The sequence below is a fragment of the Delphinus delphis genome, chromosome 11 (genome assembly GCF_949987515.2).
Source record: "Delphinus delphis chromosome 11, mDelDel1.2, whole genome shotgun sequence".
Classification (NCBI taxonomy): Eukaryota; Metazoa; Chordata; class Mammalia; order Artiodactyla; family Delphinidae; genus Delphinus; species Delphinus delphis.
The window spans coordinates 37,478,116-37,618,791 of NC_082693.1; the positions used below are offsets into that span (position 1 = coordinate 37,478,116).

At 40.7% G+C, this 140,676-nt stretch overlaps 1 protein-coding gene and 1 long non-coding RNA gene across 2 annotated transcripts; one reads left to right on the forward strand and one right to left on the reverse strand.

Moving 5' to 3' along the window:
- Window positions 1–18,934: 18,934 nt before the first annotated feature.
- AMIGO2 (adhesion molecule with Ig like domain 2) lies at window positions 18,935–21,977 on the reverse strand. Its single transcript, XM_060024638.1, has 2 exons — window positions 21,866–21,977; window positions 18,935–21,490 (listed from the first exon to the last, which is right to left on the reverse strand). Exon 2 carries the CDS (start codon window positions 21,425–21,427, stop codon window positions 19,862–19,864), a length of 1,566 nt encoding a protein of 521 aa, XP_059880621.1. The 5' UTR covers window positions 21,428–21,490; window positions 21,866–21,977; the 3' UTR covers window positions 18,935–19,861.
- Window positions 21,978–22,074: 97 nt separating this feature from the next.
- Window positions 22,075–82,996, forward strand: LOC132433624 (uncharacterized). Its single transcript, XR_009521187.1, has 3 exons — window positions 22,075–22,124; window positions 45,326–45,404; window positions 82,976–82,996. It is a non-coding gene; the product is annotated as an uncharacterized lncRNA (long non-coding RNA).
- Window positions 82,997–140,676: the final 57,680 nt, after the last annotated feature.

The window sequence follows — 140,676 nt, forward strand, 5'->3', positions numbered from 1 at the left end:
AAGAGAAATTGGCACCAGGATAACAGAACACCTAAGCAGGTATTGTCATAAAACTATCATATCTGCCATTTAGCCTCCTAAGGACCCATTTATTTTCCCTAAAATTATTTGTTTTCCTTTCTCCTTCTCCCCTTCCCTTATCAAGATGGTATATAAGCCCCAAATTCTAACCACCTCCCTAAGTCACATTTTTTTCTGGGAACTTCTGTGTATGTATGTGAATAAAAATCTGTGTTTTCTCTGTCTCTTGTCAGCTTGAGTCACAGGACTCCATGAATGAACCTAAGAGGGTAGAGGAAGTTTTTCCTCCCTGGTACCCACAATGACTATTTCAAATCTTCTCTACTTTCTTTAAGTTCCTCCCCAATCTGTCACTTCCCCTCACCCTCATCAAATGACCTCCTTTCCTATTTCACATAGAAATTGAGATCTTCAGGCAGATATCTCCTCAACTTCCTACCCAGTCCTCCAAATCTCTTTTTTCCCCTTCCCTCTTCATTGAATTGAATTGATGTCCCTTCTGTCCCCCTGCCCCCCCACGCATTCATTGCCTCCCTCCCTCCCTTCCTTGCTTCCTGCTGTCTTATGCCTTTGCTTTGCTGTCTTTATGCCCTATCTTAGCTAGATCTTCAGTCTCTCCTCTACTGGCTTTTCTACTCCAGCATTTAAATATGCCCACGCCTTCTGAATTTCTTGATTCCAGCCCTCTCTTGATTCCACAATCCCCCTGCATAGCTCAGGCTCTATCTTTTGTTCTCCTTCCCTCACATACAAACTTCTTGAAAGAGATGTCTGCACTTCTTTATTCCTTATGCATTCCTCAACCCACTGCCATATGCCTTCCTCCTCCACTTTACTTCTGCCAAGGTCACCTGTTTCTAAATCCAGTGAACATTCACATCAAGGAACATTCCTCTTCCTTGATTTCTCTAATGTATTTGGCCCTGCTAGAAACACCTCCCTTTCCTCATTTGGCATCACTGATACCATCCTTCTCTGCATTGGCTCTTGCTTCTTTGGGCCCTCCTTTTCTGGCTCCTATTCTTCCAACTACTCAGATATTTTCTCCTCTGTTCCATCCTCTTCTCTCCTCTTGCTAAATATTCTCTGATATGTTTCATCTACTCCCATGGCTCGAACTGCTAACTAAATGTGGACTCAACACCAAAATCGAAATCTCTGTCTCAGCTCTTTCTTCTGAGCTTTAGGCATCTTCATTCATCTTTGTACTAGACGTTTCTTCTGTAGCCCTACAGGTTACTCAAACTCAACCTGTCCAAAACAAAGCTCATTTTCTTCTTCCTCAAATATATCTCCCATCTTGGAGATTGGCACCATCCTTTACTGTACCACCCAAGCTATAAATCAGAAAGTAAATCTGATGCTCCCTTCAACCTTCCTCCAGCTAATCAGGCAGCAGTCTTGTCAATCCTAGCATCTTAACATCTCCCAACTATGGCCCCTCCTCCATCTCCATCACCATATCTCAGTTCAGGCCTTTATCATCTCTTCCTTGGGTCATTCTTATAGTCTCCTAACTAATCTGTTACTCCCTCCTCACTGCAGTCAGAAATCTCTTTCTAAATTATGCAGGGGAAGAAAAATTGTTTTCCCTCTACCCATCTGAGGTTCATATACTGCAAATTCGACTAACAAAAGCAGATTAATAAGAGAAAAACAAACAGAAGTGTATCAACATGGGCATCACGCATACACATGGGAGTTCTCAGTGATGAGTAACTCAAAGGGGTGGTTAGAACTTGGGCTTATATAGCTTCTTAAGAAAAGAACAATACGTTTTTAGAGAAGTCACAAGACAAAGGTGAAGGCCTTCAGTTTTCTAAGGCAGCAAATTGTGGGAAGGTAAATATATGGGAGAACTAATAGAAGACAAGGGCTAGTTAATAAAGTTTGTTATATAGATTCCTCTGGTGCTGTCTCTGGGCTAATAAGAGTTAGAGTTGTCTCCAGTGATCTACTTCTGTCCTTCCTGGTAAAGAGGGGAGGGGGGAACACCTTTATAAATTTACGTTCTGCTTTAGGTAAATAGAAGCAAAGTAGAGAGCTTTTCTGATATCTGCTTCTTCTCAATTGGCTTCAGCACAAAATAATCCTTAAGCCAAAGTGGCATTTTTGGGGTGGCATATTCTGCAACCCTTCAGTTACACATCTGTTCATATCACTGCAGTTGCTGAAATTCACAGATTGACCTCATGGCTTTCAGAATAAGGTTGAAATGACTTGGGGTGGCACATAGGCCCCTTCATGATCTGACTTCTGCCTTACCTTTCTAGCTTCCCCTTTGCGGGGTTCCTACCTCTACCCATCCTCAACTATAGTTCTGGCAAAACCAAACTACTGGTACTGAATGTATCACATTCTCTCTAATCTCTCAGCGTTCACGCATGCTACTCCCTCCAACTGGACTGGAATCCCCTCCCTCCGACTCTACTTCACCTTACAACTCATTCTCCAAGGATTGTTGTGGGGTATTATAGCCTGAGGAAGACTTTTCTGGACACTCAGTACTACTACCACCCTTCTTTGTTCTCCTATAATGCTTTGTGCGTATCTTTATTATTACCCTTGTGTGAGCTGGAAATGACTTGTCTGTCTAATTTCAATCAATGAAATCCTCAAAATTGTGCCTCTTTAATCTCTCTAAAAACCTGTCCTACTTTTGCTACTGGGCCACTGTAAAGTCTTCTATTGGTTTCCCTGTTTCCATTCCTCCCTTCTCCACAACCAACCCATCTCAGCATCATTACCAGAAGCATCTTTTTCAGATGCAGATTGAATTAATATGTCTTCTCTGCTTCAAAGGGGTCTTTCAAGGAGGGCTTAAATCAGAAATGGTTCAGAAAATGTTACTTTCACATATGAATGAATGAAGTCAGAGACGGCTTCATAGAAGTGGGATTTTGCTAAAACATTTTAGGATTAATAGACTATCAATCAGTGGGAAATACCACGGAGAATATTTTAGGTGCCTCTTTAAGGACCCTGAATAGGCTAGATTTGAATGCATTGTTGAGAGAGAAGAATTGTGGGAATGAATACTGGAAAAATTGCCTGGAGACAATCTAAGGAGAACTTTGAGTGCAATCCGAAAGGGTTGCACCATTAAGTGTGTTTTATGCAAGACAAAATTGGGTTCTGCAACTAATTTCCCTGCTTCAGACTGATACAGTTTAGGAAACTTAAATGGGAAGTGAAAGGAATTATTTTTCATTATCATTATTAGGTGACATCATATTATTGATCCCAAAAGACTGACGAAAATCTCAATGTCATGGCAATGCCACCCCACTCTCTGCCAGAAAAGAAGCCAAGAGATGTGTTGGGAGGGAAAGAGCTGAGGGGGCAGATCGAAATCATTTTAAGAGCTGCAATTTTAATGTTCTGCTATGAAAATTACTGAGATATAGACTGACCTAGGAAACATTGTTTAAAAGAAAACTGTCAATTACTGTCATATGTAACCAAAGCCAGTGCCTGTTTCAATGCTTAATTTTTTAAATGTGTATCAATTATAAGATAATCATATTCTTAGAAGAGAATCTCACCAATAAGAATAGGAAAAATTAGGGGGGAATATGCCATTATTTAAAAAGAAAATAATATGCTACAAATATTTTGTCTTCAGAGAATATGATAGGCTATTTAAGAGGATGCTCCAGTGTAAAAGCTTGGTTATCAAATTCAGATGCTTCAGGGAAGGACTCTTCTTTTGTACCACAAAATAAATAGTTTCCATTAGGGCAAGGTTCCCCTCAATGGTCTGAATCATCTTTGACTGGCTAATAATTAAGCCAGTGATTTTTAATTTTTAAAACTACTTTGAGACAGGGAAAGTTTGAATTAATGTAGATTCTGTTATTATTCTTAAATGCTTTTAAGACAATGAATTGAGAATAGCAATGCCTGGATTAGATTTCCAGACCTACAGTGATTGAAGAACTTCCACTGCATTATGTCAGTTAGTCAACAAATACATCTTGCTGCTAAAAACAAACAAACAAAAAACTGAGTACAATGTGCTGATGAGCTACATGTTTTGTAAACCGAGTTTAAGTCACATAATTATTTCTCAGGAACATATTAAATATTAGCTATCATGATTTTGAATGCGGGTTGTGACAATATTGTGGGATATTTTATGACACTTAAAGGAATATTTAAGGCTAGTGAAAGGGAGGTCTGTTGAATTGAATGTAAGTATCTTCCTCCTGCCCTCTATTAGAAGGACATTTACTGATAAGGCAGCAGCCTTAGGAACAACATGAAAGGTGATCTCTACTGGTTACATACCATTTAAGAAAGACTGGTGGTCAGCCATAAAAAAGAATGAAATACATAATGCCATTTGCAGCAACATAGATGGACCTAGAGATTATCATACTAAGTGGATTAAGTCAGACAGAGAAAGACAAATACCATATGATATCACTTATACGTGGAATCTAAAGTATGACATAAATGAACTTATCCACAAAACAGAAACAGACTCGCAGACATAGAGAGCAGACTTGTGGTTGCCAAGGGGAGGGGGTTGGGGGAGGGATGGATTGAGAGAGTTTGGGATTAGCAGATGCAAACTAATATGTATAGAAAGGATAAACAATAAGTTCCTACTGTATAGCATAGGGAACTGCATTAAATATCCTGTAATATAGCTATAATGGAAAAGAATATGAAAAAGAATATATATGTGTGTGTGTGTGTAACTGAATCACTTTGCTGTATAGCAGAAACTAACACAACATTGTAAGTCAACTATAGTTCAATAAAATAAATTTTAAAAAAAAGAAAGACTGGTGATTCAATGAGTTGAATTTAATGTTAGAAATTGAGCTGAATGATAAAACGTAAAGTTTTTCAGACTATAAAGGCACATATCAGCAGAGTCTAAACTATGAGATTCTAAAGCATGTATTAGTCTAGGAGAGTAGTACTAAAGCTTTTCTAGACTAAAATTAAAATAATTATTAAACAAGTAGTGATTTAATAAAAAAATAAATAAAGAAAAAGACAAAAAAGAGAGTGAGAAAAAGGAAGGGAGGGAGGGAGGGCGCAAGAGAGGAAGGAAGGAAGGAAGGGAGGGACATGGGAAAAGAAGAGAAAATTTAAAGGAACTGACTTAATACTTGGGGCCAAATTCAGTGGGATTTTTTCCCCATGAGAATAAAACCAAACGTAAGACAATAAACATGCATAATATGTATGGACACAAATTTTGTAAGCGCTGCCAAAATGATAATGCTGCTTCTATTTTCAGAAATATTTTTATTGGACACACTCAGTTGATTTTATCCAGCTGTCAGCGAATACTTTCTGGAAGTTGCCAGAAAGTGAATTGAATGTGAACATTTAAAACAATGAGTAAATAATCTTAATCCATCCATGAGCATAAAGAAGGGCCTGTGGGGCTTCCCTGGTGGCGCAGTGGTTGAGAGTCCGCCTGCCGATGCAGGGGACACGGGTTCGTGCCCCGGTCCGGGAAGATCCCACATGCCGCGGAGCGGCTGGGCCCGTGAGCCATGGCCGCTGAGCCTGTGCGTCCGGAGCCTGTGCTCCACAACAGGAGAGGCCACAACAGTGAGAGGCCCGCGTACCGCAGGAAAAAAAAAAAAAAAAAAGAAGGGCCTGTGGGCCAAAAGGCTTCCATATCTGCTTTTTGGCACAGGTATCGAGGTGTTCCTAGACCTGGTTTGTGTAGGATGTGCTTTCAGAATTGTTTTTCCAATGGAGAAGCTAGGTTTATGATGAATATCTTCAGTCTTAAAAGGTCTTCCTGGTGGCCAATAGTAGCATCTTTTCCTGAGACGGCTGCCTGGGACCGGAGAACGTCTGCTGCCTGTGCTAGATGGATTCAGACAAGCTCAGGTAGGGATCTGGCCCTTGAGTTCACACTCAAAAGTTCCCCAATGCAATGATGAGCATTCTTGGTTCTTCTGTTACAAAGAAAAAATAATGGCGTGGCTAAGATGCCTGGTTACCCAGCAGCACGTGGCTTTTGTACCAACCCCGGGCGGAGGGAGGACCGTGAGCCAGGCAGGAGTTTGGCCAAGGGATGTACAATCACATCCCATCTCAGCTACCTGCTAGCTCTGTTAGGTAACCTCAGGCAAACTTGCCCATCTGGGAGTGGGTCTACTGATGCCTGCCTCCCAGGGATGGCGCACTTCTGTGCAATTATGTCAGCAAGAATCTGTGTGCCAAGCGCACAGACCAGTCACGGTGCCTAGAGCCGTCATTCTTGGAGACTCTGAGGTGCCACAGCTCAGACTTTGATAATTGGTTGTTTTTTAAAATGAAGCTAAAAATGATAGAATCTTTACCTGACACCTAGGGATATCTGGCTGCCTGCCTCCAACAAAGGTACACTAATACCAAATTCAGACTATTAATAATGAATCAGAAAGAGTGGGCTTTACCCCAGAAACCAATTAAAGTACAGCGAAGGGCTTTGAAACCAGACAAACTTGGGTTCGGATCTTAACTTCTTAATAGCCACGTGGCCTTGGGTAAGTAATTCATTTCTGTCAATTTTCTCCTACGTAAGATGGCTTCATGGTACTTACTTCAGTATGGCGTTGCCTAGATTAAATGAAACAATGTGTATGAGCGCTGGCTCTGCCGCTGACTGGCTGGAGGACCTTGGGCAAGTTTCTAAATCTCTGTGCTTCAGTTTGCGTGCAGGTCAGAGGCTTTCAGTCATCCCTAATTCAGAGGTTGTTCAGAGGATTACGTGGAAAACAATTAAAACAGGGGCTGCCACATGGTGAGTACTCACTAAATGTTAGCCATTCATTTTTTCATCGTCACTTCTTTTGATAAATTTATTTATTTTATTTATCTATTTTTGGCTGCGTTGGGTCTTCATTGCTGCACATGGGCTTTCTCTAGGTGAGCGGGGGCTACCCTGTGTTGCGGTGTGTGGGCTTCTCATTGCGGTGGCTTCTCTTATTGTGGAGCACGGGCTCTGGGCGTGCGGGCTTCAGTAGCTGTGGCACACGGTGTCAGTAGTTATGGCTCACGGGCTCTAGAGCGCAGGCTCAGTAGTTGTGGCGCACTGGCTTAGCTGCTCTGCGGCATGTGGGATCTTCCCGGACCAGGGCTTGAATCCGTGTCCCCTGCATTGGCAGGCGGATTCTTAACCACTGCGCCACCAGGGAAGCCGTCATCATCACTTCTTATTCAGCGATGTTATTATAATAGCCAGAAATTAGGTTGATTAGATGACAATAGCACAGACTTGAAAAAAATGCTTTAACCATATAGAGTATAAAACGGCAAGAGGAGTAACCTCCTAAAAGCAGTATGCAGGTTCTTGCTCTCTTGAGTTTAGCCTTACACAGACTCTCAGTGGAACGGAAAGAGGGGTCCAGGTGGAGGAGAGAAGCAGTAGCTGTTTTGGAAAATACTGAGAGAGGAGAGGACCACTCTACAGGAGCGAACCACCCATGAGCCACCAACGCTGGCCCCGCTGCCATCTTTTTTTTTTTTTTTTTTTTTTGCGGTACGCGGGCCTCTCGCTGTTGTGGCCTCTCCCGTTGCGGAGCACAGGCTCCGGACGCGCAGGCTCAACGGCCATGGCTCACGGGCTCAGCCGCTCCGCGGCATGTGGGATCTTCCCGGACCGGGCCACGAACCCGTGTCCCCTGCATCGGCAGGCGGACTCTCAACCACTGCGCCACCAGGGAAGCCCCGCTGCCATCTTTGAGTATCACCATCATCTTGCATTTCACTGTTCACCAAGCACCTCCCATCACACACTTGACCCTCCCCTGGAGTAGGTGGATATTCTGAGTGGCCAACCCTCATGTTACACACCCCACCCCTTTCAGGTTTTTCCTTTTGCCTGGTGTTCTCTGTGGTAATGTAACTTTTTCCTCATACCAGGAACTAATTCAGAAAATATGTTGCCATGGAAGTTGCTGGAAGTTTCCACGTATTGACAAGGAGAAGAGGTAATTGACCTGTCGCACCACACCACCTCCCCGGAGCTCATCTTCAACTGCACTCAGGAGTCACTGAGTAAACACAGCATCTCTGCTGTGTGGCCTCTGAAGCAGGCAGGATGCCTCTTGACGGAACTAGATTCGAAAAAAAACCCAAAAAACACCTGCTCCAAAGATAGGAGACAGTGTCTTAAAGCTGTGTCAGGCTTACTGCCGGATACCTTTTAAGCCCAGTCTGATTCTTTTCAGGCCCTTGACACATGCTAATTGGCATCACTCACTCAGCAGACGCTGAGAGGAGACTGGCTCGCTTCCTGCTTCTCCTGTACCCAGCAGGACATCTTTCCGTAAACACCAAACGGGATGCCTTAAATAATGAGAAAATATGTGAAATGGGACTTAGATGTATTTAGACCGTTTATTCATCACTGAATATGGCCAAGACCTTCTTGCGCTCTTTTGGGGGGTGAAGAAGAGTGTCACAAACTGTGGGACAAAGTAGAAAATGTGACACGTGGAAACCAACTTGTTGTCAGCACTATTTGCCCGCTGTGGCCTTTCCTCACCTCAGTGCGCAGCCTCACAGCTCCTTCCTGAGTGTGTTTCACTCATTGGATAAATATTTATTTGCAGATATTTATTTCTACTGTTCTTGGCGCTGGGAACACAGCACACACACACACACACACACACACACACACACACACACCTGCTAAAAATTCTTGCCCTCGTGGAACTCCACAATAACATTCAAAATACATGGGACGTCAGTTGGCAACGAATTTGATGCAGAAAGATAAAACAGGAAAAGGGGAGACGGAAGGTGGGCTTGGGGTGGGATATCCAATTTTAAATAAATTGGTCAGAGGCCTCGCTGAGGCAACACTTGAGCAAAGACCCAAAGGAGGCAAAGCCAGTCAGGCAGGAATCAGGAAAAGAATATTCCAGGCACAAAGTGGTAGCGTGCCTGGTGAGCACAGAGGCCGACGGGTGGGCGCAGAATGAGGGGGGATGGGGCCGTGGCAATGAGGCCAGAGAACTGGCAGGGGTCAGGGAAGGGTTGAAGACCATTATGAGGACCCAACCATGGCTTTACAGTCACCTGTGCAACTTTTAAAACCAAGTGATGGGGATTCCCTGGTGGCGCAGTGGTTGAGAGTCCGCCTGCCGATGCAGGGGACGTGGGTTCGTGCCCCGGTCCGGGAAGATCCCACATGCCACGGAGCGGCTAGGCCCGTGAGCCATGGCCGCTGAGCCTGTGCGTCCGGAGCACAACGGGAGAGGCCGCGACAGTGAGAGGCCCGCGTACAGCAAAAAAAAAAAGAAAAAAACAACCAAGTGATGGTTGGATGGAGCCGAGGCCTGGGAGTGTTTCTGAAGTCTCCACTGGTGCCTCCCGGGAGTGGTCAAGGGTTGAGACACACTGAGTCCAGAGGAAGGACATGAGCTAGCTTACACTTCAGAAGGATCATGGTGGCTGTAGTTTTAAGAGCAGGCTGTAGGAGGACAAGGGTGGAAGCAGGGAGACCAGCAAGGCTACAGCAATAATTCAGTGAGGGATGCTGGGGGCTTGGATGGGGATGGAAAGGAGCTGGTGAGAAGAGGTCAGATGCCTCCAGCTAATTTTGAAGGTAAAGCCACGGGGACTTCCCCACTGATGGAATGGATATAGGGTATGAGAGCAAAAAGGAGTCAGACTTGACACCAAGCTCGGGGGCTGAGCAGTTGGAAGGATGGGGTTGCCATTTGACTGAGATGAGAAAGACCACGGGAAAAACCACGTTTATTCAACAACCCAGAAGGCATTTCTAGGTCAAATATAAACACGTTGCATGGAAATGCCCATAGATAGTGACGTACTCTGCGCCTGGTACTTTCCAGGGGTCAAGAATGCCTTTAAGAGGGACAGGGTGGGGTGGGGCTGGAGGGCGAGTTTCTATAGCCAAGTATGGTTAAGGTAGTTTGATAGCAAATAATAAACACGTGTTCCAAGCATTTTCCAAAAATAAACTGAGGAGATAAAGACATAGCCAGGAAAAATTTCCCATAAATGCCTCTGCCGCCATCTCCTCTAAATCTTTAGGATCCTGTGGGAAAAGACTTTGTTGCCTTGCAAGAATCCTGGCAATGGCCCTAAATTCAAGAGATGTAAGGGATGCTTGCTGCCTCTCCCTTCTCCCCAAGTGTGCAGTACTGAAAACTGAACAGAATTAGAGAGTACTCTGAGTGACAAACAGCAGGGGAGTTAGTCAGCCACCTTATTGCGATAAGCAGGCAGTCCTTAAAGGGTGACGCCTGAGTCCAGGTCCTCAGGGAAATCTCAGACCCTTTACAGGGCTGCATATAATCTCATTTTCCAAAACCCTGTCAAATGCCTAAGATGCTTAACGTTGACCAATTAAATGAGAAAAAAAATTGTAATAACATTCTTTTAGCAATCAATAACGATCAACATGTGATTTGATTTGTCATTCAAATCACTTCATTTCGGACTAATTAAGTCCTATTTAAGGTCCTTATTCACATTATAGATTATGATTAATGATATAATTTTTTTAATTGAATCCTTACGTGAATAAGATTAACACAAATATTTCCTGACAAACTTGGCCCGGGATCAAGAACGACATTTCCTCTGGGTTTTAGGAAAGAGTCAAAGTTATTATAAATGGTTGCTTAGGGGAGTTATGGCTATTTTCTCCACTTATTTGAAGTAGGTCAGATTGAGAGCTCAAGGCTTCCCTAAGGTTGTAATTAAGTATGAATATTAAAAAACTGAAAACAAATAAAAAATAAACAGCCTTCTTAGGCTTTCACATCACAGGCCTTTCATTAAGTTTGTACCTCAGGCAAGATCCTTTTCTTTGGAAAAAAGAATATAGTTAAAAAAAGAAACAGATTAAAGAAAACCAAAACAAACAAAAACCCCTGTGCCATAGCTCTTGAAGTCTAGACTCCTAGAAAGATTCACTCAAGCATGAACGCTTTGGAGACGTATTTAAGCGGACAGAGCTGAGGCAAAAATGCACACAAACACTCAATAAGCAGCCTGAACTGTTGTAATTCAATCCTGCAGGTCGGTCACATCTTTCTGTCTCTTCCCACCCAAATCATTTACTCTTATAAAACTGGCTTAGTCAAATCAATATCTAGGCTAGCAATGTAAATTTAGTTACAGTGAGGCTTGGATAAACATTAGCTCTGAGGTATTTCTTGGTCCATAGAGTGATAACTGAATTAAGTAGCATTATTTCATCATTACTGTACGAAGCCCACATTGTTACACAAGAGAAGCTAATATTTCTAACTCTTTTTAGCTTGGCCAAATGTGCTATAAGCCTTTACATGAGCCAATTTACTATGCATCCTCCTTGAAGAGCTACGAAATAGGACCACACGGCAGCTACATTTTCAGCGAGGATGGAATGCGGAATGAGAAGGGTTCACGCTGGGCCGCATCCAGAGGACCAAGTGATCAAACTACCGAAGGGGGCCCACTGCAAGGCAGTTCCAAGCGCACCAATGCCGTGTGTCCGACAGCCGCTCTGGTTGAATCCCCAGTGCCCCAGAGTACGTTCACAATCCTGCCTTCCATCCTGTCTGCATGTCCAGCTGTGGACAACAAACCAGGCCTCTCCAAACACAGAGGCCTCCTTGGAGCCTCCGCTCAGGCATCCTTTCTTCAGGAAAACTCCCCTGACCTCCCTGTCTTTGGGCCCTTCTCTAGCAGCGCACTTGCCTCATTAAAGCTGTGTTTCTGCCTCTCTTCAAACACTGGGAGCAGCTGGATTGTTGTTGATCTCTGGGTCGAGCTCAGGGACGGGCACGTATTAGGTATTCAATACTGTGTGTTGAATGAATGAATGAATATAATTGAAAAGCTGACATGCAAACACCTACTATGGGCTAGGTGCTGGATAAAGGGATAGAAGACATCTCCTCAAGTAGTTAGGATCTGGTCAGGAAGATGAGGAATGTGAATAGAGACAGAACGATAAAAGCCAGCATCGCTTAAGGGCCAGAGCAGCGAGCTGCCGAGGGGAGGGGGAATCACTGCGGGACAGGGTACGGAGTCTTGAAAGAAGAGCCAGACCGCTGGAGGAAAGGTCTCCTGAAGCCAGATAAGCAGAGGGCAAAGGGGACATGATGAGCAAAGCCCTCTTATGGAGCTGGAAAGTACTACAGTTTAGTCTATTACAGTACAGACATTAAGAGGCTGGGTTCTGGATGGATCCAGACAAAACCGGATCCAAATGGACGTAAAAATACCTTCCTCATAGGTATGGGACAAAATATGTAAAGCCCTTATCATGGAGCTTACATATAAAAATGTTATTATTTTTTTCTGTTTTTATAATTTTATTGGAGTATAGTTGATTTAAAATGTTGTGTTAGTTTCTGCTGTACAGGAAAGTGAGTCGGTTATACATATACAAACATCTACTCTCTTTTAGATTCTTTTCCCGTGGAGGTCATTACAGAGTATTGAGAAGAGTTCCCTGCTGTAATTGTTATTATTCTCATTCCTCGGGACATGGCTAGGACATTCAGAAGTCTTCATTCTAACTGTGATGGACGTGAAGTTTGGGGCTGTGAGTGTAGATAAAGGACCAGTGTGAAATATTAAGGTCTCTTTCTCCTCTAGATTTGATCACAAATGATAATAAATGAGCAGTCAAATTTTAACTAGAGTCCCTGACATTCATTTTAGAGCACTATTAACTAAGTTTGCACCACCTCCTTACAATATTGTCTTTCTGAGGTAAGGATCCCAGCTAATGTAACATTCAGAGCATCTATGGGCTGGCTATTCAGTGTTCAAGCCTGTGTCACATTAGCCCGACAGGGTAAAGCAAGGTCTCTGCTAATTATCTGCCTCTTCTCATCTCTTATTTGCCAGTTTAGTCACTAGTAGACAAATCAACTCTTACTCGTGAATTGTTTCAGGTTTTTTGTTTGATCTCTCAGTTGTACTGTAATCTCCTTTAAGGGGAGAGAATAGTTATTATACATCATTTACGGCCTCCACACTATGTAGAAATGCTTAATAATCTTCTCCTGGCTACCACTGGCCACTCATCACCAAGGGTTTGGCCTTTGATCTTATGATACTCAACTCCACGACGCCAAGATCCTAGTGCATAGATGTTAGTGTAACTGACACCATCTTGGGCCCTTACGATTTCTCCTGTCCTTCCGCTGACCCTACCCAGGACTGTACTGTGCAGTAAATCACTTCTCTGTCGTCAAGGGCTTTGTAGTTAAAAGATATTGTTTAAATAATCGTTAGGACCAGGTGGCCTCTATGCTCTGTTAGGCCCCAAACAATGATGGAAACCTTCGCTGACGTATTCCTGGCGCCCAGGAGACTAGTGACCCATTCATGAATCTTGACTTAGGAATGCCTGTCCCGTTTCCAAGCACCTACCCCCTTACCCTAGGTTAACTACAAAATTGCCTCAATGGCCCCTCAGTGGTACGGAGTATGGCTGCAAATGCTTCTGGATGGTTACCTGCCGGATCCCAATCCCACCCTGTAAGTTACCCTATAATTGACTGATCCATTGATTATACGCAGCCGCCTGCCTCATTTTTCAGTCTCAGTGCCTGGGCACTTTTCGTTCCCTCCGTCCTGTAGACACTTAATATATACACATACTCTGAGTATGATGTTTGATACTTTGCTGATATATTACCTAATAGAGAAGTTTAATCAGGTAAGCTGATGATGCTACCTTATGCAATAATTTTTTAAATTATTTTGAGAAATCGAATTTAAAAATTAGCTGAAAAAATCCCCCACTGGCTCTGAATTGCCCCCTCCATTCTTCTAGACATTTAAAGCAAATTATCAGATGCCCCCTCCAATAGGATTATTTTTTCCTGTAAGTTGGGGTCATTTTTAATTTAAAAAAATTGAACTCAATCACTTATTCATTTAAAAATCTTGAATATGTCGCTTATGATGATAAAGCAGATATTCGCTTTGCATATTAAGCAGTTTCATGTGTGAAGGGCAGCCAGACTGAAGAGAGCCCGCAGACTAAGGAGGCTTCGTCTATTAAACCAAATCTTCTTAGGTAGATTTCTAACTTTGCTACTTGTGACTCATTGTGTTTTAAGGGAAAAAATAATAATAATTTCCATCTTTATTATGTTTGAATGACTGATGATCCCCCAACCCTTCATTCCTCTTCTCCCAGATTTGCTGTGAGCACTAATTACATTCATGAGTTTACTTATGACCCGTGCTTTACATAGTTATTCTGTTGGTAGAACATCCCTAAGGGTTCTGTGCAGAGATATTTTTTAAATGATTCTCATGATAAAAACGACTTATTAGCTGAGTCACCTGGGAAAATTATTTATCCCTTTTAAGCCTCTTTTTCCTATCTGAAACAGTGGGGGGGGGTTAATATTTCCCATTTCAGGGCTTCTGTAATGAGGAATAATAAACCCCAATTCTCACACTTAATAAATTAAAGCCAGTATAAATTCCATATATATGTATATATGTATGTATACATGATATATACACACACATACATATCTCTATCTATATCTGTATACAGATATATAGATATCTATATATATATAAATATATCTATATATCTATATCTATCTATATCTATATATCTATATCTATATATATATATCACCTCTTACAATTTATAAAAGGATCTGTGTTTCCATACTCTGTTTACTCTGATCCTCACTGTAAAAGGATTCCCCTTCTGGAATCTATTCACAAATAACAATGGTCCTGTAAGCAGTCCTCTCAATTAGTCAAGAGGTTATTATAGGAGTTTTTGGTTCTACATTTTATATGTTACTAACAAAGAATACTTGCAAGGGCGAACTACCATCATCTTTCCACACTAATTTTCATATTATAAAAAATAAAAAATATGGATTGGGGGCTGGCTCTTGGGTAAAGAGGGATGAGAAAACCGTGAAAAGAATTTCACTGCTCTCTTTTAAAAATATCATTCTAATATATTGAAAAAACAAAGAAGTTTGTTCTCTGTAGCTGAAATCTGCACTCGTATCTTTGGAATAGGCCTTCACTTTACTATGATCTAATCAAATTTGAAAGCCCCAAAGCTCATTGTTAGGAATCAGATCTGCTATTGCCGCTTTCAAGCCAAAAATAGTTTTAATAAATGAAAGAATCAGAGATCTAGTCATCTCAAAGTAGTTATTCTGTATTTCATAATTTAGAAAAATAGAAATCACAAATTATAGCCAACAATTTACTCTAGAGTTTATTTAGTATCAGAGGATCACTCTTTCGTTTTCCCAACATATTAGAATTTTTTTAAGTGAGCGCTAAAATTCTTTTTATTAATAAATCCATTAGCAAGTAATAATAATGTATTTTGACAGAGCCCCAAACGCAAAATTTGCTACAGCCCCATTTTTTGGGGCTGTGTTTCAACAAAATAAGCAGAAGCATAATTATTTGGAAATTTAAAAAAAATATATGATATTCAGGCCTTACCTCAGGTGGCCTGAACCAGAACCTCTGGTTGGGCAATGTATAGAGGGTACCTGCTAGAAATGCTTGTTTATCTAACTTTCCCCTGTGATCCCATGGAGAAGCCTGGGTTTAGACCTATTGTTAGACCACTTGGTAAACCAGATGACACTAAAAGATGACAATCATCTAGCAGCAGTCACGGCAAAGAAAAGCCAGCAATATTGCAGGGTGTTTAGGCTATATCCTCTTTTAACAGTGCTTAGCAGGTTGATCCAAATAGACGTCTTTTTAGAATCTGGACTGTGCGTCTTCTTGTCCCTCTTATGTTTCCACCCCCATAAGTTTCACCTATGTCCCTTCTGATTAACATTTCAGAAAAATGTTTATTTAGAAAAATGAAAAAACATGTTTTCTGGGCAAATAATTCAAGCAATCAGCGCTAAAAATTAATCAAATTTTTTTTTAATAGTTAAATCTCTCTAGGCCAAACGGTGAGGATTCATGAAGAAGTTAACTATAAATTAATGTTTTAGGCCATTAGTTCAGATTATAAGTCTTAAAAGTGTATTTTAAAAATGTAACTCATGATTAACTAGACAGTCTGTTATCGTGAACCTAATATCTTCTAATTATAGTGAAAAAATATTGTAAGCCCAGGAAAATTTCACATCAATGATCTTTGCTTGATTTTTCCAAAGAGTATCCACCTCTCTCACAACTGTGTAATAAAAAATACTAAGTACCTTAAAAGAATAACCCAGTTACATAAATCCAGATTATTACTTAGAAGGAAAATTATATAAAAGTTTTGAGTGGAACAAAGTTATAAAGTACAAATTAGTTCTGTTCCTATATTTAAAATACATGTGATCAGGCTACTACCAAAAAAAAAAAAAAAAACAGGTACATGTAAGAACTTAAAATTCCACATCATAACAGTTCTATGCTTTACATCACCGTGCCTTCCTATTCCTGTCCAAAACAACGCTTTGCTTTGCAGCATTCAGGATTTTTGTTTGTTTTCTTTTTTATTATTTTTATTGAAATATAGTTGATTTACAATGTTGTGTTAGTTTCACACGTACAGCAAAGTGATTCCGTTATATATATATATATGTTTTGTTTTGATTGTAAATATGTTAGTTTTTTTTTCTTTCTTTCTTTCTTTTTTTGCAGTACGTAGGCCTCTCTGTTGTGGCCTCTCCCGTTGCGGAGCACAGGCTCCAGACACGCAGGCTCAGCGGCCATGGCTCACGGGCCCAGCCACTCCGCGGCATGTGGGATCTTCCTGGACTGGGGCACGAACCTGTGTCCCCTGCATCGGCAGGCGGACTCTCAACCACTGCGCCACCAGGGAAGCCCAGTATGTTAGTTTTTATCTCAGCTCAGCCCATCCTTTAACTAAGCATCTGGATTAGGACCAGCCAAGCTCAGGCTCTCCAAACTCCCCACTCTAGCACTGTCCATGTCCCCTTGCCAAAGGCAGCATGCGTTTCCTAGGAGCAAGGGTTTGAGGGCTGAAGGACCCTAGAGAAAAGGTTGAATTCAGAGATCCTCTGCAAACTCCCTGCCAGCCAGGCTCCTTCACACTCAGCATTGGGCTCATCACGGCCCCTGGAGGCAGCCCCTCCCCTTGCTGGAGAGTGTCAGTGGTTCGAAAGAGTTTTCCCTTGTGTCCAGACTCCCCTGTGATCTTGAACAAATCACAGCATCTCTGAGTCTGAGATTCTCCAAATATGAATGATGAAAGGAGTGATGATTTCAAAGTTTACACAGATCACAGAATTCTTCCTCATTACTTAAATGGCAGGAACTGGAATAAAATGTTTTCCTATAGGGACTTCCCTGGTGGTGCAGTGGTGAAGACCCCAGGCTCCCAATGCATGGGGCACGGGTTTGATCCCTGGTCAGGGAACTACTATGATCTCGCAAACCGCACAGTATGGCAAAAAAAAAAAAAAAAAAAAAAAAAAAAATTAAATTAAAAAAAAAAAAATGTTTTCCTGTAATATCTTTGGGGCTGAAGGATCTTATCTAACCGGTGAGGTCTGTGTTTAAAAGGCAGAGGCAGGGACTTCCCTGGCAGTCCAGTGGTTAAGATTTCACCTTCCAATGCAAGGGGTGCGGGTTCGATCCTTGGTCAGGGAGCTAAGATCCCACATGCCTTGGGGCCAAACACCAAAATATAAAACAGAAGCAATATTGTAACAAATTCAATAAAGACTTTAAAAATGGTCCACCTCAAAAAATAAAAAAAAAAAATAACACCGGGCAATAAAGAATTGTCAATGCGACTGAGCAGTGGCTAACATCCTATTCCCTCGGCACACATCACCCACTCCTTAACCCCCAGCTGACCAGCATCTGCCACTGGGAGCCTGGCTTGGCACTTATCAAGCTGTCACCAAGTACCCAGTTCCCCCAAAACATTGCCAAAGTCAGTCTTCCCTCCTCCTCTGGTTCTCCAGTTCTCCAAATATTTGTTACTGTTGCCTAATTCCATCTTTTAAAAATTCTCTTCTCTTGGCCCCAGGGACAACACATCCCTGAGTCACTCTCCTTTGCCATTTTCTGACCTCTCTTTTGTCTCGTTCTTTGGCTCCTTCTCCGTCCCCATAGTTAAAAATAACCACTTTTTGACCCTCTTATCTTCGCCAGGAAGAATCCCAAAACTGAGCTCTCCTCGCAACCCTGTCACTAACTCACTGTGTGGCCTCAGACAACCCACAACCCTCTCTGGGCTTCCTTTATCCCTGAGAAAGGAAAGGAGCTGGACTTGATGATCCGAAATCATAGTCCCTCGGAGCTTGGCAGTGCTACACTAGTCTGTCCTAATCCCATTCCTGTCCTCCATCAGCATATGGTACATTTTCAGAAAGCCAGTCCAAGTCTGTAATGGAGCTAAGACCACCAGGAAGTCATCAATTCCAGGGTAGAAGAAACCTTAGACATCACCTAGTCTGAAATTTTCATTTCATAGCTGAGGAAACCTAGGTCAAGAGTGGGTACTCGGGGCTTCCCTGGTGGCACAGTGATTGAGAGTCCGCCTGCCGACGCAGGGGACGCGAGTTCATACCCCGGTCCGGGAGGATCCCACATGCCGCGGAGCGGCTGGGCCCGTGAGCCATGGCCGCTGAGCCTGCGCGTCCGGAGCCTGTGCTCCGCAACGGGAGAGGCCACAGCAGTGAGAGGCCCGCGTACCGAAGGAAAAAAAAAAAGAGTGGGTACGCGATTACGTCACAGCAGGGATAGGAATGAGGAGGAGGTCTCCGGGGTTCTCACATGTTCCAAAATCAGAGCTTAAATATCTTCCAAACCTGGTTGAAATGTATAATGGTATCAGAGTAAAATGTGATATAGAAGGTATAAACTGGGTAGCGCACTTTAGAGCCTTTTTCCCTCTTAAAAAAAAAATAAACTCTGTACTGTAACTCTAAGAAATTTGGAGAGGTATTTGCTATAGAGGGTGCTTAACACAAAAGTAGCAAAATCAGATCACATAAAACATCTTAGATGTATATTTTTAAATAGGCAAATAAAACAGAACATCAAGTCGCAGAACACATATATTTACAATAATTCAAATGTCCAAAGCACAATACAGTGGTATCTCTTTAACAGTTCATATAATTTAAGACATACATTCACACAAGCATATGAACAAATACTAGAGTCCTAGACCAAAGGCTGAAGAAGTTACTCAGACGTTCTGGCACTGACACCTACATATTTATGGCAACAGATAATGATGGCTTTAAACTTTCAGTAAGATCTTTTGCACAAAGATAGGAAATGTACAGAATGGGAAGAAGACAGTCAAACAAATGTACCTTTACTGTACTATTTATCTAACACCACATGGGATGCGGCACTGCTCAGTAAATTTGATCAGGATAGTCTATTTACTCTGGTCTGCAATGATGACATGAACCGAATTATTCCCAAATCTAACTTTACTTTGCGCTTTATAAATAATTGCTGCTTGGTTCTTCCTTCTACATCTTTTAAAAATGAACACAACACTTTTCTTTAACATAACTCAACTTTGGTGCCAATAAGTTAGTAAAACCCCTTTTTTAAGAATACTAATACTTGGAACTTATTTTTTCTTTTAAGAATCCTGAGTGAAAGGACAGTGTCAGTGATATCACCTCCAGGCCAGCTCTGAAATTATCAGTGGTGCTAAAAACTAAGATATTATCTAGAACTTAAACTCTGAAAAACAACCCCATCTTTCTCTGGCACGAACCTAAGTGCTTCAGCACATTTCCTATTAACCAGGGAAAGAGACCCTTTGGTTGTATTTCAGAAAAACAGAACAACCCCATTTCTGTCCTTCTGTTTATTTCTGCAGACCACACACAAAGCGGAATATGAAGAGATTCAATCACTACATCATAAAAATACAGGCACAAAATTAAGTGGACGCCACAAAGGGTGTGTCTGAAAACACTGAATTGACTGAATCTGAGTCAGATTTCACCCTCGTGGACTTTAAGATGCCCTCAGCTATGACCGTTTCACTGGGAAAGAGCCTGACTTTCCCATTCTGCCCTGTTGCAGTATCCTTCAGGGGTTCCAAAAACACCACTCTTTTCCCAGCCCCTGCCTTCCGTTCATCGGCGGGGGCATCGCTTTCAGGGCCAGAAGTGAGAATAGATGCATGGGCATTGCTTTGGTTTAGCATATTTTTTCGTCTCTTGGGTTTACATTTGCAGGGACACGGTGTCAGATAGAGGTACAGAAGTACCAAAACAATGCTGGCCACACAGGCTGCAAGAGTGGTAAAAGCCGTGTTAAATGCCTCGTGAGCATGGGATCTGTTTACGGTGAAATTGCTCACGTTTATTGTGATATCCACAGTTTCATTTAACAGACGTTGCCGATTCATTGCAACACAGGAATACACTCCAGCATCCTCAAAACGAGGGCTTTCTATAACCAGACTTCCATTGGGAAATATGTGAAAGTTTTCTATCTCTTTATCGGGCTCCAGCACTCTGTTATCTGGACCGACCCACATGAAATCGGTATTCACGTTACCAGTCTTGCTATCACAGTGGACAATCAGCCTTTCCCCCACTTGAGCCTCATGAATAAAGCCAAGGGCACGGAAGGAACCATTGATGATACTGTCAGAGCAGTTCATAAAGCTATCCTGGAGCAGAAGCACCTGATGGAAGTGCCTAGCGTCAGACCACAAGCGACAGGTATAATCATTCTTAAAATCCATCACTGAGTTGAAGTGCCTACGATACCAAAAGGTCAGCAACGAGTAAAGGGAACAGTCACAGACAAATGGGTTTCCATGAAGGTAGATGCCTCTCAGCTGCCTTCCTGGCACTAAGTTTATACGATGCATCGGCAGGGAGGGGATCCGGTTATAAGAAACATCTAGAAACATCAGTTCTGCCAGCTTGAACCTTCCAACATACAAATCCATGGGAAACTGCGTGAGAAAGTTTCCACTTAAGTAGAGTTTCTGCAGTTGGGAGAGCCCTCCAAACGCTGAAGGGTCGAGATAGGAAATGTGATTGTTGTAAAGCAGGAGCACTTCCAGAACCTTCAACTCCTGGAACACTGCACTTTTCACAGTCTTCAGCTTGTTGGACGATAAGTCGAGACACTTAAGATTTGGCGTGCTGGAAAAACTGTCCGTAGAAATGCTCGTGATGTTGTTATGCCGAATAATGAGGGTGTTCAGCTTTACAAACGACACCGGAATCCACTCAGAATCCAGGAGCCCGATTCTGTTATAACTCAGATCCAGTCTCTTGATCAGTCTGAAAAGGTTCCCAGGCACCTTGGACAGGTTTTTGTTGGTGCAGCTGACGATGTCAGTGGCACAGATGCAAGCGGTGGGGCACACCCCGGAGGCCCCACGGCTCGCAGTCACCGTGATCACCAACAAACACAGCAGTTCCCTGCAGCCCGGTCTGACAACTCCAGGCAGGGTGGGCAGTGCGTGTAAACGTAAAGACATTATGGTCGCCTCTAGGGCTCTTCCAGGCGCCTTTTCCACCAGCTCAGCCTCCCACCAGTGAACCTGGTAAACAATCAATATTTAAAGAGGGGTAAAAAAGCAAAGTTAACTAGCACTAGTTAGCCCTTAAGAGTAATATCTGGCTTTCTTTCCAATAACTTTTGAAATGAAGGGTTTTGGTTTTTTTTCACACTGGGGAGCCTACGTGTCCTTTTTACTGTTGGATGCAATTTTTCCTGGGTTACTCCTGCTTACAGACATTTACAGTCCCATTCTATCAACACAACCGTCTCAATATCAGAAACTCAATTGTTTTTTAAGGTGCATCCTGCGTTGTTTTTTTTAACTCTCTCCAAGAGTCACAAAAATATACAAACGCATCTTATAAACAATTACACGGAAATACTTAGCAAGCCACCCGTCCAGAAAGCAACTCACGGAGCTGGGAAGCCTCACGGGCTCCGGGGATAGGCCGCCGACGGTGGTGTCTTCTGCAGGTCTGTGCGTCTGTCTGTCTGTCACTCCGGCATCTTACGAGTTCCTTTCCCTTTAGCTCCCGGCGGGCGGCAGCCTCTCGCTGGCTCGCAACTTTGGGGAGTTTCAGGCAGCCGCAGCGGCGGCAGCAACCCCGGGCGCAGGAAACGTCTCGGCCGGCTGCGGTTGCTTCTCCCCGGCTCTCTTCATTGCTCTGCTGAAGGTACCGCCTGGGCGCTCTGGCCGTCGCGTGCCCGCGCGCGGGGCGCCTTGCTCCCGGAGCGTGGTCCAAGGGGCGGAGGCGCGGGGAGCGGGTCGGACCCGGCCCCGCCTCTCCGCGCACCGGAGGCTGCAGGGCCCGGGTTCCCGGGCGGCGCCGGCCGGGTTTTATCCCCGCGCGCCCGGGGTCGGGTGCGGGGCTGGGAGACCGGTCCCGCCCCCGCACGTCCTCCCTCCAGCGGGAACCAGCTCCGGGCTGCGGGCCTGGGGCGCGCGGCGCGGGGAGGGGGCGGCTGCGCAGCCAATCGGGGCAGCGGCCGGCGCCCCCTTCGCCCCCACCCGACAGCCCCGCCGCCAACTCCACCACCCTCCCCCCACTCCCGGGTCCCGGGAGAGCGGCCGCGCGGGCGGGGCGGGGCGGGGGTCGACACCTGAGGCCGTGGCCGGCGTCCCCCGGCGTGAGGACGCGGTCGCGCACTCCTGCCAGTCGCGTCCGCGAGCCCAGCCGGGGTCAGCAGGGTGATAGGGTTGGGAGAGGATAAGGGACACGCCCAGTCCCGGAGGGAGAGGTCGCACCCTTCAAGACCCACTTCGTCGCGGCAGCGCAGGTCGCCTCCCTCTCCCACCCAGTCCGCGGAGCTCCACGACCTCTTTACGGCTTGCTTTGGGCGAAGGCCAAGGGGGCTCGCAAAGCGCTAAGTGCAGTAGGTTTTAAAGGTTTACAAAACAAACACAGAAGCTGCCTTCCGTCTCCGCCGTCATTTGGGGGCGGGGGGGGGCGCAGAGAAATGGGGCACGTTCCCTCCGGTGCAACAGGATCTCTTCTAGGGGAAAGGAACCGGGAAAGCGCAGCGGGGACACTCCGCAGCTCCCTGGGAAAGTTCTGTCCCTTTCCCAACTCAGGAGGAAGCATCAGCGATGATCCCCCGTTCGCGAAGGAGAAGCTCAGGAAAGAAGGGTTGGAACCGACCTTCCGCCTGGAAGGCAAAGATAACAGTATTCAGCTTGAAAGAAAAAGGAAAAAAGAAAAAAAATCCCAGATCCAGACTTTTTTTTTTTTTTTCAAAATGTGTTCGCGCCGGACAAGGGCTGATCCCAGACAGAAGGGGTGTCTTGCGCGGAGGTTCTTCATCCCTTCGCGAGAGGCAGGCTAGGAAAGTTGCAAGCAGGGTGGACAAGGCCGGGTGACAAGATCAGGCAAAATGAGGTGGGGGAAGGGGAGTGGAGCTGATAAGCTTTTCGATTAAAACTCCATTTTTGGTTGATTCCGAGATCAGTTTTAACGATGGGATTTGACTGAGCCAACTGACCCATTTAGCCGGTATATCCGGATTAACAAGAACTAAATTACTGCGCTGACGAGAGATATTAACCAAAGCAGAAGGGAGCGGGACATTGAAAAGAGGACCAAATTGAGAACAACAGTTGGGGGCAGGGCACATAACTTGTAATATTACTTAAAAAATAGAAGCGATGACGTAGACAATCAACTGCCCCCCCCACACTTGCGGTACCGTGAATTTAGTGAGAGTTGTTCTCTACATTGTCCATGAATGGATTCATGTGGTAGCACAGATCTGCTAGGCTAGTGCCAAATTTAAATAGAATTGTGTGCATCGTTAATTTAGTTAGGCTTTTTGTGGGATGAATCTGAAATAGCACCTGGTAAATTAAGATTTTTCAGGTGAGAGCAGCTTCATTCAGATTAGTTTCAGTTTTATGAAAAGTTGAAGTTTATCATAAGACTATACAGTCTGAAATGCTTCAGGAACGCATTCCTTACTGCGAGCTCCCAGGGGAGAGGAAGAGGTTGAGATTTTCTGAAGTTTACGCCACACGTCCTTGGGTTCTCAAAAAAACTTGGTCTCCAGGCCATTTTTACAGTTAGAATGATTAACAGAGAAATAGATTAAAATTACTCAGAGGTATACCTTTGAAATGACTCATAAATGACCAGGTGTTTGCGGTATTTTACTAAGTAACTAACATCCTATTCAAAGGAAAACATGAAAGTGGGAGAAAGACGTGTATTTAAAAGGAAAAGAGTCTAAAAAGAAAAGTGATTTCAGGGGCTTCCCTGGTGGTGCAATGGTTAAAGAATCCGCCTGCCAATGCAGGGGTCACAGGTTTGAGCCCTGGTCTGGAGAGATCCCACATGCCCTGGAGCAACTAAGCCCGTGAGCCACAACTACTGAAGCCCGCGCGCGCCTAGAGCCTGTGCTCCGCGACAAGAGAAGTCACTGGAATGAGAAGCCCACGCACCGCAACAGAGAGTAGCCCACGCTCGCCACAACTAAAAGAAAGCCCTCGCGCAGCATAGAGGACCCAACACAGCCAACAATAAAATTAATTAATTAATTATTTTTAAAAAGTGACTTTCAAAAATGGAAACAATGGTAATGTTATGTTATTAGGGCTGAAGGCACATCTTAGAAATATTATGCAAAGATTACACAGCCTAAATAAACTACATGCACTCAAATCCACAGGCAAGTTTATTTATCTATTTAGAGACCTGATTTTTGGGATTCTGCACATTTGCCAAGGGGAAAAGAGTTTTGAAGGGATGGGTTTACTTGGCTTGGTGAAGAGAAAGCTAAGAGTTGACTGTAATAATGGTATAAGGTGAGACCTTACTTTGTAGAGGATAATTTTATATCTTTCTGGCATCCCTTCCCCTTCTTCTACCAGATCCACTCTTCCCACTCAAAGGTATATTCCACAAGGGTGAAATGTTATGTCTTGGACACTGCTCTTTTCTTAGCTTCTAGAACCCTGCTTGACACTTGCTTGTCATTGAAGGAATTTTTGATGAATCAACTGCTGAATGGAGAACCTATTCTAGGCTTACGTGACCTGAATCTGCTCATAGCCCTCCTGCTCTTTATACTTCAAAAAGCTTTTCTGAAAAACAGAAGAGAGGAAAAGACGAGCCCTGCGAACATTATTTGAGTCCTGGATCCCGCAGTGCCTGAAAGCCACTGCACAATTTTACTTCCTTTCTAATTACATTCTCCACCCCGCATCCTTTTTCTTTTTCTTCTCCCGCCCCCTCCTCCTCCTTTGCTTAAATTATTTTGAGTTGTGTTGATATCACTTGTGACTGAAAGAGTCCTAATATATATAATGATGGTAATAATAAATAAATATGTATTGGGCTGTTATGTTTCAGATCTGAGCTCTGTGTTTTACATGCATTATTTTGTTTACGGCTCACCAAAACCCTGTGACATTGTATAATCCTATAACGCAGATGGTAAACAACTGTGTTCCAAATTATCTGAAAATGGAATGGGACAAAATTAGCTTGAAGCTCCACTTGAAGGATTTAGATTAAACAGAAGAGAGACGTTTTTGACAGGGTAGTTCCAGCCTGCAATGGGTTGCCAAGACAGATGGCTGAGTTGCCTTCTCAGGAGTTTAAAATAGGACACATAGATATTTCTCTGGTCTTTTCCACATGGCATAATCTATTGGTTTTTTTGACCATTCAGTAATGACTCCAACGGATAGGAGAAAGTGAATTGACACTTGATGTGATTCTGAATCTAGTGTGCTCAGGCATGTGTGGTCCTTTGCATGTCTGGCTGGGATTGGAAGTAACTCCTGACTGGGTCAGGGATTTGAGTAGATGAAATCCCAGGGCATTTTCTAGCCCCGTGATTTCCAGAATTTCTCAGGTTGTAATCAAAGATGTAAGGAATTAGGTATATGAGACAAGAAATTGTTACAGCACTAGTTTGATGATTTGGAGTCATTTTTACTAAAAATGAACACTTTAATAGCACTTTATATGCTGTGAGGGGCTTTCACATTCTGTGTCTCATTTGATTCTAGCATGCCTCCTGTAATCAGGTGTAGTTGGGACACCAATCTAAAGTTACCTCTTTTTTAAAAAATTTGTTTTATTCAAGTATAGTTGATTTACAATGTTGTGTTAATTTCTTCTGTACAGCAAAGTGATTCAGTTATACATATATATATTCTTTTTCATTCTTTTCCATTATGGTCTATCACAGGGTATTGAATATAGTTCCCTGTGCTATACAGTAGGACCTTGTTGTGTATCCATTCTATACATAATATTCATAGTTTGCATCTGCTAACTCCAAACTCCCAGTCCATCCCTCCCCACCTCCCTCCCCTTTAGCAACCATAAATCTGTTCTCTATGTCTGTGAGTCTGTTTCTGTTTCATAGATAAGTTCATCTGTGTCATATTTTAGATTCCACGTATAAGTGATATCATATGGTGTTTGTCTTTCTCTTTGTCTTACTTCACTTAGTATGATAATATCTAGGTCCGTCCATGTTGCTGCAAATAGCATTATTTCACTCTTTTTTATGGCCGAATAATATTCCATTGTGTATATATGTGTATATATATATATATGCCATATCTTCTTAAGCCAATCATCTGTTGATGGGGACTTGGGTTGCTTCCATATCTTGGCTATTGTAAATAGTGCTCCTATGAACACTGGGGTGCATGTATCTTTTTTTTATATATAATTTTATTTATTTATCTTTGGTTGTGTTGGGTCTTTGTTGCTGCGTGCGGGCTTTCTCTACTTGCGGTGAGCGGGGGCCACTCTTCGTTGTGGTGCGTGGGCTTCTCATTGCGGTAGCTTCTCTTGTTGTGGGGCACAGACTCTAGGCGTGCAGTCTTCAGTAGTTGTGGCACACGGGCTCAGTAGTTTTGGCATGCAGGCTCTAGAACACAGGCTCAGTAGTTGTGGCACATGGGCTTAGTTGCTCTGCGGCACGTGGGATCTTCCGGGACCAGGGCTCGAACCCGTGTACTCTGCATTGGCAGGCGGATTCTTAACCACTGCGCCACCAGGGAAGCCTGCATGTATCTTTTTGAATTATATTTTTCTCCAGATATGTGCCCAAGAGTGGAATTGCTGGATCATATGGCAACTCTATTTTTAGTTTTTTAAGGAATCTTCATACTATTTTCCATAGTGGCTGCACCAATTTACATTCCCACCGACAGTGTAGAAGGGTTTCCTTTTCTCCACACCATCTTCAGCATTTATTATTTGTAGACTTTTTGATGATGGCCATTCTGAACAGTGTGAGGTGGTTCCTCCCTGTAGTTTTGATTTTCATTTCTCTAATAATTAGTGATGTTGAGCATCTTTTCGTGTAAGTTGCCTCTTTTTTTAACCTTGGGACACATCGGGTGTTCTTCAGGGACAGCTTACAGGAGTATCTGGCTCTGCGGGAGCCTGGTTGTTGCATGCAGAAGCTTTCTGCTGAGAGCCCACTCTGGGGGCAGCGCTCTTGGTAGGGTTTTTGCAATGTGACTGCAGGCTAGGCCTGCAGGAAACATAACGTTGCTCACCAGCTCTGGAAGTGCACTCCACTCCTGCAACAGCCTTTTGACCTGTTCCAGTTGGTTTTTGTAAATTGCCCAAGATTTAAGGTAGAACCAGATCGCGAACCCAGTACTATGTCTCTGGCTGTATGGAAACTTGAGCTCCGGCCCCTGTGCTCTCTTAACTCCAGGTGGCGTGTGTCACCTTGTGGCTGGATTCTTTGGAAGCTCCATAGGCTAGAAATTGGGCAGGGAGTGGAGATGGAACGTGCAAGAAGTACCCACATACCCTCCCCAGGGAGGGCCCACAGGGGGCCAACTCTTCACTCACCATTCACCCACCTGCTCTTTCTATCTCCTGTCTTCACGGACATGGACTGGATAGGATCCTTGTTGTTCTTTTTAATTTAGCTGAAATAAAATTCACATAAACAAAATTCACTGTTCTGACCATTTGAAAGTATACTATTCAGTGGTTAATGTCGTGCAACCATCACAACGATCTAACTCCGGAATAATTTCATGACTTCCCGAAAGAAGCCCTGGACCCATTAAGCAGTCACTCCCAGTTCCCCTCCTCCCAGCCCCTGGCAACCACTAATTTACCTTCTGTCCCTATGGATTTGCTTATTCTGAACATTTCATATAAATGGAATCATACAAGATGTGGCCTTTTGTGCCTAGCTTCTTTCACTTAGCATAATGTTTTCAAGGTTTGGATGGGTTTTTTTGGCTAAAGGTTGTAGAACCAGTTGGGATCATCCCTTTGAAAGTCTTGCATAGTTGGGTTAGTTGCACTTGAGCTTAGACGTGGGGCATCTGCCCCTGCCGTTGTCAGCCTTGAGGCCGGAAGTCCCATTTGTCCAGAGTCTTCAATTATGAAAGTATCAAGCCCCGATGTGATTATAGAAACCAAGCAGTCTTCTGAGCTAAAGACATCTAAGTTCTAGTCTCGGGCAAAACTGCTTTCATCTCTCCATAAAACCCAAGAATCAATTAAGGATATGACAGTTAATGGTTTCTTAAATTCCTTTTAACTTCAAAAAATGAATCTGATTTTCTGATCACAACCTGTCTGCTGTTGCCCAGGCCCCAGGAAGACAGACGATTAGAACACAGGTACTAACCAGTTAGAGCCGATCTGGGTTTAGTTCCTTCCTCTGGGTCAGTTATCGCTGCACCGGGCAGACACAAACTCCTCCTTTCTCCCCAGTGACGTCAGTCTCATGGCTGCTTCAGGAAAAGCAACTGAGGGCAAGTTGTCTATAGTTGAGACATCACTTTAATTTATTAAGTATTCGATCATGAAGGCGCAGCATCATTTCTCAGAGGAAAAACAAAAGTGTATCCTTAATGTGCAACAGAGATGTGGGTGAATAAATGACTGTGCATGCATCCGTCATTGTGCTATATTGTCATTAAAAATAATGTGGCAGAGAAATATCTGGTGACATAACAAAAAATTACCAAAATTGCTCTTCCAATTTTTGTAAAAGAAAATACATATGTATATTAATCATATGTATGCATCAAAGATAACCTGAAAGAATATATACCTATCATAACAGTGGTTTTAAAATTTTTCTTCTCTTATCTGCATTTTCTATTTTTCTGCAATGCTTTTGTGATAAGAAAACTCAGAGACAACTTATCATTGTTTAAAGTTACCAATGACTAAGTCATGTGCATCAATGTTTCTTCTTCACTGTGACTACTACTTAATATTCAGCAACTCTAGTTTTAGAGAACAAACCCTCTTCTGGCTTCTCAGGCAGGAAGTGACTCTGATTTCCCCTGGTTTGAGATAATAATTGCTGTCCCCTCTCAGCACAACTGTCATTTATTTGGCAAATATTTCCTGAGCATCTGCTATGTTCCGGGCACTATTCTTTAGCCTGAGAATTTTAGCAATACACAAGTGCTACTGTAGCTCACAAGTCTTACTGGAATGAGGCACATATAGTCACTCACATATTTCTTGTTGGCCAACTGTCCATATTCCCAGGTTTGCAACTCAACATCCTTGGTTGGGATCAACTCCCAGCAGTTGTGAATCCTTCCCTCTCACAAAACATTTTTAGACCCGCGTTTGTAAGGAGCATGGTCCCCTACCCCATACCACCATTGGTTTTTCGATGAGAAGCAAAGAAAAAGTAGCAACTAAAAACCTTTTTTCCTAATCCTAAAGGTACTATGCATTCCTTGTAGGAGAAGTGGAAGATACAGAAAAACTGTAAAGAATCAGAGAATGCCATTTATAATCTTACTGGTCAATTTATTTTTGCTGAAAGAACAAATCCATTGTTGTGAGGAGCCTGAGAATGTTGCAGAAGGATGTTTTTCTCTTTGTCATAATTATGTAACAAGAGAAATAAGCAGACCTTTCTTTTCTTTCTTTTTTTTTTAATACTCTGAATTCTCAGCCTTAGGAATAAAATAAGCAGATGAAAATTTGCTTTATAAAATTCAGTCTTAAAGCCATGCATCTAGCATTATGTTTCCTTTTATGACTGGTCATAAATGCTCTAATTTTCACTTTGCTTATTATTAGCCTGAAGGGATCGTCTATTTGAATTCTTAAATGCTGTTATATCTCTCAAAACTGGGGCTAATTTTCTCTCTCTGAAAAACATGGATAATTTTTAACAAACCCAGTTTAGAGAACTAGATGAAGCGTTCAGACTCCAGTTTTATGTCCTTTAAAAAAATATGATTTCCTGTAACAGGAATTATCATACCTTTGTTAAGGTGATACTTGATTATTCATGGAACTATCTGATTGGAAGCAATCATTATTTGCTAGTCAACATTTACACAAAATAGAGTAACATAAAATTGAGAGAGAAAATAATAAACACTCTACTATATAACCAGCACTGTTGCAAATACTAATTCAATTATTTTCAGCAAATCCAAGGCCCTCTCTGGTGAATGCTCTGTGAGTAATTGGCTCTGGAACTCTGACCTTTCAGTCTGTGCTCCTGGAAAGAAACATTGTATTCAAATGGGGAAAGGCAGAAGGACCTCTGGAAAGATCCAAGGAAGTAGGCTTGATAATAAGACCCAACATTCATTCTCAGCATCTACCAGGCTTCTCGTTTAATTCTTACAAGTGTCCTAAGAGATGGCCATTAACATCCCCATCTTCTAATGAGGGCAGTGGGGCTTAGTTGATTTATATAACTTGCCCAAGATTAGTGGTAGAACCGTATCTGTCACCAAGTCTGCCTCTCTCTGATCTCATGCTCAGCCATTAATGCTTCCCATTAGGGAGTAGAAGGTTCAGCTATAATTTAAATTCCATTCAGCAAATATTGTTAGCTCTGGCCACACTCCCAGACCCATGATATGGTTGCTCTACTCTAGGAATTTGTAGTGTTATTAGAATAATTACAGGATATAAGACAGTATATAATTCAATTTCAAATTGGATATTACCGAGAGCTAAAATATTTGCAACAGAAAATATGTACTTTGGGCACTGAAAATTCCAATACAAGCAGAATTTTAGGTCTTACTTTTTCTAATTTTAGGTCAACCATTTCTTGGTTGACCAAGTAGCTGATTCAACAGAGCGAATTGGATGCAAATAAAAACATAATTCAGGAGAAACTATTTGAATAGTCAGAGATGAAAATGAACTCTCAAAATTAAGTAACAATAATATGAATCCTTCTGGCTCATTTTATCCACGGCATTCACCATGGAGAATAACAAGCAAGGAAAGTAGCATCTCTCTCCTGACATGTGCAAAGGGTCTGAAACATCCTCTAATTGTATGCCAAATGGCAATGTGTAAAAAAAAATAGGGCAATGTGATAAAATTGAGCATTGAATAAAGAATCATATCTCTGGGTTCTGGTGCCAGAACTTACATTTGCTAACTGTGTGACCTTAGGGAAGTTGACCTGGTCTTTCAGACTCTGAAGTCTCCCAATTGTGAAATGGAAATGCAGTACCCATGTAAGGCTCTATTTGAGTTCACGAGGCCGATGGAGATGAGACATGTGAAAAGTGCTTTGGGAACTATAAAACTATAAAAGAGTGTTACAGTGAGTCCTGTTCATGTGTTGTTCATCCTTATTGCCCTTGTGCCTTGGATGTGATCTGACACAGCACAGATGTTTAACAAATATTTGTTGAACCTAATGGAACCGAAGCTAGGTTTGTGTACAGAATAAACAGATCTGGAGAGGTGTCTCACCACAGTGATGTTTGTACTAATTATATGGCTCCCCTGAGCTGGGCTGTACCAGAGCACAACAGGTCTTCATTTGGTCCTCGTTTGGAGAACCTGTTGTTCGCTCAGCCCTGCCTTACTCTCCATGGTACTGTCAGCTGCTGCAGATGGGAATGAGCCGCCAGTCTGCATGCCTGGGCTGCCCAAAGCCCCAGGGGAATTGAAGCTGGCAGGTTGTGGGGGAACATCCTGGGTGAAGACCTTTAGTTAGCAGAGATGACTGGCAATGTCAATATACACTGGAGGGTACCCAAAGGGGTTTTGAACTACAGGGAAAAACAAAATTAAAAAAATAATAATCACTGTGTCTGGAGAGCAGTTTTGACATGCTGCTGCTTGCCTCTTGCATCGTGATAGAAATGCATGGTAGGAAACTAAGGAAGCATTCCTTGGAAGCTGTTATGTAGAAGAGGTCAGGTGCAAATCTGAACAAGTTGCTGGAGGATGAGTCTGCTCACTGACATTTCCTACTTTACAGAAACAGCAGGATGCTGGAAAAACATGCTATTGTGGCAGCTGTCCACATTTCTCTCAAAGTGGAATTTTTTATTTACTCAATTATATTTATTAGAACTGTTGGACATCTGAACTCCTCTTTCCTAAATGTCCTTTGCTGGGAAGGCACTGGGCACCTTAGTTCTATTTTCATAAGCAGAATAACATTGACACAATGAGTATCAGATGTGTTTGTTTGCTTGTTTGTAGGGTGTGTCTGCGGGGGAAAGCTGGATGGTGGGCTCTCCAGATGGACAACCTTGAACGCATCAACATAGCCCAGGTTGGCAGGTCCAAGCTTGATATTTTTGATGTCCCAGAGTTAATTTGTTGGGTGGAGAAAGATTTATAATATAAACCAAAAGAATACCTACCTGTGAATTTAAAGCAAAACTCAAGTGGATCACACCTTGATATGGTCCTAATCATAGTTTCTGCCTATAAGAAGCTTTGGGAAGCCAAGTTTATAATCACAAACAAATTTACTGAGTGCGAAATAGAAGAGAAGAGTAGTTAGTTTGATGAGTTTAATGTTTAGTGGTATCAAGCATGACAAATCCATTGCCACAGGAGAGGTACGTCTGCCAACAAGTCCACATATTCAGGTTGGCTGGACACAGCACTGTCATCCCTGGGCAGAATATGCCAAGCAGTTAATCAGTGAAATCTTAAATTACACAAGAAATACAATGACATCATGTCTCTGCCTCAATCAGAAAATTACTCTTCCTATTAAAGATAATCTCTCCCTCTTTCTTCATCAGTACAGTAACAGAGTAGCAAAGGCAGAACAACAATAAATAAGGCAGAATGGTGATCAGAAGAGAGGCAGATGGACAAAACACAGAACACATCAGAAAGAGTTCTCAGAAAGCTGCGGAGCTACATGGAGGAAAAAAGTCAGTCTCCAGAAATAATCCTGATAAGTGGGCATTTTGCAGAACCTCAATAAAATATAATGGTAAATATGCATATTGAAAGTAAACTGAATAATTACCTAAGCAGAAATTGAGTTCTGTCCAACCATTTTGAAAGAAAAAAAAAAGTTCCGGCAAAGACAATCATGAGATAAGAATCATGTAGCACGTACAGAAGAGGATTAACAAACAAGGGCAAAGTCCCCCAAATCAAGGAACAGAACATTTACCAGCACCCACTAGGTCCCATGTTCCCTTCCAGTCTCTAAATGCCCAACGATAACCACTCTCATGACTGCTGGGTTAGTTCTGCCTGTTCTGATACATTGTATACATGAAATATATACTCTTCTTGTCTGGCTTCCGTTGCTCAACTCTGTGCTTGAGAGTTTCATCCATATTTTTGCATGTAGTAGTAGATTATTCTCACAGCTATGTGGTATCCCACTGTGCGACTATATCACTATTTAACCATTTTATTTTGGATGGATCTATGGGTAGTTTCCAATGTTTGCCTATTATGAGTACTGTTGCCATGAACATTCTAATACATGTCTTTGGATAAACATCTGCACAAAATTCTATCGGGTATAACCTGGAAATGTATTCACTGGATCACAGGTTATGCACATAGCCAACTTTAGCAGTAACTGCGAGTTTTCCAAAGTGGTTGTACCAGAGTATTCTCCCACAAGCGGTTTATGAGAATTCCTATTCATCCACATCTTTATCAGCACTTGCTATTCTCCATCTTTTTCATCTTAACCATTTGGGTGGGTAGTCTTAATATTTCATTGTGCCTTGAATTTGCATTTCCCTGATGACTAATAAACTCGGGGGCAATTTTTCATATGTTTATTGGCCATTTACATATCCTCTTTTGTAAGTCTTTTGCCCATTTTGCTGTTGAACTGTCCATCTTTTTCTTATTGGTTTGTAAGAGCTTTCTAAGAATTCTGGATCTGTGTTTTTTATCGTATATCTTACCTAAGTGTGTGTAAATATATATGTTTAACATTTTTTCCCACCCTGTAGGTTGCTGTTTTACTCACTTTGGGTGAACATAAGTTCTAAGTTTTAATATGGTCAAGTTTATCACAATTTTTTTCTTTTATTTTCCTTCTTTTTTATTTCTTATTTTAAAAAGCATTGCCTAGTCCAAGGTCATGAAGATGCTTCCCTCTAAAAGCTTTATTGTTTTATCTTTCAATTTATTTCTCCAGTCTTTCTTGCTATGGTCTGAACCCCAAACTCGTATGTTGAAATCTTAACCCCCAAGGTAATGGTATTAAGAGGTGGGGCATTGGGATATGCTTAGGCTCCAGAGAGATCCCTATCCTCTTTGCAATGTGAGGTCATAGCAGCAAGACACCATCCATGAATGAGGAAGCAGGCCCTCACCAGACGCCAAAGTTTATGGTATTTTTGTTATAGCAGCCCGAACGGACTGACACATCTGGAATTGATTCTTGTGTGTAAAGTGATGTAGAAGCCAATAGACATTTCTTCCCCCTATGGATATCCAATTGACCCAGTACAATTTTTTGAAAAGACCACCTTTTTCCTTTACTGCATTGCATGGTCATTTTGTCATAAATCATGTGATCATATATGTGTGGGTCTGTTCCATTGGACAGTTATCTGGTCATATACTAGTATCACACAGTTTAGCTTTATATTTATAGTTCCTGATATAGTATATGTCCTTCACATTTGTTCTTCTTCAAGAATACCTTGGCTATTTTGGGCCTTTTGCATTTCCATATGAATTTTAGAATTGATTTGTACATTTCTGGGAGAAATATCCCACGGTTTGGATTTTGGTTGAGAGTTCATAGAAGTAGATAATAATTTGGAGAGAACTTATATCTTTACACTATTGAGTCATCCAATCCATGACAAGTCCATTTATTTGGCTCTCCTTTATTTTTTCTCAATAATATTTTGTAATTTTTAGTTTAGAGGTCCTGTACATCTATAATGAGATATATTTCTAAGTGTTTGAGTTTGGGGATGCTATTATAAATGTTTTATTTTCTATTTGTTTATTGCCAGTATATACAACTGTGATTCATGTCATAATCAGCTCAGACTGCTATAATAAATACCATAAACTCGGTGGCTTATAGACAACATAAATTTATATCTCATAATTCTGGAAGCTGCAAAGTCCAAAATCAAGGTGCCAGCAGATCTGGTGTCTGGTGAGGGCCATCTTCTTCATACATATACAGTGGCTTTTCCCTGTGCTGTCACATTGTGGAAGGGGTTAGGGATCCCTCTGGAGACTCTGTTGTAAGAGCGCTAATCCCATTCATGAGGGCAGAGCCCAAAGGCCCCATCTCCTAATACCCTCACTTTTGGGGTTAGGATTTCAAAATATGAATTTTGGACGGAACACAAACATTCAGTCTATAGCAACTAATTTTTGTATATTGACTTTATATCCAGTGTCCTTCTTAATTCTCTTATTAATTCTAAGAATTTGTCTGTAGATTTTTTAGAAATTTTCTATATGCATGATCATACTATCTGGAAATGACAGTTTTATTTCTTCCTTTTCAATCTCCATGACTTATATTTCTTCCTCTTGCCTTTTGCCCTGGTTAGACTTCCAGTTACAGTGTGGCCATTCTTGACCCAGTCCCAATATTAGGGAGAAGGTTTCAGTGAAAGTTTCATTTTCAGTGAAAATGATGTTTGCTGTGGGTAATTTGTAAATATTCTTTATCACATTAAGGCAGTTCTATTCTTACTTGACTAAACGTTTTCATCACAAGTAAATGTTGAATTTATCAAATACTTTTTCTGCATTTGATATGATCATGTGATTTTACTCCTTTTTATGGATGTGGTTAACTGAGTTTATGATATTTGAATGTTAAACCTGCTTGCCCACCTAGACTAAACTGTCCTCAGTTTACTATATCACTGGATTTCATTTCCTAGCATTCTGTTAAGAATTTTTAAATAATGTTTATGAGAAAGATGGGTTTGCAATTTTCTCAGAATGCTTGTCAGAGTTTTAAATGCTGTTTTCATTTTTTAAAAGTCTGGAAGTTCTGCTTCTGTCTTCATGAAGAATTACATGTGTTATTTTTCCTTAAATTTTTGGAAAATTCATTGATAAGCTCTCTGGGCCTAGACTTTTCTTTGGGGAATGGATTTTAAATAATGGGTTCAAATTTTTAAAACATACACAGAACTATTCATATTTTCTATTTCTTCTTCTATCAGCTTTGGTAAGGTGTGTTTTTCAACAAATTTGTCTATTTCATGCAAATTGTCAAGTTTATCTGCATAAAGTTGTTTTTGGAATACTTTTTTTTGTTTGTTTTTTTGTTTTTTTTGTTTTGGCGGTATGCGGGCCTCTCACTGCCGTGGCCTCTCCCGTTGCGGAGCACAGGCTCCGGACGCGCAGGCTCAGCGGCCATGGCTCACGGGCCCAGCCGCTCCGCGGCATGTGGGATCTTCCCGGACCGGGGCACGAACCCGTGTCCCCTGCATCAGCAGGCAGACTCCCAACCACTGCGCCACCAGGGAAGCCCTGGAATACTTTTATTGTGCAATCAATAGTGATATCCTCCCTTTTATTGCTATTGTTGCTGATTTGTGGGTTTTCTACTTTTCTTTTATCAGTTTTGGTTTTATTAATTTTGTTAATCTTTTCAAAGCCAGTTTTTGGATTTGTTGATTGTTTTCTATTATATGTTGGATTATTATTTCCTTGATTTCAGTTTTTGTCTCTATCATTTATTTCCTTAGGTTTGATTGCTGCTCTTTTTCTAGTTTCTTGAGATTAATACTTAAATCATTGATTTTAAGACTTTTTTCTTTTCTACTATATGCTTTTAAGGCTATATATTTCCTTCTAAGCATCATTTTAATTCTTCCCATAAGCTTTGAAATGTATTTTTAATTATTCAGTTTAAACTATTTTCTATTTTCTTCTTCATCCCATGGATTATTTAGAGTGTATTTTTTAATTTTTAGCAGTTGGTTTTTTTTCTATTTTCGTTATTGATCTCTAGTTCAATTCCATGGTGGTCACTGAAGATATTCTTAAATATGTCAACATTTTGAAATTGTTGAGACTTTATATTACAATACATTGATTTTAATAAATGTTCCATGTACATTTGAAATGAATATGAATTGGTCATTAATAGGTGCAATGTTATATGCATGGCAACTAGATCAGGCTTGCTAATTGTACTGTTAATATCTTCTATATCCTTACTCATTTTTTATTTTTGGCTTGTCCTACCGGCTATTGAGAAAGATATGTTAATGCCTCCCACTGTGATGTTCATTTGAACATTTTCACTTTTTGTTCTGTCCATCTTGGTTTGATTTATTTTGAAGCAATGCTACTGAGTGCATAGAGAAGGTGTAATATCTTCCTATTGGATAGCCCCATTTACAATTATAAACTGTCTGTCTTTATCTTTAATAATGTTTCTTATCTTAAAGTTCACATTGCCTGATATTGGTAGAGTTACACAAGATTTTTTTGTTGTTGTTAGTTTTTGCTTGGTGTTATTTTTTTATTTTACATTAAACATTATTATTATATTTAAAGCATATGGTTTTTTTTCAATCTAGTGTGACAATCATAGTCTTTTACTTCAAATTTAATTCATTTACATTCAGTATAATCTCTGACATAACTAGCTTTCTAGATAAAATTTTATTTTTCATTTTTTATTAGGCTCTTCCCTTTTATATTCCTTTTTTCTTTTTGTTTATATTCCTTTTCCCCTTTTTTTGCCTCTTTTAGATTATTCAAAAATTTAAAATTATTTAATGTTTTTATTCTAATAACTTACAAATAATACATTAGTTTCTTGTTCTGAGAGTAGTTATCCTAGAGAATACAATACATATCCTTGATTGATTACAGAATTATACAAATTATTATTTTACCACTCCTCTGATATTATCAGACCCTTAAAACTTTTAAACTGTTCACCCTTCCTGCTTTTCTGTTCTTCCTGTTTTGCATTTTAGTTCTACATAGATTTTACTCTACGAAAAATATTACATTTATTGTTTTGTACAGTCAATAGTAGTTTATAAATACCTGTATACTTACCCTTTTCAGTGTTTTTTATTCCTTCCTGCATATTTTTTCAAAAATAAACTTGCAACGCAGCCACTATGTGAGTTAAGTATGCTGGTTTAAATATATTCGAGATAGAATTTTGATTAAGTAATCACCAAAAATAGACTGTAAGTTTGGATAAGACAACTTTAGTATCGAGGTCAAGCAGTAATACTGTTTTTTCAATAAAGCCCTGAATTTACACAGTCAAATTCAAACACTTACTGAATGGTATTCTCCAGTTTTCAAAGAGCATGAACCTTCAGCTCATCCTGTTAATAACTTGATGGATAAGCCAAAAAGATAAAGAAGCGGGGATCATGGGAGGAAAGAGACTGGCCCACATTTACACACCTTACACTGAACCCAAGTCCTCTGATGCCTAGTTCAGGTCTTTAACTTTCTGTATCAACTAGAAATACCTAAAATAACTCATCTGTCTATAAAGATAAGTGTGGGTATGGAAAATACATCCCTCAAAATGCACAATTTAATTACAACTTCTTAAATGATCACCCTCTTCTTTCTTTTTTATAGCTCTGAATCTAGATTTTTAAAACTCAAAACAGACATAAATATCTGCCTGTAGCAAACATGGTAAGTTTCCTCCCAGCTGGAAGCTCACATTAAAGCCATGCAGGAGTGAGGCAGGGGAAGTGAAATGGATTATATTATGTTTATTTTAGTCTTTGTGCTTAGTTTTTCTTTCCAGGCACTGGACTGAACTCAGTTTTCTGAACCAGAAATAAGCATTGTTTATGTATCTGTATTTATTAATACTCTGCTTTTAGAAATTTTTAGGTACAATAGATTCCAAGAGTATTTTGGGAACTTCTCACTGGTGATATCTAGATTGTATTCAGTGGAAAGTCAACAAACACATACCCCAAAGAGCCGTTAATAAAATAAACTCTTGGAGTATATAAGGGTCTCCTACTCTTCTAGCAGAAGGCAGAACAGAACAGGTGATTACTAAGGTTAACTAACTGAATGAAAGAAGGGATGAAAAGAACCTCAGTAGCTAGCTCTGTCTCCTCTGTTTACCCAAAGATTCTCTTGGCCCCATTCACAGGGATGGCAGTGCCACCGTTGAAGCAGCAGTTTACTTTCTGTTAAATTTGTAGTAGAGGGAGAAAAGGGATGGAGACTCAGAAACCACATTTTCATCCATGCTCCAAACACAGTGCTACTCGGTTTTGTACCATAGCAGACAAGGTCCTGCCCCTCTGCAAGTGAGGCTTGCCCACTGCCACACTGTGAGGGGAAAACGTTTGGTCTGGAGTAGTGGTTGACATGCTTTGGGACACTTGTGTCTCCTCCTCAGTTCCTGTCCCTGAGGATTCCTGCTGTTCATAGCCTGTGCTGTAAAGGACAAGCCTAAGTAGCCCTGACCCCACCCCATGTCCACCTTGCCCCAGTCTGAATAGACCAGGAACAGACTCATGGACAAGCACGATCAGACTCTCTCAAGAATTTGAGCCAAATGACAGAATCGACAGTCGATGGTTGTGGATTCCCGCTCAGAGCTCACGTCCAGTCTGGGCTGAGGTTGGCACCAGTGCACGCCAGAGTCAAGTACAACCAAAGTTCCTTGAAAGCCAAATTATGAATAATCAGAGGAAGCCGAGTCTTTAGAGGGAAGACATTAGATATGCTTAAAAATCAAGGAGAAGGGTCAAAAGAGAAAGAGTTTAAAAAAAAAAGAGAGAGAGAGACAGAGAATAGAGACCCAGTGAAATTCTAGTTCCCAGCTTAGGTCGCTATGAAGTGCAGCTGGACTTTGTTTCCTGCCTCTAGATGTCTGTAAGGTTGCCGGTTTTATCTTTACAGTTAACTCCTCTTTTTAATTTGAGTTAATTCGAGTGAGATTGGACTCCTAGCAACCAGCAATCTCTTGACGGATCCCTTCTCCCCAGGCACCCTGCTTTGGTGTGGCCCCTCTCTCTCCAGTGAGGAAAGAACATGATCTGAAAAACTTTCCCACTATCAAATTGTCTGACTTTTCCAGTAATATTTTAGAAGAGCAGTGCAGTGAGAAGGCAACAGTAGGCACTAATAACAATTCCCAATATCATTTTGGTCATCGGTTGGAATATATTTTAGGAATCTTCCCAGAGCACCTTCTATTATCTCAGTAGCCAATCATTCTATCTGCCTAAAAGGGCTACTTATCGTTACACAGAAAACTTTCCCTATCCTCCCACACACTGCGCCGCGCGCCCACACATGTAAAACTCTTCTATCAAATTGTGAGTGCCTGAGAATAGGGATTACGTCCCCACCATATCTGCATACTTAGCACCTAAGTACACTGGCTGACAACTATAGCGTTCATTTGGATGGATACATGTCATATACATAAATTGAACGAATATTCTTTCTCCACCTCTCTCGAATGTTTTTAGAATATTGGAACTAATATTCAGATATTACCTTTTCAGAAACTTTGCTTTTCCCTTCTGCTACTCCATCTGGATTTCCACATGTCCTTAGACTTCTGTGAGCCCTACTAGAAAGATTTGAAGAGCATGAGAAAGACAGGGAAGCAGTAGTAGCCTTTACTTAGCCCAGGAAAAGAAGACTTAGAGGTGGCCCAGTCATAGTCACAAGGTCGTGATTTTTTTTTTTTTTTTTTTTGCGGTATGCGGGCCTCTCACTTCAGCGGCCATGGCTCATGGGCCCAGCCGCTCCGTGGCGTGTGGGATCTTCCCGGACCAGGGTACGAACCCGTGTCCCCTGCATCGTCAGGCAGACTCTCAACCACTGCGCCACCAGGGAAGCCCTACAAGGTCGTGATTAAAGGAGCCAATTTAGGCATTTGAAAGGGATTTTCTGAGCCAGCACAACCTCCTGTTCCATCTGGGCACTCCTAACATCGGCCTGTAAATCCACAAGCCCACATCCATTACCTGCCAGTCTTAAAGCTGACTTTCCTGAGGACATTCAGCACATTTTCATCAATGCAGGTGTCAGTGCATAAACCCAGGGGCTCCAAAGGAAGGGCTACACTGTGCAATGTTCCACTCCTTCCTTGGAAAAGGGGCCATTCTCACAGACTTGACCTAAGGCCAATGAAGGATTATTAATAGAAACACTTGAATCCAGTACTATTCATAAATACTCTTTTAGAAAAATTATTTGCATGCATAAAAGACTGCTTTTTCTAACAATCATTAACATTTTATTCCCCTTTTCTATGTCATTAAAGGCCAGGGTAATATTCAGAACACTCAAGAAAGTCATATATGGAAATAAAAGAAAACTATTTTGTGAGCATGTTTGGTTCTCTAGCATATTATGTGCTTGTCTTTTCTGGTACAATAATATGATTTATTTTATAAACATGCCAATTTTTACAGAATGAGTCATTGTTAATGTAGAAACCAGCTGAATCATCCATCCGTCTCTGAATATACTTATTCTCCTTTTTTTTCTCCGTATGTTTATCATTATACTAAAAGGATATTTGGTATTCTCTTATTTAGAGTACTTCTCCCCTTTGGTTGTGTCATTTGGTTCACAAGTAATATGGTAAAGCTATCGTAAACTTTGTAATGGTTCAGATTTCTATTCATAATATTGAGTCAGAAACTTGAGTCATGTGAAATCCTCCAGTATCTCACATCGGATGCCTCCCATACAAGAGGTGAACAGAGAGTCCAGAAAGGGTCAGATAGAAAGGAAATCTTTTCTGACCCTGAGAAAGGCCAATCAGACTTTGGATTCTGGTAATAGATCCGTAGGAATTTACTCTTAAAGTTATTTGATCATCTTGTTTCATCTAGTTTATCCCATCTTAAAATATAATCGCCCAGGATATTGAGTTCATTTTAAAGTATTAATCTGTTAGGCACAGCTCATGATTCATTCCAGATGTCTTCAAGGAAAAGAAATGTAGAGAAGGAGAAATGAAATATTACGTGGAGCCAGACTATGATTTTAGGGAGGGAAAACATTAACTCAGACGTCAAGGGAACTGAATGCTAGTCATCGACGTATCACCAATGAGTTGAATGACTCTGTCATGTATTTGGCTTTCTTCTGTCTCAGTCTCCCCTTCAGTAAAATGAGATTCTTCTCCTGACTGAAATCTCAGTCTAAGACTCATTGACCCTTTTCTTATTATTTACCTTTTGAGCCAAACTCGTGACACTAAACCGTCCCAATTATGCATTTAACAGTTTACTCTTCAGTAGCCATCACATATTAAGTGCAAGAATTATGATTAGCCACCTTAATATTTCCCATTCTAACTCTATCAATGGAGAAAACTGTGAATTAAAAAGAAGAGTTGGGTTTATTTTGCACCATTTTTAAGAGAATGCAGAGACATAATTTGTCATAGACAATAGCTCCTATCTAAGCCACTATGCTATTGACGTTCAGGTAATTCCCAAGAAACTAAATTCCTCTTGCCAAGTTATCTTTTTGATGTATATGTGTTATAGACGCATAGCCTACCTGCTCACTAAAACGTGTGGTCCATCAAAATTATATCTCAACATCATTAGCTTTTAAATACTAGAAATCATTTCAGTGCTTGGAAAAGTCTGATGAGCATGATTCCATGTGGAGATTTTCAGATAGAATGTATCAGGGAATGTGAGGAGAATAGAGAGATTTGGACAGGCTTTGCCATTTTATTTGGGTGCAGTTTTATATTATGTCTCTATTTGTGATGGTAATAATAGTTGGTGGAAAAAAAAAACGGATCATTTGACCAATTCCCCTCCTCTTCCCCCCAGTACTGCACTGGAAAATGTTCTGATAAAATGAATGGTGATGTCAGAAGGAGATTCTAGGTTTCCTTTCAGGGCCAACACCCTGTAGTAGTAGGTTGAACCATAAAATCCCCGTTGTTGGGCAGAAATGATTGACGACTGGCAGTTTCATATGGCTCAAGCCAAGGGGCCTTGAATTTGAATTCCAGCCCTGAGACTCACTTGCATGTCAGCTCAGGGCAGTTAATTAATTTCTGAGTCTTGGTTTGTGAAGTAGGAATAACACCTACTTTGTAGGGTTGTTGCAAAGCTTAGCAGTGTATAGAAACACTGTGTCTGGAGATAGTAAACGTTCAAGAAACAGTTAATAGTACAATATTATAATCACGTAAGTAACTTAGGGAGTTTTTTCACTTGCCCCTTAGCAATTTCTGCATATAAGGCAAAGGTGACGGTTGCTATGGTAGAGAGAAATGGAAAATGTTTGTTAGGCACGATATTGAAAGCCCCAGTAGCTTTAAAAGGCTTTTCATTCCCGTCCTGTATGCTCTGGTATGTCCTAGTAAGGTCACAGATAAAGTCTGACATACACGCAGTGGAGTATCTAAATAGGAAATGTACTGTAGCAAATCGAGAACAGAGTTTAAAAAAAGAAAAAAATCAAAGCACTGAGCAAACATTCTTAACTTTTGGCAGAGGAACTGGACTGCCTGAATCTCCATGACTCTTTGAGTTATTAATAGCGACTCATTTTGCTATATTCGGGGCAGTTATATATTTATATATCATGCAGCGTGTGTGAGGCTTTCAAGGCTCGATGGTCTTTTGAAGAATGTGTTACTCTGGAACAGAGTGGGGCAAGGAGGATGCCATGTTGTCATCTGCGTCGCACCTACCAGGCTGTGCTCATTAAAGCCTGGGGACAAGCTGGGCGCTGCAGCACTGCGTGGAACGCGGCTCCATCTGCTAGGCCAGAAGCCGTGATGAACTCGTGAGTTTCACAACAGTCGTAATTCGCAGCTATCTGTGACCATTTTAATAGCGAAGGTCTAGATTAGAAGGCTGTGTTTACATGCCGCACGGCAGAATGCTTCCATGAATCATTCCCATAGTAACTTTTGGTCAAACCAATCAACCAAGTAATGAAAAACCAATCCGTTGGTCCTGGGGCTGAGATGAACAGGTCTCCACTTGCCTGATGCTCCTCGAATCTGAGACTGAATGGACCCTGATAAAAGAAATGGTCACATATTGAGGTATGGGGAAGTCATTCTGGCTTATACACCATTTAATTGAAACTTTAAACCAAAACAGCCTGTTTGTGGCCTATCAAACATACATTGCACATCTGCTTTAATTACCAAAGAAAACGGCACACTGACCAGGAGTAAAGAATGTCCCTGCTAAAACTTAACATTAAACGCCCCTCTCCCCGGGATGCAGTGCTGGTACTCCTTTGATGATAAGACTCCTTTCCCAGGTGCCAAGGCCATACTGACTCACTGTGTACATTCTGGTTTTGTTGTTGTTTTTTTTTTTTGAAACACTGTAGAAATGTAACCCTGACTTGTTTAATGTTCTTTTTTCTGACAAGATATAAACCTGTGCTGAAAACCCTCCTTCTCCAGAGCAGTTTCTCAGAGTAATCTGGGAGGTGGGCTTCCGGGCTAGTCCTCAGTTTGGCTCAAATAAAACTCTTTTCTGTTCTTATCATTGATTATGTATTGATTATTTTTGTTGACAGTTCCCACCCCTATGCACACAGCCTCCCCTCCCCTGTCCTCCTAGCAAGCCAGGGCGCTGCAACCTGTACCCACACACACACTCAAAACCCCACACAGGGCTTCCCTGGTGGTGCAGTGGTTGAGAGTCCACCTGCCAATGCAGGGGACACAGGTTCGTGCCCCGGTCCGGGAAGATCCCACATGCCGCGGAGCGGCTGGGCCCGTGAGCCATGGCCGCTGAGCCTGTGCATCCGGAGCCTGTGCTCCGCAACGGGAGAGGCCACAACAATGAGAGGCCCAGATACAGCAAAAAAAAAAAAAACAAAAACCCACACACTCAAACCCCTCAGACAGCAGTGAGTCAGGGGAGCTTTGGAAACCCCTGAAGACAATCTGTAAACAAACTGTAATTTAGAAAATGTCTATTTTTGGCATATGTTTATTTTTTCATTGTCACCGCTCCATTATGTGACTTCCGTCAGTGACCCTGACAGCTCATTTGCATCAAGAGCAGTGAAACACTTTCATTTGTCCATTTCCACTGACTGGAGGTTTTAGTTAATTATCACTTCCTGACAGCCTGAAGGTCAGACTACTTCCTTTTGTTTCACACGGCAGTTAATCCCCTCATTAAGGGTGATGGAAAATGAATAATTAAACTTATACCATTTTCATATTTCAGGTAATGAGATGCCCTAAGATCCCAGATGTACCATATGAGAAGTCTGGAACGTGTTGAGGACTCTACTTCCAGCAAGCATGTGAGTTTCTCTCCTCTGGTTTCAAGGTAAAGCAGGTTCAGCTAAGGTTCTTCCCCTACACAAAAACAGCTTTGCCACTCACTAGCTGTATAACTTGGGGAAAAGGCAACTCACCTTTGGAAATGAAAGATTTTCTCATTGTAAAGTGGAGAGAATAATACCCAACTTAGAGAACTGTTGTGAGCATTAAAATGCATGAATGAAAGGTACAAACAAGAGGGCCTGCCACATGGTAAGAGCTCAGTCAGTGTAAATGAATTATGTTATCACTTTCATTATCACCCTGGGCAAGTCATCTTCTGAATGTTTTGGTTACCAGGCCTCCACCAAACATCTACTTGCAGAGACCTTGCTCATACCTGGGTCAAAAGTTCACTTTGACCCACTGGGGCAAGGATTAAGGTTAAATTGTGTTAGGCTCTGGAGAAAAAACCGAGGTCTTAAGGAATTCAACTCTTACTCATCCCCTTCTAATTACTCTAAAAAGACTGGGAGGGCTTCCCTGGTGGCGCAGTGGTTGAGAGTCTGCCTGCCGATGCAGAGGACACGGGTTCGTGCCCCGGTTCGGGAAGATCCCATATGCCGCGGAGCGGCTGGGCCCGTGAGCCATGGCCGCTGAGCCTGCGCGTCCGGAGCCTATGCTCTGCAACGGGAGCGGCCACAACGGTGAGAGGCCCGCGTACAGCAAAAAAAAAGAACTGGGAATCTTCCCAGAGACAGAACCACGGACTATCTAAGGGAGTAACGATAGCTGGGCTGCTGAGATAGACGTGAACCAGTGAGGAAGTGTCCCAGGGTTGAGTCAAGGCTTTAGACTTTATCCTGCAGTCAGTACACGGGAGGGCGGAAGCAACGTGTGTCGTGCTGCGCATGTGCAATGGGGGGGGGGGGCTCGACTCTGTGGGAGGAGCCTAGGGCCTGAGGTAAGGGAGACCTGGGAATGAAAAAGGAAAGTAAGATGCCCTGGGATGCTTATATGATTATTTGTAAAGGGGGTGGAAACCATTGCTCAACACTGAATTTAAAAATTTAGTTTGTCAATGCTTTACCCAAAATTGTCATTCAGTAAATCGTGTTCGGATTTTTGTAGGAAAAATATTTTGGTCCTTTAAAAAAGGTTCGAGTAAGAAGCAGCTTTAAAACTGCTTCTGGAAGAATAAAGGTCACAAGGGGAAAGTGAGTGGAGCATGGGTGATTGAAAGAGTGACAAAGTACTGGTGTCTTTTGAAAGAACTTGCCCTGAGTTGATGCTTTAATGTGACAAGTACAATCTCGTAGCCATTTCATGCCCTCGTCAATGTTGGAACATACGTCCTATATCTTCCCATAAATAGTAGGAAAATATCCTAACAATGATGCAGTTAGCAAGTTTTATCATTTTTAATTGAAAAACTTCTATGAAAGTTAGAAAATTAAATCTGGAAGAGAACTTAGGTATCCTTTTACAGAAGGGGAAACAGGACCAGAGGGTAACCTACCACAGAAAGCCACCCAGCTGCATGTGCCAGACCCACTGCTCAAGGTAACTGCTTTGATGCCTGGTGTGAGCTCTTTCTGTAACTGCTTTGATGCCTGGTGTGAGCTCTTTCTGCTTTGCTGCACGAATCCCCAAAGACCGTTTTATTGCCGATGTAGAAGAGTTGGTGCTTTCCATTTTCTCTTTCTAAAGTCAAGAACCGTTTCATTGCATAAATTCCTCACATTGCTCCTTACTGCACAATTTTTTCCTGTTTTTGGAGTTACGTCTAACTGCTAGGTACTCCTTGTGTTGAAAATACCTTAACTTACGGGGGAGAGTTGCATAGTGGGAAGGAAAGTGGGTTCGTATGGGAAACTGCTCTGGCCAGTCCACTCGACGGGTGTTTGAGGAAAGACAAAGCATCAGCAAACCGCTGGTTCTGTACTCACCTGTGCCCATGCTGACTGTCATCCCAGTTCCTTGAGGGGAGGCATGAAACCTCCTGCTGGGGGGGGGGTCACAGCGGTCACTCGCTGCCCCTCCCCTCTGTGTGAATCTCATTACCATTCTCCATGAGGGGTAGGGGGGTAAGATGATTCTAGTACCAATTCCAACGTGGGGTGGGGTTTCCCACAGCACCAAGCAATTCTCAGCCACCATCTAGGGGTCCTACAACTCATCTCAGTTCTGACTTCGGACCCTATTTGCCTGGAGATAGCATCAGATCCCACAGGCTAAGGGCTCAATCCTACAAGATTTCCCCGCGCCACCGCCTCCTCTTCTTCGGACACCCGTCACAGGTCCAGGTTGTCAGCTGGGCTTCTGACACACCGGCTGTAGATTGGAGATTCCAACTACCCCCTCCTTGGGTTCGATTAATTTGCTAAGGTGGCTTACGGAACTCAGAGAAACATTTTACTTACTAGATTACCAGTTTATTATAAAAGGATATAACTCACGAACAGCCAGCTGGAAGAGGTGCATAGGGCAAGGTGTGGGGAAAGAGCACAGACTTCCCGTGCCCTCCCCGAGGCTGCCACTCTCCCCTAATCTCCGCATGTTTACCCACCTGGCATCTCCTCCCCCCCACCCCCCGACTACTATTTTTATATGAGTAGGCTTTTATGTTATGGAGGCTTCCTCATGTAGCATGATCAATTATTAACTCCACTTCTAGCCCCTCTCCCCCCTCTAGAGAACTGGGGGCCAGGCTAAAAATTCCAAGCTTCTGCTCATGGCTTGGTCTTTCTGGTGACCAGCCCCCATCCAGGAGCCATCCAGGAGCCCACCCAGAGTCACCACATTAGAAATAAAGATACTCCTAGAGCTCATGTCACTCACTCAGGAATTTACAAGGGTTTGAGGATCCCTGTGTCAGGGATGGGATCAAACATACATTTCTTATTATAAATCGCAATATGACAGGGCCCCTCCCCTGACCTCACAGAAGTCTTGGTTTCCTACAGGGCACCCCTCAGCCTCAAAATTTCTCATTGTCCACCTTTCTTAGAAGAAATTTAAAGAAAAAGTAAATTCCTCCTGTCAGAGCATGCTTTTTTTCTTCTTCCTCCAACCTTTTTCTTTGTGTCTCAGGCCCTGGCCCTCATCCAGGTGGAATGGCATTTCCCCACTGTGGCAAATGCACTTCAGGGCCCACAGCCTCCTCTGCGTGGCACCCTCTCCCCCAGATCTGCTTCTCTCTGTGTGTTAAGAACCACGCTGGGGAGCCAGTGTCATGGCCTGGCCTCAGGCACAGGAAGTCCAGGTCACCGGAAACTGCGAGCTTAATTAACAGAAGCTCAAAGAGTCGTGTTTTATTAAAGTGTGCATAGGGCAAGAGCATGTGCGATCGAGAGTCTTTGCAGGCCATAATTTTTAGCACAACCCAGTGAAGTACCCAAGCAGTGTGTTTTCATGAGTGTGTAGTTCCATTAAACACAGGCCGATGAGGAGGTCTCTCTGGATGTCTGGCTTGATGATATTTCCATCTGGAAATTGGGTCAAATAGAAATATAGGGATAGGTGGTAGGTTTTTTAAACAAATTCTGTTTTTCGCATAATATAAATGTCAACTTTTCCGTAAACTTTAAAATTTTCAGAATTAGCTAGAACTTTGAACCTTTTTCTTTTACGACCGTCTTAGATTTTTGACGTTTAGCTCATTAGACCCTTACTCTTTGGTGTTACCATTTCTGTTCTGTGGATTTCCTGGCCATGAATGGTGAGGCTAGTTGGGTCTTCTTTTTTTATATAAATTTATTTATTTTTGGCCACGTTGGGTCTTTGTTGCTGCGCGCAGGCTTTCTCAAGTTGTATGGAGCAGGGGCTACTCTTGGTTGTGGAGCACAGGCTCCAGGCGCGCGGGCTTCAGTAGTTGTGGCACACGGGCTTCAGTAGTTGTGGCTCGCAAGCCCTAGAGTGCAGGTTCAGTAGTTGTGTCGCACGGGCTTAGTTGCTCCGCGGCATGTGGGATCTTCCCAGACCAGGGATCAAACCCGTGTCCCCTGCATTGGCAGGTGGATTCTTAACCATTGTGCCACCAGGGAAATTCTAGTTGGATCTTCTAATTCCAGGCACTCATCTCGTTTCCTCTTTCTTTCTGTCGCTGGTTCTTATGATTCTCTAACTTTGGAGTCACATGGTGCTGCCTTACATTGTCTAGAAAAGGTTGAGTTGATTCTTCATTCAGTCATTCACAGAATGTGTTGGATGCCAACTGTATGCCAGGAATGTTCTAGGTGCTGAGGAAATCATGGTGAATAAAGATATCCCTGCCCTCATGGAGTTTACATTCCAGTTGAGCAGACAAGCAATTATCAAATGATCAAATGATCATACAATAAGCATATAATTAAAATAGTGACAAATGGGATAAAGGAAAAATATGGATAATAAGTTAAGACCTAATTTCCATTGGTTATAATTTTATCCTTTGGGATTCTCTCCATGGAAATCTATTTAAACTGTTTTTTTTTTAAACAAAATTGATGATGAAAATTAAACAAAATAAATGTAAATCTTACAAACACTTATTCATTATGTAGAACGGTAATGGCCATTTTTCATTTTCTGCCCAGTACTCCTTCCTCTTTCTTATGGTAACAAAGACCATTCCAGTTCTCAGAGATGGTCACATGATCCAAAAGTGGACTATTTGAATCCTTCTCCGGGATTTTTCTAAGTGGAGCCACTGGGAAGGGTTTCCCATTGGTTGTGGAGGGGAGGGGATGTGAGCTTGGGATGCTGTTCTCCATGCCCATCCTCTTCTCCCTTCAAACTCTCCGCTAGCACCTCTGAACTCAGACAGAGTGAAGCCAGCCTGCGGAGAGAGGCAGAGATTAGGGACAAAGAGAATCCCAGAGAGGGGTTCCTGGCTTTGGACCAATCTTCTGTGCCTTTTTCCATGGTTAGTATACAAGAAGACATAAAAACTCCTATATCCAGCTTAAGTGAATCTGAGTCCATTTTTGCCACTTGCTAATGACGAGTCCACATTAATACAGAAAGCAAGCACTTCATGTTGTAAAAGTTTCTTAGGGTGGTTGGGCTGCTGGGGCATATCTTCCAATGAATTCACTGAAGTTCTGATTTTCTTCCTTAATCTCCTTGAAGCAAATTTTCTGTACACAGAGTACCCAAATTCTTTGTTTGAAGTCAGTAGGAGGAAGGGGGTGACATCAGTTTTGATAATCAAGTCTTCATTGTTGATTCATACTCACGAGAGATTCCTGAAGTTCTGATTGGAGAACTCTGTGCCAAGTGTCATAAGTCAAAGGAGTTACCGTATTGCATCACATGAAGAGGCTGGGGATCTCACTGGGATCAGAGTCTCACCCACCTCCACAGAACACTGTCCTGCTTTTCTTGGCCAGCTTTATGAGACAGGATAGCAAATGCTCTGCTCTAGGAGGAAGGAGGCTGTTCTCTCTTCTCCCAATAGGAAAAGGTGGGAACAGATAGGTGGCAGCCCTTGGGGCCCCAATTTAGGAAGATATATGGAGGAAAACTTGTTGAGGTTTTGACCATTGTCCCAGAAGAAGGAGAGGGTGCAATGGATGGAAGTTAAAGCACCTGGGAGGGCCATGGCATGGCCCTGACATCAGCTTGGGCAGAGAGACCAGTTTCCAGCAGGTGGCAGCAATGGCAGCAGAGGCTTCTTCCTTCAGTGGAGGTGGCTCAGGGATTAGTCATTGGAGTCACCAGCCTGGGGTTAGCATCCCGCACATTAACTGGTTCCTCAGGGATATGTTCAGATACAGTGTCCCCTAAAAGAGGAAATTGGTGGAAGAGTATATTTTCACTCCTCAAAACTATTTTACACGCAGGTGACACTCCTGGATCAGCAAAAGAGGGCCAATTACAAGCTAGGTGTCCTCATGAAAGGCATTGAAACTCTCTAAATTTCAGCTTTCTCATATGTAAATAGAAATAAAAATAATCACTACCATTGAAACTCTCTAAACCTCAGCTTTCTCATACGTAAAGAGAAATAAAAATAATAACTACCTTGTAGGATTGTTGGAGGACAAAATGAGAATATGGCAGAATGAAGTACTGTCCTGATACCAGCCAGCACTCAGGAAATGGTGGGAGATGCACCGCCAGCAACTGAGCTATTGAGAAGGTTACCATCCAGGAGTATAGAACTCATGGACTTGCACGGTGATGGGGAATCCGGGATGGAGGAGTGGGTGAGCATTGCTTTCTCCAGTCGAGAACACTGAGAGCCACTGCTGGAGTGGGCTCTGGATGGGAGCAAGGGCCCATGAGAGGGAGCGTAGCCCAAACACTGCTGAGCTTCTCAGGAGCGGATCCATACACACTACACAGGACCTAAGACAAAGAATTAGGGTCCTTTGCGTACAGAAATGTTGCTTCAAGGAGATTAAGGAAGAAAATCAGAAGTTCAGTGGGTTCATTGGAACATATGCCCCGGCAGCCAGGCCACCCTAAGAAACTTTTGCATGCAGTGCCTACCTTCTGTAGTAATGTGGACTCATCAACAGCAAGTGGCAAGATGGACTCAAGCTCGCTCAAGCTGAAAGTAGGAATTTAAAGTCTCCTGTATCGGAGCCATGGAAAAAGCCACAGAAGACTGGTCCAAAGCTAGAAACTCCCACTTTGGGTCTCTCTTTGTCAAGAATCTGAGTGGAAGGCAAAATTACGGAGTTAATGAAGAACAACAGATCTTTCCCAAGGACTTCCTCTCCCAAGGTCTTTGGTACTCTGTACATTCCTGTTCAGAGACTGTTTGGAAGCGACACATGTTCCAAACGTGCCTTGGATTCCCCTTTTCCCCATGTCTTCGCCAGGCCTGGATGTTATCCATGTTTTACTTTTTCCTAATCTGATAAATCAAGCTGTAGTTTAATTTCCATTTTCCTGACCACTGGTGAGACGGAGGCTCTTTTCATATGTTTATCGGCCATTTGTATTTCCTCTTAGGTTTCCATTACTTGACTTTTACAACAGAATGGAATCATCTTTAGAATCAGTCCTGTTACTTCATCTCTGTTTCCTTCTCTTCTTTAAACTTTGTGCCTCCGATTCATCTATTTAATTTTAGCAGTGTATAATATTTCAAGGCACACACAGACTTTGTCTTCCTTTGGCAGATTTCTGATAATAGGTGGAATTCTTGCATTTTTTGGATTCATTGCCGTTCAGACATTGAAATGAAAAAAACTAAAATAAACTCCAGTTTGCCTTTAATGACAATTTAAATTATTCTAGGTTGAATAAAAATCACCTACTCGAGAGTACTTTATATTTTTGCACTTTCTACAGAATTGGAGGCAGAGTACTGTAAAAAGAAGTTTCAAAAGGTTTAGAGTACTAGATTTGGAATTTTAAAATTCCTCTTTGCATCATTCTACCAACTTCTGTGTTACTTTCAGCATATCATTTCCGTTTCTCTCTCTAAACGGGGGCAAGGAAGGGGTTGAGCTATATCAGTGATTCTCAACTCTGGCTATACGTTAGTTCCCTGAAAAACTTTGAACAATACTGATGCCTACCCCCAGGCCAGTTAAATTGGAATCTCTGGGAATGGGATCTATGCATCGGTATTTTTATTAAGAGCCCCAGGTGATGTTGATGTACAGCCAAGAATGGGAATCACTAAACTTGATGGTCTCGCATATCCCTTCTAGCAAACATTTCTCTGATCCCAAAACATATTGAGATTTGATCAGTGTGTGGAACCCTTGAGTGACTTTTTTTTTTTTCACCTTGAGTGACTTTTAACCTAGTAAATTGGAGATTCTGCATTATTCTTCCACATAATGCAATGGAGTTTAGAACTGGCTTAAATAGATGGCTTGAAGGATATTTGCTAGTGGCTGAAATTGTTCATGAATCCTCTTGCTTTTCCCGGTCCTCTTAGGGTGTTCGTGTCTCTAAATGAATTATTACTCTGGACTTTGGTTGAGCTAAAAAGTAGGTAAACATGCAGTCATGTTCATAGCAATGTTATTCACGATGGCTAAAACATGGAAGCAACCCAAATGCCCATCAAGAGATGAATGGATAAGCAAAATGTGGTATATGCATATAATGGAATCTTATTCAGCCTTATAATTGAAGGAAATTCTTTTTTCTTTTTTATATTTCCCATCTATCCTCCTTTCCTGTCCTACTTTTTAAAATTTATTTATTTTTGGCTGTGTTGGGTCCTCGTTTCTCTGCGAAGGCTTTCTCTAGTTGTGGCAAGCGGGGGCCACTCTTCATCGCAGTGCGCGGGCCCCTCACTGTCACGGCCTCTCCCGTTGCGGGGCACAGGCTCCAGACGCGCAGGCTCGGAAGTTGTGGCTCACAGGCCCAGTCACTCCGCGGCATGTGCGATCCTCCCAGACCAGGGCTCGAACCCGTGTCCCCTGCATTGGCAGGCAGACTCTCAACCACTGCGCCACCAGGGAAGCCCCAAAGGAAGGAAATTCTGACATATGTTACAGTATGGATGAACCTTGACATACACCCTATGAAATGTCAGTCATGAAAAGAAAAGTACTGTATGATTCCACTGATATGAAGTACTTAGAATAATTAAAATCATAGAGGCAGAAAGTAACATCGTGGTTGCCAGGGGCTAGTGGTGTTGGGGGCGGGAGGACTTACTGTTTAATGGGTACCGAGTTTCAGTTTTGCAAGATGCAAAGAGTTCTGTGGGTGGATGGTACTGTTGGTTGCACAACACGATGGATGTGTTTAACGCCTCTCAACTGCACACTTAAAAATGCTTAAGATGGCAAATGTTATGTACATGTGTATTTTACCACAATAAAAAACATGTTTTAAGTAGATGAACAAAGAGAGAGAAAAGAATGAACGATCTGTCATGTAAATTACTGATTCAGAGGACAGCCAACAATCACTTCTGTCCCCACTTGGTTGAGTTTAGAGTGTGTAATGCGAGTTTTGCAGGCATAGCTGTCAGTGAAGAGGGAAGTCCAGTGGTTGCGTTGAGACTGACTTCAATGAACAATTTTTCATTCAGTCAATAGACATTCAACCAATCACTTAATTATGAATTGCAAGCACATTTCACCCAGGAAATATTGGGTAACAGTTTGTAGTTGACAAGGACAACGTGTCCGGCATAGGATCTGACCCAACTTTACTAACAAAATATGGTATCTCTCTACACAAGGAACTTTGAGTATGACTAGGGAGACGAGACCCTTAAGACACAAAGATACTCCATCACATTCTTATTGCCTGGTAGAGAATATCAACGTAAGAGAAGGAGCCTCATGTTGAAAGTCAAGTGAGGAAGGTTTCAGGAGGCCTCTGCGTCAGGATGTGGGAGCATAATCCATGCAAGGGTATGATTCTCCTTGAGAAGCTGCTTTGATCATGAAAACACGAGCTTCATTTTTAGATCAAACGAGCATTTTCTTTCATGTAATTATGGATCAGGTTGTTCTCTGCCGAGTCAATAACCAACACATAGCAGAGGTTGGTCCAATGTGAAGTTTGATTTCCCAGGCTACAGTTTCAGGAAAACATAGGATCAGAGCACCAAAGGCTTGAGCTCTTCAGCTCAAAACAACATATGCAGCATGAAAGAATGTGCTGGAGTTCTTTGAAGTTTGACTTATATAACTTCAAATTTCAAAGAGAAATACATTTTTCTTCCCACTGAATTCAGTTGCTTTAGAAGTAGTCTGATTTTTTTGGTTTTTTTGATAATTAAATTTTGGTAAAACTGAAGAGTCCGTTTAACATTTGGGTTATCTTAGTAATATAAATCCAGGGACACTGTGGACCTCATATTTTGAGCCACAAGGACACAAAGATGAAGATGGTATCACACTGTCTGGAAGGGCTTATGCTCTAGGGAGAACCAACTCCCACAAGAAAGAACGTTGTGGAGGACCGCCTCTCAGATGCTTCAACACGCGTCTGCTCTCTTTTTATGATGGGAGGAACATCATGAGGGTTTTCACTGACCCTCAGAAGAAATAAGTGTTTATTAGATTTTTATTTATGTGTCTGTTTATATATTTTTTCAAATTTTTAAAATTTAAGTATAGTTGACTTACAATATTTCAGTTATGCAGCAAAGTGGTTCAGTTATACATATATATATTCTTTTTCATATTCTTTTTCATTATTGGTTATTACAAGACATTGAATATAGTTCCCTGTGCTACACAGTAGGTCCTCGTTGCTTATCCACTTTATACATAGTAGTGTGTATCTGTTAATCCCAAATTCCTAATTTTCCCTCCCTTCTACCCTTTCCCTTTTGGTAACTGTAAGTTTGTTTTCTATGTCAGTGAGTCTATTTCTGTTTTTATTAATATGCCTATTTATAAATTTTTTAATTGTGGTAAGACACACATAACATAAAATTTATCATTCTAGCCATTTTTAAGTGTACAGTTTAGTGGTATTAAGGACATTCATATTGTTGTGTAGCCACCACCACCATCCATCCACGTAACTCTTTTCATTGTGCAACACCGAAACTCTGCATCCATTCAGCAATAACTCCCCACTCCCCCTTCCTCAGCTTCCGGCAGCCACCATCCTACTTTCTGTCTCTATGAATCTGACTCCTCTGGGAACCTCATATTAGTGGAATCACTCAGTATTTGTCCTTTCATGACTGATTTATTTCACTCAGTGTGGTGTCCTCAAGGTCGAGTTTTTTTTTTAGAGAGCTAATACTTTCAAGTCTCACGAACACTCAACTGTACTTGTTCTAGCTGAGGTGCCCCAGTGTATCTACAGATCTTATTAGAAAGCTGCTTCTCTCAGTGGTAAAGGGAACTGATAAGGTGTCATTCCACGCATAGTTGAAGGAAACTGGCGTCACTCAGGACTTGTCTGAACCCATCCAAGGCTCTGTGAGCTCTCAAAAGCCCCAGCACTGCCCCCTAATAACTGTTTGCGGAGGTCGAGAAGCTCTTCCACAAGACGGGGCGGGGAAGGCAGCCGCCTGACTCAGAGCTGCCACAGCCAGACCCCAGCCCACACGGCTCTGCGCTTGATTACGGGTGTGTTATAACCATCTGGTATGTAGGTTTAGCATTAAGAATGAGAGAATCAGGCTCCTATGTCACATGTTGCTATTATTTTATTTAACACTTGTTATGTGGCCAACACTGCACCGAGCCCAGCATAAACCTGGGATTATTCGATAGTCTCTGTCTGTTATACAAGGGGCACTTCTGCTACAGGGGATCGATTCCTCCAATCCGCTGAATAGTAACCTCATTTCCTAACGCCTTACGAATACGGTCTTGATTGTTTAAATTCCAAACAGAATTTTTTTAAAGTGCTATTTCAGTAAGAGTCTTGAGGCACATTTCACTATAGTTCATTAGCTCTGTCTTGCAGGAAAATATATCCCTCCATATTCCATGGTGTTAGTGCAGAAAATGCAGCAACTGTTTCTACCCACTATATCCCTTGTGGTTTCTATTTAACAAAACAGTTAATTTTGGCTGAAGGTTTATTTGTGATTTTGATCACAATCTATGTATCAGACTTTAGCAAATAGAAATTTGTGTTTTCTTCATAGGAAAGCCGCTTCCGGGGTACATTACTTTACCAGAATACCTTCCAATGTTGTAATCCTTTAGCCAAAACTTTGTACGGTCCCATTATTTGCAAATATTTAGAACAGACATAATGCTTGCTTTTCTCTTATGCCCTTTAAAAGATTCCCCATTCTCTGGGCTCCAGGGAGTACTGGAATATTCAAGTGCTTGCTCCGTTCAACTGGGAGACTACAGTTTCATTTCTACAGTAGAGAACCTCAATCTTCAGTGAGCTTCTTGGGCAAGAGATAGTCATTGATCTGCCCCGGGGAACATCCTCCTGCCCTGCTGGGTACAAAACCAGGTGGAAATTCCTTTCTCTTTCTCTTAACTAATAATCCCCCACTCTTGGTACGTTTGTCTTTACAGTCTTTTACCGAAAACTGACAAATAGAACTAGCTTTCTTTAAAACCACACACAGTCCCCTCCTAATTATATGGGATGTCTTATTCATTCCATAAGTGAATGTTTTTATGACCGGTTTAGGTCTCTGGAATGTACTAAGAGGAATCAGACAGAGTCCTTGTCCTGAAGGAGTGGGGAGAGGATGTCTATTCCATTATTATAATGCAAGTCAGGACATAATTCGTGGAAAAGAGAAGGCTGTGGGAAGTCATAAGACGGGAATATCTCTGAATTTAGGATCCACAGATGAGAGTGAAAATAACCGACTTGAACACATACTATGTAGCAGGCAGTGTGTTAGGCAGCTTCCATAAATTATCTAGTTCAATCCGCACACCCCTTGTATGATTAGGCATTTTTACCCCCAATTTAGAAGTGAGGACACCAAGCCTTGTCCAAGTATGATTGTTTGCTCAGCTTTTATCCTTTTCATCACACTAATCCATGCTGGTGACACTTCCTGCTTCATGTCCTGCCCTGACCCTGATCCCACCCGCAGAAAAGAAGAAGAAATATTGGAAGGCTTCAGACAGTCAACTTTTACCGGATTTGAATGGCCTTCTCGTTGGCATCAGAAATTTGTGGGACATGTAGGCAGAGGAATGCACGTGCTCAAAGGACAGCCAAAAATGGAATTTCTTTTAAGAATGTGGTTTTGAGAGTCATATATTTTATTTTTTTTAAGAAAAGAAGTATTATTTTATTTTTACAGTACTATTTGTTTCCTTTATTTAAAGTGTGTTTTAAAAAATAAGTCTATAGAGAAGGGCTTTATTTATTTATCTAAATTTTTATTGGAGTATAGTTGATTTACAATGTTGTATTAGTTTCAGGTGTACAGCAAAGTGAATCAGTTATACATGATCATATATCCGCTCTTTTTTTTTAGATTCTTTTCCCATTTAGGCCAATACAGAGTACTGAGTAGAGTTCCCTGTGCTATACAACTGGTTCTTATTAGTTATCTATTTTATATATAGTAGTGTGTATATGTCAATCCCAATGCCCCAATTTATCCCTCCCCCGATCTTATCCCCTGATAACCATAAGTTTGTTTTCTACGTCTGTGACTCCTGTTTTGTAAATAAGTTCATTTGTACCACTTTTTTAGATTCCACATATAAGCGATATCCTATGATATTTGTTTTTCTGTGTCTGACTTACTTCACTCATTATGACAATCTCTAGGTCCATCCATGTTGTGGCCAATGGCATAATTTTGTTCTTTTTATGACCTGGTAATATTCCGTTGTAGATATGTACCACATCTTCTTTATCCATTCCTCTGTCAATGGACATTTAAGTTGCTTCTGTGTGCTGGCTGTTGTAAATAGTGCTGCATGAACATTGGGGTGCATGTATCTTTTTGAATTATGGTTTTCTCTGGATATATGCCCAGGAGTGGGACCAAAGGATCATATGGTAGCTCTATTTTTAATTTTTTAAGAAACCACCATTCTGTTCTCCATAATGGTTGTACTAATTTACATTCCCACCAACAGTTATTGTTTGTAGATTTTTTTGATGATGGCTATTCTGACTGGTGGGAAGTGATACTTCATTGTAGTTTTGATTTGCATTTCTCTCAAAATTAGTGGTGTTGAGCATCTTTTCATGTGATTTTTGGCCACATATATGTCTTCTTTGGAGAAATGTCTGTTTAGATCTTCTGCCCATTTTTTGATTGGGTTATTTGTTTTTTTGATACTGAACTGCATGAGCTGTTCGTATATTTTGGAGATTAATCCCTTGTCGGTTTCTTCGTTTGCAGATAGTTTCTCCCATTCTGAGGGCTGTCTTTTTGTTTTGTTTCCGGTTTCCTTTGCTGCGCAAAAGCTTTTAAGTTTAATTAAATCCCATTTGTTTATTTTTGTTTTTATTTTCATTACTCTAGGAGGTGAATCAAAAAAGATCTTGCTGCAATTTATGTCAAAGAGTGTTCTTCCTACATTTTCCTCTAAGAGTTTTACAGTGTCCAACCTTATATTTAGGTCTTTAATCCATTTGGAGTTTATTTTTGTGTATGGTGTTAGGGAGTGTTCTAACTTCATTCTTTTACATGTAGCTGTCCAGTTTTCCCAGCACCACTTATTGAAGAGACCATTGAGAAACACACTGAGAAATCCCTTTGTCTGTTTGCATAATTCTCTCTTCTCCTGTGATTCCAATTACAAGGGAAAAAACTCAGTTTGGGTCTTTGGTAATTTACTGAAGATTTGTTGGGTGTAGGAAGAGACACAAAGCCATAATAAAGAGAGAGGCACACTTCTGTAGAGAGAGCAGCTATCAAAATTCAGATTCAGAACACCTCCCTGAGCGTCCACCACGCACCATTACGGTTGAGGCTTGTCTTCTACCATTTTTCTTCCTAGCAAATCCGGGAGGTGGATGCTAATCTCCTCCAGTAGACACATGACAGAACTGAGGCCCACATAAATAGTAAGTGAGGAACTTAGATTCACACTCGGGCCCTCTGTCTCCACATGCAGCCTCTGACTTAGAAGCAGAGATCTAGGCAGAAGCTTTTCAGCTAATTACAATGTGGCCAGAAAAGCTGGAAATGCAGCTTTCTCCAGACTCTGGTTTGTCTAGAGACAGAGAATATTGCCCCGGGAACAGATCTGTGTCAGACTCATAAGATATATGCACACACCTCGATTCTAGCTCAAAATTACATTGCCCTAGGTTAGCAATGGCTGCCTCTCTGCAACTCCTGCTGTCACTTGACCTGTAGAACTTTCTCAAGAAACAGCAATTGTCCCTATCTCAGAAGGCTTAAGGTTGCTGCCACCAAGCCCTCCAGCTAGAGCAGCAATGGAGGCCCCTGTTACCAGGGACTGCCTCCAAGTGACAGGCCTGAGGGTAAGCCTTTAAGAGCTCGATCATGCCAGCATCTGACTTTCCATTTTGAGCATCTTACTCCAAGACAAGCAAGTTTCTAAGAGAATCTTCTTTCATGTTTCCTAAAGTTCATTAAGCAAAGTTTAACAGCCTAGTCTGGAGATACAGGTGGGAAGAAGGTTTGGGAAGTTAGACTATGTGCAGGTGAAAACTGTAACTTTGGGGACTTGCCTGGTGGCGCAGTGGTTAAGAATCCTCCTGCCAGTGCAGGGACCATGGGTTTGATCCCTGGTCTGGGAAGATCCCACATGCCACAGAACAACTAAGCCCGTGAGCCACAACTACTGAGCCCACATGCTGCAACTACTGAAGCCCACACGCCTAGAGCCTGTGCTCCGCAACAAGAGAAGCCACCATGGTGAGAAGCCCACGCACCACAACGAAGAGTAGCCCCCACTCAACACAGCTAGAAAAGCCAAGGCACAGCAACGAAGACCCAACACACTGAAAAATAAATAAATAAATAAAATTGATTCTTTAAGGAAAAAAGAAACTAACTAACTTTAAATTACTCCAAAGTTGATATCTTCTTCAAAAATAATAAAGAAGAAATATTGCAAAATAAGTCAATTCAAGTCTCAATCCCTGTGATCTGAATATAATGTGATGTTACCAGTTTATCTAAGTATCTGAAGGGGTATATAGTAAAGCCTGGCACATAGGTTATCAATATGTGTTTGTATAAATGAACAAATGGATGGTGGTTTTAGGACCTTGTGCAAACCAACGGGGGCAAACTTCTCTGGATTAGGCCTAGTTTGGAAGCTGTATAACAATGATAGAGGAAATTTCAGGCACAAGAATCAGAGAGCAGTTAAAATGACCTTTTAGTGCTCCTTTATTCTCTGCCAAAACCAGTATTAAACCACCTTCCGGTGATATCTGCTCTGGATTCTGGCCTCTGCTGGTGTGGTTTCTTCCACCACCCTGGCCACCACTGCCCCCTTCAATGTCTGTGACTTTTTGTACCTTCCGTTTTGTAATTTTCAGGGAGCGAACAGAAGGATTTGTCTTAAAGCCATAGTTGCGCTCATGTGGAGCGACTAGAAACTGCTTCGAAAAAGGAAGGTATTGTCAACACTGATTGCCTCCTCTTGGACAGAATGATGAGCTCTAAGTCAACCAGTCAGAATTCTCTTACCTCACTGGAGATGAGCTCAGTGAGCAAGCCCCTCTCTTGGACACTAAAAGAGTTTTCATGGGAATTTTAAAGGCACCACACATTCTATCACAAGCAGCAGTTAAATTTTAATGTCCTCTGGAAGTGTGCTAATGAAACTTTGATGCAATTACAAGGTCCCATTTGTTAATCCTGGTTGTTTCTCGTTAAAGGAAAGATAATCACTCATTGGGTATTAGGGGAGTCAGGTCTATAACGGGGAATTTAACTGAAGTCTTCCAGAACAATTGGCAAATGAATGGATTAACAGGTGAATGAATTAAGCATTTAAGGAAGGTATAAAGGATGGCTTTATTCATCTGGCCTGCATAGTCTTACACTCCTTTGACAACTTGGCTGGGAATTTTAAATCTTTAATATTTTAAAGAATTTTTAAATGGCTTTTAGCTCCCAGAGTTTTGATTATTAAGATTCTTCCTTGGTTTGCATTAATTCAAGTACATTGTTGTAGTTCCAGAAATAGCATCCTTTTTTAAGATTAAAATTCTTTTCCTTAGTCTTGATTAAACTTCTTTAAAAATATTCAATCTTGGAGCTCTTTTATTTCAAGCGTGCATGTGCTCATGTGAAACATTTAAGTTCTCAGCCAAAGTGTATACATAGCATTTGTATTATTGAATCAGCTTTCCTGTATTTCTACTTAAATATTATAATGTACTTTTTAAGTTTTTCCAAGGTGTAGCCATCTGATGCTTACAAACACACAAATAAGAAAAAAAGCTATTTGCCTTCTTTGTTTTCTCTCCTTTCTCTTCTTGGTCTCCTCACCTTCTTCTTCTTCCTGTTCTTATTTTTCTTCTTCTTCTGTCATATTTTTATTCCTCTCCTTCTTCCAGAAAGATTTCAATTAGGGAATAGTCTGTTTCTTTGCTGTTAAAAATGTGGTATGGATCGAATCTCCTTATTCATCTTAGAGATCAAGTTTGGTATTCATCTAATGTGCAAGCATTTATTGTCTAAGTGATGTGATGATTATCTACAGCAGATTGGAGGACCCCTTTCAGATCGATACCTCTTACATCCTCATATAATCCTTTTATGTGCAACTACAATGAAAAACAATTGTATACACAGTGTGAATGCTGTGCTAGGTTCTGATCCTAAGAAATGGTATAGATTGGTTTTCAGCATGTAAAAACATGTGTTAGTCAGCTTGGACTGCCATAGAAAAGTGCAATAGACTGAACGACTTAAACAACAGAAATGTATTTCTCCCAATCTGGAGGCAGAGAAGTACATATCTTGTTGCTGGCTGACTAGGTTTCTGGTGAGGACTCTTTTCCTGGCTTGCTGATGGCTGCCCTCTTGCTGTGTCCTCATGTGGTGGAAAGAGAGAGCTTTGGCGTCCGTCCTTTTTCTTATAAGGACACCAGCCTTACTGGATTAGGGCTCCACCTCATTTAACATTTATCGTCTCCTCACAGGCCCTATCATCAAATATAGTCACATTGGGGTTTAGGGCTTCAACATGTGAATTTGGGGGAGACACAATTCAGCCCATAACAGAGCACTTGAGCTTTTGTTAAACATCAGTAAAGCCATATTCCTGTAAAGTAACACACTATAAATCTATATTAATTAGATTAATAAAAATTTAAATATATAAGATATATAGAACACAAAAAATATTTCTGAATCAATCACTCCACGATTTATTAGTTTATTTCTTTAGCATTTTGTTTCAAAATATGACATTATTCTCTCAGTGTGTTTCTGTGTTAAAATAATCTTTACTAATAAGATTTTTTTCTTGGGTCTACATGGTGCCAAATATCCCAAAGGCAAATACAGAATTCTATCATCTAAATATTTACTGACACAACCTCTGTATGATGGGCCTTGACTACTAAAGAGGTGTTGATAAGTTCTGTGCACACCAATAATTGTTTGTTCCCTATAGAGAAGTACACAGTCTGTCAAAACACCTGAATTATTTCTAGTCTGCAAATGAATTTAATGGAGGAGATGCATCTTAGGTCACAGTTTGGGAGAGGTGACATCTTTATTATGAAAAGCACCAAGGTTTATTTTTTAATCTGTAAAACAAAAACAAATAGATTGGCCTAGCTGATGTCTAAATATTTTCAATTCCAAAATTGTATAATGTACTTTATTTTGAGAGTTTGATTTTCAAAAAGCACAGTCAGATAAGAAAATGTGACTTATTTTTGTCATATAAATTTCATCCTAAACATAGTAGATAGCAGGTGACTTTATAACAGTTCACTATTGATAAGTATAAGTTTTAATAGGTAATTGGATTATTTGAGCCAAATTATTTGCCAATCTCAAGGCTAGGTAATCATTTATTAAAAATATTGGAGTTGTGAGATCCTGGACTGTGTCAACCATGAATCTTTGTAAAGCCTCATTCTTTGAAAAACAACAGTACTGGCACTGGCATAAGGACAGACATATAGGTCAATGGAATAGAATTGAGAGTCGAGAAATAAACCAATGCGTCTAACATCAACTTATTTTTGACAAGGGTGCCAAAACCATTCAAGAAGAAAGAATAATCTTTTCAGCCAATGGTACTGGAACACCTGGATAGCCACATGAAAAAGAATGAAGTTGGACCCTCACCTCTCACCATGTACAAAAAAATTAATTCAAAATTGATCAAAGACATAAACTCAAAAGGTAAAACTATAAAACTCTTAGAAGAAAACATAGGGTTAAATTTTTACGACCTCGTATCTGGCAATGGATTCTTAGATATAGCACCAAAAGCACAAGCCACAAAATAAAAAATAGCTAACTCGGACTTCATCAAAACCAAAAACTTGGGCTTCCCTGGTGGCGCAGTGGTTGAGAGTCCGCCTGCCGATGCAGGGGACGCGGGTTCGTGCCCCGATCTGGGAGGATCCCACATGCCGCTGAGCGGCTGGGCCCGTGAGACATGGCCACTGAGCCTGCGCGTCCGGAGGCTGTGCTCCGCAACGGGAGAGGCCACAACAGTGAGAGGCCCGCGTACCGCAAAAAACAAAAAAACAAAAAACTTTTGTGCATCAAAGGACACCATCAAATGGCCGGGGGTTGGGGGTAACTTAGGAGTTTGGGATTAACATATGCACGCTGCTATATATTCAATATAAAATATGTAAACAACAGGGGCCAACTGTATAGCATAGGGAACTATACTCAATATCTTATAATAACCTACAATGGAAGAGAATCTGAAAAAGTATATATATATATAAAACTGAAGTCCATATAGTAATTTGACTATTTTAGTTACTGCAAAATATTGGAAATTTTTTTAAGAAACCTTCCTTTGTAATTTTTACTTAATCTGCAAGTACAAAAATGCATGTTTAACATGTTCTAATACAATTTCTAATACACTAATTTAGTCTACTTAAATGTCCAAAGAGAATATTTTAGATAAGTTGGCTAGGCTGCCTCAGGAAGTTCCTTCTGATTGGGGGCGGTAGAGAAGTGGTTAAGAGCACTGTGGACTTAGGCATCTGTCTTGGCTCTGTCAAAACAAGCTGTGAAAAGATGCTCTCAACTTCCCTTTCTTGATCTGTAAAACGAGTATGATTACAGTTCAGTCTTCACTGATGTTATAATTAATTGGAATAATAAAATGAGTATACCTTGCATATAGTAATCACTTTAAATGTTTCTCATCATTATTATTTTTAATTAGGCATTCATCACTTGGCCTAATAAGCATCCTATTGGAGGATGACGTATAATCTAGTGATTCACACTGGCCCTCTTTTTTTTTTAAAGCACCATGGCCGATTTGCCACTGACTTAAGTGTTTACACCACAGAAAATGTGCTTCATTTGTAATTGGAGCCAACATGATGTTTCCCTGAAGATGGGCAGAAAGCCAACCATGCGTACTTGGTTCCAGAACTTGGTATTTCACTTTGTCGGGCTGTGACTTACATCATAGTTGCTCAAACCATATTTTGTTAAGTATGAAATACAAATGCTTTCCTTATGTCCTCAGTAATAGAAAGTCATTGAACATCTTGCAGCCCCTTAATCTTTTAGTGAAGGTATATAGTATAGAAAACTAGATTGATGGTGCCTCTCTCCTGGCAACCTCTGCTCTCAATATCTGCCCTTCTTTTTTGGAAAATGAACATTGTCCTCAAGGCATTAAGCAGCTTCTCTGTAGCCTATAGTTAAGTCCCTCAGATCTGGAAAATGAGAACCTGGAGATGCTTGCGATCCTTGGTGCTTGGATCAATGATTTACAAGTTTATCTTGTCCCATTGTAAGAGCTTGGCATACAGAGCAAGTCTTATCAAAAATCTGTTCTATGTTTACAAATTTATTAAGAGCTCTGAAATGTCCTGTCCATTTTTGAGAAATTGCAAAAGAATTAGTCACCGACCTCCTGGAGATTATAACCCCCTAAATCAAAAACAAATACCATATGCCCATTTTATTTCCCTATTTTCTCATTAGTAGGGGACATTTGAGTTTCATGGGAAGCATACCATAGTGTGGGAAGCAGAATATAGAAAATCAGGTTATTAGATTAGAATGAAGAATTTAACATTGTTGACTGAGAAATCTTACTTTCTAGTATAACTATACAGTTATGTCGTAGCCTAGATTATTTGACCAAATAGTTTTCCACAAAACAAGGTGCTACCTTTGATAGCAGTCACACTAAAGAAATCCATATTCAGTTACAATTAGCGGTAAAAGAGATTTCCTACAACTTTTGTTAGGTAATAACACTTTCCTCTTTCTGAACACTAAAAGTTATTTTAGAAGGTATGATGACATTATCTGAGCTCTAGCATGGCTCCTTCTAAACAGTGTGTGAGCACAGCCTCACACAGTATATCCTTATATATCTGTCCATGCATAGTTGGATTTTATCCAAGCAGAGGTCATATAGAGATGCTTAATTTTTATGACATCAATTATCTTTGGAGAATAGAGATTGCAAAAGCATTGCCCTTTAAGGAGCTTATTTAATCTATGGTTAAGATGTATATACTTTCATTAGAATAAATAAAACAATGCAGCAAAATTCTATAATAAGTCCACCAGGATATCCAAAAAAATGAACATTTCTGTTTCCCCTTCCTTAATATATTTTATATTCAAGTGAAAACTAGGTGAATATAAGAAGACAAGAACAAAAGATGAATATAGGTGATAAGATGCCATAGACCCAATGAATCACAGGTATTAAACAAACAAGATTTTTCTTCCCATTTTGTTTCTATTATATTTTAACTTACAAAATCAGGATTATCACGGTCATTCTTATCTATAATTTTGAATTCACTTTTTTATTAACATATGCCTTGTAACATGACCCTTTAATCATGTTATTAAGTTTCTTCTGAAAATATTTTAGTGCTTGCATGATAATTATATTTTATGAACACATTATTATTTATTTAGCCATTTCCCTACTGTTAGACATTTTGTTGTTTCCATTTTGGGCTACTATAAATAAGAGTGCAATGAACATCTTTATACATACATTTTGAAGAGTTACTGATATATAATTGACATACAATAAATAATATACAGTGTATAAATTGATGTTTTCACATGTATACACCCTATAAAGCTATCACTATAATCAAGATAATGAACATATTCATCACCCTCAAAAGTTCTCTCATGCTGCTTAACCCCCTCCTTAATCCACATCCCCAGGAAATCATTTATTTATTTTATGCCACTATAGATTAGTTTGTATTTTTTATATTAATGTAATCATATGGTATATACTCTTTTTGTCTGGTTTTTTTCACTCAACATTATAATTATTTTGAGATTGATGCATGTTGTTTTAGTATTGAGAGTTTATTCCTTTTTATTGCTGAACACTGTTCCACTGTATGGATATACCATAATGTGTTTATTCATCCACCTGTTGATGATCATTTGGGTTGTTTCCAATTTCGGGCTGTTACAAAAAATTCAAAGCTTCTATAAACATTCATGAACAAATCTTTGTGTAGACATATGCTTTTGTTTCTCTTGGGTAGATAACTGGGAGTGAAATGGCTGGGTATGTGGTAGGTGTATGTTTATCTTTTTAAGAAGTCCGACAGCAGTGCATGAGAGTTCCAATTGTTCCACTTACTGATGCTTACTGATACTTGTTATATTCAGTCTTTTTAAGATATTTTAATAAGGTATGGTGTTACTATATTGTAATTTAAATTGGCATTAACTAATGGCTAATGATGCTGAGCAACTTTTTATGCCCTTATTTGCCATCTCTATATCATCTTTGGTGATGTGCCTTTACAAATTTGTTTCCCATTTTCTAACTGCATTGTTTGTTTTCATATTATTGAGTTTTGGGAGTTCTTTATATATTCTGGATACAGATCCTTTATCCGATAGATGATTTCCAAGTATTTTCTCCCTGTCTTTGGCTTGGTTTTTCAACCAAACCAAACCAAATAAAGCAGTGTCTTTTAAACAGCAGACATTCTTGATTTTGGTGAAGTTCAATTCATCAGGTTTTATTGTATGGATTGTCTTTTTGGTGTCATACTTGAGAAATACTTGCGTATCTCAGTGTCACAAAGGGTTTCACTTATGTTATCTTTCAGAAGTTTTTTAAATGTTTTAACATTTTAAAATGTTGCGTTTTACATTTAGGTCGATGATCTTTTTTTTTTTTTTTTTGGTTAAGTTTTGTACACTGTAAAAGGTGTGGAATGTAGTTTGTTGTTGTTATTCTTTTTCTTGGTATATGGATTGCAAATGTTTCCACTACTATTTGTTGAAAAGACTATCCTTTCTCTAGTAAATTGCCTTTGTATCTTTGAAAAAAATTAATTGTTCATATATATGTGGGTCTGGACTTTCTGGACTCGCTCTTCTGTTCCATTGATCTATTTGTCTATCCTGATGGGCAATGACATGCGGCTTTGATTACAGTAGCTTTATAATGTCTTAATATCAGATTGTGTTAACCCTCCATTTTTGTTCTTTTTTAAATTGTTTTGGCTGTTCTAGGTCCTTTGTATTTCCATATGAAATTTAGAATCAACTTGTCAATTGACAAAAAATCCTGCTTAGATTTTGATTGAGATTGTGTAGTATGTACAGATGGATTTGACAATAATTGGAATCTTACTAATATTGAGTCTTGTGAATCATAAACATAGTATATCTCTCCATCTATTTAGGTCTTTAATTTTTCTCAGCAGTGTTTTGTAGTTTCCAATGTACAGGTCTTACACATCTTTTATAAGATTTATCCCTAAGTAGTTCACATTCTTTGATACTATTATAAATGGAATTGCATTTTTATTTCAATTTCTTACTGCTTATGGCTAGTATATAGAAAACAAATTGACTTTAGCCCTTTGGGCTTGTATCTCACAATTTCACTGAACTCACTTATAAGTTCTAGTAGCTTTTTTATAGATTTCCTTTGATTTTCTACATACACAATCATGTCATGTGCAAATAAAAGCAGTTTTTTTTCCTTTCCAATCTTTTCCAAAAATGCCTTCTATTTCTTTTTATTTTCTTACTGCATTGATCAAACCTCTAGTACAATGATAAATGGAAGCAATGAGAGTAAACATCCTTGCCTTGTTTTCACTCTTATAGGGAAAACATTTCAGTCAATCTTTCATCATTAGCTATGATGTTAGCTGTAAGATTTTTTGTAAAAAACCTTTTTTTTCCCCTGAGGTTGAGAATTTTCCCTTCTATTTATAGTTTACTGTGAGTTTTTATAAGGAATGTATGTTGGATTTTGCCAAATGGTTTCTCTGTGTCTGCTGAAATGATCACATGTTTTTCATTTTAGTCTATTAATACGGTGAATTATATTGATTGGTTTTCTAATGTTAAAACAACTGTGCATTCCTGAGATAAACCCCACTTGTCAAGATGTATTATGTTATTTATGTAATGTTGAACTCAATTTGCTAAACTTTTATTAAGAATCTTGGCACTGAGTTTCATGAAGGATATTTGTGTGTAGATTTCTTTTGTTATGGTGTCTTTGGTTTTGGTCTCAGTATAATACTGGCCTTCTAGAATGTGCTGGGAAGTAACACACCTCTGCAATTCCCTTGGAGAATTTTTTGTAGAATTAGTATTATTTCTTCCTTAAATGTTTGTTGAGATTCACCAGAGAAGTCATGTGAACCTGGAGTTTTCTTTGTGGGAAATTTTTAATTTCAAATTCAATTTTTTTAATAGATGTAGGATTACTTAGGTTATTTATTTCTTGTAGAATGAATGGGCTTTCATAGTTTGTGTCTTTCAAAGAATTCATCCATTCCATCTATGTTATCAAATTTATTTGCATAAAGTTTTTCATAATATTCCCTCATTATCCTTGTTACTATCCATTGAGTTGTCTCTCATCTCTGATGTTAGTATCTTGTTTATTCTCTCTTTTTTTCCCTGTTGATTGGACTGGCTAGAGTTTTTATCAATTTTAATGATTTTTCTCAAAGAAGCAGTTTTGGGTTTCATTCCTTTTCTCAGTTATTTATATTTTATATTTCATTGATTTTTCACTCTGATCTTTATTATTTCATTTCTTCTGCTCCCTTTTGGTTTTCTTTGCTGTTTATTTTCTAATACTTAAGGTGGAAGCTGAAGTCAATGATTTCAGAACCTTCCTTTTGAATAAAGGCATTTTAGTTTTAGGAACTATCCTTTAAGAACTGTGTCAACTGAATCCCACTGCATTCCACACATTTTGGTATGTTTTGATTGCGTTGACATTTAGTGCAAAATGCTTTCTAATTTCCCTTTGATTTGTTTTATTACCCAGGGGTTATTTAGAAATGTGTTATTTTTTCCAAATACTTGGGGACTTTCTAATTATCTTTCTGTTATTGACTTCTAATTAAATTCCACTGTGCTGAGAGAATATACTTTGCATGACTAAATCCTTTTAAATTTATTTAAACGTGTCTTATGGCTCGGAATATTGTCTATTTTGGTAAATTTTCTATGTATATTGGAAGAGAATGTGTATTCTGCTGTTGTTGGGTGAAGTGTTCTATAAATTACTATTAGATCAAATTGGTTGTAGAGTGGTCAAGCCTTCTATAGACTTACTAATTTTTTTGTCTATTTGGTCTATCAATTACTGACAGAGTGCATGTACATTCTTTTGCATCTTGATAATTTTTTATGTTTCATTAATACCTAAAAAGAGAACAGTATTGTGAATGCCATATGGAAAATCTTGGTATCATTTATTAATTTAGTATTTATCATTTATTAATAAAGTACTTAGAAATGTTGTTCTACAGGTTTAGATCTTGAAATGAGAAGTTTAAATAGTTGGCTGATTATGGCAGTTGACAGCCTCAAGTCAGATTGATCTATGAAATGATTCAGTGGTATGAACACTATGATCCAGACGATGAGATATAATTTAGTGATTTCAAAATTTTTTTCTCAGTTGTAAAAAACTTCCCTCACATAAAATTTTACCAGAAATTCAATACAGATAGAAAAGTGAAATAGCTTCTCTTTTATCTGGACTCCAATTGTTCAGCCTCACTGTGGGCCTCACTCTCCTTCCCCCAGAGGCACCCCCTCTGGTACCTCAGCAGAAGACTTCAGACACCAAGGAGAGTATTGAAAACAGCAGATGTACCCAAATACTCTGCTTACCAGGAAAAAAAAAAAAGAAATGATCCCATTCAAAAGTGAAATTGTAAATGGATTTCAACTCTCACATCAACAATAAGGATTGGTAACCTGCCTAGTGAACTGTCTGAAAAAATGTCTGAAATTGATTCCTGTCTCATTAGTAACTTAAGGGGTCACGTTCAATTATTGATGTCTGCCGGGGGCACACGTGTGGGAACTGGAAGAGCACATGCCACACGTTTGATATTCTTAGACTTGAGATACTGACAGATCTACTGTTCAAACCTGGTTTCGCATGACATCTCCTAGCTGAATAATATGTTTGGAAAATTAGGAAAACTATACAGTGACATTTGTCAGGCTTTTCCAAATTGAAATCGACAAAGAATGCTTAAGTAACCTTGCAGGATAAAGATTTGTATAAGGCGACATGGGATGGCGAGGAAGCACAGGACAGCTTCTCAAAATTTCCTTCACAGAATGTCAGAAGTCCCAGTGGTCTGTCAAGGGAACTCTGAACCAGGGGCCCGCTGTCCCCTTCTTTAGGGCTCTGCCAGCATGATGACTTAGCTGCTCTCTCCTTTTCTTTCACTGTTCCTGCCATAACAAACTAACTCTAATTCTGTTTGCCTCAAGGCTTCTGCTCTCCGCCTTCTTTCTGCATATCTCCTTGCCACATTCCTCACTGTACATTTCAAGTTCAAATTCCCCACAGAGAATGATAGGTCAACAAATGACTCTTCAGAATGGAGTGTCCCCTTGGGCAGAAGTCTCATGCCAGGTTACTTACATGGCACTGGGCAGCCTATAGATAGCTGTCCTTTGATCTGGTGCCCGTCCCTAGTCCAATCACTCGTGATTAAAGTGGCTAAATCACAAGATACGAAGGATGGAGAAGGGGCCATGTGTCTGTCAGGAACTCTGAAGGATCCCAGCAGGAGGCACGTTACCTGGTAGGCATGAGACGTGGCCTGTCCATCATAACCACGTCCCACAGCATGGTGAACACCAACTGGATTTGCTTGCTGTCACAGAAAGAATAAATTTCCTTATGATGGGCTAAAGCAGTGGTTTTCCAATTGTGCTTGGCAGGAGTCTTGAGTTCTGCCCAAAGGAGAAACTCAGTAGGTAGGACCCTGAGCTCCCTATGCCCTTTTTCAACCACTGCAGTTTCATATTATTCATTTTTGCATATTGGATTTTCAAGTAAAATTTTACTTGAAATTAACATTCCTCTATTAACAAATAGTGAACTGAGAGCCACTGAGCTAGAGTAGTAGAAAAACTTTCATTTGGATAATTTTTTTTTCAGTAGTGAAGCTTTCGTTTTTAAAGAGTAAGTGTTATTAAGATATACGATGGGACTTCCCTGGTGGCACAGTGGTTAAGAATCCACCTGCCAATGCAGGGGTCACGGGTTTGAGCCCTGGTCTGAGACGATCCCACATGGCGCGGAGCAACTAAGCCCATGCGCCACAACTACTGAGCCTGCGCTCTAGAGCCCACGCGCCACAACTACTGAAGCCCGCGCACCTAGGGCCCGTGCTCCACAACGAGAGAAGCCACCGTGATGAGAAGCCTGCGCACTGCAACGAAGAGTAACTAGAGAAAGCCCGTGTGCAGCAACAGACCCAAAAATAAATAAATAAGCATATTACTAAAAAAAGAAAACAAAAGGTATAAAATGTCACTGAATGCATTTTACCCAATTTTCTATAAAATGCTTCTGAGAAGGGTAAACAGGAAAATAGAATAAGTTTATTTAACATTACTTTCTTCATCACAATTGTTTTTATGTCAGATATTATCATGGGAAAGTGTTTAATTACGACTGAAATATTTATTTCATGAGTAGGGTAAAATTTTTGATACCAACAAGCAGATTACAAATTCAAACGGTTAAAAATAACATCTTATTAAAGCTGTCTTCGTTGCTTTAGTTTACAGATACAGGACTGTAAAGTCCGTATTAATTGCTAGTTACATTGACAGTTAACTACTCATGATGAACAGGGACGCATTCGAGCAGCAGTCCCCAACCGTTTTGAAGACAATTTTCCACGGATGGCGGGGGTGGTAGGGGGAGATGGTTCAGGCGGTAATGCAGGCGATGGGGAGCTACGGGGAGCGGCAGGCGAAGCTTCCCTCCTCGCTCAGCGGCCACTGCTCACCTCCTGCTGTGCCGCCCGGTTCCTAACAGGCCGTGGACTGACAGCTGTCCGAGGCCCGGGGGTTGGGAACCCCTGCATTGGAGGACGGAGAGAACGATAAAAGTGCCCACTGAACTGAGAAGGCATCTTGAAACCAAAAAAAAAACGAGGCAGGCAGCTCTATATTATCAATGGATTGGTTTTTTTATAAGGTAACTTACAAGGTGGGAGCAGGATTTGACAGACAAAGATCTGGAAGCATTTGCAAATGCGTTCCACACAGCCAAGGGGCCATTAGGACAGTTTTGTAGTTAACCTAGGGTATGGGGGTCGGAACTTGGAAACAGGACATGCATTCCTAAGTCAAGATTCATGAATGGGTCACTAGTCTCCTGGGCACCAGTAATACATCAGCAAAGGTTTTCATCATTGTTTGGGAACCAACAGGGCATAGAGGCTACCTAGTCCTAATGATTATTGAACAATATCTATTCATTACAAAGCCCTTGACTTTGGAGAAGTGATTTACTGCACAGTACAGTCCTGGGTAGGGTCAGCGGAAGGACAGGAAAAACTGTAAGGGCCCACGATGGAGTCAGTTATGCTAACAGCCATACGGAATGCATCACAGCAATCACACATTACTTATATGTTAGATCAATGTGTACATTTTATTTTATTATAACAATCATATTTGTTACGTTCAGTCTTATCATAGAATGGTTATCTCCAAGAATATTTGTTTTAAACTGAAGGTATCTTGCTGGTATTTATAAATATGAATTACTTTTATAACTGAGGAGCCATATCCTTATTCTATGACTTGGGACATGCCAATACTTATTTAAAAGAAGACTGACTCATCCAATAAAGATTTCATGTCACCGTTACTTGTTGAAATGACAAAACTATCTGAAACTCTCTTCTAAGCATTCCACCCCTTAGGCTGAGCAAATGCACCCCCAGATTCTTCAGAATGCCCCCCAAATGCCCTCTTTAACCAATGCAAGACAACAGCCTTCCTTTACTTCCTCTCAGAATCTTAGTGCCTCTCTGGATTAAGCAGAAAACTATTCAACTACTCTCATTTCCTGGAAACTTGTTAGAGTGAATGTGGGTGCTCTGTTCTACGTATCATCTGTCCTGGCTGGGATTACACCAGAAAATTCTCACTGCAGAAACCACTACGAGCAAAAGGGAAGGAAGGTTGGAGCGAGCAACCTGGGCATGGGTCATATTTTTTCCTCCATGGCTCATTTTCAGTGTTCTCCAACTTCCTGATTGTGCCGAACCTGTTGTCATGTTTTGCTTCATCTTTACATGAATAATGAGGAGGCTGTGGTGAAAGTAAGTGTCCTGGGCAGTAATGGGCTTTACATGGAAAGTCATTGGCATCAAGGACAACTAACAACAGTGGAAACCTTGAGATTTTTCCAATGTGTATTCTTTTTTAATAAAACAATAACTGGGGCTTCCCTGGTGGCGCAGTGGTTGGGAGTCTGCCTGCCAATGCAGGGGACGCGGGTTCGTGCCCCGGTACAGGAGGATCCCACATGCCACGGAGCGGCTGGGCCCGTGAGTCATGGCCACTGAGCCTGCGCGTCCGGAGCCTGTGCTCTGCAACGGGAGAGGCCACAACAGTGAGAGGCCCGCGTACCGCGAAAAACAACCCAAACAAACAAACAAACAAAAACCATATTGTACCAATTAATTTTTATTCCTATGTGTACTTAAGCCTGCAGTCTGGAGCTTGGACCCAGTTTACCCAAACTAAAAATGACCCTAATATAGTTGTAGTAAGACTTTTTCCTCTGACATAAATGCCCCTGTAAAGATGTCCCAGTGCAAAGGAAGAATTAAATGTCTTACACTTGGATTTATAGTTCAGAGCTTGAATGCCATCATTATATTATCAGGAAAACAATATTCTCATGCAGGCTAAGGGGCAGGCTTCATCTGACAGTGAAGTCAGTTCAGTCATTGTAGTGTGTTGTAAGTCGATTTCTAGATGGCCCTAACTACGCGCTTCACCCTACCCAACTACGTCAGAAACTGTGCTGTCAGTTAAAAGGGAGACTGGAGGGGACACTGCATGTGACTCAGCCTAAAGGTATTGATTGCTATTACTGGAATAAAACCCAAACCATGACCTCAGGATGGCAAGTAACATCCTCTTGAAGTTGAATGACAGCATCACTACCAAAGGAGAACCACACCCAGCTGGGGCACAATCAACATCTGTGGAATTTAAGTTAGAAGTTCTTTTGTTAAAGATTATTATTAGAAATACAGTACATTCAGGGGGGAAAAAATGAAAGAAATATGACAATATTGTAATCCCATAACTGATGAGTAGACAGTGGTTCAATATACTATTCTACTTTTATATGTGTTTAAAATTTTTCATATTTAAAGTTTAAAAATACAGGTTAAAAGTAATTCTCCCATCTTTTTTTTTTTTTTTTTTTTTGCGGTATGTGGCCTCTCACTGCTGTGGCCTCTCCCATTGCGGAGCACATGCTCCGGACGCGCAGGCTCAGCAGCCATGGCTCACGGGCCCAGCCGCTCCGCGGCATGTGGGATCTTCCCGGACCGGGGCACGAACCCGTGGCCCCTGCATCTGCAGGCGGACTCTCAACCACTGCGCCACCAGGGAAGCCCCTCCCATCTTTCTTATAAAGGAGGCTTTAGAGGATATTTTCTTTATGTGTAGGTCCATAAAATAGTACCAAGTTAATTTAAATTACGAAGACACAAATATATTTTCTGACTATTTTCACCTGTCTATAGATCTGCACAAGTTTGGAATTCATCCTTGATAAGCTAAACTGGGTAAGGTAACATGACATCAGCAAGCATACTTTCCAGGTACCTCAAGGGCCGTGATTTCTGTAGTAGGGATTGTACTGAGAGAAGAAAGACAAGTCTATCCCTGTCTTAAAACAGTTTGCTTTGATGGATGTCCTGCTGGGGCACCCCTTATATGGGGCCCTGAAACATCAGAGACAACATGGCTAGACGGTTGGACCAAAAGCAATTGTATAATTCTTGGTTCACTAATAATGACAGGTATAATTATGGGAGTGGACTGGTGGGAACTGGGGACACATCATGCCAGTGGGATTTGGAAAAATGACCATGGGCATTCTGGGTTCAGACCTGATATTCACTGAGATCTGTTGCTAAAGATAAATCTGGACAGTAGTTAAAACAGTGAAGATAGGTTCTACTCAGAAATAAATTATTGCAATAGGGAAGGGGATCCAGTATGAACTGAACTCAACTTTGCCAAAACAAAAGGCAGGAGGCTTTTTAAAGGCAGGGGTGGGGGGCTTCCATGGTGATGCAGTGGTTAAGAATCCACCTGCCAATGCAGGGGACAGGGGTTCAAGCCCTGGTCCTGGAAGATCCCACATGCCGCGGAGCAATGAGCCCGTGCGCCGCAACTACTGAGCCTGCACTCTAGAGCCCGCGAGCCACAACTACTGAGCCCGCGTGCTGCAACTACTGAAGCCCACGTGCCTAGAGCCCATGCCCCACAACAAGAGATGCCACCGCAATAAGAAGCCTGCGCACCAGAACGAAGAGCAGCCTCCCCTCACCGCAACTAGAGAAAGCCCACATGCAGCAACGAAGACCCAAGGCAGCCAAAAATAAATAAATTTTTAAAAAAGGCATGGGTGGGCCAAGGGCAAGGAACTGGGGAGTGTTAGGGGGGTTGGTCCTTGTGACTGGATCTTCTGGCTTTGTTTATTGGTGCTTATCTGGAAGAGAAACAGATGTCTCCTATCTTAATGGCAGGAGCAGTGAGGCAAGTAAAAGTAAGGCCCTACCAACTTTAGCCCTAATCCTCCCACTGGCCTGTGGGAGAGTCATCTCCACAGACGTTTGCATTTCAAAGACTCTCAGGCCCTTGAAGAAACCGTCCTGGGTAGTAGAATTACATCTCAAAGGGCAGAGAAAGGATTTATAATTGCAATCTTTCTAAAGTGTCTGCTCAAAGAGAGGGTGCAAGAGCCTGTCTACCAATTACCAGGTTTTGGCCAGGAACAAACAGTAAATGCTCCTGGAAGCACCAGGCTTTTTCAGGCAGATACTTTGAAAAGGAGTGCAGACTTGAGCTGTTAGAAACTGTGCTAGTGTTTGTTTAAGTCTCTCGGTGGTGGAGGGAACAGGGCAGGAGTGGACAAAATCACTTGTTCCGAGAGCCTGCAAGTTTTATAAGCCAAGGTTGCAGTCTGTTCGAGAAGAGGGCTCAGAGGAGCCTGAACACAGGTTGGTCAAGGAGATCGTCTTTGTCACAGCTCAGAGTTTCCACTAATAACATCATTTTGCATATAAAGTACATCACTGTTCTCTGAAGACCAGTATCACAGTTCTAGCATAAGACGCCTCACATCAGGTATCTTACTCGCCAGGGCAAGGGAAAGAAAGAAAATCCTAATAGTGACTTTCAAGATACAATTTCCAGTGACCGAGATCCCTGACTGCTTCATGACGTGAATGGTCAATCCAGAAGTGAGAGCATCTTCAGATGCTCAAGGAAGTATTTCATAACATGATGGGCATTTTGTGCCACATGGAAAAATAAAGAGGAGATTTAGAATGCAAGGCCTTCATTAGATTAGGACAGGAGGTAATGTGAATTGACTTTGTGGACAGGAATTTATGTGTTTGTTTCCTTATCCACATGGAACACCTTCCTTCCTTTCTCTTTTTCTTCCTTCTTTTTTTTTTCAATTCAGTGAAATATAGAGAAGACATCTCTTATTAACACTTAAATAATACACCAAACAGAAAATAATACAAATGTCTGGTTAGAAAATAGGAAATTCAAACAGAGCAAAAATTGTGCAAAATGAAAAAAGCAACCCCTGCCCCCACCAAATTGACTTCATCCCACCCAATCTTTGACCTAAAAGTAACCGCTATTGAATAACGTCTTGTGATTCATCCATGACGCAAAAGGATACACATATGCGTGTACACGTGTACACATGTTTATGTCTATTTTTCTGTTTCTTTTTTAATCTATAGAATAGGGATCGTACTATACACACCTCTTTACTTGTTTTTCAACTTATTACCAAATATTGAAAATCATTCCATATACAGATTTACATTATCTTTTAGTCATCAGTATTTGCTTCTATGAATTTGTCTGTTTTTTATTTCACCAATTCCCTACTGATAGGAATTGGTTGTTTAGAGTTTTTAGCCATTACAAATAATGCTGTAATTAATAAAGTTTGATATACATAGATCTAGGTGAACTCCATCAATATAGCCTTATAGTAAGATTCATACAATGGGATTAATGGACTTGAGGACATGGAGACGGGGGAAGGGTAAGCTGGGACAAAGCGAGAGAGTGGCATTGACATATATACACTACCAAGTGTAAAATAGATAGCTAGTGGGAAACAGCTGCATAGCACAGGGAGATCAGCTCAGGGCTTTGTGTCCACCTAGAGGGGTGGGGTAGGGAGTGTGGGAGGGAGACGCAAGAGGGAGGGGATATGGGGATATATGTATATGTATAGCTGATTCACTTTGTTATACAGCAGAAACGAACACAACATTGTAAAGCAATTATACTCCAATAAAGATGTTTAAAAAAAAAGAGATTGTTCTTTTAAAAGATATATATATGCAATTAAAATTTTTATAGACAATGTCAAATTGCTCACCAGAAGGGCATTCAAATTTACACTTTCACCAATAGGACACAAGAGTCATTTTTCCCTCATACCTTCACCAGGAGTGAGTAGTATCCAATTTTTTTTTTTCTAAGTTGATAAGTACCTCAGTGTTTTGCTATTTACTTCTTTCATTATAAGCATCTTTCATATATTTATTGGCCATTTGTGTTTTTGTACTATAAGATTCATGATCATATCTTTTGCCCATTTTTCTATTGGTTTGCTCACCTTTTAATTTATCTGAATGAGCTCTTTATAAATCAAGAAAATTAGGCTGTCCATCTGTCAAAAGATTGAATGGTAAAAATAAATTATTCTCTTCCTTCCTCTTAGCAGATGGAATTATTAAGCCCTTTTAAAAAAAGAATTTCAGCCTGATTCCGTTTAAAAATGAGATATGGGAGATGACAAAAGCCAGACCATCACTTACTTTAAAGGGTGAGTAAACAGTAAGAAGGCAGCATGAGGTACCCAAGGGAAATTTGATCCATCAGAGTTGGGAAAGCAACCAAATAGTCATGCCTTTATAATCTGCATAAAACTTGCACACCACTCACCGCAACTAGAGAGAGCCCACGCACAGCAAGGAAGACCCAACACAGCCCATAAATAGATAAATAAATTTATTTAAAAAAAAACAAAAACCTTGCACACCAGAACTTCAAAGAGTGTCTTTCATGTAGCTCTTCAATATCTTTCAGAATCCTGAGTCTTCCAAATTTTAAGGGATGTTTCTGACAATTTTTAGGTTCTGTTTTGAGCATCTCAGTATCATTGTGAAATAGTTTTAAGCAACTCCTTCAGTTAAAACGGTATCAACTTCTATTGGAAGGTAAAGCATAGTACAGCAAGACAGGCAGGTTGAAGAATGGCCATCATGATTAGGGTCAGTAAACTTGGACTCTGCACCTGTCTCTGTCACTTTCTTGCCATGGAACCTTGAGTAACTCCCTCAGGTTCTCTGTGTCAGTTTTCTCATCTATAAAATGAATATAATACTTTCTACCTATCAAATAGGTTATTTCGTGAATTAAAAGAACTCGTGGTAAAACATTTTGTAATCCATATGACCTTCTGAATCACTTTAACTGTTGAAAAGTAACATATCTGTAGATTACATTCTGCAATGTCTCATTGGCTTCCTGTTTATTATCCAGCTTGTGAAAGATCCCACGTGGTACTGATTACAAAACCTAATACAAATTTTTTTCATGAAGTGGGTATCAACATTACCTTAATTTCACTTTATTTCCTTCATATTTAGACAATGACATATTTTGATTAAATGTGTAATTTTAGCTCCTTATGTTATCATAGTCAATAGATATCTTCAAATATAGAAATGATCAGAATTGGAATCATCAACAGATCCAAAGCAGTCCTTTGCAAAAATGATTTATCTGTTATAGGAAATAAAATATTTAATGTATATTAAGTAAGCTCTACAATAATGCTATTAGATAGATTTCTATATAAAACGTATTTCTAAAATGTTCCTATTCTGATTTCTAAACATTGAGGGAAAATTTTTTTGTCTTTCAAAAAAGGAATCTTTTTAATGCTTAAAATTACAAGGATTATATAGTCCCAAAAAGCTACATTGTACCCAGAGCTGTTTATACTGAAGCTGAGAGGTTTGGGCCACTTTAGAGATTTGAAACTTTATTCAGAAACACTCAAACCTTGTCACTGAAGACAGCCCTGTAATTTAAGTGCAAATGGCCTATTTTGTTGAAATTGCCAGTGAACAGTTCTAATGATCTGAGAAGCAGCCCTCATTCTGGAGGTTCATGTAGCATAAAAGCCCAGGCTACCATTCCTAAGAGAATTCTTTCCTTCGAAAGATAATGAGTTGGGTGAAGTGTGCCAGACATGGCAGACAGGACATATCATTAAACATGTAGGGGCTCCTCCAAAATATGTCTGTTCCTTCCTCTCTTTTACACACACACACACACACGCACACACACGCACGCACACAAATATACATGCATGCCCGCACGTGTACCCACACACTCAGATGTTTCTATTCGGTGCCTGCCTTCTGTATAGAACCTCAAGAATGAGAAGAGAAAGAAATTATTTTCTGTTGCTTTTTGGTCTCTTCTTTTCTCAGATCTGGTCTGCCATTTTTAGCCTTTCTATCATTTGGCCACATCTTACGGCACCAGTGGACTTTTACCTTCCAGAATGAGTGTATGTTAGGACATTCCTAGATGAGTAGTCTGATTCTGGTCTTGCCTTGTGCACGACCAAGGCATGAAAGGTCTCGCCTTTCAGTAACTTGGCTCCCACTTTTAGACTGTTGATTATTTTCTCAGAAGAATCCGTGTTGCTGGATTTCAAGTCAGCTCTAGCCACTATCAGTAATTGACATTAACAAGAGTGTCTAAACTCTACGACGGTTCATTCTGCACAGTGTTTTGAGTGGATTCACTCCAGATTCCACCATTATCTTAACTGCAATTATTGCTACAGTGAGAGTCATTAGACCATCTAAGGGTCTTTTACAGGATTCTTGCCTTGAGCCTAGATTCAGAAACTATGCCTCCTTTTCAAATGTGAAGGAACCCCTTGCTAAACTTTCTGTATTCGTGAGTTAGCGTGCCACCTGGCTACCATCTTGAATGAGCAGATGTTTCAACATCTGGAGAATTTCAACAGACTGTATCTCCATGTGCCTTTGGGATAACGTTTCTCAACTATTCCTGGCTCTTTCTTACTGCTGGCTCCTTTTTCCTCCCTCCTGGATTTTTTTTTTTTTTTAAGCATTAATCACTACCTAACATTATGCGATGTGTTCATTTGTTTATTACCTATCTCCCTGAATAGAATGTAAGTTTCCTTGCCCTTTTTGTACCCTTCTGAGAACCAGTACTTAGAACAGAGTCGGCACATAGGAGCTGACTAAATATTTGCTGAAAGGATGAATGAATGATTTGTGTAACTTTGGACACGTTACTTCTCCTTTTTGAGATTTCCATTTTGTTGTCTGGAAAATGAGAGTGTTAAACTAGATTCAATTATTCCTAAGGCTCATTCACATCTTGTGGCTGGGATCAAGAGCGTAGATAAGTTAAGACCAATCTGGAGAGCAATGGGGAGGGGCAGACAACACAGAGATCTGTGTGCTCCCCTGATTACGGGGTCAGGGAAGGGCTTTCTTAGGAAAGCTGAGTAAGCCATGTGCATGTCCGGGAAGGAGAAACTCAGCAGAGGAAACTGCAGACGCAAAGACAGGAGTGTGTTTGGCTTGTTCAAGAAGTGGCAAGGGGGAGGGTGTAGCGGAAGTACAGAAAACAAGAGAGAGGGTTGGAAAGTAGGTCAGGAAGTAGCCAGTGGCTAGATCACATTTGTGCGGGGTAAGCGCGGCGGGGTGTGTGCTTGGTGTGAGAGGGAATGTGTGTGTGGTATGGTGCGTTTGGTGCATGTATAGAAATGTCTTGTGTTTGTGTGATGTTTGTGTATATGTTGTGTATGTATGTGTGTGGTGTGGTGTGTGTATCGTGCATGCAGGTGTGTTTGGTATGAGAGGGGGGTATACATGGGGGTCCTGCGTGTGCATGGTGGTACATATGTGTATTGAAGTTACTACTCTTGTTACAACAAAAGCTGGTCAAAATTCATCCTACCAGGGGGTTTGAAAACCATAGCTTGAAAAGGAAAGAAACATTCCTTTTCTGCTTCTGAACAAACTCACAGGATTAAAAGACTGCCTTGCCTAAGTTACTGCATACTAACAAGGAATTTTACTTATTGAACAATACAGATTTTCAATAGTGCATTGATGTTTTCTGAAAAAGAACACTGTTTTGTTTCTGCTACATCATCCTAATCATTTAAATTTAATGCCTGACAACATTGTCAACACATAACGCAGCAAACACAGATTCCAAAACAACATAATACATTTTAAATAAGTAGAGAGTTTTAAGACCTATTTGTTTGCAATTCTGGTTAACACGTGGGTTTGAAAGCCCAAGGATTCTTGACCTATATTACCTAGTCTCTTATGCCCCTGGCATGTTGGGCTGCGAAGAAATGTGTAGCGAAGTGTCAGGGACAACAAAATATGTTGTCACTTTCAACTGTTTTATGCATTAATATCTGTACCCAAAACCTCTCTCTTCATTTAGTCAGTGAAATGCAGTGATATCCGGTCTCCATCTTGACCCACATAGAAAAAACAAGCAAGACTGAAATACTGAAGGTATGTTTCACAATCGAGATTTTGAGTTATGTCAGAAGACAGTGGAAAATGCTTCACATATTTGACAGATGATATAACAGATTTTTCTGCTCATGATGGTGGCAGTTGTATGCAAAAAGGAAAGTTTGTCCAAAATACCTGGATAAACAGGAAAAGGGAGCAAAGACAGCGAGTTCCCCTTCTCCGGTAGTGTTGTTGGCTGGTGTGTCCCTAAGATATGAGCCAAGATATGTTTACTTGCTAAATATCCTTACCCAAAACAAAACAAAACAGAAAGTTCTTAGGTAAGAGTGGTATATTTCATAAAGTGTCCTTGATTTAGGGACGGTTTCTAAGACATTCTCGGTACTTTCAGATGACAGGCTGCACACGTCTAAGGGGTTTCATATTTAAGAGACTGAATTTGCTGGACATACTTGAAAGGATGGAATTACACTATAAAATGGTGGCTCACTCGAGCTCTGCAATCAGAAGACTGTGTTTTGAGTTCCTGTTTGCTCTTTACCAGTTATAGAGCCCTGGGAAGGTTGTTTAATTTCCTCCTCACAAAGTTTCCTACACATATAACATGAAGCAGATGCTAGAGTGGGGATTAAATGAGCCACTGTATGAAAATGCCTGGCACAAATTCAGCCCTCAGCATTAGCTATTAAGATTCCACTTTTGTGTCAAGTATTAAAAGTATATAGAACACCTAACGATGAAAAGTCCCTACAATTTTCAAAGTGTTGTCACATGCATTATCTGATGTGCTTCACACAACAGCCCATTGTAGTGGAGCAGATATTGTCCCATTTGGCAAAAGAGGGCAGATCAGAGAAGATCTGTGCCTGCCCCAGGGCCCCCCGCCACCATGTCATGGAACCAGGATGTGAATCCAAGTCTGCTGTGTCCCAGTGCTCTTTCCAGTGAACCAATTAACCCAGTATAATATTGAGTTGATCTGTGACTCTGGAAAGAATATGAGAGATTCCAAAAGAAATGTTACGTTTTGGTGTAGCAGGAGTTTTGAGGATTCTGCGAGACCACTCTCAGGTTCAGTGATTCACTAGAGGGACGCACAGAACTCAGAAAAGCTGTTATACGCATGGCAATGGTTTATTGCAGTGAAAGGGTACAGATTAAAGTTAGTAAAGCCAAAGGCAGAGTCCAAGGGAAATCAGCCACAAGCTTCCAGTTGTCCTTACCCAGGGTCGTTGGAAAGGCAGCCCTTAATTCTCCCAGCAATGATGTGTGATGACGCACAAAGTACTATCGCCGACCAAGGGGCCCACCCGAGCCTTGGTGTCCAAGGTTTTTATTGGGGTTCAGTCACATAGGCGTGGAGCACCTGAACGACTGACCCGAATTACTCAGTGTTCAGGCCTCCGCAGGTCACACTGGTACCTCGTGGTCCAAGGTCACAGGTCAACAAAGCAGGCGTTCTCCATAAATCACCTTGTTAACACAAATTATCTGGTGTGGCTCAAGGTCTCAGTTATACAAAGGCACTCTTGTCAGGAAGGATATTCTGAGGGCTCAGAGGTCATCTCCCTGGAGGTTAAGGCCAGTCCATTCTTTAACATGTGCCAGGTTTGAGCACCCCCAACTCTGCTGAGCTAATCCTTCACTGCACAGCCGAGGCATAGTATCTGGGCTCTTGACAATATCAGAGCACAGCAAGAGGCAACTCAGAGGCAACTCGGCCCAAATGGGAACCTGAGAATCAACTTCTAAATTTGGTCCATGCGTCAGTCCCCCGAGCCAATGGGTATTTCTGCTATTGCAGTGGGTGACCGGAGCCTGGAAGGTCTGCCTTAGAACCTAGCCGTGATGGGATCTCTTGTCTCTACTCTGGGCCCTTTAGCATTCTGGGAGTGTCGCACTGTCCCCACTCTGGGAGACCTCCCACGGAGTGAAAGGGAGAGAGGACTTAATATTACTCAGCAATCTACTCTGAAGTAAGGATTTTCTTGCTAGCATGTTCAAAATTTCATTATTAGAGTAAGAAGAAGAAAGAGGTAGGACTCAGGCAACAGAAAACTCAACTCAGCGTGGCTGAAACAGCCATGGATTTATCGTCTCCCATAACAAGAAGCCCCAAGGGAGCACAGCCCCGGGGTTGTTCGATTCAGCTCCTTGACAACAACACCAAAAACCCAAGTTCTTTCTTCAGCTTTTCCATCCTGAGCGTCTTGGTTAGATTTCCTCATGGTTTAAAAATGGCTATAGTGAGAACAAACTAGTGGTTACCAGTGGGGAGGGGAGACGGGCAATATAGGGGTGGGGCACTGGGAGGTACAAACTATTGCGTGTAAGATAGGCTCAAGGATGTATTGCACAACATGGGGAATATAGCCAATATTTTGCAATAACTGTAAATGGAAAGCAACCTTTAAAAATTGTATAAAAAATTTAAAGAAAAAATGGCTATAGCGGATTCAGGCATCACATCTTCACAATCCATTACACAGACACAAAAATGGGGCTTTTCCTTGTGTCTCTTTTAAAGAGTTATGAAACTTTCCCCAGAAGCCTCCCTTATGAGCTTCCCTTTATGTCCTGCTGGCCAAAACTGCCTCTTCCAAAGCCAATCTCTAGCAAACAATGAAAATTTTTTTCCCACTGGGTTCGTATAATCAAACACAGGACTGGGAATGGGACCAGCATTCCCTAAAGCCTCTGGATTCTTGGAAAAGTATAGACACTAGAACAAATTCAGCGTCTGTCAGAAAATACTGAGTAGGGAATTGCTATTGGGTAGGCAACCGAAGCTGTCTGCTGCAGCAAGTTCCCAGGTAGAAAAGCACAGCAGAGGCAATTCTCTGCAGCTTCTGAAATCTCTAGTCCTCATGGGGGACCCCAGAGGTCATTTGTGTTGCCTCAGTTTCCTGGAGTTAATTGATTCCTAGGAGAAAAAAAAAGAAAGTCTTGAAGAGCCATGTTTGATGCTCATATAAGGTTTATTTTCCCACTTTTTGTTCAGGAAAGCCCTCTCCTTTAGGAAGGAAACATGCCCTCTGTTTCACATATTTCTTCATCATTAATTCAGACATGCCTACCCCATTGGCCAGATTCTCGTGCTGCTGACTAGAGTTCCTTAAATCTCAGACATATCTCTGTTACCAGACAGACCACAGCGGTGTTCAACATTTGTCCCCCTCAAGAGTCTTTCCTTCATCCAGTGAGATTTACAAAAGCAGGACTTTCTGTCCCCCTTTTGTCTTCCCCTTCCCCATTTCATTTTTCCATTGTCGACATACCTTCAGGTTTGGTAACATGCCATCAGAAATGGGATTGCTGAGAATCTGTCCCCATGGAACTCAGTGGAAGATTCCATGAATCTAACAATCCCTTTGGCTATTCCTGGTCTTTTCAATTTACAGAAATAAATCTGTGCTCTCAAATGGTGGAAACAACTTTCCAGCTATTCTTTCTCAGTTTAGACATTACTCAATTGCTTTCATAATTTGGTATTTTGTATCTAGCTTCCAAACACCCTAAACCTAGAATTGACAATACATTTCACTTTTCTTAAGTGCTTCCCCTCCAGAGCGATCCCCCCCCAAAGTCATTATGTTTCAACACAGGAAGTAACGTTGACATCCTCACCTGCTATTAGAGCTCAATTCCTTTTTCTTCACACTTCTCTCTCCCTTTGTCAGGTTCCCTGAAAACTGGCATAATAGTAGCCTCACACTTTCTCTACCTGTTATTATTTCCTTATTCTGCCTTTCCCTGATGAATGATTGGGGATAACTGTCTTTTTATAGGCTGGCTTGAACAATAGTAGATGGCCTATCTGTAGGAGCAAATATGCTTCCTGATCATTTTCTCAGACAGATGCTTTAAAAGTTGATACTGGGTGGGCTTCCCTGGTGGCGCAGTGGTTGAGAGTCCACCTGCCAATGCAGGGGACGCAGGTTCGTGCCCCGGTCTGGGAGGATCCCACATGCCGCGGAGCGGCTGGGCCCGTGAGCCATGGCCGCTGAGCCTGCGCGTCCGGAGCCTGTGCTCCGCAACAGGAGAGGCCACAACAGTGAGGCCCGCATACTGCAAAAAAAAAAAAAGTTGATACGGGAGCCTGTCAGCCTGAAAGATTCCTCAGGAGGGTGAGGAGGGAGGAAGGCATCACAGTAGTTCTATGACAAGGACTTACACTTTAACATATGAGCTTCTTGTTTTAATAGCTTTTGTGCTTTTTTCAGATTTTAAAATAGTATATGTTTATTGCAGAGAATTTAGGAGGAAAATCCCATATTTCCTTTGTATAAGGACAGGCAGCTATTAGAAGAGATGTGGAGGAGTATATTGAAGGCAAACATTCTAATGAATAAGATTGAATCACATACTGCACTGGCACAGTTACTGGAACATGCATGTGAGGCAGAAATACAGATTGTCCGTCCTTATGCTGGCAATGTGTCATCAGCTGACACTCATCATTGACATCAAAAGCATCGAAGATATTTTCTTAAAGAAATATGAAGCAGGTTATTTCAACAAACATTCAACACAAATATACATATAAGTTCCTACTAAGTTCCAGGTACTGTCCTAGGTCAAGAAGTATGGCAGTGCACAGAACAAAACCCTCGTGGAGCTCACATTCTTGTAACTAAGACAGACAGAGAAATCAGTAAATAAGGTGCCTCAGGAAGCCTGAAGGAAGCGAGGGCTCAGCCATATTGATGTCTGCTGGAGAGCACGTGCAAAGGCACTGAGGTGGGAGTGTGTGTGGGGTGTTGACGGAACAACAAGAAGGCCAGTGTGACTGGACGGCAGTGAGCAAAGGGTTCGGAGGTAAGGAGATGAGGTCAGAGAGGCATAAGGAGGCCAGGTCATGCACAGCTTACATTAGGGAATATCTTCTAATTTGACTTAGAGTGAGAGGAGAAGTCCTGGAGGGTTTTGTGCAGATATGATCTCACTTACTTTTTAAAAGGAATGTAAGGGGTAAGAAATGTCCAATTACAGATGAACTATAGAACCACAATGAAGGGAGTACAGAAGAAGGCATTAACCTAAGTGATTTTGGAAAAGAGTATTTTGACTATATATGGAAGATTAGTAGTAATCTGGGTTCTCCAGAGAAACAGAACCAATAGGAGAATATATAGATAGATATAAAGGTAGGAATATATACCATGAGTTCTGTCTATCTATCTATCTATCTATCCATCTATGATTTATTATAAGGATTTGCCTCACATGGTTATAGAGGCTGAGAGGTCCAGGACCTGTAGTCCACAAGTTGGAGACCTGGGAGAGCCGATGGTAGAGGTCCAGTCTGAGTGCAAAGGCCTAAGAACCAGGAGAGCTGATGCAGTAAGTTCTAGTCTGAGTCTCAGTCCAAAGGCAGGAGAAAACCAATGTCCCAGCTCGAAGATAGGCAAGGAGAAAGAATTCTTTCTCTCAGCTCTTTATTCTATTCAGGCCTTCAATAGATTGCATCTGGCTCCCACACTGGGGAGGGCAATCTGCTTTGCTCAGTCTACTGATTCAAATGTTAATCTCCTTCAGAAATAGCCTCACGGACACACTTAGACACACACGGACACACACAACATGTTTCTACAAGGGTAAGAATAACATTTAATCATATCTTGGTACCCCATGCATGGCCCAATCAAGTTGACACATGAAATTAACCATCATGCACCATAAAGCTAAAAGCAAAAAGAACTATACAGAAATATTTTATTTGAATTGATAAATTTGTTTTTCACAGAGGTATGGGTTAAGCAACTCTGAAATTACTTTATGTGCATTATAGGATTGTGCAAATAAATAACTAGATTGTGGATAACGAGAGTCAGGTATCTTAACTGAGGAGAAAGAAGATACAAATAAGGAAAGGGGGGAGACTATAATGAAACTTGTCATGTTGTACTAGAGTCAGAGATACCAATGAGAATCATGGTGATAGATAGATAGATAGATAGTTAGATAGATAGATAGATAGGTAGACAGACATATGTGTGTGTGTACACATACATATATATCCTAGTTCTGTTTGCTGAAACGGCCTGTAAGAGATGAAACCCAGTGATGATGAGCACACCTGACACCCACAAGATTTTGGTTTCTAATCATCATTCTCTAATAAAAGGAGCCAGGGCTCCTTGGAAAAATGGCCAATTCCAGGGCTGGAGAGGAGAAGTAAAGGATGAGCCTGGGCTATTTGTGGTCTCAAAAAATATGGCAGTGCTTAAAAAAATTAGGGGAGCATGTCAAAAGAATATAGGAGCCAATTTAAAGGAGCTACCAAAGGCCAAATATGGAACAAATTGAGTAAGAAAATAAAATAAATATCCATGAGTATGCACTAATATAAATAAATTATTCAATTGTTCTTTACAGTAGAATTCCAATTAATAAATGCTGAAAGAATAATGGAAATAGAAAATCACTCTTTAGTAAACACCAAAGTAAACAGTAGTAAGCGTTGCAGGCTAGCAATGTTGACAGATGCCGAAATTAGTGGGCAACACCATGATGAGAAATAGGATATCTGCATAGTCTCAAAGTATCTCCCTGCAAGATATTTATTAGTTACATGGGAAAAATCATAACTTTGTGGTGGAGAAATCTTAACCAAAGGATCAAAGTCAACATCACCACTTATGAGGCATACTGACATCATATACGTCCTCATATGCTGCACTAAGAAGACGTACTACCACTTCTGTAGTCTTCTTGATAAAAATGAGTAATCTCTGTATAATCTTGAAAAAACATTAAACCAACTCAAACTGAAGGACTCTTCAATATATTTATATCTATATATATCAATATAACTATATCTATATATATATCAATATATCAATCTATCAATATATCAAGGTCATGGTAATTTTGTTTTTAACTGAAGAATTGTTTCAGATTGGAGAAGACTGAGGAAACATGAAAACTACTTGCAGTGTGAGATCCTGAATTGAATTTTGGACCTGAAAGAGAACAACTGGCGATACAGTATTGGAATAAGGTCTGAAGATTAGTTAACTGTGCAATCGACTCTCCAAGTCTACAGGTTCCATATCTGTGGATTTAATCAACTGTGCATTAAAATGTTTTGGAAAAAAAATTCCAAAAAGGAAAACTTAAATTTGCCGTGCATTAGCAACTACTTACATAGCAGTTACATTGTATTAGGTATAAGGGGAATGTGCTTAGGTTATATGCAAATACTATGCCATTTTACATAAGTGACTTTAGCATCTACAGATTTGGGTCTCCCAGGTGGGTCCTGGCACCAATCCCCCACAGATACTGAGGGAGGACTATTATATCAATGTTACCTTCTCAAATAGCATTAGACTGACAATTAGTAAAAGTTATAAAGAAAATTATTATTACATAGGGGACTGAAATCAAATGTACTAATTCTAGGAAAAGGAGAAAATGCTTAGAATTTATAAATTGAAGTTATAGCTGAATTATACACTTTTTTTTTTTCTTTTGCGGTACGCGGGCCTCCTACCGCTGCGGCCTCTCCCATCGCGGAGCACAGGCTCCGGACGCGCAGGCTCAGCGGCCATGGCTCACGGGCCCAGCCACTCCGCGGCCTGTGGGATCTTCCCGGATCGGGACACGAACCCGCGTCCCTTGCATCGGCAGACAGTCTCTCAACCACTGCGCCACCAGGGAAGCCCTGAATTATACACTTTAAAACTGCAGAAAATGTTCTCTCCATGTATGTTTTATAGATAATTTGATATATAAATTCAAAATGATTGGAGTTCCAGTCATCTCAAATCTGGTAACTGGCTTTATCTACCAATTCAAGTCCTTGAAGTAGGAGGACCAGGAACTGCTAGATATAGCCAAAAGAAAGGAAAAGCCATCTGTGCTGAAAGAAGAAACAGTTTGCTCTCCAGAGCTGAATGGTGAACCCTTGCATCGCCTTTAGGCTAAGACTCTTCCAACTTCTTTTAAGCAACCAGATTTATCCTCCCCACCGAATTATGAACTATATAATAGGTATGTCTCTGAATAAAAAGGGAAAAGAACTATTCATTGTTTCCTTTGTCCTATTCCCTTCTCTGTGAATTGACCTTTTCATTCAAGTTCTTTCCCGTGGAAAGACTAACCCTGCACTGCCCCAGACCACAGCTGGACCACGTGATCTTCCTAGGCAGGCTATAACCTATGCCTCTTCATACGGATATTCTTTCAGTATATGTTTCAATATGTTTGTTCTCATATGTAGTTCACTATGTTTGTTTAGCGGGGTGGGAGCTACTCTACTATATTCCACTATGCCACGTTACTATGTTGTTGCTGGGAGACAGTTCTCCAAGGTCTCTCCCATTTCTATACCTCTTGTGAGCAAGGCACTGACTGCTCTTTGTTCCAAACCATCTGACACACGTAGACAGGTATCATCAACTGGAAACCGTGAAACGGTAGCAGGCTAACTCGTTCGTTCACAAGGAGGGCCACTCTTGACAGTTGTTTGAACTTACTGACCCCAAGCCCTACTTTCAGCAGCCGGGATGTTAGGATTGGTGGCCGAGGCCATAACCGCACTATGGGACTTGCCCGTGAGCACCACACAAATACTCATTTCAAACAGGTTTAGCACCTGTAGGGAGTTTTTGGTTTTGAACTATTTCTCCTAGAAGTCAGTATCTCCTTTAGTGGGCACGGAACCAACTTGCATTTCAGCCACCATGTAGAGCTGCTCTCAAACACCTGAGTTAGCAGGTCTCCTAGTTTTGATTTATGCCAATGATATTTTAGCGCCCTTGCAGGCTGGTTTCCCAGGCAAATATCTACTAACCCGTTTCACAGTCTTGTTCTGTTACCTGTAAAAGTGTGTGTGTGTGTGCGTGCATGCGTGCACGCGTGTGTGTGCATCTCCTGTTCCCAAGCAGGTGACACCAGCTATTCTAGAGTCCCACCCACCTACATTCCCTTAGAGCTCTGGCTTTGGGGGTTCCTGAAGCCTCAAGGCAGAGCTCCATAATATGGGACAGAGGGATGTGTGTGTGTGTGTGTGTGTGTGTGTGTGTGTTTGCACGAACATCTTCCTCTTTCCTCCCCCAACAGTAAGCCTTGCTGCTGTTATCAACGTGTTTCTACAAGGCTGGAAAATTACATTCATCACATTCCTGCCTGGTTTCACTTTAGAAACAGCTTTGAAAATCTCAGACTAAAGTCTTTTCCTGTTTTGTTTAGTTTTAGCAGCAGCACGTGTGGTGGGAGAAGGACAGTTGAGATACTGAAAGGTGCCACCAGATGGTATAGATTACATAGGAGACTGAATAGATGGATGATTTTGATGTGTCTTTTCTTAGGAACAGATGTGTTGCCAGGTTGCAACAGCTCAGAAAGATGAGATGGGTCCTTGCCATGAATCTTATCTTCTCTGTCAGAGATTTATTGAATAAGAGTAGGGGTTGGCTTCTTCTTTTATCTGTTGGCCTGGAACCAAAGTCAAATGCTCCATATGCTGAAAGGGATTACCCTATTTCATCTCATCTGAGACTTCCTCCACGGTAAGATGCTCCACTATTTTATGAGCCACTAAGTAAGGAAAATCATTGCCAATGGTAAGATACATCCCAATTTCAGAAACGTTAAGACATGAAAAACAGCGTGACTAAAAATGTATGAACTATGATACATAAACTGGGGGTTGAAAACTTTTTGCCTAGACTATTTCATGGTGTTTTATTATCTAACTTATCATTTGAGTTTGTGGCTCTAAATACATAATAATAGCTACTGACTGTAGAAGATACAGTATATGTGCGCCCACCGCATTTACGTTCCTTAGCCCCAGTCCTTTCAGCTCTACTGCAAAGAAGATGTCTAAAGCCTGTTTTACAAAGCAGAAAACTGAGCTCCTGGAGGTGAGGTAAGGTTTGAGAGGGAAGATGCTAGAAGGAGTGGGAGCCATGACTTGGACCCAGCTGAGACGCCTCTCAAAGCTGAAGAGCCTTCAGTTACCCTAAGGAATTGCCTCTTAGAAGAAGAGTAGCTGCCTGCGTTGAGAGTAGCTTTCAGAATGGTACCAAATCTAAATATTTGTGGGTTGTTTTAGAAACAAGTTCCCACCCATCGCACAGCTGTCACACAGCTATAATGGGGAGCCTGGGCTCCTTTCTTTCAGCGAGAGTTAGCAGGGAAAGGAGGGGTGAGGGAGCGGCCGTTCACCACAGAAATCATTACAGACATAATGGAGCTAATGCTTCGTGGAGCTCCAAAACGCAACGTCATTGTTTACCTTCTGTCAAGTCTTTATTCTTAGGAGGGAGAAAGCCCTTTCAGAACTCTCTACCTTGTGAAGGTTTTTGGCCTTTTCAAGGGCCTAAGATGTTAAGGGCTTTGAATTCTTAAAGCATATGCATAAAGTATTTCCAGTGCATTATTTAAAAATATACCTTTCTCTCCCTTGCTTTCTTTTCTTTTCTCTCTCTCTCTCTTTTTTTTTTTTTTTTTGGCTGTGATTTGAAGAAGTCTTCACCATAGCCAAGAACAGAATTTTAACTGATGGCAAAAATATAAAGCCTTGAGGTAATGTTTTATCACTGTTTATTACTGTATCCAAAGAAGAGGCCTTGACAAGTGTCGGCTGCTGCTGGGTTACCATGGCAGTAATCAGTCAAACAAGGATGGGATTTTTAGAGCCTGCTTAACCCTTTTCCTTACCCACTAGTGGAAACTAAGAGAGATTTTCATTTTGCACAATAGCGTAGGATGAGGCAAGTGTGTCCCTTTGCTCTGAGATCCCAGTCTTACTCTCTGATCCTCACGCCCCCTCGCACCCTTGCTCCAGACAGAAGGGAACCACGTGCGTGGCTGGAGAGTGTGCCCCCTTCTCTCCAGCCTCTGATCACGGGTGCATGTGGCTTCTGCCTGGATCCCCCTTTTGCTCCTCTCCTAACCCCAACTCCTATAAACATTCTATTCTGTGAAAATAACACCTCCTCCAGGAAGCCTTCCCCATCCTTTTCTCCACTAACTATGGGTTAGAAACATGTCCTAAGTGCTCCAGTAACACTCTGTATTTACCTCCATCCTAGCATATATCTCCTTAATTACAGTTGTTTGAGACAGTCTTATTGAAGAAGAACGTCTAGAACTGGTCTGCCTGGGCTTGAAGCTCTCCTTTATTACTTACTGGCAGTGATCTTGGGCAAGTCACTTGACCTCTCTAAGCCTCAGCTTCTCGCTATGAAGAGAAAAATAATATTTACTTCAAAGAATTATCATGGGGGTTAAATGAGATAAACTAAATAAAATGCCTAGCACCAGTGAATGTTCAGGAAACGTTAGAGTGAAAACTTGGCTCCTCATAGAGTCTAAGCTCCATGAGGGCAGGGACCATGTATTTCATCTTTGAATAATCAGGACCTAACAGATATCAGGCACATAGCAGACAGTTCCTAAGGGCCTATAATAATATGGTCAAGGAATTGGTTTCTCTACATAAATGAATTTTCCATGTAGCTAAAGCCTACCCCTGAACACACACACAGAAAATTCCTTCTTGTTTCTAATTAGTAAATTAATTCATATCTATTGGTGAAAATTTGGAAAACACGGAATTATAAAGAAGGAAATAAAAGCTACCTGTGACTCTACCAACCACTAATCTATATCTTAATCTATATCTATACCTTAATCTATATCTTTTCACATGCACGTGCATCCTTTTAATGCACGTGTGTACATTTATATTATATTGAAATATTCTAATTTAATTTTTACAAATCTTTGTTGGTCAATATTTCTCTATTGATGGGCAGTTTTTCATAGTTAGTGTTAATACTGCAGTAAACATCCTGTCATACATTTTTGCAAGCATCTTGCATTGCGCTTAAAACTTTTAAAAACTGTTTTTAAACAGTATACAACTTTTTAAAACTTAAAACTGTTTGCACCACCCAACAGTTTATAAGCATACCTATTTTACTGTGCCCTTAGCGGCACTGGGTTCGACCTTAAGAAAACATCTTTGCCAATTTGATAGAAAAATGGCCTCTCATTTTTCCCATGCCTCTGTAAACCCAGCACATAGCTCCTCGTTTAAGCCTTCGGAAGACAGTGTGGTGGTTCTAAGCACTAGGTACCGTATTCTTCTGAATCTCCACGCAGTACCCCAGGGCTCCTGAGGTGCGCGTGGGCAGAGCTCCTTCTCCCTACACCGAAGGGTCAGTCCCATATAGCTGGGCTTCCTCGTGCATCAGCCCTTTGATTTTAGTTTCTTCCTACACTGTCACCAGCCATACGTGACTTCTTGCTGCTTCCAGCAGGACATCAAATCTTCTCATGCTCTATTTTCTATTCATAGTGTTTAACGAGCATTTATTGTATACCCGCATCGTCAAGGTCTGGGGGAAGGTTTTAAAGGAAAGAGGAATACAAAAATTAATCGGAGAAGAGCTAGAGATGTAAACAATTATACAGGGGAGTCAACTGGGGAGAGAGGCAGATGTCCTGAACTAGGACTCTGGATAAAAACAGACAGGTTCCAAAGTGGGACCTGGTATTTCTTAAAGCATGATGCTCGACAGTTCCAGCCCAGGAAATTAACATTATATAAAACCCTTCTAAATTGTGGCTTAGAAACCAGATAAACAAAATTATTTAAATCCTGTGCTAAGTGAGATTAAATAAGCTTTGGTTGGGGCTCCACGTGCTTCTCCTGTGATAAGGGATTTAAACCTGCCGGCTGTCACTCCAGGAGCTTTGGCTGGCTCTTCAGAGGCCGTTCTGGCTTCTTTCTTCCATCTCAGCTATGCTTCTTAGAGGGAAGATTTGGTGCCCGGAGTATCCAATTAAATTCAATGCTTCTGTGTAACAGTGAGAAAGGATCACATTGATAATATGGCTTCTTTGTAACTGAACAATCTGAGCTTCTTTCCCTTTATCATTTCTTTGAAAAAGATGCTTATTTAGGGCTGATTCAACGGTTTGAAATGTAAATATTACTCAGTATCTCCAATACTTTATTTACGTGTGACCAAAATATGCATTTTGAAAACTCCACTTAACATGTATCTCCAAAATGCCTACTGTGTGCCAGCCACTAGGTATTCGATTATACGTTTGCAAATTCCTACCTAAGATTGCTTTGTTCAATTTTCACCCAGATCTGCTGCCATCATCTAGGCCCAAATGCAATCTGTAGTAAGAAGAGGCTTTTGTTTTTCCTGTTGAACCTTCAGCATACAGTGCAGAACCAATTTCACCAAGGGAATATCTGATTTAGTGAAACATTTATTCTGTTTTTCTATTACATATTCTCCCACCTAGTGCTTCTTGTTATTGCAAACGTAAGACCATTTTACAACCAGTAATGAATGAATGATGGGCAATTTTTCTAGAATTGCTTTTCATTTCTGTCAGCTTTATGGAGGTTTTCACATTTTCATATATATGTGTGTAGATATATATATATATTTCCGTAGAGTATATGTGTACTGGAAAAACATTCTGATAACTAACTGAGCACATATTCTTTTAACAGCCCCAGAGAGAACAGAGATCATTTCTTTCAGTTGTTTCAGTAATTTTTCTACAGTGAAAGGAATGATAAAAAGTTCCATCCTATATTCACTTGTTCAAGTGTCTATTTAAAGGCTTTTATGACTAACTCCTTGATTTCCTATCACCACTTAAAATTGGTGGGCAAAAGTTGTCTATTTGAGTTATGCATCCACCAAACCTTGCTCCTCCATTTAAAAAGATGTTTCCAGTTGGCTCTCCTTTAGAGCTGATTCTGTACATATTATGCTCTTACTTAGGAATATTTTCAGGGATTACTGGGGCATAATGTGCAATTAGTCTTCTACTCAATTAAAAAGTTCCTATGTAGTATTCATTTGACTTTATATTAGTAAATGAAATTATAAATTTAGTGACAAAGAGGAATCATATGGTAACAGCTGTATATATTAAGATTATTATTAGCATGATTTCTTTAGGTTACATCTGAGAACTGTTGATTTTGTCTCATCACGAATGATTTTGTCTACCCCCAGCACTAAGACTTTGAACAAACACTAACATGGCTTCTAACAGCTCAAGGCTGTGTCCCTGGGATGACCCAGCCCCCTTAAGTTCCTGTCTGGGAAAAGTCAAGGCTGACTAAAGAATTTACTGTTTGTTCCAACCAACACCTGAAGGCAGGGCCTCTTTTTCCCAGTCTCTGTGGGAGGGTAGAAGCCTCGCTTCCATAAGGGCCAGTTAATAATCCCAGGTGGCCTAACCACATTGACACCACCCCCACCCCACCCCGCCACTTGCTTTTTGTAATTTTCCACTTTCCTGACTTTGCTCAAGCCCTGACTCCATCTCTGCACCTCTACGTGGATCAGAGTTGAGTTTGGTTTTGTACTGAAGTCCTTTTCCCCTACTGCAGTAGTTACTGAAGAAAGTCTGTTTTTACTACCTTTAACTAATGTCCAGCATTGTTTTTCTTTAGCGCATACAGCCCAAAACTGGAAGGAAACCAATTAAAATATGGATGCCTAGAAACTTTTAGCTGACCTCAGAAACATGTCATGGCAATAGTCTCTGAATTAAGCATGGTCGAATGGCCACTGGCCACAGTCATGACAGAGGGTGATTCACAATCCATTCTAGTAAGAGAATTTGAAATAATGCTCTGCTCATCTCAATTATTCTTCCATAAAATGAAAGGATCCAAGAGGGAAGTCTTTTTGCAAACAAGTAACTAATCGAGATGAGCTGTAGTCAAAAATAAAATCATCTCCCCTATCAAAAGGGTTGATTTTTCTGCTGGTTATTACTTTTATGTCTCTCGGGCATTCCTGGGGGGTTTGTGCTGGATTTTCTCACTGCCCTACTGGGGAACTGAAGTGGACATGTGGCTGGCTCTCTAACAGTTTCTCCTCAGGTGATTCATCCAAGCCAGCTCTGCCCCTTACCTGTGATTGGGCTCCTGAGCTGTGAGGTTTGGTTTGCTGGGGTTGTCCTAGGAAAGAACCAGTTATCTTTGCATCCTGTACATGGACAAGGATGCATGTGTACCCAGTGGTGCATTGACATCACCTTGTTAGAAATGCAGAGACTCTGGCCACACTCCAGTTTGTCTGAGTTTGAATCTATATTTTAAAGAGATCCCCCCAAATATAACTGGGAGCAAGGTGTCAGAAAGGTCCTACGGAAAATGAACGTGGTGAATCTTGAGGAATGGGTAGACTTGGGACAGAAGAGAAGGGTTTTCCAGGCTAGTGGGTATCAATACATCTTACCTTAAGACATAAATCAGGAGAGCCTGGATGGAGTTTGGGGCTAATATGAAACTGGTTGTATAAAACTGGATCCTGATCAAGGAAATCTCTGAGTGCTAGACTGATCAATTTTGAGTGTGATCCTGTATGTCATAGAAAATAGGATAACATGGTGAAATAGTGTGACCTTTGTGGTCAGAAAGACCTGGATGTAAGTCTCAGTTCTACATTTGTTGGCTTTGTAAACTTGGGCAAATTGCTTACACTTTCTGACCCTCATCCTGTAAGATGGAGATGACAATGGCTTCTTGCAGAACTCTTGCTAGGAGATCATGTCTGGGAAAGGTAAGGACTGGCACATGGTGAGCTTCTCTCCTCCCTTTCCTGGTGGTATTGAGGAAGGGAGGAATTTTCTCCTGAGACCCCAAGGACACAGATGTGTCACTGTGGGAAAGGGACTGACAAGGTGGCAATAGGAAATCAGTTTGAAACAGACAAGGCTGAGAAGGTACTGAATTGCATTTGTGTGTCTGTAGGAGCAATTTTGGGGGAAATAAGTTAAAAGAGGCAGTGGGGAAGACAAGACAGTGAAGAGAGGAAAAGCAACTAAGGGAGTGAAGTAAGAGAACACTAAAAATTTCCTTTGAAGTTCTGACTCAGGGTGAGCCATGTGGAAAACAGAGCAAGTGGGGCTCAGAATGACCCATCAGGCATTAAAATGGATGATTTAAACTATGGCAAGTCATACAAGGACGAAGCCAACCATCGGAAGAGTTGTAAATGGATTCCCCCCAAAGCTAATATATAATTTACAATACCCTTTGGAAAGCTCAGAATTATTTATTATTTCTTTAGCTTTGTAAACAAACACATAAATTCCCCCCCCCCTTGAACATGGTGGGGGGAAAACAGAATGTCTGTATTTATCATGGAATTTGAGCCATCCTGCCAAAGAAGATTCACAATCACTATTTTAGGATGAATAGGATTAATCTCTGAGATACTAGAAGAAAAATGTAATGCCCAAATAAGAGACACAATTTTCATCAATTGTTTAAATATTGATCATAAGAGCCTCACAGATACTTCTCGGGTTTTTCATATATTTTGAAACACCGAGGAAACCATTTGCAGGAAATGCAGCAACCGCGTTAAAGAGTATTCTTCTTGAAATAAATCTAAATAAATATATATGAGAAAGTGTCTAGGATGGGGTCCAGCAAACAAGAGAAGCTCAACAAATATTAGGGGAATCCAATGAAATCCTTTAGTCCGTATTTAATCGAAAGTAGTATCAGACAACCCTTTGCTTCAGAGCAGATTTCGGTCCAAAAATGTGGCTGGGGTAGGCGTCAGAGGTAATCATTGCTAATTCAAAGCACCCAGAGACAACCCGAGGATTCTTTGAAATTCACTCCACTTTCCAATATGTAGTGTCATGGGTTACAGGGAGAACATTTCTGTTGCTCCTTTAAAAAGCCTATGATTACCTGAAGGTATGATTAGAAGGCTCTCAGGATTAAGGTGTTTTCTGGTCATAGGACGGTTCAGTGATCAGTCCAAAAAATAGGGTGTTCCACACCCTCCCCCTCACTGAAGTCTTCGCCAACTATAAGATGTATTAGCTAGAGGTCAAGAATCATATTTAAGAACAGAGTCAAGATGGTGGCGTGGGGAGATGCCGAGTTAGCGTCTCCCCACAACTAGGGTGGCTGCCAGCCACTGGAGGGGACTCTGATGCCCAAGGAGATGGGAGAACTCCCAAGTGAACCACCACCCCACGCAGCTTGCAGGATCTTTGTTCATGAGCTGGGGGTCGGGCCGAAGCTCCTACGGTGGGAGCTCTGAGTCCAAACCACTGGACTAACAGAGAACCTCAGACCCCAGGGAATATCCTTCAGACTGAGGTCTCATGGAGGTACTCATCTCAGCACCAAGACGCAGCTCTACCCAGCAGCTTACAAACTGCAGTGTTGGAAGCCTCAGGCCAAACAACCATAAGACAGGAATACAATCTGACTCATAAAAAAAAAAAAAAGAGAGGGCAAAAAAATAGGTCACAGATGAAGGAGTAAGGTAAAAACCTACAAGACCAAATAAATGAAGAGGAAATAGACAATCTACCTGAAAAAGAATTCAGAGTAATGATAGTAAATATGATCCAGAAACTCAGATATAGAATGGAGGCACGGACTGAGAAAATACAAGAAATGTTAAACAAAGATCTAGAAGAACTAAAGAACAAACAAACAGAAATGAACAACACAATAACTGAAATGAAAAATACACTAGGAGGAATCAATAACAGAATAACTGAGGCAGAAGAATGAATAATTGAGCTGGAAGACAAAATGGTGGAAATAACTGATGAGGAGCAGAATAAAGAAAAAAGAATAAAAGAATTGAAGACAATCTCAGAGACCTCTGGGACAACACTAACACACCAACATTCAAATTATAGGGGTCCCAGAAAAAGAGAAAAAGAAAGGGTCTGAGAAAATATTTTAACAGATTACAGTCAAAAACTTCCCTAACATGGAAAAGGAAATAGTCACCCAAGTCCAGAAGCACAAAGAGTCCCATACAGGATAAACCCTAAAAAAGAACACCAAGACACATATTAATCAAAGTAACAAAAATTAAATTCAAAGAAAACATATTAAAAGCAGCAAGGGAAAAACAAAAAATAACATACAAAGGAATCCCCATAAGGTTATCAGCTGATTTTCAAGCAGAAACTCTGCAGGCCAGAAGGGAGTGCCAGGACATACTTAAAATGATGAAAGACAAAAACCTACAACCAAGATTACTCTACCCAGCAAGGATCTCATTCAGATTTGATGGAGAAATCAAAAGCTTTTCAGACAAGTGAAAGCTAAGAGAATTCAGCACCACCAAACCAGCTTTACAAAACATGCTAAAGAAACTTCTGTAGGAAGGAAGCACAAGAGAAGAAAATGACCTACAAAAACAAACCCAAAACAGTTAAGAAAATGGTAATAGGAGCATACATATCAATAATAACCTTGAATGTAAATGGATTAAATGCCCCAACCAAAAGACACAGACTGTCTAAATGGATACAAAAACAAGACCCATATATATGCTGTCTACAAGAGACCCATTTCAGACCTAGGGACACATATAGACTGAAAGTGAAGGGATGGAAAAAGATATTCCATGCAAATGGAAATCAAAAAAAAGCTGGAATAGCAATACGCATATCAGATAAAATAGACTTTAAAATAAAGAGGGACACTACATAATGATCAAAGGATCAATCCAAGAAGAAGATATAACAATTATAAATCTTTATGCACCCAACATAGGAGCACCTCAATACATAAGGCAAATGCTAACAACCATGAAAGGAGAAATTGACAGTAACACAATAATAGTAGGGGACTTTAACACCCCACTTAAACTAATGGACAGATCATCCAAACAGAAGATAAATAAGGAAACACAGGCTTTAAATGACACAATAGACCAGATAGATTTAATTGATATTTATAGAACATTCCTCCCAAAAGTGGCAGAATACACTATCTTCTCAAGAGCACATGGAACATTCTCCAGGATAGATCACATCTTGGGTCACAAATCAAGCTTTGGAAAGTTTAAGAAAATTGAAATCGTATCAACCATCTTTTCTGACCACAATGCTATGAAATTGGAAATCAATTACAGGAAAAAAACCTAAAAACTGCAAATCCATGGAGGCTAAACAGTGCACTGCTAAATAACCAAGAGATCACTGAAGAAATCAAAGAAGAAATAAAAAAATACATAGAAACAAATGACAATGAAAACATGATGACCCAAAACCTATGGGACGTAGCAAAAGCAGTTCTAAGAGGGAAGTTTATAGCAATTCATTCTCACCTCAAGAAACAAGAAAAATCTCAAATAAACATTCTAACCCTACACTTAAAAACAACTAGAGAAAGAAGAACAAAGGAAACCCAAAGTCGGTAGAAGGAAAGAAATCATAAAGATCAGAGCAGAAATAAATGAAATAGAAACAAAGAAAACAATAGCAAAGATCAATAAAACTAAAAGCTGCTTCTTTGAGATGCTAAACAAAATTGATAAACCCTTAGCCAGACTCATCAAGAAATAAAGGGAGAGGATGCAAATCAATAAAAGTAGAAATGAAAAAGGAGAAATCATAACTGACACCACAGAAATACAAAGGATTATAAGAGACTACTACAAACAACTATATGCCAATAAACTGCACAGCCATGAAGGAATGGACAAATTCTTGGAAAGGTACAATTTTCCAAGACAGAACAAGGAAGAATTAGAAAATATAAACAGACCTATCACAAGTAATGAAATTGAAACCATAGTTAAACATCTTCCAACAAACAAAAGTCCAGTACCAGAAGGCTTCACAGGTGAATTCTATCAAACATTTAGAGAAGATCTAACACCCATCCTTCTCAAACCTTTCCAAAAAATTGCAGAGGGAGAAACACTCCCCAATTCATTCTGGGAAGCCACAATCACCCTGACACCAAAACCAGAAAAAGATATCACAAAAAAAGAAAATTATAGACCAATATCACTGATGAACATAAATGCAAAAATCCTGAACAAAATACTAGCAAACAGAATCCAACAACATATTAAAGGTGTCATACACATGATCAAGTAGGATTTATCCCAGGGATGCAAGGATTCTTCAATATATGCAAATCAATCAATGTGATATACCGCATTAACAAATTAAGGAATAAAAACCATGTGATCATCTCAGTAGATGCAGAAAAAACTTTTGACAAAATTCAACACCATTTATGAATAAAAACTCTCCAGAAAGTGGGCATAGAGGGAACCTACCTCAACATAATAAAGGCCATATATGACAAACCTACAGCAAGCATCATACTCAACGGTGAAAAACTGAAAGCATTTCCACTAAGATCAGGAACAAGACAAGGATGTCCACTCTCACCACGCTTATTCAACATAGTTTTGGAAGTCCTAGCCACAGCAATCAGAGAAGAAAAAGAAATAAAAGGAATACAAATTGGAAAAGAAGTAAAACTGTCACTGTTTGCAGGTGACATGATACTATACATAGAAAATCCTAAAGATGCCACCAGAATACTACTAGAACTAATCAATGAATTTGGTAATGTTGCAGGTTAAAAAATTAATACACAGAAATCTCTGGCATTCCTATATACTAACAATGAAAAATCAGAAAGAGAAATTATGGAAACACTCCCATATACCACTGCAACAAAAAGAATAAAATACCTAGGAATAAACATGCTTTGGGAGATGAAAGATTTGAACTCAGAAAACTATAAAACACTGATGAAAGAAATCAAAAATGACGTAAACAGATGGAGAAACAAGAAAATCCATGTTCTTGGATCACATGAATGAATTTTGTGAAAATGACTATACTACCCAAAGCAATCTACAGATTCAATGCAATCCCTATCAAACTACCAATTGCATTCTTCACAGAATTAGAACAAAAAATTTTACAAGTTGTATGGAAACACAAAAGACCCCGAATAGCCAAAGCAATCTTGAGAAAGAAAAACAAAGTTGGAGGAATCAGCCTCCTGACTTCAAACTATACCACAAAGCTACAGTAATCAAGACAGTATGGTACTGGCAAAAAATGTATATATAGATAGATCAATGGTACAGGATAGAATGCCCAGAGATAAATCCATGCACATATGGGCACCTAATTTACGACAAAGGAGGCAAGAACATACAATGGAGAAAAGACAGCCTCTTCAATAAGTGGTTCTGGGAAAACTGGACAGCTACATGTAAAAGAATGAAATTAGAACACTACCTAACACCACACACAAAAAATAAACTCCAAATGGATTAAAGACTTAAATATAAGACCAGACACAGTAAAACTCTTAGAGGAAAACAGGAAAAACACTCTTTGACATAAACCACAGCAAGGTCTTTTTTGACCCACCTCCTAGAGTAACGGAAATAAAAACAAAAATAAACAAATGGGACTTAATTAAACTTAAAAGCTTTTGCAAGGCAAAACAAACATCGCATATCAATGCATATATGTGGAACCTAGAAAAATGGCACATATGAACTGGTTTGCAGGGCAGAAATTGAGACACAGATGTAGAGAACAAACGTATGGACACCAAGGGGGGAAAGCAGTGGCGGGTGAGGGTGGTGGTGTGATGAATTGGGAGATTGGGATTGACATGTATCCACTGATGTGTATAAAATGGTTGACTAATAAAAAAATATAAAAAATAAAATAAAATTTTATTTTATTTTATAAAATTTTGTATAAAAAATTAAAATTAAAAAAAGAATGGAAACCATAAACGAGACAAAAAGACAACCCTCAGAATGGGAGAAAATATTTGTAAATGAAACAACTGACAAAGGATTAATCTCCAAAATATACAAACAGCTCATGGAGCTCAATATCAAAAAAACAAACAGCCCCATTAAAAACTGGGTGGAAGACCTAAATAGACCAGTTTCACCAAGGAAGACATACAGATGGCCAAGAAGCACATGAAAAGATGCTCAACATCACTAAGTATTAGAGAAATGCAAATCAAAACTACAATGAGTTATCACCTCATTCCGGTCAGAATGGCCATTATCAAAATATCTAGAGACAATAAATGCTGGAGAGGGTGTGGTGAAAAGGGAACCCTCCTGCACTGTTGGTATAAACTGGGAATATAAATTGAACAACCACTATGGAGAACAGTATGGAGGTTCCTTAAAAAACTAAAACTAGAACTCCCATATGACCCAGCAATCCCACTACCGGGCATATACCCTGGGAAAACCATAATTCAAAAAGAGTCATGTACCACAGTGTTCATTGCAGCACTATTTACAATAGCCAGGACATGGAACCAACCTAAATGTCCATCGACAGATGAATGGATAAAGAAGATATGGCACATATATACAATGGAATATTACTTAGCCATAAAAAGAAATGAAATTGAGTTATTTTTAGTGAGGTGGATGCACCTAGAGTCTGTTATTCAGAGTGAAGTAAGTCAGAAAGAGAAAAACAAATACCGTATGCTAACACATGTATATGGAATCTAAAAAAAAAAAAATGGTACTGATGAACCTAGGTGCAGGGCAGGAATAAAGATGTAGACATAGAGAATGGACTTGAGGACACGAGGTGGGAGGGGGAAGCTGGGGCAAAATGAGAGTAACATCAACATATAAACTACCTAATGTAAAAGAGATAGCTAGTGGGAAGCAGCTGTATAGCACAGGGAGATCAGCTTGGTGCTTTGAGATGACCTAGAGGTGTGAGATAGGAAAGATGGGAGGGAGGAGATATGGGGACATATGTATTGTGAAACAATTATACTCCAATAAAGATCTATTTTTTAAAAAAACAACTATAGGTCATATATTTTTGTGGACACATTCCCATTTATTGAGTTCTTATTATATCCCAGGTACTTTGCAGACATTTTCTCATTTAATCCCCATAACAACACTGTGAGATAGGTTTTATCACTATCTTCATTTTACATATAGGAAACACAGGATTAAAATCAGTGCAGTGTTGATAGTGAAGTAGAATTTGGAGTCAAACTTACCTCAGTTTAAATCTCAGCCCATGACTTTGGCATTTCCTACCCATAGTAGGCCTCAACTTATTAATTCTGTCTTTTGTAGAATGATTCTTAAAATATTAGAATTAGAAGTTATGTTATAATTATCTAACAAACTTTTTTTTTTTCATACGTGGGCCTCTCACTGCTGTGGCCTCTCCCGCTGTGGAGCACAGGCTCCGGACGCGCAGGCTCAGCGGCCATGGCTCACGGGCCCAGCCACTCCGCGGCACGTGGGATCCTCCCGGACCGGGGCACGAACCCGCGTCCCTTGCATCAGCAGGCGGACTCTCAACCACTGCGCCACCAGGGAAGCCCCTAACAAACATTTTTTAATATCTGTTAACAGCAAGTCGTGGACACCAAATGCCCGACTTGTAATGTTTGGGAATAGTTGACTCAAATTTGTTTTATTCACCAGGTTGTTTGGCATCATGAAGACCTAGCTTGAATCTACTCTGCACCATGGCATTAAGCTAGAACCAAATTTTCAGGAGCTAGGAATCCCTAATTGATTAGGTGGCTTTCTCTTTGTTTCCTAAAAAGTCCCCCCCCACCATCTCCCTACATAATGCAGGTGTTTTGTATTCTATCTGCCCCCACCTAAAGATAAATAAAGGGAAACCTGAGGAAATGTATTTATATTATATTTATCTTCATAGTCACCATTTCTAACTTGCTTGTTTTCTTCCTGAAGATCCAAGTTCCCATCTAGTAGCATCTTTTAATGCAGGTCTTTTGGCAATAAATTCTCTCTGTTTCCCTTTACCTGAAGATGTTTTTGTTTCATCTTCATTTCTTAAATGCTTTAATTGAGATACAATTTTACTTCAGTAAATACACAAATCTTAATGTACAGCTTAATGAATTTTTATGTATGTATACACCCATGTAACTATCACCCCAATAAAGACATAAACATTTCTGCCACCCAAAAAGTTCCCCAGTGCCCCTTTGTAGTCAATTTCCTTCCCCATCCCCCAGACCTTGGCAATCACTAACCTGTTCGCAGTTGCTATCATTTTGCCTTTTCCAAAAGGTCATCTAAATAGACTCATATGATATGTACTCTTTGGAGTCTGGCTTCTTTCACTTAGCACAATGCACTTAAGATTGATCCAAGTCATTGCCTGTATCCACAGTCCATTCCTTTTCATTGCTGCATAGTATTCCATTGTATGGATATACTACAACTTGTTTATCCATTTACCACCTGGGTTGTTTCTGGCAATTTTGGATAGAGCTGCTATAAAAGTAGGGTGCAAGTTTTTGTGTGACTATGATTTTCATTCATCCAGAGTAAATCCCTAGGAAGAGGATTACTGAATTATAAGGTCAGTATGTATTTAATACTGTAAGGAACTGCCAGGTTGTTTTTCAAAGTGCTATACCATTTTACATTTCCACAACAGTGCATGAATTCAGTTGCTTTGCAACCTCTTAGCACTTTTTGTTGGTTTCATTTTATTTTAGCCATTCTAATAGGTGGTATACTATTGTGGTTTTAATTTGTATTTCTCTAATCACTGACAATGTTGAGCATCTTTTTATGTGATTATTTGTCATCTGCATGTCATCTTTGGTGAAAGATTTTCAAATTTTCAACCACCCCCCCTTTTTTTTTTTAATGTGATAGTATTCAGTTGGTATATGGGTTATTTATTTATTTTTTATTATTTTTGTCTGTGTTGGGTCTTCGTTTCTGTGTGAGGGCTTTCTCCAGTTGCGGCGAGCAGGGGCCACTCTTCATCGCGGTACACGGGCCTCTCACTGTCACGGCCTCTCCCGTTGTGGAGCACAGGCTCCAGACGCACAGGCTCAGTAGTTGTGGCTCACGGGCCTAGTTGCTCCGCGGCATGTGGGATCTTCCCAGACTGGGGCACGAACCCGTGTCCCCTGCATTTGCAGGTGGATTCTTAACTGCTGCGCCACCAGGGAAGCTCCCCCCCCCTTTTTTTTTAAACTGGGTTGCTTGTTTCCTTATTGCTGAGTTTTGGAAAGTTAGTTATATACTCTGGCTACAAGTCCTTGATTAGATATGTGTTCTGCAAATATTTTCTCTCAGCCTGTAGCTAGTTTTTTTATTTTCTTAAGTGTCTTTCAAAGAGAGGAAGGTTTTAATTGTGATAAAGTCCAATTTATCATCGTTTGCTTTCTGGTTAGTGCTTTTGTGTCATATCTAAGAAATCTTTGACTAATCCAAGGTCACAAAGATTTTTTTCCCTAGGTTTTATTCTAGAACTTTTACAGTCTTACATCAAACATTCAGGTCTGTGGTACATTTTGAGTTTATTTTTACATGTTGTTCAAGGAACAATGTTCTTTTTTTTTTGCATATGAATGTCCAACTGTTCCAGCACCATTTTTCAATTTCCTGACTCGATTTGCTCCATTGGCTCTCTAGGAACAGTTTATTTCATCTTTATTACATCTTTCAAAAATTGTATTTCATACTTGCATTGGCCAACAACTGAGTTTTGAAATTTCGTAATAAAATACTCAAATGACTTAGGAAGGAAGCAAAGGAGGGAGGGAAGGAAATAAAAAGCAAAACAAACAGAAAGTCAATTGAAAATCCTTGGGCTGCTGGCCCTGGCCTGCTTCCTGGCTGAGGGAGCACCAGCCTCACACACAGCCGCGGCTTAAGGAAAGGTCTGAGCCTGGGGTCCCTGCTGGGGAAGGCATAGTTAGGTGCCTGCCTCAGGACCAGGGGCCAGGACAGCCCGAGTAGGGCTGCGTAAGTCTCTCTTAGGGCAGATGGTGTCAGGGAGAAAAGAAAGCTCTGAATGGAGGCTAGATGCTATGGAACGAATCTCCCTTCTTTCAATTATATTCAGGTTTGAGTCATTGTTTTTCGTGTAAAATGCCAAGAGCCCTCACATCTGAATAGGTAATCTCTTGTTCCTGCTAAGACTCAGATTAGTAAATGTGAACAGGGCCCATGTAGATTTGCCAGCCTAGTAAAAACTGTGGACAGAAAGGTTTCCTCCTCTTCCTCCTATCTGGAAGGCAAGGTAAAGGAACAATTAGTCAACCACCCAAATAATTCTTTTAGCTTCAGCTACCAAATGTTGTGTGGTGGCTGGCTACAAGATGCAGGGATGTGGCACAGCTGAACTATTATTGGGGCTGTAAAGTGGTGAGTGAGCCCCCGGCCAGGATTACGTTCATTGTTGCAGGAGAGGGTCTGTTTTCTGTTGCTTTCTTGCTATCTTTGCATTCTAGAAGAGACAGCAATATGTGAGATGAATCTGTCTTGTGCACTATCTTTCACGTTGTTGTTGTCTTAACATCACAGAAGGTGCTGGTATGATGAGATATTTGTATGTTTCTAATGTATTGGTCACGTGCATCAGCATTCTTAATATAATCGAATTCACACATTCTACTGTGCTCAGCTCAGGTGCGACAATGTCCTCAGTCAATCACTTGATCTAGTAGCTTTATGCAGACCTAGCTTCAGGTTGAATTAGTACCACTTGGAAATTTGAAAACCAACAGGTTCAGTGAAGATGACCTACAGTCAGTTCTCCCGTATCGGCGGATGCACAACCTGCAAATACAGAGGACCTGACTGTAACGTTTTATATAAGAAACTGGAGCATCCACAAATTTTGGTATTCGTGGGGGTCCTGGAACTAGTCCCCCATGAATACCGATGGACGACTGTATATGAGAAACTGATATCGCTATGATGTAATTATTTTTGCATATATGCCTCCGAGATATTCTCTGTAAGGTAGTGACCACAAGTTTTTTTCTATTTTAATCCCGAGAACACATTAAGTTGTCCTGTTTATCATACATGTTCAATAAAGATTTGTTAATTGAAAAAAAAAGAAACTGAAATAATGGCTAAAGCAATTCAGTAAATTGCTAATTTTAAATGTTTTCATAGGACTTTACTCATACCATTTTTTTTTTAAGATTTAATTTTTTATTTTTGGCTGCATTGGGTCTTCGTTGCTGTGCACAGGCTTTCTCTAGTTGTGGCGAGCGGGGGCTACTCTTCATTGAGGTGCACGGGCTTCTCATCACGGTGGCTTCTCTTGTTACGGAGCACGGGGTCTAGGTGCGCGGGCTCAGTAGTTGTGGCTTGCAGGCTCTAGAGCGCAGGCTCAGTAGTTGTGGAGCGTGGGCTTAGTTGCTCTGCAGCATGTGGGATCTTCCCGGACCAAGGATCGAACCTGTATCCCCTGCATTGGCAAGCGGATTCTTATCTACTGTGCCACCAGTGAACTCCTACTCATATCATATTGTACTTAGCCATATTCATGCCTGTTCCTCCAGGTACCGTGAGCCTCTTGGGCACTAGTTCTGTCTAGTTCATCCAGATATCATCAATACATCTCATTCATCCTTGCATTTAGAAAAGTGGCTAATTCATAACATGTGCTCAATAAAATGTTGACTTCGATTGAAAATTATTTAATTCACTGAAGACATAGAGAAGGCATTTTATCATATCTGCAGATATCGCAGAGACTGAAGTATTGACGCTGTTGATTTCAATGACACAAACAGGCTGGAATTCAACCTGCCTTCAGCAATTTGGAATGTTGGGCCACTAAAACCACAAAGAAATTAACAGGAGTACAGGCAAAGACCCATGTAAAAGTTATTTTCGACTGGGTTTTCATAAATATAAGATGGATATCTGGCTTGGTAGTGGCTGCTTAAGTGAAAAAGATCTAGCAGTTTTCAGTGGCCATGAACTCAATACCAGTGTGATGTGGCAGCTTCCAGTGATAATGCAATTTAAATGACAAGTAATAAAAGATCAGAGTGCCTTTAAGGAAGTAGTACCTCCATTGTACTTCCTACTGGTCAAGCCACATATAGAATGAAACACGCAATTTCCAGTATTACATTCTAAGGGGAAAATTGGCAATTAGAACATGTCCTGTAAGATGGAAACAGATGAGGGTTAACCCATGATATGTACATGGCTCTGAATAATTTATGACTCACTGAATTTAATGAGTGAGAGATGCCCTGTCATTTGCAATGTAACTGAGAAAATTTTTCTTTGTGGGCTCAGATTAAGCTGTCTCTAAGAGCTGAATTTTGCTCTTGGGAGACATGTGGGCATAATCTAGTAGAACTCTCTTAGAAGCAGTGAGGATAATGTGGTTGAAGAAGCAAAGCCCACTGAAGGTCATACTTCCTGGTACTTATCTACCTGGAGTCTTTAAAACGCAGCCTTTAGGGACTTCCCTGGAGGTCCGGTGGTAAAGACTCTGTGCTCCCAATGCAGGGGGCACAAGTTCGATCCCTGGTCAGGGGACTAAGATCCCGCATGCTGCATGCACAGCGCGGCCTAAATAAATAAATTAAATTAAATTAAATACAGCCTTTAGGCACTATTTTCTCCTGCACAGGTGCTGTGGATTCTCCTTCTGCCTCAGCTTCGTGCCTCCAACTGCCTGATCCCACTCCAGTGCCATATGCCTAGCTAGATTCTGTAGGGACGGGCTATGGACATGGAGAATTAGAAAATGTAGAAGCAGTGATGTGAACAGCCACAGTCAAGCTGCCTTTGTACATGCTTCTGCTCTGGGTACTCCTGTTGCCCTCTCATCCCTGCACCCCCTGTCCCCCGGCCCCAGTCTTTTGTGTGATGTCCGGCAGCAGCGTCTTTCTACCCCGCTCACCCTCGTGTCCTGATTCCTGGCTCCCTCAGACTCTGCGTCCTCTGTGCTTTCTGTTGGTTGCCCTTTGGCTTACTCTACCCACTGGTTTTGGCAAACATCCACCCCTCTTGCTCTTGGTTTCTCACCTTTTCCAGCATTTACTTTTTCAGATCCTTAGCTAATCTGAATGTATGTGACAATTTTATGAGGGGATAGAAAAATAACTTCTATATACTTTTGCACACTGAGATGTAATCTTTTTTTTTTTAAGTGGCTTCCTCCTTCCTGCCTCATAGCCCAAGGGTTAAATGCATAATCTCTGGGGTCAGACATGTGTAGGTTCGAATCCTGGGCCTGCCTCTAACAGACTATACTAACTTGGGGAAGTTCTTAATATCACTGAGCATTAGTGTCTTAATCTGTACAATGGGAATTAAAACCATCTACTGCATGAAAACAAACTTATGGTTACCAGGGGGGAAAACGGGGTAAGGGGGAGGGGTAAATTGGGAGATTGGGATTGACATATACACACTACTATATAAAAAATAGATAACTAATAAGGACCTGCTGTATAGCACAGGGAACTCTTCTCAAAACTCTGTAATGGCCTATATGGGAAAAGAATCTAAAAAAGAGTGGATATATGTATATGCATAACTGATTCCCTTTGCTGTACAGTAGAAACTAATACAACTTTGTAAATCAACTATACTCCAATAAAAATTTTTTAAAAACCTATCTACTGCATAGATTAAATGAGATAATGTAAGTAAAGGTCTCACAAGTTATCTGGTATATAGTAAGCCTCAAAAATGAAATTTATTATTGTTGCTTATAGCACTTATAACTATATACCATATAATTTTATGTGTCTAGGTACTATAACACTTAGAATTATTTAAAAATACCCCTTTAACATTCCTCCTCAAATTTCTCCAGTTCTGCATTGTTGATGTTTATTAGGAGATTGAATAACAAGTTGTAGAAAAATTAAATTGCTAGTCAAGTGGAATATTTACAGTTAACATATGGTACTGGCTTTAGCTTAGGAATCTGACCTTAGAAATTAAATTTGATTTTTTTTTTTTACATTACATTATCCTAGAAGCAAAGTGGGCCAACTGCCCGTAATATCTGGGTAACAAACCAAGTTCAATGAAAATTTATTCACTCCTGGACCTTTGTATTATTTAAGTTAGTAATTCGATATTAACTTGCACAGTATCCTCATAGGCATGAATTGAATTTGTTCAAAGCTTTTTTTCCAAAGGAACCAAACCGCATAATTAATTTTATTTGGTCATTATCTAGAATATGATGGTTTTTAAATGTCGGGTCACAGACATTTCTAATGTATAGAAATTCCATTTGGGAATTCAGAAACCTATCTGTTTGTTCCTTTTAAGATTGGTGTGTCCTAGCCAATGGCTCTTTGAATAATATTATTGCTCAGTACTTTTCCTTCTTAAAACGTGTTTGGATTTCAGACCAGCTAAAATCAGGAAAACATGAGGAAGAGAAGTCAAAGTTGTTCCCCAGTGAGGACAGCAAGAAGATGGAACTGAGACTGAGTAAAGAAACAGGCGGAGGGGAGAAAACAAATAAAAAGACAAAAGGCTGTTCCTTTGGTGCAATCTGGGATTCAGTGTCAGCTGTGAACTGAGAAGTTCACAGAATGGAGTGAGCAGCTAAGGCTGCCTGTTTCCTGGCTCTGGAGGAGAGGAAAAGGAATGCTACCAGTTCCAAGGCGCCCAACAAACACAAATTCTAGCCTGGGAGCATGTGAAGAACTCCTTGTCCCTAAGAAAAATTTCCACCAAGTCCCTTTCTATTCAACAAAGGGATGACTAAGCCCCAGGCCCTGGAAGAGCTGGTGGGCAGCAGTCACCTGAGCGGTGCCCTGAAGGAGATGGTGTGTGGAGCCCAAGGTGGTTAGGTTTTGTTTCGTCACTTCAGAAGTAAGAGAAAAAGGATTCCTTCTGTAAGAGAGCATTTAACCCACCGCTAAAGAGCACATTCATTCCATCCCCTCGCTGTGCTCCCGTCACACACAAAACCTCTCTGTACCAGTGATGTCCGTGGAGCTTCTGCACTGTTGTGGCCTCTCCCGTTGCGGAGCACAGGCTCCGGACGCGCAGGCCCAGCAGCCATGGCTCACGGGCCCAGCCGCTCCGCGGCATGTGGGATCTTCCCGGACCGGGGCACGAACCCGTGTCCCCTGCATCGGCAGGCAGACTCTCAACCACTGCGCCACCAGGGAAGCCCCGATTGTGGCATCTTTGCCCCAGCTGATGCCTTAGCCCAGCCTGGGGGTGGGGTTGGGGGAGGAGTGGTAACTAGAAACTTAGAGAATGTTTCCAAAACAATTTTGGCCAAGGAATGAGTGCCAGAATTATTGACATAATAATTCAATAATAATAATTCTGTCATAATAATGAGTGACAGAATTATTGTGTTGACAGAATTTGTAAGATTCTGAGTGAGGGTAGAAGTCAGAAGCTGGAAGCGTAGAAAGGACTCTGGATATAATCAGATCAGCTTAAGGGCCCAGTGACCAAGTGTCGCAGGGAATTAGAGAAAGGGCCTTTCTCCCCTCCTCTGCATAAACCACACCCACAGCCCAAGAATATAGCACTCTGGGCATGAACACTGACGTCCTCACCTCAGACAGTGGTTCCTGGCAGTGTAGGCAAATCAATGGCAGCAAGGCAAAGACATGAGTAAGTACAGCCAACAGAAGGTCGTGGTGGACGCCATGTGCTAACCGTGTCTGACAGACGGGTCTGTAGGCAAATGTGAAGCACATCTTCCGGAGTGGGGGGGGGGGGGGGCGGTCTCCAAAATAAATAGGGACAGTTTGAGAGAGGGGATGCTAAGTTACTGTTTGAGAAGATGGAGTGCTGCCACAGGAACTTCCACGGACTGGTGAGGCCAGATTAGATCAAGTTTACTTTCAAATAATGGAACAGCAGTCAAATATCCCATATAGCTCTGCCACCATTTCAAAAAATAAAGGAAAGAAATAGAAGAGCGGGAAGGCACCTCAAATGTACTCATGAAGTTAATGTAAGATTAACTCTTTTCATGCTGAATGATATAAAAATGCAAATGCCATTGTTTACAAAAGCCCCCGAGGCAATTGCCTATCATTTTTAGTTTTGAAAAGTAAAGAAGGATTAATGACACAAAGTTGTACCCGGACAATACAAATTACAAATGGAAGCACTGCCATAATTTGCTGTATGAAGAGCCCACTCAGCTACCATGAGGCTGCAACCACAGTTTAGATCCTAACACCTAATCTCCGTCTTCCCTTCCCTGCCTCTCATCTTCGGCATCTCTGAAAGGCTCAGACAGGACCTTCTGCGCCAATGTTAGCTAGTCACAGTTAAGTGCCAGAAAATTAATATGGAGTTAAATTGGGGTGGCCGCTTCTCAAAGATAAAACAAGAGACCATCAAACTCATCAGAACATCTGGGAATGCTTAGCTGAAGGATGGATTTTTTTTTTTTTTTTCCGGTACGCGGGCCTCTCCCTGTTGTGGCCTCTCCCGTTGCGGAGCACAGGCTCCGGTCGCGCAGGTTCAGCGGCCATGGCTCACGGACCCAGCCACTCCGCGGCATCTTGCCGGACCGGGGCACGAACCCGCGTCCCCCGCATCAGTAGGCGGACTCTCAACCACTGCGCCACCAGGGAAGCCCTGAAGGATGGATTTTCATGAAGTTTTGTTACTAAGGGCAAGGTCTGCACCTTTACTCTTCAACTTGAAGCCTCAATTAATTGGAATCGGTAGACCGTTCAGATGAAATAATATTTCTGGTTAATCAATCATTTCTTTTAAGAAGTCAGTACTTCATCAGTATCTTTCCTAATACTTTACAAGTCAACTGCTCTGCTTGAAGAGGGCCAATTCCATTCCAACATTACTGATATTATGTTGATTATTACAGACCTTACAATGCCTCTGCTTCATAACTCTGAACTATCACTTCCCATCTTTCCAAACATACTGTTTCCAAACATACAGTACCAAACATACTGTTTTCATTCATTCATCAATCCGTTTGATAAATATCAACTGAAAGCCTACTATGTGCCAAGTGTTCTTCTAGAGGCTGCGGGCATAACAGAGAACAAAACAGACAAGAATCTCTTCTTCCATGGAGATTAAGTTTTAATACAATGTTACATGTATAAGGAATAGGAGGTTGGGTTGACTTAACTTATACACGGACATACCCTTGTAGTTGATTTTTGATTAATCACTGAGGTCAGCTAGCTTTATGTTATTTGATGTTTTCTCAGGAAGTTTATATTTCTAATCTATTTAAATCATGGTTTCAGGGAGTTGAGTTCCGGCTAGTGAAGGTATTTTCCACTGTATTCTCTTGATTGGGTACAATGACATAGAAAAACCATATATAGTAGAAAGAATGTTGAATCTCTGAATTCTTTTAAACCTAGAACTTTTTTAACCTCCTCAGCTTAATTTATCCCCTCTCCTGAAAAAAAAAATAGTAAAAGAACTCAACTTTTTGTCAGTGCTAAACAGAAGACAGACCATCATTACCAATCATTCCAACCCTTCTGTGATTTTAGTCCTGTCACAAGAAACATCCTGTAATTTCCCCCCTTCAAAATCAGAACTGAATCCAAGAAGATCCGTGCAGAACTGGATGCTAAAAATAGTCCACTCCCACTGACAACAGAAAGGCTGAAGGCTTCACACACCTTTTCAGAGAACAGTTTGATGTAATTTTGAAGTCACAAATGGTTCTGTTTCTCTACGCAGGCATTTTTCAGAGCACTGAGCTCCGTTAGAAATCCTAAAACTAAAGAGAGCCAGTGAAACTTGAAGCTCGTTCCGAAAAGGGCAGCTGAAATGACTGAAAGCTTGGGAGAGCCTCCTAGTGAGGAAGCTCTTAGAGGAAATGAATTTCTTTGACTTAGCTGAGTAAGAAAGAGAGGGCTTGGAATTCAAAGGTGCATGGCAGTGAGTCACTATAACAATAGTTCTAAGCGCTTGTTAAGAGAGCTATAGCTACAGTAATACTACCTTGAGTGCTTTATACATATTGTCTTTTTTAAGCCTTTCAGTAACTCAGGAGGCAGATGTTATTGCTATTATTCCCATTGCACAGCTGAGGAAAACTGAGGCTTAAGTAACTTGGACAAAGCCACACAGCTAGTAATGGAAGAGCTGGAACTTGAACACAAGCTGCCTCCAGAGCCTCGGCTCTTCATCAGTGCACCACACTGCCTTACGAGCAGAAACATTCAGTTGTCTGAAAGGATGTGAAAAAAATGAGGCCATATAAACAAATGAGACTTTGACACTTATCACTCCAGAGATTGTAAATGGAAATGGAATGTCTTATTGGGATGGAGGGAGTTCAGGTCTGCCTTGGAAAACCAAATGCTAAGTTAAAATGGCTTTGAGGTCTCCTTCTTTCTCGTCATGATTGAAAAGATGGTTTTTACTCATTATACCATTTGAAAAACAGTTGACATAAAGAAAATTAACATTTTGATTAAATAACATATCTGATATATCGGGAGTGTTAATTATCCAATTAGAGAGGAGAGTGAACTTTTTCCCAATTAGGGAAATGTGGCTTACCTGTAACTGCTGTACTCTAAAATTGTAATAGGTAAGTGTTCATATCTTGGTGATTCCGTATCTGTAAAAAGGTGGGCAGAATATACCTATAAAAACTTCTCTGGTTTGTCTGGGGGTGGAATTCCTAAATATATTTTGCTTTAATGCCTCATAGAAAAGCCCCTCAAGGAAATCGACATAAACCTTTCAAGAAATCTAAGATGACAATGTGCTCGTGTTTCCTAAAATATGCTCTGTGGAAAGCTAATTATAGGTGATGCACTCAAAAGTGGATTCCATGGTCAAAGTAAAGATTCACTACCACAGATTAAAGGTTCACAGTATCATATTAAAGGCTCTGAGCAGTTTAGCAATAAAGACACCAATTTAACTTGGTTTAACCAACATTCCCCAAATGCATTGCCTACAGAACCATTTAAGTTTTTTCAACACCTATAAACCTCCCATTGAACCAGTGTTTAACTGAACATACTACAGTAGATTGTTTAAAACTCACACTCTTGTGATTTTCACTACTTGAAATTACATGGTACTTTTGTTACTTGCATTTTCCACTTAGCCATCTTAGAATGTACACCCCTTGAGGACAGGGATTCGTTTGTCTACAGATCCCTCACTGGTAAATATTCTTATGTTACAATAACTTTTGCTTCCCTGAGCATCCTGATGACTGGAATCTCTGATAATGACTCCTAGGAAAATGAGGACCCCAGAGCCCACTACATGCTGTGGCAAGCCGTGAGGATACTGTGTGAATAGAACAGATGTGGTTCCTGCTGAGGCAAAGCTAATATTTTCATGAGGGAAATGGACTGTCAGATAACTCAACAAGCAATGAGACACAATATTTTACATTGTAAAATTTTAAATTACTGAATTAGGTCCATCTCAATCTCATGTTTGTTTTATTCGGTATGAGTTGTCCCTTGCATGCTTACCCCCTGGACACCTGCAAGAGGCAGGTATGGGGCAGTGTTGTGCTGGAAAACAACCAGCTGGGGGAGAAGGGATTGGATTTATAGTATCTGCAGATGTCCGTGATGTAAATACTCCCACCATGTCAGATTTCAAGTTACCAAGGTGATGTCAAGCCACTTCCTGGAAATTTAACCCCCTCCTCTCATGAGCTGGTGCCCGAAGCTGCAGCATATCACTAATTCTAGATTTCAAGGCAAATTCAGCAGCATTTTTATCATCACAGACTTTTGGATTTCACAAGGTAAAAGAAAAAATTTTTGAAAATTAGAGAAAAACTAACTTTCCAAAATTTTTCCTCTGTCCTTCATTCATTCACTCATTCATTCTTTCCTTCCTTCCTCCCTTCCTTCTCCAAGTAAAGATGCTAAAAAACAAATGACCTTCTATAATCACCATCATTTCATAAAAGAAAGCATATTTTAATAACAAAAAGGTGAGAATGATATAACTTCAGAATTTTAAAATATCCTTTAAATTTAATGAATCTTGCTCAATGAAAATTTTACTACCTTACTTATTTTTCTAATTCTGTTATGAACTAGGGAGATTTTGGTGTATCCATTAGGATATTTTTACTACAAGTGACAGAAAACCTGGCAGTGACTTAATAGCTCAGGGTCACTTTCTGACAAATCAAGCGGTCTAGAAGTAAATGGTTGCTGGCAGTGGTTCAACTGTGCTGTGATGCTGTTAGGTACCTACTGTTCCCTTAGCTTTCCTTTCCACCCATCTTCAAATTGTAGAGTCTTTTCATGCCTATAACCTTATAGTCATCAGATGGCTGCTGTACTTCCAAGAAGGTAAAGTGAAAAGGGCAAAAGGCCTTGTGGTTTCAATTGTGTCCACCAAAAAGTGTGATGAAGTCCTAACCCTGTGGATATGACCATATTTGGAAATAGGGCCTTTGAAAATGTAATTAATTAAGAGAGGTCATACTGAATTAGGGTGGTCCCAATCCAATAACTGGTGACCTTGTAAGAAGAGAAAACAGAGACAGACTCAGAGAGGAAATGCAAAGAATACATGGAAAGAAGATGCTCACTTGAAGACGGAGGCAGAGGAAGCTACAAACCAAGGAACGGCAACCATCAGAGATGAGAAAAAGACAAGGAAGAATTCTTCCTTAGAGCCTTGATTTCAGACTGATAACCTCCAGAACTGTGCGGGAGTACGTGTATGTTGTTTTAAGCTGCCCAGTTTGTGGCATTTTGTTATAGTAGCTCTAGGAAACTTATCACAAACATCATCACAAAATCTTATCATAGGTGGTCTCCAGATCTCCTTTTACATTCCATTGGCCAGATGTGGGTCAGATGTCTAAACTTAGAACAATCAATGGCCAAGGAGAAGGGGATTTCCATGACTGGTTTGGACCTAATTCATCTTTGGGCCTGGGGTAGGGACAATTCTCCCTGTGACCAAGGGATCTCTACCCACCATCTAAACACACTGGAAGAAGGGGAAATGGCCTAGGAGAGGCAATGGGCAGCAAATATGAAGATGGACTGTTTTGTTACTCTGTAGCTGGCATGTTAGCAGTGCTGCCCTAATTAATGGGGCACATTCACATTCTACAGAAGCCCTCAGAAATTTAGGTAAAGGAGGGGGGAGTCAAGATGGTGGAGTAGGAAGACCCTGAACTCACATCCTCCCAAGAGCAAACCAAAATTACAACCTCTTACAGAGCAACTGTCTATGAGAACAACTTGAAGACTAGCAGAAAAGATTTTCCACAGCTAAACATGTAAAGAAGAAGCCACAACAAGATGAATAGGAGGGGCAGAGACATGATCTAGTCAGGATCCATGCCCCCAGGTCACTGACCCACAAATAGGAGGAAAATCATGACTGTAGAAGTTCTCCCCAAGGACCAAGAGACCCAAGTGCCACACTGGGCATCTCAGCCCAGGAATCCGGCACTTGGAAGATAAGCCCCCCAGAAAGTCGGGCTTTGAAAACAAACTGAGCTTATTTTGGAAGAACTACAGGGCTATAGGAAACTTCACTCTTAGATAGTGTATGCAAAATCTTACGTGCTCTGAGTCCCAGCACAGAGGTAGTAGTTTGAAAGACACCTGGATCAGACCTTGCTGATCTTGGCGAATATCTTGGAGAATCAGGCGGCAACTGGGACTCCTCCTGGAGACTGAGACTCTGGCAGCAGCCGTTTTTGATCTCTTGTTCTTCCGTGCTGACACCAGTGCTGGCAAGGACCATCTTGGAATCCTCCCTCTAGCCTACTAGCGCTAAGGGCTTGCCCTGCTCACCAGCAGGCCTGCAGCAGCCACACACTGTCAAGCCACACAGTAAGCCACCTAGGGACCCAGCCCATCCACTAGCAAACCCACAGTAGCTGAGTGTAGCCAGGCCATACAGCCAGGCAGGCCAGCAATCAGCACTGCCACAACAGAAGGGCACACGCAGCCCACAAAGGGGATACCATGGAGCATCTAGCTCCATTGGACAAGGGGAGTGTGCTGCTGGGCCCAATAGGACCTCTCCTACATAAGGCCCCTTCTTCAAGATCAAGGGATGAAATGGACCTACAAAATACACAGAAATAAAATAAGAGACTAGGCAAAATGGGGAGACAGAGGAATATGTTTCAAACAAAGGAATAAGACAAAAACCTCAGAAAAAGAACTAGGTGAAATGGAGACAAGAAATCTACCCAATATATTAAGGGTAATAATCATAAAGATGCTCACCATTTTCAGGAGAAGAATGGATGAACACGGTAAAAACTTCAAAGAAGAGTTAGAAAACATAAAAAAGAACAAATCAGAGCTGAAGAATACAATAACTAAAACAAAACAAAAAAAACTAGAGGGAATCAAAGTAGATTAGATTATACAGAAGAATGGATCAGGGATCTGGAAGACAGAGTAGTGGAAATCAACCAAGCTGAAAAGAAAGAAAGAAAATTTAAAAATAAGGGTACTTGAAGGGTCCTCTGGGACAACATCAGGCATACTAACATTTGCATTATGGGGGTCCCGGAAGGAGAAGAGAAACATAAAAAGGCAGAGAATTTATTTGAAGAAATAATAGCTGAAAACTTCCTAATCTGGGGAAAGAAACAGACAATGAGGTCCAGGAAGAAAGAGTCCCAAACAAGATGAGCCCGAAGAGGACCACACCAAGACACTTTGTAATTGAAATGTCATATTAAAGGTAAGAGAGACTTTTAAAAGCAGCAAGAGAAAGCAACAAGTTTCAAACAAGGGAACTCCTGTAAGACCATTGGCTGGTTTTTCAGCAGAAACATTGCAGGCCAGAAGAAAGTGGCACAATACATTCAAAGTGATGAGAGGAAAGAGCCTAAACCAATAATACTCTACCCAGCAAGGTTATCCTTCAAAATTGAAGGAGAGGTAAAGAGTTTTATCAACAAGCAAAAGCTAAAAGAGTTCAGCACCACTAAACCAGCCTTATAAAAAGTGTTAAAGGAACTTCTCTAGGCACAAAAGAAAAGGACACAATTAGAAGTAAGAAAATTATGAAAGGAAAAACCTCATTGGTAAAGGCAAACATATAGTAAAGATAGTGGATCAATGACTTACAAAGCTAATAGGAAGGTTAAAAGACAAAAGTAGTAAAATCATCGATATCTACAATAAGTTAAGGGATACAGAAAAATAAAAAGATGTAAAATATGATGTCTGAAACAAGGCATGGTGGGAAGGACTAAAAATGTGGAGCTGTTAGAATGTGTTCAACTTAAGAGATCATCAATTTAAAGTAGATTATGTATCTATTTATCATCTACCTATCTATCATCTATCTATATATCTATCATCTATCTATCCATCATCTATCTGTTAGTTACCTGTCATCTATCTATATATCTATCATCTATCTATCATCTATCTATCTATATATCTATCTATTATCTATCTATCATCTATCTATTAGCTATCTATCATCTATCTATCTAACTATCTATCTATCTATCTAGGTTCTTATACATGAACCTCATGGTAACCACAAATCAAAAACCTACAAAGATAAACAAAACAATAAAGAGAACAGAATCCAAATGTAACACTAAAGATAGTTATCAAATCATAAGGAAAGAGAACTAGAAAAGAATAAAGGAACAAAGAAGAACTACAAAAACAGCCAAAAACCAATTAATAAAATGGCAATAAGTACATATCTATCAATAATTACTTTAAATGTAACTGGAATAAATGCTCCAATCAAAAGACATAGAATAGCTAAAAAAATTAGAAAAAAATGAGACCCATATATATGCTGCCTGTAAGAGACTCACTTCAGATCTGAAGACACACAGACAGAAAGTGAGGAGATGCAGAAAGATATTCCATGTAAATAAAAATGAAAATAAACCTGGGGTAGCAATACTTATATCAGACAGAATAGACTTTAAAACAAAGACTGTAACAAGAGCGAAAGAAGGGTATTACATAATGACAAAGGGATCAATCCAACAAGAACATATAACACTTGAAAAAAGATATGCACCCATATCTGAAAAGGAGTTAATATCCAGAATATAGAAAGAACTCATACAACTCAACAATAAATAAACAAGAAATATAATTTTTAAATGGGCAGAGGATAAACATTTTTCCAAAGAAGGCATATAGATGGACAACAGGCACATGAAAAGATAGTCAACATCACTAATCATGAGGGAAATGCAAATCAAAATCACAATGAGATATCACCTCACACCTGTCAGAATAGCTATCATCAAAAAGACAACAAATAACAAGTATTGGTGAAGATGTGGAGAAAAGGGAACTCTCACTGTTGGTGGGATTGTAAGTTCGTGCAGCCACTATGGAAAATAGTATGGAGATTCCTCAAAAAATTAAAAATACAGCTACCCTATGATCCAACTATCCATTTCCACTTCTGCATATTCTCTGAAGAAAACAAAACCCTAATTCAAAAAGATACATGCACCCCTATGTTCATTGTGACTGGGCCCGTGAGCCGTGGCCATTGAGCCTGTGCGTCTGGAGCCTGTGCTCCGCAATGGGAGAGGCCACAACAGTGAGAGGCCCGCGTACCGCAAAAAAAAAAAAAAAAAAAGAAGAAGAAGAAGATGTGACACACACACACACACACACACTGGAATCTTAGCTATAAAAAAGAATAAAATTTTGCCATTTGCAACAACATGGATGAATCTAGAGGGTATTGTGGTAAGTGAAATAACTCAGAGAAAGACCAACACCATGTGATCTCACTTATATGTGGAATCTAAAAAACAAAACAAAATGAAAAGAGACTCATAAGAAAACAGAGGGGAGGTGGTTTCGCCAGAGGGGAGGTTGAGGATGGGGAGCTAAATAGGTGAAAGGAATTAAGAGGTACAAACTTTCAGTTGTAAAATAAATGTCACGGGGATATATCGTACGGCATAGAGAATGTCGTCAATGGTACTATAATAGATTTTTGTGGGGACAGATGTTTACTAGACTTACTGTGGTGATCATCTCACAATGTATTTAAATGTCAAATCACTATGTCGTGCCCTGAAACTAACATAATACTGTATATCAACTGTATTTCAATAAAAAAGAAAGGGAGGAAGGAAGGAAGAAAAATTTAGGTAAGGGATCCAGTTATATGGTTCCAGGTAAGCAGTTAGAAAAGTGAGGGGCAGTGTTCACAGGGAGAGACCATGGAAGCTCATGGAAAACCAAGTGAGGGGTAGAAATTTTAAAGAAAAGCGCATGTCAGGAAACTGGAAATCTCAGGGAGAAAAGGCAGGTGAAATGATCTGGTACTAATGAAAATCCCCTATCCCTACTCCAAGGGAATTATTAAGCCAGTTTCAAAAAGAGAGAGAATAAAGGAGAAAGAGAGAAACAGAGATGTCATTTTAACTGTAGGCAGTATCGTATAGTGAAACAAATTTTTCATCTTCATTCAGTGACAGGTTTAAACAGTTAAACCCAGCACTAAACAGTAAAATGTTGAAAAATCCATGTTTTATAATCTATTTTTTCACAGTTAAGGCAGAGACTAAAGATGCTAGGAATTCAGCTCTGAGAACCAGAGGCAATAGGGAAGTAGCTGTCTGAGCATTCCGTCTCCCAGGCAACCCCCAACTCTACACGTTCTGGAATTGCTCTTAAACACTAAGTTGGCTTCATTGAAGGCATATCTGGGAACTATAGACCATCCTATGGAGGCCAAGTCTTGTAAAGACTGTGGCTTTATGGGTTACACTCCCACTGGCCCCGTCGGCCACCTCTTCTACCTGGACCTATCCTTTATCCTACCTGCTGGACCTATCCTTTATTCCACCTGCTCCAAGGATAGGATTTCGATTGGTCAACTGGATCTACCTGCATCTTCCTGACTATCCCACACTCTTTGACACACGGCTGCTTTATTTATTCCCACAGTTTGCTCTGCCTTGGAGCACCTCCTTGTCCTTTGTGTCCCCTCTCTTCCCCAGACATACATGTCATAACACCGGAGTATTTTGTGGCATTTATTAAATTAAATGTCTGTCTTCTCTTACTAAATAAGGACTTCAGAAGCAGTAGCCATGCCTTAGTGATCTTTGTGTTCCCAGCATCTAACACAGTGGGGGATCTATTAGATGTTGGATGAATAAATAAATTTTCAAAGGCTAATCCCAAGGGAAACAGATCATGTTATAAATTCCTCAGCTGGAGCCCATAGGAATCAGTGATGTTCCATGCAAAAGCCTTATAGGGATAGCAATCCAGAGTGTTGACCACAGGTCTTCTTGGTCTATTGAAAAGTGTGGGATATACTGTGAGCCTAAAGAGAAATATCCTTTGAACTAATCTGATTTATTTCTATGAAATTCTTTGCTTAGGTGTTGTGAGCTCTGTTTCTAATGTGCAAATTCTGCGTTCCTTAGAAATTGAAAGGGGCTTGAGACATTTCTTAGGTAGTTTCAAGACGAAACTGCTTGTGAGAGTTAAGGACTTCCTTTTCTGACTGTGTACTAGAAAAGTTAGCAGTTAGAGGTGAGAGTGGCAGAGCCTTGCCGATATGAACGTAATATGGAAACTCATCATCCAAATTGAAACGTAAAACATTAGCAGTAGCCATCCAGTTCCACTGAGGTGTTGGAATGGGCTGAGGAGGAAGGGATTTTGGATGAAAGTGAAAAGAAGTGCAGAGGACCACTGGAAACATACTCATTTTATATTTTCTCTCTAAAAATAGACTTGCTGCTGGTAAAATGGACTTTTTCTAGCCCCGGTTATACAATTGCTGGATTTAGATGCCAGATTCATGTTGCTTCTTATTGCAAAATGCCTCTGTGTTGCCTTTTGCCTCGTTTTCGTTTCTGCCGTTTATTAGGTCACTGAACTTTTTCTCCGTGTTTATTCACAATATCAGAAAGACATGGGGGGAGACTCCACTTATCTTGGGACCTCACTCTGCTGTTCTTTTACATTTCTTCTTATATTTGATCATTTTAATCTTCTCTTCTTTCTTCCACTTTATTGCTCACATCATTGGTTTCCTACCCAGGTCTGGAAGTGACCTTAAGAGACTACCTAAGCAGGAGAGCATGCACTGTGTCTTCAGACTTTCAGAGATGGGCTGCCAATACTCCATGGGGTGCCTTTGTGTGAGGTGAGAAAAGGCATCCCTTCATCCGGGCTGATGCAGTCCACACTCGGATGCACAGCTTAGTGAGCACAGGACAGACTGATTTCAGGACCAACGCTATTATTCACTCGTGTGACATGAACAACCAGCCCTACCGGAAGGTGCAACCCTGTTCAGAAAAGAAGAGTCCACAATCTTGCTTAAATAAACCATTATAGCGACCATTATTCTCATGATGAAAATACTCTTCTTTAAAGTCCTCTTAAGGGATGAATAACCTTGGACACACATTTATTTCTTCAATTTTCAGTAGTTTACAGGTCCTTAAACACTACTCAAGGTTACATCATGGCTTTCTGGTGCCATTAGCATCAAATCCAAACACCATGATCTAATTTGCTAGGCCATCTCTTCTATTTAGCGCTACATCATCATCCCACATTTTGTCCTCATTTCAGCAAACAATTAATGAGCATGAACTATGAGTCAAACTCTTGAATCCCATCTTTTGTTCCTCTCCAGCTTGGCATTTTCACTTCAACTAGCCCTACGACAAAATAGGCATCCTTGAAATCTCCAAACAGAAGGTTCCTGAGCTGTTTGGCAAGCCCTGGGCGTAACTTTCTGCTGCTTCAGACCTGGAATCCACAGAAGAGAACTCATGGGTCTGTTCCTCCAGCCCTGCCTGGCATTTCTCTTAGTCACCCTCACCCTCCTCCCCACAAACCCACACGCCCGCTTCAATACAATGTGCTCAGAATCCTGCTTGAAGTGCATAAGCACCGCACTCGAAGTGCACTAGTTCAACGTCATTTCAGGGGATCTCTAGGTACAAACTACACATAGAAAAACAATGGTAAGTCTTTATTCACACAGTAGTGTGTTATTTAGAAAACCCTTTCATATGCATTAGTTCTCTACACAGACTTGCCAATATTTTTCATCTGGTCTTTGCCCCAACGTGGAGGTTCTCAGCCTTTGTTGCACTTTAGAATCACCTGGGAGCTTTCATAAAGTGTGGAGACCCGGGCTCCCTGCCCCGGAAACGGAAACAGAATCTCTGAGGGTGGGGGCTGGGTGCAGGTTCCTTTGTTTGTTTGTTTAGTACCAGGTGATCTTAATGAAAATCACTGCCTGCCTTTCTCTTTGTCAGTCTTTACCATTTTTTGAGCTCAGAATTATCCAGATACTATACGGAACACCCAACATAGCACTGGTCAAAGAGATGATTCTTTTCTCCCCATACATCCTCATTAGCTCCCGCCCAATACACCAATTGACTTTGTCTCCTCTGTGTGAACATATCCAACCTACCCCATATGACCATGGAATATCTATACATTATCACAGAATTATTGTTTTCTCTTTGCATATAGATCTGGTTTATTTAAACAAAACGGCACCTGTCTCAAAGATGGAGGCTATCTTTTCTATTCTTTGTCTCCTTCCATAGGGCTAGCGAAGAGCTTCTGAACCACAATAGACAGTAAACGGATGTTGATTACAAGTAGAACCTATCCATTTTGCTTTCATTTTCCTTTGATATGAAAATCAAATAGGCTTCAGAGAATGGGGTTAGAGGGTTGAAATAAGAGAAATATGTAACCTGGAAAAAAAACAAAAGCAAAACCAAGATGTCCAGTAAGACAAAGTAAATTTATATGTACTGCAGACTTAGTACCTGTCAAAGTGGTTAATCCTTTTACATATGAGCTCATTCAAATGTTAAATGATTTCATTCAGAACTTCATTTGGGAAAAGTTGCTAAGCTTCCATGTTACACAAAAAGATCCAACACTCTCTTTAGAATCTCCAGTAGGAAAAGTAGGATGGATGAGTCCAGACCTTTACTTTTATTTTGAGCATAAAACTGTGGCCTGGATCCTAGTCTAGTCTCTGCTATTAACTAGCTGTGACCTTGATATGTCATTGAGTTCATCAGAGCTCTTTAGTACCAGAGTTCTCCATAGTAATAATGTTAATAAAAATAGCCAACGTCAGAGAGAGGGGGAAGATGGCGGAAGAGTAAGACGCGGAGATCACCTTCCTCCCCACTGATATATCAGAAATACATCTACACGTGGAACAACTCCTACAGAACACCTACTGAACGCTGGCAGAAGACCTCAGACCTCCCAAAAGGCAAGAAACTCCCCACGTACCTGGGTAGGGCAAAAGAAAAAAGAATAAACAGAGACAAAAGAATAGGGACGGGACCCGCACCAGTGGGAGGGAGCCGTGAAGGAGGAAAGGTTTCCACACACTAGAAGCCCCTTCACGGGTGGAGACTGCGGGTAGCAGACGAGGGGAGCTTCAGGGCCGCGGAGGAGAACAGCAACAGGGGTGCAGAGGGCAAAGCAGAGAGATTCCCGCACAGAGGACCGGTGCCAACCGGCACTCACCAGCCCCAGAGGCTTGTCTGCTCACCCACCGAGGCAGGCTGGGGCTGGGAGCTGAGGCCCAGGCTTCGGTCGGAGCGCAGGGAGAGGACTGGGGCTGGCGGCGTGAACACAGCATGCAGGGGGTTAGTGCGCCACGGCTAGCCGGGAGGGAGTCTGGGGGAAAGTCTGGACCTGCCGAAGAGGCAAGAGAACACTGTTTCAGGGTGCGCAAGGAGAGGGGATTAAGAGCGCTGCTTAAGGGAGCTCACAGACGGGCGCGAGCCGCGGCTAACAGCACGGACCCCAGAGACGGGCAGGAGACGCTAAGGCTGCTGCTGCCGCCACCAAGAAGCCTGTGTACGAACACAGGTCACTATCCACACCCCGCTTCCCAGGAGCCTGTGCAGCCCGCCACTGCCAGGGTCCCATGATCCAGGGACAACTTCCCCGGGAGAACGCACAGCGCGCCTCAGGCTGGTGCAAAGTCACGCCGGCCTCTGCCGCCGCAGGCTCGCCCCGCATCCATACCCCTCCCTCCCCGTGGCCTGAGTGAGCCAGAGCCCCCGAATCAGCGGCTCTTTTAACCCTGTCCTGTCTGAGCGAAGAACAGACGCCCTCCGGAGACCTACACGCAGAGGCGGGGCCAAATCCAAAGCTGAACCCCGGGAGCCGTGCAAACAAAGAAGAGAAAGGTAAATCTCTCCCAGCAGCCTCAGGAGCAGCGGATTAAATCTCCACAATCAACTTGATGTACCCTGCACCTGTGGAATTCCTGAATAGACAACAAATCATCCCAAATTGAGGAGGTGGACTTTGAGAGCACGATTTATTATTTTTTCCCCTTTTCCTCTTTTTGTGAGTGTGTATGTGTATGCTTCTGTGTGAGATTTTGTCTGTATAGCTTTGCTTTCACCATTTGTCCTAGGGCTCTGTCCGTCCGTTTGTTTTTTACTTAAAAATTTTTTTTTTCTTAATAATTATTATTTATTTTAATAACTTTATTTTATTTTACCTTACTTTATTTCATTTTCCTTTATCCTCTTTCTTTCTTTCTACTTTTTCTCCCTTTTATTCTGAGCCGTGTGGATGAAAGGCTCTTGGTGCTGCAGCCAGGAGTCAGTGCAGTGCCTCAGAGGTGGGAGAGCCAACTTCAGGACACTGGTCCACAAGAGACCTCCCAGCTCCACATAATCTCAAATGGCGAAAATCTCCCAGAGATCTCCATCTCAACGCCAGCACCCAGCTTCACTCAACGACCAGCAAGCTACAGTGCTGGACACCCTATGCCAAACAACTAGCAAGACAGGAACACAACCCCACCCATTAGCAGAGAGGCTGCCTAAAATCATAATAAGTCCACAGACACCCCAAAACACACCACCAGATGTGGACCTGCCTACCAGAAAGACAAGATCCAGCCTCATCCACCAGAACACAGGCACTAGTTCCCTCCACCAGGAAGCCTACACAACCCACTGAACCAAACTTAGCCACTGGGGAGAGACACCAAAAAATGGGAACTACGAACTTGCAGCCTGCAAAAAGGAGACCCCAAACACAGTAAGATAAGCAAAATGAGAAGACAGAAAAACACACAGCAGATGAAGGAGCAAGATAAAAACCCACCAGACCTAACAAATGAAGAGGAAATAGGCAGTCTACCTGAAAAATAATTCAGAATAATGATAGTAAAGATGATCCAAACTCTTGGAAATAGAATAGAGACAATGCAAGAAACATTTAGCAAGGACCTAGAAGAACTAAAGATGAAACAAGCAATGATGAACAACACAATAAATGAAATTAAAAATACTCTAGAAGGAATCAACAGCAGAATCACTGAGGCAGAAGAACGGATAAGTGACCTGGAAGATAAATAGTGGAAATAACTACTGCAGAGCAGAATAAAGAGAAAAGAATGAAAATAATTGAGGACAGTCTCAGAGACCTCTGGGACAACATTAAACCCAACAACATTCGAAATATAGGGGTTCCAGAAGAAGAAGAGAAAAAGAAAGGGACTGAGAAAATATTTGAAGAGATTACAGTTGAAAACTTCCCTAATATGGGAAAGGAAATAGTTAATCAAGTCCAGGAAGCACAGAGAGTCCCATACAGGATAAATCCAAGGAGAAACATGCAAAGACACATATTAATCAAACTGTCAAAAATTAAATACAAAGAAAACATATTAAAAGCAGCAAGGGAAAAACAACAAAAAACACACAAGGGACTCCCCATAAGGTTAACAGCTGTACTTTCAGCAGGAACTCTGCAAGCCAGAAGGGACTAGCAGGACATATTTAAAGTGATGAAGGAGAAAAACCTGCAAACAACATTACTGTCCCCAGCAAGGATCTCATTCAGATTTGATGGAGAAATTAAAACCTTTACAGACAAGCAAAAGCTGAAAGAGTTCAGCACCACCAAACCTGCTGTACAAAAAATGCTAAAGGATCTTCTCTAGGCAAGAAACACAAGAGAAGGAAAAGACCTATAATAACAAACCCAAAACAATTAAGAAAATGGGAATAGGAACATACATATCGATAATTACCTTAAATGTAAATGGATTAAATGCTCCCACCAAAAGACACAGACTGGCTGAATGGATACAAAAGCAAGACCCATATATATGCTGTCTACAAGAGACCCACTTCAGACCTACAGACACATACAGACTGAAAGTGAGGGGATAGAAAAAGATATTCCATGCAAATGGAAATCAAAAGAAAGCTGGAGTAGCAATTCTCATATCAGACAAAATAGACTTTAAAATAAAGACTATTACAAGAGACAAAGAAGGACACTACATAATGATCAAGGGATCGATCCAAGAAGAAGATATAACAATTGCAAATATTTATGCACCTAACATAGGAGCACCTCAATGCATAAGGCAAGTACTAACAGCCATAAAAGGGGAAATTGACAGTAACACAGTCATAGCAGGGGACTTTAACACCCCACTTTCACCAATGGACAGATCATCCAAAATGAAAATAAATAAGAAAACACAAGCTTTAGATGATACATTAAACAAGATGGACTTAATTGATTTTTATAGGACATTCCATCCAAAAACAACAGAATACACATTTTTCTCAAGTGATCATGGAACATTCTCCAGGATAGATCATACCTTGGGTCACAAATCAAGCCTCGGTAAATTTAAGAAAATTGAAATTGTATTAAGTATCTTTTCCGACCACAATGCTATGAGACTAGGTATCAATTACAGGAAAAGATCTGTAAAAAATACAAACACATGGAGGCTAAACAATACACTACTTAATAACGAAACGATCACTTTGAAGTGATCACTTTTGAAGAAATCGAAGAGGAAATCAAAAAATACCTAGAAACAAATGACAGTGGAGACGTGACGACCCAAAACCTATGGGATGCAGCAAAAGCAGTTCTAAGAGGGAAGTTTATAGCAATACAATCCTACCTTAAGAAACAGGAAACATCTTGAATAAACAACCTAACCTTGCACCTAAAGCAATTAGAGAAAGAAGAACAAAAAGAACCCCAAAGTTAGCAGAAGGAAAGAAATCATAAAGATCAGATCAGAAATAAATGAAAAAGAAATGAAGGAAACTATAGCAAAGATCAATAAAACTAAAAGCTGGTTCTTTGAGAAGATAAACAAAATTGATAAACCATGATCCAGACTCATCAAGAAAAAAAGGGAGAAGACTCAAATCAATAGAATTAGAAATGAAAAAGGAGAAGTAACAACCGACACTGCAGAAATACAAAAGATCATGAGAGATTACTACAAGCAACTCTATGCCAATAAAATGGACAACCTGGAAGAAACGGACAAATTCTTAGAAATGCACAACCTGCCAAGACTGAATCAGGAAGAAATAGAAAATATGAACAGACCAGTCAAAAGCACTGAAATTGAAACTGTGATTAAAAATCTTCCAACAAACAAAAGCCCAGGACCAGATGGCTTCACAGGCGAATTCTATCAAACATTTAGAGAAGAGCTAACACCTATCCTTCTCAAAATCTTCCAAAATATAGCAGAGGGAGGAGCACTCCCAAACTCATTCTACGAGGCCACCATCACCCTGATACCAAAACCAGACAAAGATGTCACAAAGAAAGAAAACTACAGGCCAATATCACTGATGAACATAGATGCAAAAATCCTCAACAAAATACTAGCAAACAGAATCCAACAGCACATTAAAAGGATCATACACCATGATCAAGTGGGGTTTATTCCGGGAATGCAAGGATTCTTCAATATACGCAAATCAATCAAGGTGATACACCATATTAACAAATTGAAGGAAAAAAACCATATGGTCATCTCAATAGATGCAGAGAAAGCTTTCAACAAAATTCAACACCCATTTATGATAAAAACCCTGCAGAAAGTAGGCATAGAGGGAACTTTCCTCAACATAATAAAGGCCATATACGACAAACCCACAGCCAACATTGTCCTCAATGGTGAAAAACTGAAACCATTTCCACTAAGAGCAGAAAGATGACAAGGTTGCCCACTCTCACCACTCTTATTCAACATAGTTTTGGAAGTTTTAGCCACAGCAATCAGAGGAGAAAAGGAAATAAAAGGAATCCAAATCGGAAAAGAAGAAGTAAAGCTGTCACTGTTTGCAGATGACATGATACTCTACATAGAGAATCCTAAAGATGCTACCAGAAAACTACTAGAGCTAATCAATGAATTTGGTAAAGTAGCAGGATACAAAATTAACGCACAGAAATCTCTGGCATTCCTATTCACTAATAACAAAAAAATCTGAAAGTGAAATCAAGGAAAAAATCCCATTTACCATTGCAACAAAAAGAATAAAATATCTAGGAATAAACCTACCTAAGGAGACAAAAGACCTGTATGCAGAAAATTATAAGACACTGATGAAAGAAATTAAAGATGATACAAATAGATGGAGAGATATACCATATTCTTGGATTGGAAGAATCAATATTGTGAAAATGACTCTACTACCCAAAGCAATCTATAGATTCAATGCAATCCCTATCAAACTACCACTGGCATTTTTCACAGAACTAGAACAAAAAATTTCACAATTTGTATGGAAACACAAAAGACCCTGAATAGCCAAAGCAATCTTGAGAATGAAAAACGGAGCTGGAGGAATCAGGCTCCCTGACTTCAGACTATACTACAAAGCTACAGTAATCAAGACCGTATGGTACTGGCACAAAAACAGAAATATAGATCAATGGAAGAGGCTAGAAAGCCCAGAGATAAACCCACGCACATATGGTCACCTTATCTTTGATAAAGGAGGCAGGAATGTACAGTGGAGAAAGGACAGCCTCTTCAATAAGTGGTGCTGGGAAAACTGGACAGGTACATGTAAAAGTATGAGATTAGATCGCTCCCTAACACCATACACAAAAATAAGCTCAAAATGGATTAAAGACCTAAATGTAAGGCCAGAAACTATCAAACTCTTAGACAAAAATACAGGCAGAACACTCTATGACATAAATCACAGCAAGATCCTTTTTGACCCACCTCCTAGAGAAATGGAAATAAAAACAAAAATAAACAAATGGGACCTAGAAACTGCAAAGCTTTTGCACAGCAAAGGAAACCATAAACAAGACCAAAAGACAACCCTCAGAATGGGAGAAAATACTTGCAAATGAAACAACTGACAAGGGATTAGTCTCCAAAATTTACAAGCAGCTCATGCAGCTCAATATCCAAAAAACAAACAACCCAATCCAAAAATGGGCAGAAGACCTAAATAGACATTTCTCCAAAGAATATATACAGATTGCCAACAAACACATGAAAGAATGCTCAACATCATTCATCATTAGAGAAATGCAAATCAAAACTACAATGAGATATTATCTCACACTAGTCAGAATGGCCATCATAAAAAAATCTACAAACAATAAATGCTGGAGAGGGTGTGGAGAAAAGGGAACCCTCTTGCACTGCTGGTGGGAATGTGAATTGGTACAGCCACTATGGAGAACAGTATGGAGGTTCCTTAAAAAACTACAAATAGAACTACCGTATGACCCAGCAATCCCACTACTGGGCATATACCCTGAGAAAACCATGATTCAAAAAGAGTCATGTACCAAAATATTCATTGCAGCTCTATTTACAATAGCCAGGAGATGGAAACAACTTAAGTGTCCATCATTGGATGAATGGATAAAGATGTGGCACATATATACAATGGAATATTACTCAGCCATAAAAAAGAAACGAAATTGAGCTATCTATAATGAGGTGGATGATCTAGAGTCTGTCATACAGAGTGAAGTAAGTCAGAAAGAGAAAGACAAATACCATATGCTAATACATATATATGGAATTTAAGAAAAAAAATGTCATGAAGAACCTAGGGGTAAGACAGGAATAAAGACACAGACCTACTAGAGAATGGACCTGAGGATATGGGGAGGGGGAAGGGTAAGCTGTGACAAAGTGAGAGAGTGGCATGGACATATATACACCACAAAACATAAAATAGGTAGCTAGTGGGAAGCAGCTGCATAGCACAGGGAGATCAGCTCAGTGCTTTGTGACCACCTAGAGGGGTGGGATAGGGTGGGTGGGAGGGAGGGAGACGCAAGAGGGAAGAGATATGGGAACATATGTATATGTATAACTGATTCACTTTGTTATACAGCAGAAACTAACACACCATTGTAAAACAATTATACTTCAATAAAGATGTAAAAAAAAAAAAGTAGCCAACGTTGATGGAGTACTTGCTATGCACCAGGCACTGTACTGGGCACTTTTCAGGGATTATTTCACTTAACCCTCACAATCACTCCTTGGGATGATTACTATTATTATCCCTAACTGAGGAAACAGAGGCTCTCGGAGATTAATTTGTCCAAGTTCACAGGGGAGATGCATTTTAGTGGAAACGTACTCATTCAAGCCTGGCTCAAATACCCATTCCCCTCTCCCCACATCTGCAAGCAGAACACCTGATTCTGGGCTCCTCGAACACTTTAGGGAGGCTGATATCTTTGTGCTTATCACTTGCCCCTTTGTAGTGTGTTGTTTGTTTTTGCACATCTCTCCCAGCATACTGGACTTTGAATTCAGGGTTTGGCAATTAATAGACTATCAGTATATGTGTCAAGTTAGTGGTATGAACTCTCATTTAGCTCTCACAACAACTTTGTAGGTAGAATTTTTCTTGTTTTTACAGATAAAGGCTGAGAGAGGTTAAGTAATTGGCTCAAGTTCACACAGAGCATAGAAACTGGAGTCAGGTTTTGACTCCAGCCATCAGACTGTGCCTACTCTGTGCTGGCATCCCGGTACACTCAGTTGTCCGAGCCAATCCAGAAACCAGTGTTAAGTTAACTCAACAAGGAGACCATTAAGACGGGTGGCACCGGGCTTCCCTAGTGGCGCAGTGGTTAAGAATCCGCCTGCCAACGCAGGCGACACGGTTCGAGCCCCGGTCTGGGGAGATCCCACATGCCGCAGAGCAGCTAAGCCCGTGAGCCACAACTACTGAGCCTGCGTGCCACAACTACTGAAGCCCACGCGCCTAGAGCCCGTGCTCCACAACAAGAGAAGCCACTGCAATGAGAAGCCCGTGCACCGCGGCAAAGAGTAGCCCCTGCTCACCACAACTAGAGAAAGCCCATGCACAACAAAGAAGACCCAACCCAGCCAAAAATAATAAATAAATAAATTTATTTTTAAAAAAAGACAGGTGGCATTAATGCCGTGGCAGCCTACGTGAGCAAACCCAAATCGAAATGCAAACCTAAGGACAACCAGTCACAAACAGCCAACGAGGCTTTAAGCTATAGCCAACCCATAATTCCTTGCTTTGCTTCCACCTTCTTTCTATAAAGTCCCTCCCAGAGTTCCTGTTGGTGGAGGGCTCCTAACAACTTCTGATCTGGCGCTGCTCCATTCCAATTGATTTTTGCTCAAAGAAACTAAAAAGTTTTAATATGCCTCAGTTTATCTTCTAGCACCAAGGAAGCATTCTGTACAATACTTCTCGGCTCGTGATTCTCTCCCATCCCCCACTCCCCTCCAGTCACTGTTCAGTCTATCACCTTGTCCCCGTCCCCTCCATCACCACCACCTTCACTCACCTGGATTACTGCAATGGTTAGTGTAAAAGATTTGGAATTTTGGCTGACCTCCAAAACAAAAAGATTAAAAATTATCGGTGACTTTCGTAAATTGCAAGCATTTCTTATTATCTCCCTTAGAGACAAAGGCATACTTCCGCACCCTCAGCCCTGTGTAGCTTAAATCGTGGTTCACTGGGAAGTTAGAATTGTGTTTACATCTTGTGACATAAACTTTGGTATGAGGATCAACACACTTCTCCAATCCTATAAATCATATGAAGCAACTGGATAGTTTCCAAGGTTCTAACCTCGTTTGCTGATTGCATTTATGAGTTTATTTCAGAGTCTGCCATTTGGGACCCAATTGTGATAATTGCACTTGTTTTCCTGAGTTGTTGTTGTTGTTGTTGTTTTCAGTACACGCGCTTCTCACTGCTGTGGCCTCTCCCGTTGCGGAGCACAGGCTCCGGACGCACAGGCTCAGCGGCCATGGCTCACGGGCCCAGCCGCTCCGCGGCATGTGGGATCCTCCCGGACCGGGGCACAAACCCGTGTCTCCTGCACCGGCAGGCGAACTCTCAACCACTGCACCACCAGAGAAGCCCCTGAGTTGTTTTTAACCCATTTCATTTGCTCTTTCTCTCTGGGGCTGGGGCCTTGCCTTGCTCTTACCTTCACTAAGCTGCATTTCTGGTTTCCTGCCTTCCTACCTTGGCATTGAATATCATATACTCCTGCTATGCTATTGCTATGCCCTGTCACCTGTAGGGACACTTGGTCATGTTGTGTTAAGACCTCCCTGCAGTACTGGCTGCCCGCCCTTTGCTGCCAGCATCCTTCAGAAAACTTCCTCTCATGCCCCTGAAACAGATCTGTCTCCCAACTGCCTGCCTCGTCTCGGGGTGGCCCTCTTTACAAGCACCGGAACTAGTTTAGACCCATAAATGTCCCTTTGATATCTACTTATTGCGAACACAAGAGAAACTTCTTCAGAGCAAAGGAAGTCAGTCATTTTTGGCAGTCGGCTCAGACTGTTTCAACAATAAAGCTTCTCCGAATATTAAGGTCTCCTGCTCTTCAGGGAACAAAGTACTCTAGCTAATATTGTCAGATGACCTGCCAAAAAGAAAGGTCACTCTGGTAGGAGTTCCACATGCTATTTAAAGATCGGATGTCCCTTGGATGGGAAAGCCGCGCTATATGGCCAGGGTTTTAATGAAGCAGAGAAAGGTACAATGTGGCAAAATTTGATAGTAAACGAAATTGTTCTCTTGAAAAATAACACTGTCCATTTATTCTGTTTTGTAATTCCATTTAAAGTTATTGTCTTCATTGGAGTATTGTGAATTATTTGTTAGCATTATGTATTTAACTTGTTAAGTGAAGACGTGTTCTTGAATGAGAGGAAAACGAGCTTGTTTTAATCTTTTTTTAATAGTCTTAGGAATATTTCTAAAAGTTGGAGCTATGTCTCGAGGGAGGAAATGGAGATCATGAGAGAATGAAACAATCTCTCTCCATATTTATTATGTTTACCCTCAACTCCATCTAATAATTGATGCTTGCAAGGCTATTCCTTTTTTGCTCTACCAATCCTTCTTCTTCCTTTGATTGTTCTACATTCATTTAGAAATAGCGACTCCCCGAAACTAGAGTTGTCTGTTCGACTTTCTGCGTTTTCCACTTCCTCACCTTTCGTTCACTAGTTTTGTGTAGTTAAACATTCATTTTTCACTTTATTATGTCCATGCAAATAACATTCACAACTTAATGTTGTGTGCACTGTAATCATGAGGTTTCTCTTTACCATTTGCTTTTTCCCTATAGTTAATAATTGCCTTTTCTTAAAAATGGCTTAGTTTTCCTTGTCTCATAATTTCTCCCACATCTTCGAATATTCTATCAGTCCACTTTTCCATAAGATCAAAGTACATAATGTGTCAATTCCAATTCCAAAATAAATGAATGCTTTTAAATTTGCAAGGGCTATGACATATAGCTCTATGTTATAAAATTTGAAAATCTTGACACTTTAAAAGTAGAGTGTTTATGAGTGTTCTTTTTAAAAAATATGTAGACCATTAAAAATATTGATAAATCATATCATCTTCAAGTGGCAGCACTTCTCTGGGAGGCAGTAAAGCTTAGGGACTGAGTGTCTGGTATTAGAGTACCTAGCTTCAAATCCTGGCTCTGTGCTCACCTGCAACTAGAGACTCACCGTCTTGTGCCTCAGTTTCCTCATCCTTAAGATGGAGATAATAATACCTACCACAACGGTTCTTGGAGGTTTAACCTAGATAATATACAGTTATCTATATACTGTAGATAACTATGTTATATATATTATATATAATTATATATCTATACTCTATAAAGTATATAAAGTATTATATATTTTATATAATGCCCGATGCACAGTAAACACTTAGTGAATGTTAGGTATTATTTAGCATGATAGCAAAGGAAGAAGCAATATTTAAAATACTGAAAGACTTTATCTAAAGCTTATGTATGAAAAATATGAACACAAAATTAAGAGGAAAGGAATAAGTTGGAATAAAAACATTTGCAGCATGTGTGACAGAGTAAAAGGTAAACACTTCATCTATCATAAGCCTTAGATAAAATCGAAAAACAGGCAAAGTACATAAATTCTGTGGTTTATAAAAGAAATAAAACTGGGGACTCTATGGGCACTTCCCAGTGATCCAGTGGTGAAGACTCTGTGCTTCCACTGCAGGGGACATGGGTTCAATCCCTGGTCTGGACTCTAAGATCCCTCATGCTTTATGGTGCAGAAAAAAAAAAAAAGGCTATATGAAAACATATCTGCTTTCACTTATAATAAAAATTGCACATTAAAATATAATGTATACAAAAAAGAGAAGATAAATTGCTAATATCAGAAATGAAAGAAGGGTTATTACTACTGATCCCACAGATATTAAAAGAATAATAAAGGAGTGTTATCAACAACTCTGTGCCCACAGATATGATAACTTGGATGAAATGGACCATTTCTTTGAAAGACACAATCTACAAAAACTCATATCTAGGAGAAACAGACAATCTGAAAAACCTATATCTATTATGGAAATTGAATTAGTAATTAATAATATTCCAAAACAGAAAGTACCAGGCCCAGAGAGATTCACTGGTGAATTCTACCATACGTTTAAGGAAGGAATGATACCAATTCTCTACAATCTCTTCCAGAAATAGAAGCTGAGGGAATAATTCCTAACTCATTCTATGAGTCCAGCATTACCCTAACAGCAAAACCAAACAAAAACATTAAAGAAAGGAAAACAAGCCAATGTCTCTCATAAACATGGATGTGAAAATTCTCAACAAAATATTGGCAAATCAAGTCCAACAATGTATAAAAAGAATTATACACCATGATGAAGTAGGATTTATTCCAGGTACATGAGGCTGATTCAACATTTGAGAATCAATTAATGTAATTCATCACATCAACAGGCTAAAGGTGATCATATGATTATATCCATAAATGTAGAAAAAGCATTTGAAAAAATCCAATACCCATTCATAATTCAAACAAACAAAAGAAACCTTAGCAGACTAGGAACAGAGGGTAACTTCCTCAACCTGATAAAGAATGCCTACAAAATACCTACATCTAACTTCATGCTTAATAGAAACTAGATGCTTTCTGCCTAAGATTAGGAACAAAGCAATGATGCCCCCTCTCACCTCTCCTTTCCAGCACTGCCCTGGAAGCCCTAACTATTGAAATAAGATTAAAAGAAGAAGTAAAATGTATACAGTTTGGGAAGAAAGAAATAAGACTGCCTTTGCTCACAAATAACATGACTGTTTGTGTAGAAAATCCCAAAGGAAGAACAAAAAACCTCCTGAAACTGATACATGATTGTAGACAGGTTGTAAGATACAGATGAATGATACCAAAGTAATTGCTTTCTTATATACCAGCAACGAACAATTGGAATTTGAAATTTAAAACACAACACCATCTACATTAACGCCATTTACAAAGGAAAGAAAAAGAAATACTTAAGGAAAAATATATATAAGATCTAGCTGATGAAAATTACAAAATTCCGATGAAAGAAACAAAAGAAGATCTAAATCAATAGAGATGTATTCCATGGATAACAAGAGTCAATATTGTCAAGATATCAGTTCTTTCCAATTGGATCTATAGATTTAACTCAATTCTAATAAAAATACCAGCAAGTTATTTTGTGGCTATTGACAAATTGATTCTAAAGTTTACACGGAGGGCCTTCCCTGGTGGCACAGTGGTTAAGAATCCACCTGCCAATGCAGGGGACATGGGTTCGATCCCTGGTCTGGGAAGATCCCACACGCCACGGAGCAACTAAGCCGGTGCATAACAAATACTGAGCCTGCTCTCTAGATCCTGCGAGCCATGACTACTGAGCCCATGCACCACAACCACTGAAGCCCGTGCACCTAGACCCTGTGCTCCATAACAAGAGAAGCCACCGCAGTGAGAAGCCCACGCCCCG

Bases quoted from the DNA above. Each gene is read 5' to 3' on its own strand.
- AMIGO2 (XM_060024638.1), bottom strand. From the start codon at position 21,427: ATGTCTTTACGTTTACACGCACTGCCCACCCTGCCTGGAGTTGTCAGA.